Source organism: Canis lupus, chromosome 10 (assembly GCF_011100685.1).
Source record: "Canis lupus familiaris isolate Mischka breed German Shepherd chromosome 10, alternate assembly UU_Cfam_GSD_1.0, whole genome shotgun sequence".
Taxonomy (NCBI): domain Eukaryota; kingdom Metazoa; phylum Chordata; class Mammalia; order Carnivora; family Canidae; genus Canis; species Canis lupus.
The window spans coordinates 39,828,395-39,972,573 of NC_049231.1; the positions used below are offsets into that span (position 1 = coordinate 39,828,395).

General features: G+C 39.4%; 2 long non-coding RNA genes across 4 annotated transcripts; one reads left to right on the plus strand and one right to left on the minus strand.

Annotated features, from left to right (window-relative positions):
• Positions 1-11,797: 11,797 nt before the first annotated feature.
• LOC111097698 lies at positions 11,798-69,546 on the plus strand. 3 transcript variants are annotated; one of them, XR_005365758.1, is made up of 7 exons: positions 11,798-11,893; positions 20,090-20,366; positions 35,441-36,716; positions 42,136-42,284; positions 60,212-60,237; positions 68,607-68,778; positions 69,487-69,546. It is a non-coding gene; the product is annotated as an uncharacterized LOC111097698 (long non-coding RNA). The 3 variants fall into 3 exon arrangements; XR_005365757.1 differs by having other exon boundaries at positions 36,664-36,716; XR_005365759.1 differs by having other exon boundaries at positions 36,664-36,716; positions 68,618-68,778.
• A 42,420-nt stretch (positions 69,547-111,966) lies between these two features.
• On the minus strand, positions 111,967-122,940 carry LOC111097699. The gene is made up of 3 exons (XR_005365204.1): positions 122,804-122,940; positions 121,715-121,755; positions 111,967-112,020 (listed from the first exon to the last, which is right to left on the minus strand). It is a non-coding gene; the product is annotated as an uncharacterized LOC111097699 (long non-coding RNA).
• Between the last annotated feature and the right edge of the window lie 21,239 nt (positions 122,941-144,179).

Here is a 144,179-nt window from a genome sequence, read left to right on the forward strand (position 1 = left end):
GAAGGCTGGGGACAGTGTCCAGAGTTGGGGAATATGGGAGTTGGTCTTCAGAACCACTGATCATGCAATCCTAAGGCATCATGCTTTGGCGATCACGCTTTATTTAGGTACTGATGATACTTGTGGGTAAATAGCAAAGCCAAAGAAGAGACATTCTGCTAATTACAGAGATAAAGGCATGTGATTAGGAGTAAAATTTCAGGTTAAATCAGCCCCGAGATAGATCTTAAAAGTAGATGGTGCTAGGTTACAACATTTTGCCTCTCTCTAAAGTAACAGATGGTAAGAACTCTACTCAAGTTGAAGTCTGGCTTCACAAAGTTGATCAAATGTAGCTTGACCGCGGTCAGCTGTTGGTGCTTTCCCCAGGCTCCTTCACCAGCATCTTTCAAGTTATAGTAACTCATGTGCCAGTCGAAGAAGAAAGAATGATTTCTTAGCATTGTAAAAGTAAGCTGGCCCAAACCCATTTCAGGGACTCTGTGAGCCTTGAGAGTACAATAGAGACCCTTTGCCTCAGCTTCCTGTTAGTCTATAAGCCAGCATTTTGAAATTTAGCAGCCAGCAGCCTTGATTTTTCCAGAGAAGTAAACAGCAAAAGAGCGTCCCATAAATAATCACAGTTGGGCATTGCTAAGGGTTTGGAATCAAGGCTGAGAGGCAGGACCCAGGGGACAGGAGGATCTGATATTCTCTATCCTGTTTGTTGCTCTTTGAGCCCTGAGAATACATAATGCTTCCCACAAAACAGGATGGGCAAGTTAGCATATGCAAATAGACTCATGAAAGTTTATTTTTAAATTACCCATTTGTGCTTGAAAGTAGAGGTTAGATCTGTCAGTTTGATCTAAGTCCCAGTGAAAATACTAAATCCTTTTTTTGGTTTTGGGTCTCACATTTTGAAGCGGTTGTCCTTACGCAGAATTCCAAAAAACAGGCTATGAAGACCCTTAAGATTTTCCACATTTCAAGATTTCCTGTTGCTTGGCATGCATACATCTCTGATTCAAGAAAAGAAGGGCTTGGCTTCACTCCGTGGTCTACTTTGACTCTTAAGTGAAAATTTCTTTTGATGATCTGTATAACCCTATTCTAACTCCTTTTTAATGAGGGCGTTAGTTTGCCAAAATTGTTGCTTCTTTGATCTGTAAAAAAAAAAAAATCACTAAATGTGTCAAGATACAAAACTGAATTAATATGACACAGAAGGTTACTTTCATAGACATAACCTGGAAGTTATCCTTGGACTTTCATTTTCTTTCTAAACACAGGAGCAACACACACACACACACACACACACACACACACACACACACACACCATCATACAAATAAACTAAAGAATATTCAAAAAAATACCACGAAAAAGTCTTCTATATGTTTAAAATATCTTGTCATAAATCACAGTGTTTAGTTAGCAAAAGGATATGACTTAAGCATTATTGGATCCTAAATACTAATTGGTCACGAGAAGAAAATGTAAATATTAGATGTCTTCAATTATTTTTCCAGCTGCATTGCCCATAAAGTTTTAAGCTATTTTTTTGACTATGTGTAGTGATTTACAGGGAAATGTGACCCTGAGCCCCCAATCCATTTATATGGAACTCAACAAAGCATCACCAATGAATTCCACTGGATGCTCTGTACCTATTTAACATGCTTTTCCCCTTAGAAATTAGAAAATTAGTAAGAATAAATGGAATTGAAACCCAAAGGGTGTTAGTCAGATCCAATGCTACATGAATGTCGGATAGCATCAGAAAGAAGCAGAATTAATTTTTCATCCTTAATGTATGTGTTTCTCACGCCAAGTGCGTTTTCCTAGCAGGCTGTTGACTCTCAGTGAATCACTTTATAAGCAAGCAATTGCCAAAGAGAAACATTGCCTCAAAATCCGTTGACATCTTCAAATTTTACTCATGAGTTCTAATGCCATATGCCCAGTGAAAGAAATGCCACGTTTTCATCCCTCAGGCGTTTTTGAAGGAGATCACCTCAGGGCCGATGCTTCTGTCTTACTGGCATGGCAGATTATGCTACCTGTGACTTCAACTGGAGCCACAGTTTTCACACCCCAAAAGGAGCCAAGGTTGCCAAAACGTATCATCTGAGGTGGAGAACATAAAACAACAGGAGAATTTGTGTATGTGATACACACACACACACACACACACACACACCACAGGCAGCATCAGGTACAGGATATGTTGTCATGTGTCACGTGGTGGGCACCAGATGAAGGGCATGCCAGGTGTGGGGAATGCTGGGAATTCCACCTCTCTTTCGGTGTAACCACCCATCCAGAGCCTTCTTCCCTAGCATTTTGCACTGGATCCCCCAGTTGGAAACTGTATTTCTGAGCAATGCTCTAGCTTTCAAAACAGTTGGGTTCCCTCTTTTCAGGTTTACCTCTCAGTGTTACCACCAGAGAGGCATCATTATGCAGAATTTTTGGCTTCCTGAAATCTACCGCTGGGAAACTAAGCACTCATTTCACTTGGGAGCTGAAACCATCCAATAACAATGGGTTCTGCTTAGTTCCAACTTCAAGTTCTTGGAATGAAGTGATGGATGAAGGTATCACTGAATATCCAGGGACAGAAGCCATGATTGAATTTTTTTTTTTTTTTGTCTTGCAATTTCATTGATAAGCAAAGACAACAGTCTAGATGTGAATAAACTGGCCTGTTTGCAGGAATCAAGCTTGTTAGCTGATCATTGACCTCATCATTTCCCTTCATTTGTGGACAAAACCATTGCAACCATAGTTGCATTTCCTTAAGCACCTCCCCTGTTTTAACTATTCTCCAGATCGCTGTTGGGAGCTTCAGCAGGTTCACTCCCTGTGCCACTAAGAGAGAATGATGGCTTCTCTGTGAGCCTGCAGCTTACAATTATTTTAGCTTACAGTTTTCCATCAACTATTTTCAGAAGCAAAGGAAGTAAGTAGAAGGAAAACCATTTAAACCCCTTGGCTTCTTTCCTGGTTGTTTTGAGGAAAAAGCACAGAAACGAATAGACACTTTCTTTTACAGACACTTTCTTTTAGAGCTCTCTTTCCCTCCAAGAGTTGAAACAGACCTTCCACAACAGTAATAATAACTGAATATAGGGTCAAATATGAATCCCTGATATTTAAATTCATATTTACGAGAGGTAAGTGTACTCAGTCATTTGCTCATACGCAAACAAGCTGAAGCACACAAGAAGGAAAGTCAATGTCAAAGTGTAGCATTGTCACGTCTGTAAAAATAGCATACACGCAGAAACACTATCTGTAATTTATACACATGAATAGTTGGCTTTGTTTAAAAACTACTCAAATTTCTGTAAATTAGATCATATTTAAAATGCACTCGAGGGTTTTTGAAGGGATGCTATACTTCAGACTTTTTTTGCATTAAAATTTCGCTGTTGAGTGAATTGTCACTGGCTTATCTTTTTCGATAGCTGAATTTTCACACATCATGATTTGAAAGCAGAGTCCACCTGTCCCGAACCCTCCGGATTTCTTCGGTGCTCGAGCCCCAGGGCAGTCTGCCTCATAAAGCCTGGAGGGATGCTGAGAAACATCTGGTCTATTCTTCTGCCTTCAGAAGAGTCTGGGTTAATATTTCTCAACTTTCTTCTTACACATCTTTGGGGATTCCCGGCATAGACACTCAAAGATGCTCATCCACTTCCAACTATTTGCAGAGTATTTAAGGTGTTTTCGTTTTATGCTGTCTTTCTTGTGTCAATTAGTCCCAATTCTCTGATTAAATCAATTTTTCTTTTAGGATTGAGATTTTACTTTATCCGTACTTCAAAGAGAGTCTGCCGGATTCAGTGGTCAGTAAGATGTTAAATTATTATATTATCATTGCTTATCAGCCCCCCGTAGCTTGTTATTCAGAGAGCAATTTAATGACGCCCTATTATTTCATGTTTTCTCTTTAATTCTCTTCACAAATATTTTTTTCCTGCTTCTAAAAGTGTAGTTCATTCATTTATAACCTGCTAGACTTGAAAGCAAAATTTATTCCAACAGAAGAAAGAATGTCAGAGGCTCACTCAGATCACCCAGGCTTCTCCTCCCTGCCCCTCCCCTTTCAGTTTTTACAGAGCAGGTTTCAACACTTTTTATACACCAAAGAGATTGAGCAAATCCAAGACAGACCGGCCCAGAGCTGCAAGGCAGGTCTTAGGGCTCAAGACAGGGTTTCAAGCCATAGACGACTGGAAAATGCTCTGTCCTCTTCAGAAAGTTCCTCTCAAGAGAATTCTTTTTTTCTTTTTCTCATGAAATATTTTCATCCAGTGAAAGCCTACCTTCTTTTTCTTTCCCAGATGGCATCTTAACTAAGGCTGTGGGTCCTAGGACTGGGCGCTGTGCAGATACTTTACTGGTTTGCTGCTGGGAAAGTGAGTAAAGCTAATTTTCTGGATTTTCCAGATATCGTCAGGTGTGAGTGTCACCCTACATGGCACATACAAATGGTCGCCTGGTGGAGCTCATCTCAGGAAGCTGGCAGGGGCTTCTCTGCATGTGCTCGTGGGTTTGCAACATGCAGGTCATGGCCATGGCTTCCCCAGCTCTCTAGAAGCAGAAGGGCCCAGGCCCTCCAGAGTGCACACTCACAAATCCAAGAGGGCCTGCAGCTCTGGGGATGGTTTGCTTTTTGTGGTCCCCTCTCTGAAATGGCCATGAGTGACAGGATGCAAGTAGAGATGCAAGACCCCATAGCTTCCCCAAAGCCCAGTTCAGAGAACAGAATAAATACTTCTTTTTTTTTCTTTAAATTTAATACAACCTTGAGTAAACAGATATCACCACAGGTCTGGGCACCCAAAGGTAGTCAAAAATTCGTGCTTTATTACCTCTTATTTCAGTTTTTACAACTCCTTCCAGATGATGGGCAGTGTGCATGGAGAGAGGATAGGCTACTGGGAGCGGGGCCCTAGTACCACCTCCGTTTAAGAGTAAGCACTGCTGTTACCCTTATTTTAAGGGGAGTCAAGAGAAGTGCAGAGTAGAAGATGAGCTTGCAGGGATCACCAGCTTCACAGGACACAGCTGGGATTTTTTCCCCGCTTGCCACTGAGAAGTGACACATTCAGATTTCTCCACATGTTTCCTCCCATGTCTCACATGGAACCAGGAGCCATGAACAAAACATATGGCCTCCCAATGCCTGTTATCTGCAGGGCCCGCCAGGGGACACTACATGAGGGTCAGTTCTCACCTTCAAGGAACTTTGGTCAGATGAGAGAAAAAGATCCAAATAGCCGGAATGCAGGGCAGGACTTGGTAATGATGTGGCTGGAGAGTGCTATCTCCGGGAGCAATGAGACTCAATGCTGGGATGTGTCCCTGCTACAAATGTCTGACAAGGGGGCCCTTGGGGGAAACCCTGCATGATGGGTGGACCTGGTGATGGTGTTCTTGGCAGAGGGAAAAGCATGGAGAAAGGGAGGAGCCAGAAAGGCAGTCTTTTTCAAACAAAACAGCCTTGTTGGGTAGCAGAATTGGTTTTTAAAAATCAGAGAAGCAGGTAACACAGCTGGAAAAGGGGACTCACATTGGTCCAAAAGAACCTTCAGTGCCCAGTTGAGATTGAAGATCTGAAGTAAGGCAGAGAAGGGCAGGATGAGATTTTGAGGCCAACTCTACAGGAGTTAGCAACAGGCTGGATGTAGGGAGGGCGATGTGGTCACTGGGGGCCTGCAGTGTTCCTGTAGGGGTCAGTTTCTGGGCTGTCAGCATGGCTGTGCACCCTGCAGTTGTCTATGGGGACAGAGTGGGGCCAGGGCAGCAGCAGATGGGTGAGGCTCCCCAAAGAGTGACTGGAGCTGAGAGTAACCGGGTGGGAATCCTGGATTCAGAAAGAGTGGTTGAAAGTATGAGAGTGTGTCTGTATTGAAGAGTTCCAGAAAAAGCCATGGTGGCATAAAAACTATTTTGAGCTGAAGGCACTTGTGAATAGGCTTGTCTCTTTTCCTTCCTCCCTCCCTCCCTCCCTCCCTCCCTCCCTCCCTCCCTCCCTCCCTTCCTTCCTTCCTCTCTTGCCTTTCTTTTCCTTCCTTCCTTCCTTCCTTCCTTCCTTCCTTCCTTCCTTCCTTCCTTCCTTCCTTCCTTCCTTCCTTCCTTCCTTCTTCTTCTTTCTTCTTTCTTTCTTTCTTTCTTTCTTTCTTTCTTTCTTCTTTCTTTCTTCTTTCTTTCTTTCTTTCTTTCTTTCTTTCTTTCTTTCTTTCTTCTTTCTCTCTCTCTTTCTTTCTTTCTTTTCTTTCTTTTTTTCTTCTTGTTTTCTCCTTTCCTCCCTTTTTTCTTCTCCTTCTCCTACCTTTGCCTCTGCCTCTTCCTCTCTGTCTCCTCTCTTTCTTCTCTTCTTTCTCCTTCTATATTTTTTGGGGGAAGTCCCTATCTTCCTAAAAGCAGAGCCTCCCAAAAGAACTCAGTTGTGGGGTTGACTTATCACCATCAATAGGGGAAGTTGGCACCCCACCTACACATATTATCACAAGACGATCATTTCAGTCCTCTCTTCTCGTAAGAGCCTATTTATCTTTCCTAAAGGTCATCTGTTTTCCCATAATGCCCTTTCCCCCTTCTTCCCCTATTAAGAATTCGCATGTTTTCCCATCAGTATTCTTCTACCCCTCCCCTCCTCTTAAGATAGTATTTAACCCCTGATCTAACCCCTCATAGAGTCATATTTTTTGTGAACTCCCACATAACGTATGTGCATAAAAATCTATCTTTTCTCTTGCTAATCAATTTCTTTTTTTGTCACTTTAATTAGCAGGCCCCTGATCATAACACCTAAGAGGGGAAGAGGGAAGTTTCCTTCCTGACAGTATTGTCACCTGAGAAGAGAGAAGAGGGCTGAGGCCAGAACCTTTGAGAACACTCACAGAAAGTTGTCCAGAGGAGAAGAAAGGCAAAGACTTGAATGAATGAGATGGAGTGGTCAGAGAAGGAGGGGACTCAGGAGAGTGTGGGAAACGGAGCCTTTCATGGTACAAGGGTAGGACCAGCCACTCATCCTGCAGAGGTTAGAGGGACTAACTTTATACAGTGTTTACTGTTTGCTACACTGTACCAAGCTTGTAAAACACCATGTCACTTAATAATAGTGGCCAGCTGGTGCCTGAAGAAGGCCATATCCTCATTTTCCAGGCTCAGAACAGTGGTGTGACTTTGCTAAGGTCATTGAGCTGTGAGAGGAGGAGCTGAGGTCAGATCCTAAGGTATTTGTCTTTTATGTGCCTGCCTTTTTGTTTTTGACCTGGTGTGGCTTCTGCATCTCCAAAGAAGGACACGATTCTGAAAACTGTGCATTTAGCTTCTGAGTGGTCTTGTCCTAAACCAGAGATCGACAAACTCCAGCCTGTGGGACGAATCCAGCTTACTACCTGTTTCTGAAAATAAAGTTTTATTGGCACATGGCCATAACCACTCATTTATGTGCTGGCCCTGGCTGCTTTTACCCATCAATAGCAGAGTTGAGCTGTTGTCTAAGAGAGAGACTAACACATTATTGGCCCTTTACAGAGAAAGTTTGCTGACCTCTGCCTTAAACCACGAGGTTGCATAAAAAATATTACAGATTGGGAATTTCAATTTTTGCCTAATATGAAATTCTCATTGTATAATGAAAATATGCCCACGGAGAAAATCAGATACAATACCAACGTGATTTCCATCTACCAGGGAACAATACCAGCTCCTCTAAATGTACTTAATGGGTTGTTATTTTTTTCAGAGATTTGGAAGAAACAGAAGATGATGAATGACAATTTGGTGACACTAATGAAGCAGCACATACCAGCTCAGAACAGTCAAATCTAGTAAAATCTTTGCATCCCTCAAGAACACAGGAAGGGTGTGTTGGAAAGTGGGTGGAAAGATCGAAAAGATGGGGGCCTTATGTTAAAAAGGCCGCAAACAATCCCTAAGGACTGAATTCAGCACATAATGGGGCACCAGCCAATTTGTCCCCTGTCCATTAGCCAGGACCTCAGGGCCATGAGAAAGGACATATGTCTCTCTATTCTTCTGCTGTTCCTGGCAGTACCATGGGCCCCTCAGAGGCGAGGGGCATCCCCTGGGCTGGCAGCCTCCCTGGTGCTGGTGGCACAGCAGGCTTTCTGAGGTGGCAGGCCTGCTGGGGCACATCTGTCCCTCTCAATATTCACACCGCTAATGTCTTACTCTAGTGACAAATGCAAATTGGGTTGCTTAGTCCAAACATGTCAGCCTCATTAGCAGGTGCATAGCGATTGGCACAAGGCACCAGCTTCTCCATTTCTTCTATTTTTACCTTCACTCATCTAGAGGTCTCTCATCCTTCAGGATTGCAGACTGGGGGCAGAAACCACCCACCCCCGCCTTTTTTTTTTTTAAAAAAAAAAAGGTCTACAGGTACCAGAAGTGGATTCCCATAGTTATTCTCTGACCTCCGCTGGTCAAAAATTAAGCAAATCCAGACTAGAATATTCCATCAGTCTTGAAGAAAACTTCTGGCACCCTTCTGTGCCTCCAGGACAGAAAGGTATATTAAATAATTGTAACTCTGGAGATGAGGAATAGAACAAGATGGATTTTTAAATCTGTTTAAATACATAGTTGTTGATTACAAATTTTCTTTGGTGAAAAATTTGATCAATAGTATAATTGATTATTGAAACTTTGCTTTTCCTACCATTTAATTGGCTCTAAACTCTTAAGTAATTCTCTGGCTTAGATCAGAAATTTCAGTGCATTGAATGATTTTGAGTTACTTAAACTTTTGATAGTGACATTGTGCTAATAACAGCTTGGAAATTCAGTTAAAGATAGTTCTCTTGTCATTAACAAATGCCCCATGCTCTTAGGTTCTGGGAAGATTTGAATCATCTTTTGTAATCAAAGTCCTTTTAAGGTCTTTTGATGCCAGAACGTATTTGTTTTAGAAATATAGATTAGCTATAAAGGTTTTGGTACCAAGATTAAACAAAATTTTATTTCATAACGACAATGATTTCCACTTTGCATTTATTTTGCTCTCAATCTACGGTTTGCAATGCCAAAGAAGTCATTTTTACTGCTAATAGCTCATGTAATAATTTTAAAGCCTGCTAAGGGGTAGTATCAATTATGTGTTCTCTTTTCTGGAAACTTTGTTGGAGACACGAGAGATGCACCTTTTGAATTTGAGGTCAGTATTTTGAGTTTCAGATAGAAACCTAGTCCTCAGGGAAGGAAAATCTCACATTTTCCCCCAGAACTCCGTTCTTCAGAAAGCAGAAACAACGAAAACTTCCAGAACCTCTACAAGGACACATCCTTGCTCTGCTTTAATGCATACCAAACAATTATGGACAAAAAAAAATTAACTTAATCATTGAACATATAATTTTCTTGTAGTTTGTTTTATGCTTTATTTTCATGATATCAAATACTCGGATAACAATCAAGGAATTTAGTCCATGGTTTGGGTGGTGTTGGACATCAGTCACCGCCGTGGAGATTTTCACACTTCCTTCTGCTTTCACGTACATGCTTGGTGTTGTGTAAGTTCAGTGGCTGTATTCTCAGAGTTTCTTTGGAAAGATGTTGAGAAGTATTCCTCACCTTTTAATTGGAGCACAAATCCAGCCTGGTTATTGTTTCAATATTTTCATCCTCAAAGGCTGGTTCTCCCCTGAAATCAGTCACTCACGGTGCTGCCTTCTCTTTAAGGAACCAAGTTGCCTGGTGGGAGGATTCACAGAGGCCAAGCCCCTGTCTCGGGAGGAGAAAGCTGAAGGGAGAGATGAGAGGGCTATGTGGGACCCAGAGAGAGCTGGAGCTGTTGGCAGCTCCTGGCCCGAGGCCTCCTCAGGAGCCGGAGGAGCCACCTGGGCCGCTTCCGCCCCTCCTTGGGCTCAGGGCCTCCTCTACCCGTCAGCACTGTGCTTGCCACCACCTCATAACAAAAGCGGCCAGTGCTTTATCTTCTCTTCCCCCCAGCTTTTTTTTTTTTTTTTAGAGATTTCATTTATTTATTCATGAGAGACACACACACACACAGAGAGAGAGAGAGAGAGAGAGAGAGAGAGAGAGAGGCAGAGACACAGGCAGAGGGAGCCCGATGCGGGACTCGATCCGGGACTCCAGGATCATGCCCTGGGCTGCAGGCGGATGTTCAACTGCTGAGCCACCCAGGCATCCCTTCCTTTTTCTCTTCTTAAAGCATCTGATTTCTGGGGTGCTCCACTGGTTAAGCATCTGCCTTCGGCTCAGGTCATGATGCTGTGGTCCTGGGATCAAGTTCTGCGTGGGGTTCCCTGCTCAGCAAGGAATCAGCTTCTCCTTCTCCTCCCTGCTTGTGCTCTTCTATCTTGGTCTCCTTTTCTCTCTCTCTCTCTCTCAAATAAATAAATAACTCATAAAAAAATTTTTGGTTTCTTAGGGTGACAGCTGCTGTAACCTGCATCCCTTCCTGCCTGATGAGGACACCGGCAGGCTGCCTCGGCCCCTCTCCTTGGGCGATGGCCTCACTGGGCTGTGCCGCCAGGCATCCCAGCTCCTGGGCCCCTTTGTTGGTTTTTCTCCTTGACTCTCAAGTTTAAGAAGAAGGCCTTCAGTTCTTTGAAGTGCTAAGTGCCCTCATCTGCATCTCCCTGCTCGCACAGCCACATCTAACAGTAGTCAAAACACAAACATGAAGTGCCACCCAGCTGAGAATGTTCCAAGTGTGGCAGACAGGTTCCAGGCGTCCGGAGGGAAGGCGTCTGCTTCCTGCAGCCACCCCTTCCAGCTGGAGGTCAGCCCAGTCGCCAGGAATCCTGGCAGGTGGGGGAGTGCCCGGCTGCAGGGCTGGCACTGAGGGTGAAGTGGTGGCCTGGGGTCCCCTCAGAGATGGCACCTGCGCTCTGCTGACCACTCTCCCTCATTAGTGAACAAAATTCCTCACGTTTCACAAAGGGAAGAGGGAAACATGCAGGGAGCAGGCAGGTTCTGAGAACTGATTCCTTTTCTGTTTACATAGTCATTTGGCAGAAAGATTCTAAAAGATCCACATGGAAACCTCTATGTTCACCTCCAAATGCCACAGATCCAATCACCTGGCTAAATGCAGCATTATTACCACTTCGAGACTGTCTTCAGTTTCTCCACAAAACTCAGACTCCTACTCAACACCAAAGAGTAGCTCTGGACCCAGTTTCATAAAGGTCCAGAGATCACTATCTTTTTTAAACCCTGATTGTTAAACCCTGATTTTTTTTTATCTTACCCAGTTTCTTGGATGCCTGTTTGAAAGAGTTGGGCCAATGTATAGGTCCCTTGAAAGGAGTGGAATATTTGATGCATTAGCGTAGGGAGTTAAATCTTGGGACAGATCATTGGCATTAAATTGTTTCAGGTGCTCCAGTTAGATTAAAGCAAGTATTTCAAGATCTGAAAGCTGCAAATGAATTTTTGGTACTGATATTGGAAAAAAAAATCTGTCATTTGGAATTAGTCTACTGGACTGTGGGATCTCTACAGAGGTGGCAAGCATCAGAGACTTTGGGAGGGCACCAAGCCGGGGAGTGGCAGAGTGCAAAATCATGGCGATGGGTGGTGATGGGGGGCCTGCAGATCATAGGTCTACCAATGGCAGTTGGATTTGATTTGTTTTAACATGTTGCAGTGCTGAGATAAATGCTCTGCAGGTTGTTTGCTTGATAGTCCAATCTGCCGTTCACAAGCCAAAGGATAGAGGCCAGGGTTACCCTGTGACGTATCCAAGATACCCTAGATCAACAATCTGAGAACCACTGGAATCTGAGGCTTCCCATTCCAACCCAGAACTCCTTCTATCACCACTTCAAGCTCCAACAGGCAGAAAAAAATAGCATTGAAAGTTTGGTGTATCCTCCTCATTCTCCTCTTCTTCCAAACTGTGAGTTACCTGAGCCTTGCTCTCTCGTGTATAAAATGGATGTGGCATCTTCTACCCATTAGGTCTCGGCAAGGATTAAGTGAGATAACATACATTAAAAAAAAAAAAAAAACAGTCTTTGGAATACGGGGAGGTGGTAAACTTTCCTTTTCTCCCTCCTCCTTGCCGTTCTTTCCTTCTTCCCATTTCCTCCTTCCTCTATTCCCATTCTTTTCTCCTCTTTTCCCTGCCTCGTCCTCCCTTTTCTCTTTCTTATTTGATTTTGTAGCTCTAGAGATAGTAGCACTGTGCCTTCTGTGTAACAAGTATTCAGTAAATGTAGAGCCCAAGAACCAGGGCTAAGTGTGCTGATGGTGAGCAAACAGGACAGGCCGCTATTACACACTGCAGGATGATAAAGGCACACATCACACTGGCATTGACCTGCTTCTCTTCAGGGTGGCAGTGCTTGGTCTGAGCTGCTGAAGGTCTTTCTGGCAATGGTGATAGGTTATCCCTAAACGCACTTGCAACAAGGCTGGCAGGGTCTTTCGAACAGTCTGCCGATTCTGAGCAAAGCTAATTAAAGCATTTGTGAACTTAAGACTCAGCCTTGGCCTTGTTAGCACCATGCTCCATGCTATTGACTTTTTTCTCATTTATGATGCCAGGGCTCAGTGTTTTATGTAGGGAGAAAAACAAGCAGAAGATTGTCCATGGCCTGCCACTGAGGAGGTTGGGGTCCTCTCACACTCCCCCTGGCAGGTACAGGGATGCCAGGCTGGCCTGCCACTGAGAGCGCCCAGGGAATGGGGTGAGGGTGGCTCTGTGGCACAGCTGTCCCCGTACTATCTGAGGATGTGGCCAGACACAGCCCCAGACGGCCCACGATGAGCAGCCTACGGCATCTGGTGTTTGCCTGTCTGATCCGCAACTTCTCTGGTTTGTTCCTTTACAAGAAGATGGTCTTGGGAGCAGTAGGGAGCCATGGCTGTTGGGTGAGGCCCATGTGCCGGAGGAGAAATCTGTCACCCGATTTTGTTGCCCATTCTCTCTCCTTTCTGAACAAGTCTAATTAGAGTTATACTTTTGCCCAAAGACATGATGAACACTCTAGGGAACTACTCAGACGTAATAATAACAAATGAAAAAATATGTGCTTATTATCTGTCTGTGCTTTCTAAACTGAAATCATTAAGTTCTCACACATTTTTGAGGCACTTACAATGGTTCCACCATTCTCCCTAGGTCTTAAAGGAACTGATGCATGGCGAGATTGTGTAAGTATTGCCCATGGTCACATGGCTGGTTAATGGTGGCATCCAGATTTTAATCTGTGTAGTTTGGCTCCAGAGCCTTCAACACAACACTATACTGCCTTCACCAATCATAACAGACAAATCAGAGTGTGATCTTAATGTGTATATTCTGCAAGTGACAACTCTCCTCATCGCAAAGACCTTGCATTTATGACAGGCTACGGTGTTCTGCTCCCCCCTTCCCCTCACTTTCCCTATGACTCTGCTTCCTGTTCCTGTCACAGGATCCTTCTCCACAGAGCACATTGGTAGCCTTTATAAAACGATTCCAGCTCTCCCTGAGCTGAAACGTATTTCTACAATTCTCAGCAATCACCATCACCAACCTCTTATTGGAGAGAAGTTTGAAATATTATTCCTGAATTTGCTGATTAGAATAACTACATTTGACTGTATATGTTGGCATTCATGCTTCTCATGTGTTTGTGTTTAAATGATCTGTATTTTCTCCTGGAGCCTCCAAAGGGCTACGCCCTTTAGGAGGTATTGGCTCCGAGGGCCCATTAAGGGCACAGTCCCTCCAATGGACTTTATCCAGTCAGCATGTATTGTGGTTTGATATGAGTCAGATATTGTGCCAGCTTCCTACTGATGGCATCGTCCCTCTGTCCCTGGGGAGGTCATCATTCAGAGCTATTGATATGCAGGTTTCCCATATAGCAGCACGTAGGTTGATTCAAACTTTGTTTTGGGTCTAACCTGGAGCTATCAGTGGGAAAGAATTAATCATTTAGAACTTTAGATTTGGAAGGTTCCTTTTTTACTTATTTTTGCTTAATTTTTGAAGATTGAGTTATAATTGACATATAACATTGTGTAGGTTTAAGGTGTACAGGAAGTTCGTTTGATACATTTCTATATTGCAATGTGATTACTACAGCAGTGTTGGCTAGCACCTTCATGGCTTCATGTGATTATCATTTCTTTTTCCTGTTGAGAACAGTTACAATTTTGTCTATTCACAATTTTGAAATTTCAAATTCAGTATTGTTGACTACGGTTACTATATTTTGCATTATTCCCCTAGAATGTATTTATCTACTAGTTACATATTTGCACCCTTGAGCATCTCCCCAGTCCTTGGTACTCATCATTGTACTCTTTGTTTTTACAAGTTCAGTTTTCTTAGATTCCACATATAAGTGATTTGTCTTCCTTTGACTTATCTTACTTTAGCATAATGTCCTCAAAGTCTTTCCATGTTGGTTCAAATGACCGGATTTCCTTCTTTCTCAGGGCTGAGTAATATGCAGTGGTGTATATATTCCACATATTCTTTATCCATTCATCCGCTGATGGACATTTAAATTCTGGGTCCCAACATCAAGACAGGTTTTAATCTGGCCTCAGATGATGCCAGATCATCCTTCCTGATTCTCTAATATTCACTCCTCTCTGTCCAGTTCTTCTCTTCCTCCACTCCTGCTTCTCTCCCTCCTTCCCCTTGCTATCACCCTCCTTTGGCCTAGACTTACCCCTGTATTTTTCCCTATCTTTTAAGTTTCAGCTTCTTCTCTTTTCCACATAGTTAAAAAAGAACCCCTGAGCAGATGAGAAAACAACTTATTTCATTGCTTTTTCATAGCTAAAAGGTATGTGAATAATTTTATATTTATCTGCATTTACAAAAATGATGAAGATAGGGCAAGTCTGGGAGAATATTTTGGTAGTGGTAAAGAGATAGGTAAATAGGATCTGTAGAAATAGACATTTTTCAAATTTTAATAAGGGAATATATTTTCTATTCTTAAGTTCAAAGCTAACTAAGGAATAGATGTAGTAATATTTGCCAGATTTTACATTTATTAAAAGCCAGGATAGACAGGGATAATAGCATAACTCAATATTTATGATGCAGCAGCTTCTACATAAATATTAAAATGAGGCAGTTATCATCAGGACTATTTGTTGTTTATATTTGCTTTCAAATTTTAATGAACACAAATGCTACTTATGTGGTAAAGTTCAATACCTGAAAAAATAACTCATTTGTCCATTAATGAATCCAGTCATAGAACTGTCATGGGAAAAAGTTATCTTGAAACTAAATAATAATTTGAGAGGACATCAAAAGACTTCTGCTTCCTGGAAGATGGAGTAGATAAACTTTTCACGGTTCCTCTTGCTACATGGAGAGAAGGCAGGTGGGCTGGGGGCGATGGCAACTGAGAAATGACATGTCACTGGGTTTCCTGGGTTTTTTTCTGTCTTATGTATCCTGGACAGGATACAGGGAAGGCCAGCAATCTGGAAATGCCAGTGGACACAGTCCAAAGGACAGGGAAAAAGGGGCCACCCAGCTTAGTGCAACAGAAATCTTTTATACAATAAAAGTTCTGCTCTTGACAAACATCATAGAAAATCTGTGGTGCCATCCCTCCTTTCACTCTTATGAGGTGTAGCAAGATATCTCAAGCCCACTCTGCCTCTGGTTGCATCGGACAAGGACAAGGGGAGCTAGCATTCTCATCCATTGGGTGGTAATGCATATGCTCCTCTCACGCACACTCCCTTTCCTATGTGATGACCCCTACCCCATGCATTGTCAGTGGAGACAGCTTGCAGCACCTTGACTGCACCTGGCAGTAAGGAGGTCCCCTTCCTCTGCTCTCTGGATGGTATTAGGAGGCCTGGTGGAGCATTGGGACTTGTGCCACCACTCAGCAGAAACAAGGTTATTCCCCCAGACTTATTTAGTGTCCATGGAGAACATGTGAGGATAGGGCCTCTGTAAACAGGGTGGTGACAGCAGAAGCCTGGTGAAAAGCCTGAACTCCCTCCTTTGCAGCAGTAAAAATGAGCCCTTCCTCCCTCCTGTGGTAAAGGGGGCTAAGTAGGGAACCTGGACTTCCACACCACCTACAGAAATGAGGTGTGCTTCCCTTTCCTGCACCAGAGTGGTGTTAGAAAAGGCCTTTGAAATCATGAGATTTTTTAAAAAGATTTTATTTGTTTATTCATGAGAGACACATAGAGTCAGAGACATAGGCATAGGAGAAGCAGGCTCCCTGCGGGAAGCCTGATGCGGAACTTGATCCCAGGACCCTGGGATCATCACCTGAACTGAAGGCAGACACTCAATCACTGAGCCACCCAAGTACCTCGAAATTATGAGATTTAAATAAGAAAAGTCTTCTAATATCCACAATTCCCAGGTTTCAAATGGAGATCACTTATTATAATAAATACCAGAAAGATTACAAAATGAAAGACAAAAGAGAATGAAAATTTCCCAGTGCAGGGATGACATGGTTGTCAGAATTATTTGATCAGAATTATTTGTAAAGCAGACGGCATAAAAATACTTCAACGAGGAATTACAAGCATGACTGAAGTAAATGAAAGTAGAAAATCTCAGCATGGAGGGTGGTGGGGAAGGGAAGATCTAGAGAAGAACCAAATGGATATTTTAGAATTGAAAAACATAATAACTTTAATAAAAAATTCAGTGAGTAGGGTTAAACTCAACAGCAGATGGACAGAGACATTTATTGTTCTTAAAAATAGATACATAGGTATTACTCAAGCTGAAAAACAGAAAAAAATAGGTATGAAAAAGAAAACCCTCAAAACCCCAGAGTCTTGGGGATGTGTGCAACCATAATAAAATATTTAACATTTGTATTATTGAAGTCGCAGAAAGGCTTTGATAAGTTATATATACAGTAAAATGCAAAGCACCCACTAAAAAAAATGATGTAATACTATATAACTAAAATTGCTTCAGATGGACCAGAATGGAATTCTCAAAAAAAAAAAAAAAAAAAGTTCAGGTAATCCATCAAAAGGCAGGAAGAAGAAAACAAAAATAAGACACAGAGAACAAACAGAAAATGAAACATAAAATGGCAGACTGAAACCTAACTGGATCAGTAAATATGTTAAATGTGTACAATCTAACTACACAAATTAAACATAAAAGTTGGCATATTTATAAAAACATAACCCAACTGTATGCCTCTCATGGGAAACACATCAAATATAATGACATATAGAAGCTGAATTAAAAGTATGGAAAAGGTATGCCATGCAAACTTAAATAAAAAAAAGATGTATAAGTGGATATACCAATCGTCAGATAAGTAGATTTAAGAGTAAGAAAATTGACCAAGGGGCAGCCCAGGTGGCTCAGCAGTGTAGCACCGTCTTCAGCCCAGGGTGTGATCCTGAAGACCCGGGATTGAGTCCTATGTCGGGCTCCCTGCATGGAGCCTGCTTCTCCCTCTGCCTGTGTCTCTGTCTCTCTGCCTGTCTCTCTCTCTCATGAATAAATTAATAAAATCTTAAAAAACATTGACCAGGGAGAGGGACACATAATGATTAAAATGATTAAATATCAATCCACCAAGAAGACATGGTAGTAGCATTAAATGCATCAGTATCAGAAAACAGAGCTGCATAACATATATTCATGATTATGGTTGGAGACTTCAAAACCTGCTCTCAGTAATTTATATAACTATACAGAAAATTAGAAACAATGTGGAATAACTGAACAAAACCATCAATCAAAGGGATCCAATTGGCATTTATAGAACACTTCATACAACAATAGCAGAATACATGTATTTTTTAAGTGTCCATTGCACGTATAGAAGGAAAACCATATCCTGGCTAGAAAGCAAATCTCAAAAGTTTCAAAGAACTGAAATCATAAGGAGGGTGTTCTCTGCTCACAAGGAAGTCAAACTAGAAATTAATAAGAGAAAGATAATGCACAAATCTCTTAATAGCTGGGAACTACACATGTCACATAAGTCATGGATCGAAGAGGATATCTCCAAGAAAACTGAAAACAAATGCATTGAATTGAGTGAAAATTAAAATACAACACAACAAAATTTGTGGGAACAGCTAAAACAGTGCCAAGAGGGAAATTTATAGCATTAAATAATGACATTAGATAAGAGAAAAATATCTCAATCTAAGAAATCAAGCTTCTACTTCAAGAATCTAAAAGAAAAGAACAGCATAAGCTCCAGGGAAGCAGGAGAATGAATGGAGATGCTAAAGATAACAGAAATAAATGAAACTGAAAGCAGAAGAATGTCAGGTCTTTAAAAAGATCAATACAAAAGACAAGATACGTATACAACACATGGCCTTGCTGAACCCATTTATTCTAAATGGTTCTCAAAGTGATTTTGTATATCCCATGAGAATATGGAATATGTAGGCCATTAAGTCATCTGCAAATAGGAGCAGTTTTATTTCTTCCTTTCTGATCTACATGCATTTGATTTCTCTTTCCTGCTTTTTTTTGTGCTGGCTGGACTCCCAGCATGATGACGGATCAGACCGTCTTGACTTGTTAGCAATCATAGGGGAAAGCATTCAGTCTTTCACCACTAAGTGTTACATTAGCTGTAGGTTTTAAAAATATGTTTGCCAAGATAAGGACGTCCTTTATTTCTCTTTTTTTTTTCCTGAAAGTTTATATGACACACAGTGCTGGAATTGTTAAATAATTTTTCTGCAAACATTGATACAATCTTGTGGCTTTTTCCTCGTTAGCCTGTTGATAGGGTGGATTACATTAATTGACTTTTGAATACTGAACAGGTCTCATATTCATGGAATGAATTGCACTTGGTCATGGTGTCTCCTCTTAAAATGAAATATTAAACAAACAAACAAACAATCCAATTATAAAATGGGATGAATTCATGAAGAGTCATTTCACCAAAGAGGATAAACGGATGGCAAATAAGCCCATGCAAAGCTGTTCAGTATCTTTAGACATTAGGGAAATGTAAGTAAATACATGATGAGATATCACTAGACACTTATTACAACAGCTAGAATAAAAAGCACGAAAATATCAAATGCTCACGAGGATGCAGAGAAACTAGAGTCCTCACACCCTGATGCTGTAATGTAAAATGTGAAATGATAGAGCCACTGTGAAAATTGGCAGTATATTTAAAAGTGAAAATATGCTTACCATATGACCCAGCAATGGCAGTCCTAGGCATTTATTCCAGAGAAATAAGAATTTGAATTTATGTCCATACAAAACTGTACATGTTGTTCATAACAGCTTTATTTGTAATATTGCAGAACTAAAAACATCCAAGACATCCCTCAGTAACCGAATGTTTAAATAAACTGTGGTAAATCCATTTCATGGGATACTACTACATGGAAAAGAGCAGACTATTGATATATGCAACAACTTGGGTGGATTTCCAGAGCATTATGCTGAGTGAAAAAAAGCCAAGGTCGCAATATCGTCATCTATTGCATGATCTCATTATATAATATTCTTGCTATGACAACATGATAGAGAAAAGTAAATGAGACGTCGCCAGTCAGGATTTATGGCTGGTGGGAGAAAGGGGCAGATATATATGATAGCAAAGGAGAAGCAGGTGATTATATGAATATGGAATGTGCAATGTGATAAAAGGACATAAAACGGCATATATATATCTCATATATATACACATTTATATATGTCTCACCAATATCAACTTCCTAGTTTTGATATTACGGTATAATTATAATATAAATATTGTGATAAGGGGTAACCACTGGGGGAAACTGGATGAAGGGTACACCAGATTGCCATGCTATCTCTGCAATTTCCTGTGAACCTATAGTTATTGCAAAATAAAAGTGGGCAGAAAAACCCATAAAAGGCCAAAAGCAAAACAAAACAACCACAAAATGTTAAATCTCTTTGAAATGAAAGGAGAAATCTTTCAGATGAACTTTATTTTTTTCACCTGGTATCACCAATTATAACTGAGAACCAGAACGGGTAGATGGAAGAAGGAAGGAAGGAATGGTAGATGGGAGAATTATCCGCTTCATAGTTTGCTGGATTTTTTTTTTTTTATTTTAGGCTCTGAGTATTTATCTTTCATTTAATGTCTGTTTAAATTTGATTCCACAGCAACCGTGGCTACCGAATCATTGTATGGAGACCTGCTCATGTTGAGGCAGAAGGTCCTGGCAGCCTCTGGTCAAATGCTCTGAAGGAACTTGCGGAAATGCGATGTGCAGAAACCAGATCAAGCACATTTGGAACTACACGTACAGAATAAGAAATCTGAAAACCAGCCGTATCTGCTCACTGGTTTATCTCTCCACGCTGATTCACTAGAGACGTGAGGCGCTGGGTGCTTCTCAAACACCTCCACATTCCAGTCTCTTCAGAATGCAGCTGTAAGGTAAGGCTTCCTCCTTTATTTCTGTTCCATCACAGATGCTCTACAGCTTAGGATTTGCCAATCACTTCTGTCATTTACACCAACTCTGGCGTATCCAAGAGCAGCAGCTGCAGCCCAAATGTCCTGGCTTTTGAGACGTAGTAGTAAACGTTTCTCTGAGCAACACCACCGTGTCCTCTTAAATCCAGGCCACCCTGGCTCTTGGGACACAGGCTTCTCTCATGGTGCCAGCCACAGTGTCCTTCCTTCCATCCCCACAAACGTGCACCTAGCTAAGGGGCAGGTGATGCTCTATGCCCGGTACCTGCCCCCCAACTGTGCAAATGAGAGAGGCAAGCTGTAGAAGGTCATATGTTCACATCCTAGCTCAGACTTCGAGTTTGTTCTAAACCGGGGCTCAGACTTGATTCCCAATTTGTGATTTACAAGGCGCACTAGGTTCTCCTACCTGATCAAATAAAATTAGCGCTCGTGGCTGCTTCCGTAGATAACAGACAGGATGCAAAGGGGAAGCAACGAGAAACAAAACTATTAGTCTTGCTAACCGCTGCTGTAATGATTATTATGGACAAGTGGGAATCACCGAGGTGATCCTCGCAACTTCCACCCGAGTTAACCCTACCAGGGTGAAACAGTGCAAACTTTAAAACATTATTGTTATCAAGGACATGTCATACTTAGGAATGCTTCCGTGCCACTGAAAGAGATATGGCATCTTTAAATTACCGGGTAACGTAGATAAAGGCCTGGAGCTCTGCCAAGGTAAAAGTTGTAAAACCGGATTGATTTTTGCTACAGCTTGCTAAGGGCTCCCCAGAGCCAGGATGCAACGTTCAAATATAATAATTGATAGTCTGAAAAAATATTTCTGGTAAGTGTGCAGAAGTAATGCAGAGCCCTGCCTGAGATGAAGTGAGCCTTTGTGTTCTTGGCAAACTCTGCAACCAAAGGCACCCGGATCCAAGGCACCGCTTGGGTCTCTGATCAGAGCTCCCGGGCTTCCTGATCCTTCGGTCCTTGCTCCCCCACCTCCCTCCACCTCCTCCTGCCTTTACTGCAGCTTCCTCCAGCTGGAGAGAAAATGGTCTTGGCCTTCAAATGGGGCATTTGTTAAATGCTGTTGTGGAAAAGTAATTATCCAACAATCAGACCTGTATGTGGGGGGAGAAATCGCCTTCGTTAATACCACCTTGGTAATCCCAGGGGGCGGAGGGGTTCGAGTTAATCTGACCCCTTTTCAGTCTTGCCTTGGTGAGCTGACCACCCCAAGCTGTGAGTGTGTGTGTCTAAATTGCTCGGGATTCAATTGAACACATTAAAATTTAAAAAGGATTTAACTGAAATTTTTCAATAGCTCCTGAGAAGGGGGATAATTTATTAGCTTGGAGTAAATTAAAATCTCAAGCAGGGGTAAAGACTTCGAAGATTGCTTTAATACATTTTATATGCTTTCAAAAGAAATGTTCTTTTAAATGGTCCAAAAATCAGCTAATTTTGTCCTATTTAGCAAATTACCTCCTAAGGCCACAATGTTGAAAAACTTAACAATTATTTTTTTTTAAAGGGGAAAAATAGAGGAGGGATAAATACACACACACACACACACACACACACACACATACGCACACACACCATGCACCTTCCATAGGAAACAACCCAACCCTAAATTGCTATGTCTTTTCTATGCCACAGTTAAGATTTTTTTTTCTTTCTTAATTCAAAAGTCGGTGAAACATTTGCTTTACCTTCAGCTGGGCCACACAGGGGACCTTTTTTTCCGCATGGTGATTGTAGGCAGAGGAGGGTCTAAGGTTAATGGAGGGCACTGGCGGGCTAAGCCCCCATGTGCTGTGCTGATAATTTATACCTTTATTTCAGGCCCCATTCACCTGTGGAGCAGTAAGGCCACGGAGGTGAGGTCAACTTGTTGCTCTGTTCAGCCCAGAGGCTGTCCCCATCCTGACAGGAGATTTTTTGCTCTGAATTATCTGTGTTATAAAAGGCTCCTTCCCAGTTTCTGCTGACATTCTGAGGCTAAGGGGAGGAAGGTTGGTTTTCCCTCATCTCTTTCTTCACTTTTTTTTCCCTCTGATGATAAACAATATTTTGTGGTTTGCATTTTGGAGAATTTTCTTTTGTTGTTGTTTTTCTGTTTTTAAATTCTTTTCCAGTTTTATTGAAAAATAATGGACACGCATCCCTATGTAAGTGTGAAGGCATGATTGTTTGATTTACATGCACTGTGAAGTGATAATCACAATAGGTTCAGCCAACCTCCAGCTTCTTACAGAGATACAATGAAAAGAAAAGAAAGAAGAAAAAAATATTTTCTCTTTATGATGAGAATGTCCAGGATTTACTCTCTTAACAACTTTCTTATATATCATACAGCAGCAGTGTTAATTTTAGACATCATTGCATTACATCCCTGGTACTTGCTTGTCGTACAGCTGGAGGTTCATACCTTTTCCTGCAATTCCCCTTCCTCCCACTCCTCACTTCTGATAACCATCAGTCTGCTCTCTTTTTCTGTGAGTCAGTTTTTTTGTTTTGCTTTTTTTCCCCCCAGATTTCACATATAAGTGAGATCTTATAGTATTTGTCTCTGACTTATTTCAATTAGTAATATATCCTCAAAATCCACCCATATGCTTGCAAATGGTGAGATTGCCTTGTTGCATTATGGCCGGAAAATATTGCTATATATATACATATATATATATCCCACAACTCCTTTACCCATTCATCCATCAGCAGATACTTAAGGAGTTTTTAAGAATTTTTTTTTTAAATCATGCTGCTATGAACATGAAGGTGCAGATATCTTTTTGAATTAGTGTTTTAATTGCCTTTGCATATATTCTCAGATGTGGAATTGCTGGATCATAGAGTTCTGTTTTTAATTTTCTGAGGATTCTCCAGAACGCTTTCCACAGCGGCCGCACCGATTTGCAATCACACCAGCAATGCACAAGGGTTTCCCTTTCTCTACATCCTTACCAGCATTTGTTATCTCTTACCTTTTTGATGATGGCCATTCTAACAGGCGTGGCGCAGTACCTCATTGTGGTTTTAATTGGCATTTCCCTGATGATAGTGATGTGGAGCATCTTTTCATGTGCCTGTTGACCATCTGTGTATATGTTCTTTGGAGAAATGTCTATTCAGGTCCTTTGCCCGTTTTGTTAATAGAGTTGTTTTTTTTTGTTTTTTTTTTTTTTTTTTTGAGTTGTAGGAGTTCTTGATATGTTTTGGATTTTAACCAGTTACCGGATATACGGTTTCCAAATATCTTTGTCCATTCCATAGGTTGTCTGTTTACTTTGTGGATGGTTTCCTGTGCTGTGAAGGAGTTTGCAATTTAATGTGGTCCCACTTGTTTATTGGTTTTATTACTTGTGTTTTAGGTATCATATCCCCAAATCATTATCCAAACCTCTATTAGGGAATTTTGTTCTAGGAGCTTTTGGTTTCGGCTTACATTTAAGTCTTTAATACATTTTTTAAAAAGATTTATTTTTATTTATTTATGATAGACAGACAGAGAGAGAGAGAGAGAGAGAGAGAGAGAGGCAGAGACACAGGCAGAGAGAGAAGCAGGCTCCATGCCGGGAGCCCAACGCGGGACCCGATCCCGGGACTCCAGGATCACGCCCTGGGCCAAAGGCAGGTGCAAAACCACTGAGCCACCCAGGGATCCCCTCTTTAATACATTTTGAGTTCAGTTTTTGAGTGGTGCAAGATCTGGGTCCAAGATCTGGTCTGGTTACATTGTTTTACTTGTGAATGTCCAATTATTACTATTAGAAACTATCTATTCTCCGTCAAATATTCTTGGTTATCTTACCAAAATTAGCTGACTGTATATGTTTGGGCTTGTTTCTGGGTTCTTGTCTGTGTTCCATTGGTCAAGTTTGTCAGTCTTCATGCTGGTGCTATACTTTTTTGATGACTGTAGCTTTATAAAATGGTGTGCAGTCAGGGAGTGTGACATTTCCTGCTTAGTTTTGCTTTCTCAGGATTTTCTTGGCTATTTGGGATCTTTTGTAGTTTCACATGAATTTTAGAATTATACTTTCTGCTTCTGTAAAAAATGCCATTAGAAGGGCTCCTGGGTGGCTCAGTCAGTTAAGTGGCTGATTCTTGATTTCAGCTCAGGTTATGATCTCAGGGTCCTGGAATCAAGCTCTACATCAGGCTCTGTGCCCTGCAGGTTTTCTGCTTGAGATTCTCTCTCTCTCTCTGCCCCTTCCCCCAGCTCACGTACACATTCTCTTTCTAAAATAAATAAATCTTAAAAAAATGCTATTAGAATCTTGGGATTGCATTGAATCTGTAGGTGGCTTTCAGTCATAGTGACATTTTAACAATATTAATTATTCCAACTGTAAGAATGAAATATTCTTCCATTTATTTGGTCTTCTTCAATTTCTTTCATCAAAGCCTAACAGTTTTTAGAATTGAGTTCTTTCATCTCTTTAGTTAAATTAATTCCTAATTATTTTATTGTTTTTGATCTTTTGTAAATGAGATCAATTTATTTTTTCAGAAATTTTATTATTATATAAGAATGCTACTGAGTTTTGTATGTTAATTTTGTATCCTATAACTACTGAATTCAATGATTAAATCTAACACCTTTCGTTGAGTCTTTAGGATTTTCTATATATAAAATCATATCATCTGCAAATAGAGAAAATTTTACTTCTTCCTTTCCAATTCTGATATCTTTTGTTTTTTTCTTGCCTCATTGCTTTGGATAGGACTTTTAGCACTATGTTGAATAGTAGTGGTAAGAGTGAGTGCTCTTGTCTTGCTCCTGATAATAGAGAAAAAGATTTTAATTCTTTCACCATTAATTATGAAGTTAACTATAGACTTGTCATATATAGCCTTTATTATGTTGAGACATGTTCTAATTTGTTGAGTTTTTTTTTATCATGAATGAATTTTGATTTTGTTGAATGCTTTCTCTATATCTATAGTTATTTCTTTTCTTTCATTATATTAACTAATAGAATTAATTCTATTCTCTTTTTACTTTGGTTAGTCTAGGTAAACGTTTGTCAGTTTTGTTTAACTTTTCAAAGAACCAACTCTTAGATTTCTCGATCTTGTTTATCATTCCCCTGTTCTCTATTTTATTTAGTTTTGCTATATTCTTTATTATTTCCTTTCTTCTGCTAACTTTGGTCCCTGTTGTTCTTCTTCTAGTTCCTAAGGTGTTGAGTTAAGTTGCTTATTTGGAATCTTTCTTGCTTCATAATGTAGGTGTTTATTGCTATGAACTTCCCTCTTAGAACAGCTTTTGCTGTGTCCCACAAATTCTGCTCTGTTGGGTTTCCATCTTCATTTACCTCAAGAAAATTTTTAATTTCCCCTGTAATTTCTTCTTTGATTCATTGATGGATCAAGACAATGTCATTGAATTTTCACATATTGTGAATCTTTCAGTTTTCTTCGTTATTGATTTCTAGTTTCGTGCCATTGTGTCAGAGAAGATACTCTATGATTTCAGTCTTCTTGCATTTCCTAAAACTTATCTTGTAGCCTAACATATGGTCTATTCTAGAAAATGTTGCATGTGCACTTGAGAAGAATATGTATTTTGCTCTTGTTGAATAAGATGTTCTATATATGGCTGTTGGGTCCGTTTGGTGTATAGTGTTGTGTTGTTTAAATCTGCTATGGCTTTATTGATTCTCTGTCTGGATGATCTAGCCATTGTTGAGAGTGCAGTATGAAAATCTCAAACTTTTATTGTATTACTGTTTATTTCTACTTTTAACTCTGTTAGTTTTTGTTTTGTATATTTAGGGCTCCAATGTTGGGTGAATAAATATTTATAATCATTATATCTCCTTGATATATTTACTCCTTTCTCATTATGTAATAACCTTCTTTGTCTCTCTTTACTATCTTTAGTTTAAAGTCTGTTTTGTCTGATATAAGTATAGCTATCTTGCTTTTTTCAGTGACCGTTATTTGGAAAGTCTTTTCCCATCCTTTTACTCAGTTTCACTCTAGTTTAAGGCTAAAGTGAGTCTCCTGGAGGCAGCATATTGTTGAATTGTTTCTGTATCCATTTCGCCATTTTATGTAGTACCTTTTTTCTCTTGTGTTTTGATGGGATCTTTTTTTGAGAGTATCTCTGCTGAGGGGGCGTCCATAGGCCTTCTGGGTTGTGTAACTGTTCCTACAAAGAAGTTTTCTTTTTTTTTTTCTTCAGGTTTCTTGGTATCTCATATTATAGATGAAATTTTCATGTTAGTTTCTTAGTTTGGTTTTCCCATAGTACAAGGATAAAGATACAAATTTGGACCCCACACACACTCATGACATAAACCTGAAGTCTTATTTTGTACAGGAAAATTTTTTCTCTCCTATACCTAAAGGCAGATGAAAAGTTACATTGCTATTTCTTCAGGTTAATGGAGTTTTAATTCTTCTTTTCATGGCCTACATGACTCTTCACAACCCCAGGCTTTCCCAAAATGGCTTATTCCAGTTCTTGACCTTGTACAGGTGAAAGGTTTCCCCACCTGTCCCACTTGGGTGTCATAATCCCAGTCCCAAACCCTAAGGTCTGTTTTAGGAAATATACTCCAGTGAGCAATGATGGGGTCTGTTCTAGCTTTGCATTGAGTGCCCAGTTCCTCATAGAAAGTTCCTTTTGTTCTTTTGAATTTGCTTGTGCATTAGAACGTTTTATATCTTTTTCATATGTTAATATCAGGAAGAGATCTCTCCCCATCAGCTGGGTGTGCCATATTGCTGAAGTCTCACACAAATATTTAGAGTATTTAAAGCTGCTCTGTGATGGTCAATGATTTTGTTTTTTTATGTTAAATTTTTTTAGTTTCCAAAAAAGTTGGGACAAATGGCTGCATTTGATGAAGAACTATTACATGACTTTAAGTACAGGAATGACATAGGAGTTGCTTTTTATCAACGATTCAATGTGCCAGGCATTATTCTAAGCACTTTGTTGCAATTTATCCTCACCAATCCTATTATGTGGATACTATCATTAACTCCATGTGAGTAAACCTTTTCTGCTGATTAGGAAACCCAATTAGAGGATAGATTAACTTGTCCAAAGTAACTTGATTGGGAAGTTTTGCTGTAGTACTTAAACCTTAATAGTCTGCCTATAGAGTCCATGGTATAGGTATAGAAATGATGATAATGATTAATAGTAGTTGTATGCTAGAAATAATAATAATGATAATAATAATAATGGCAGTTAACACTTAGTAAGTCCAGCTATATTCCAGAAAATTGTTGAAAAGCTTTTTTTAAACATTCTGTTTATTTATTTTAAATTCATTCAATGTGGAGCTCAAACTCACAACCCCAAAATCAAGAGATGCATGCTCTATTGACTGAGCCAGCCAGGTGCCTCTGTTGAAGAACATTTTATAAATGCACTGATTTATATCATCATAACAATTCCATGAGCCAGTTATTATTCTCAGTTTATAGGTAAAACAAACAAACCCCAAAAGACCGAGGCAGAAGTTAAAAGTCACATAGCTTGTAAATGGTAGATTTGGGCTTTGAATCAGGCATTTGTACTCTGGAGCTAACTCCAAAAACTCATCCTCAGTGTTGGGGAAGAGTGAAAGACTGGTTTGCTGTGTGCTCTAGCCATGCAGTAAGGAAAGGACCAGGATTTGAGCTGAGCTAAAATAATACCATTTGACTCCATGTGGACCCAGGAGAAGAAAAGTCTGGGTTCAGGGAGTACCTGAGTCTCTTTTCCTGACCTTTGGCTTGTGTTGGATCTTAGTGACTTTACTCACAGTGAGTGAGAACAGTTTGGACACAAACATATGCTTTGTTCTAGAAAAGAAATATGAGACTGAGAAGTTCGGTTCAATTTAACTATTATTTCAATAACAGTTAATTGAGGGTCTGCCAATTAAATAACTCAGGAACATCTGTGCTTGCTTTTTGTGAAATGAATTTTCTGCAAAGTGAGTGCTTACCCTTTTATATGTGAGTAAATATTTACATTTAGTTTACTTAAAGTGAAGGGCACCTCACCACCATTTTGTCTAATATATTGTCATTCAATTACATATTTTCCAAGTATATAAAATTCAGTGGAAATTTAACCAGTTATTCACAAAATCCACGGGCCATGCACATCTTGAGTATTATGCTTGCTGTCCTTTTAAAATAAAAGTAAGTTTCCTCATAAACCACCAGGAACTCATAAAGGGGTTGATTTCCTAGAGTCATGATAGATTTGCAGCCATCTATCCAGACCCTTTTACATGGCTCCTCTTTCTGACCATAGACATACATTTTCAAGACAGGTGGCCTGTGTTGGGAGTAGTCTGGGGACATGAATGAGACAAAAGCTAAGTGGCCCACATGGGCACTGAACCCCTAACCTTCGCCTCATTAGCACGAAGCTCCGACCATCTGAGCTTACCCGCCACAGACTAATGATGTGTGCATGGAGGCAGAGCCACATCAATCACATTTCCTGAAGCAAAATTCACTACCCTGAAAGTAACCGGAAGAACCATCCATATAGGTCTTATCACTGAGGGAAAGAAAAGCTATCCTAATGGATGGCTGAAGTGCTTCTTTTCTATGAGGTGTTCATTCATCATCCCATAGCCTAACAGGACTCAAAGATTCTAGGAATTCATATTACCTAATTCATACTTTTAAAAATATACCTATTCTTCCAGTTTTCTCTGGCCAGGGTAGATGGGTTTATGATTCTGATACCTTAAATAGTAAAGCTTTTGGAAGTCCTCGGGTAGGAATTCTTTATCTATTCTCATAGATGTTTAGTGGTTATGCCTCAGCCCTTAGAAGATTTATAAGCTCCTGAAATGTTGTGTGTGTGTCTATGTGTGTGTATGCACATACACAAGTGGGTATTTTTTTCTTTATAGAATATTTATAGTTTCCTTTAGACCCTCAGAGGTGGGTCTTTGCATCTGTGATGCAAAGCCTATGACCTGAAGGCTTAAATCAAATAAAGAAACTAAAGGGGTAAAATGAATTTATTATACATTTATATACATCCAGTGTCTATAAAACAGACACTAGATAAGAAGCCAATTGTCATCTTACTTTTAATGATGGACAGAAGAGAAGGTTGATGCCCCAGGAAACATATGCAAACATCAGATGGCCTGAGATTGGAGGTGTACCTGCAGAAGCAACTATATTCGCCTGTAGAATATATGTGCTTTTGTACATCTTACCAGCAAGCACAGGGGTAATTTACTGAGACTTCACATCATGACACTAAAATTCTGGAACCCTGTATGAAGGATCATGTAGAGTTAGCAGCAATGGCTTGTGGGCTGTGTTCTGGTTTATGGAAAACAGTTGCTCATTTTAGCTAAAAAAGTCCACTTTGAAAAGGAGGAAAAGGGGAACAAATACAGTCTTCCACTTTCCCCTGCTACATATTCTGGAAAGTTCTTAGAGTGGTGGAAGAGTTGGAATATGTAAATAACCTGGCATCAGAATAGGGCTAGAGCCCTTGCCAGAGGAAAATAAGAATAAGAAGGGAAATGAGAATAGTTTTGCTTTCAGCAAGTTTGTACCTTGTGTATATCATCTCACTTAATTCTGGCAGTAGCCCCAGGAGATAGCTCTCTGTTACTATCGCACTTTTACAAATGGCAGCAAGTAATGTTAAGAAAAATTTAAGTAAGTGACCGAGGGTCAAATAGTCACAGATCCTGGCATCAAGATTTGAACCTAGACTGGTCTACTCTGTAGTCTGTGCTCTAAGCCAGGGGTCCGCAAACTGTGGCCATGGGCCAGTTCGAGCCTGCTTCTTTGTAAATGAAGTTTTATGGGAACATGGCAACCTCCATTTGTTTCCCTGTTATCTGTAGCTGTGTTTGTGCTCCAGTGGCAGTGGTAAGGGTTTGTGACAGAGACTGACCCACCCAGAACTGAGGCCCAGAGCAAAGTGAAAATGCAGGGCCTTGTGTGTATAAATTATTAAGAATTGAAAAGTGGTGATAGGAGTGCATTCTACAAAGCACAGGACATTTCTAAGTCTGGGGCCTTTGGAGCTTCCCATGAAACCACCTCTGGGCTGGCAATGTCTACAGCATTACCATACAATTAAAAGTTATAGCTAATTTTCGCTGAGCTCCAATGCTGTCCTGTTCCCAGCCCATGATAAAGCTTCACTGGTCCACAGGCAAGAGCACATCTAGGTGATCTAAATGCACTCAGCATAAAAGCTCTTGTTTAGCTTGAGAGTCTATCCTTGAGAAACTTTTGATGCTAAAATGCCTTTTTTTTTGATGAAATGATAGGAAGAGTAGATGGTAGATATTTGTTTGTCCTATATCTTTAATTGGGAAAATAAAAAGTTTATTAGCTATGTCAAGAATCTAATTAAAAAACAATTACTGGTATAGGAGTCACTTGAGATACATAATGTTAAATGGATAGATTGAAAAAAACATGGTGTTGAGTAAAACACTGGGTGAGGGTTTTTTTAGATTTTATTTATTTATTCATGAGAAACACACAGAGAGAGGCAGAGACATAAGCAGAGGGAGAAGCAGGTTCCCTGTGGGGTGCTCGTGTGGGACTTGATCCCAGGACCTGGGATCATGACCTGAGCCATAGGCAGATGCTCAACCACTGAGCTACCGAGGTGCCCCACAGGGTGAGATCTAAAGCACAATGTGATACACATACAAATAAAAATACTGCATTTCAAAGACTTAGGTATATCAGGGATATTTACCAAATGTGGGGGGGTTGAGTAGAGGGAGATGGTTGAGAATAGAGTTAGAGGGAAAATAATAAAACAAGAGAAGGGTCTTGTACCGACTGATGTTCATAATGTGCCTTAACAATCCCATTGACTGTACTTTCATCTCCTGAGGTCCAGAGTACAGACCATGCCCCTACTAACACACTAGCAATTCCAAATGCAGAAACACAGCCACCTGTGATGGGCAGGTAGCCCTTGTGTCCCTTGCTGTTTCTCAGATCACCCCAAACCAGTATCCCAATAGCACTTTATGGTTTGCAAAGTAATTTTTTCTTTATTAGCTCTTTGGATCCTTGCAACACCCTATTGCTATTGGTGTTATTATCCTCATTTTACAGACAAGAGACCTGAAACTCAGAAAGATGAAGGTAATTAACCAGTCAACAAAAATATGGCAAACCCAGATTCAGAGACAAGTCTTCTGACTTTTGTATCTATGCTTTTCTCAGTCTCCTCCAAAGGTCACCCTCACAGAATGAGGGTCATCACATGTTGGGGGTGATGGCAAAATTACAAAATGTTTGCTGTTATGAAAAACCTATTGGTGGCCTCTCTAATTGTGCTTACAAATGAGGAAGGCATTCTTTCCTCCGGAGAGCAACCTCTATCTCCTTCCTTATTGTTCTTTCTCTCATCCTGAGATCCAAATTACAGGGCCAAAGTGACCCTGGGAGACAGTTCTAATTTTGCTCCCATTTGGGACAAAAGTCAAATAATTATAGGAGAGATTCATGTTTTAAGTGATCTAATTCTGATTTTCGAAGAGTCCTTAGTGTGCATGCCTACAGCCTTGCAGATGGGCCATTTTTGCTCGTGGCTACCTTGAATCACCCCGGTGCACTGTAATTCTTTTCCTGTCCTCAGAAAAACAGCTGCTCATATCCCAGAGCATACCTGAACAGTGTTATAAAGTTCTCTTCTAGTTGCCCTTCTTTAGGTTAATGAAACCAAGATTCTTTTTGCATTTTCTCACAGACACTATTCCTAAGACCTATTTAACCATTTTTGTTTTCATCCCTTTGCATGTCACACCCTCCCATCACCCCTTTCCTTTAGACATGGCATGGCATATTACAGGGCTACTGTGATAGCTTAGATCAGTGATTCTCAAAGTGTAGGTTCTGGACAAGCAGCATCAGCATCACTAAGGAATTTGTTAGAAATGCAAACTATCAGGGGCCACTCTAGATCTACCAAATCAGAAACCCTGGTGATGGGGCCCTGCAATCCAGTTTAACAAACCATCCAGGGAATTCTGATGTATGTTATAGTTTGACAATTATTTTTCAGCACTCTTTTCCCCCTTTTACTGCAGACAGAACCCCTTTCCAGCCCCATTCGTGTTGGGTGTGGCCACATGACTTGCATTGGTCAATGGAATGTTAGTAAATGTGATATAAGCCTTAAATGTGCTTGTGTGGCTTTGGGTTGGCCCTTGTGCTCCAGTAATTGACCACAAGAAGAACATGCCTTAGGTCCAAGACAGTGTGAATTTACATGGAACAGAATAGCTCAGTTTGTTTCAAAAAGAACTGGAAATAGAAATAAACTCTTTGGATGTCTATCTCTCTTTTAGTCTTGACTCCATGATGGACAGTATATGACATACTGGGAAGCAAATACTTGTCCAAAGAATGAATAGTCTATTACTGTGCTGCTAAAAATAAACAGATAAATAAATAGATGGAGAGAAATGATTAAGTGAAGTACAGTAAACATTTTAGACTAACTTGTTTAGATGGTCTTTTGAACTCTTTAGGGGTAAAATAAAACTCCAGTCACAGCAGATTGAACAAATAAAGCAGAGTAAGTAAATAATTTTCTCATGTTATAGGATGTCTGCAGAGAGATGGATGCTGTCATCGGTTCAGTGGGTTGATGATATCAGGGTCAGCATGTCTGTGGAGAAGGAGCTGGCACTAACTGAGTTGGTCTCATCCTGAGTATTTCAAACAGAGATTATTTAATAAAGAAAGTGTCTACTCAGATGTTGGGAGGGCAGAGACCCAAATAGGAGATTGAAACCCTCTAAGTGTTGGAAACAGCATGAAGGACCAGAGGGATGACAAGGGATAGCTCTGAGGCATATTCTACATAGATTACCAGAGAACTCCAGCAAATCTGAGTTCAGATGCCTACAGCATTCTCCTGCTCATGAGTACCCCCTGAATTACCTTTCTTCACTTCCCACAATGCTACCACTTCTTCTGCCATTACTCCTGGGTAGATCACTTGTATCCACGTCCTTATCTAAAGGTGCTGAAGATTACCCATCATACTTTCAGAAAACACTTTTATTAAATTGACAGGTTCCTCTTTTAGAATAGGTGGTTTTTAACAAAATGGACCTGAAACAGAGAGCCGAGGGGACTTCCTGTGTATTTTTTCCCAGAAACAAAAGCTGAGAGAAGCATATGGTTTATGAAATCTTGATCAGGAAAATGTAAAGAAATTGAACAATTCTTTAGAAATATATTTTTAAGGTATGTTCAATTACACATAACATGACATTTTCTATCCTACTTTTGAGTGTACAGTTCAGTGGTATTAAGCACTTTTACATTGTCATGCAACTCTCACCACCATCTATCTCTTGAACTGTTTCATCTTGCAAAACTGAAACTCCATCCCCATTAAACACTAACTCACCATTCTACTTTCTGGCTCAATGAATTTGACTATTTTAGGAACCTTTTATAAGTGAAATCATACAGTCTTTGCCCTTTTGTGACTGGCTTAGCGTAATGTCCTCAAGCTTCATCCATATCCTAAATGTTGGAATTCCCTTTCTTTCTAAGGCCACATAAAATTCCATTGTATGTACACACCACATTTTGTTTATTCATTCATCGATGGACATTTCGGTTGCTTTTAGTTTTTGGCTGTTGTGTATAATAGTGCTACAAACTTGGGTGTACAAGAACTCAAACAATCCTTACTCATAGCAGTCTTCTTTGAGAAGTGGATAAAGAAGAGAAACATATAGAATATCAGTTAGTGCAGCTATGCTAAATTTGAATTAATTAATTAATTGTGTTTAGTTAGCTTATGGAAACATAAACAGAGATACCAATTGGATGTCCTGGGAGAGGTCAAGCATGAAAAGAGAAGCCTGAGAATTATGAACCAAGAGGAAATTTATAAAACATTTAAGTGATTTTCTTTTCTTTTTTTAAAGATTTATTTATTTATTCATGAGAGACAGAGAGAGACAGAGACAGAGACACAGGCAGAGGGAGAAGCAGGCTCCATGCAGGGAGCCCGATGCAGGACTTGATCCCAGGACCCCAGGATCATGCCCTGAGCCAAAAACAGACACTCAACCCCTGAGCCACCCAGGCGTTTCTTAAGTGATTTTCATTAAAGTGTGAGTAGAGTGAGATATACTGCTGAGGTGAGGGGGATGTATTGGATTTTCTAGACTCTTCCTTAAGATAAATGATAGAAACTCCACAAAATATAGAGAAATTGGATGGAGAAAGCACCTAGACTGAAGAGAAGATTGAGAACCAATGTTTAATGAAGATAATCTATAGAAGAGCTAAATTAGAAAAATACAAAGGGTCATTTGCAAATAGGATGCAGTTTCTAGTGGAGATCTTGAAATATTGGAATGAAAATATAGTCCTTTGAAAATTGCTGTCAGAGGAAATCTCTAGTAGGAGAGACTGAGAAGTCATTCAGAAAATATTTATTTACTTGTTTCGCAAACAATACTTGGGCACTCTCTGTAGCAGATTATACTTTCCAAGTATGGCCACAACATTTCCCAATACTCTTCTAGAACCTTACCACACTTTCAATGGAAGTAGTCTAATTCCCCTCTCCTAGAATCTGGATAAGCTTGGGACTCCCTTGTACCTAAGAAAATGCAGTGGAAATGATACTGTGTGACTACTGTGCCTAGATCAGAAGGGTCTTCATAGCTTCTGCCTTTCTGTTGGAAGACTCAGTCTTTTTTTGTTTCAAGATTTTATTGAGGGTGCCTTGGTGGCTCAGTTGGTTAGGTGTTTGCCTTTGGCTCAGGTCTGGATCCCAGGGTCCAAGATTGAACCTCACTTTGGGCTCCCTGCTTAGCGGGGAGTTGACTTCTCCCTCTGCCTCTCCCCCACTGCTTCTGTTCTCTCTCTCAAATAAATAAATAAAATCTTTTAAAAAATCACAATATGTGTGTTTATTTTTAATTAATTGAATTTAAATTTAAAAAATACCATCATCAATAAAAAATAAATAAAATTTAAGAAAAAATAAAAAGCACTAAGTCAGTAAAATTTTTTTCATTTGTTTATTTTAGAGAGAGAGCAGGCAGGCGGAGCGACAGAGGAGGGAGGAGGGAGATCTGGAGCAGACTCTGAGCTGAATGTGAAGCCTGATGTCAAGCTCCAGCCTGTGACCCTGAGATCATGACCTGAGCACAATCAAGAATCAGATACTTAAGCGACTGAGCCACCCAGGCGCCCCACAGAATACTGGGTCTTCAATTGTCATTTAGTCATCCTCCTGTCCTGAGACAGCCATGCTATAAGGAAGCCCAACTAGCCAAAGAGAGACCACATCGAGAGGCCCTGAGACCTCTCAATGTAAATGAAAAAGATGCTCAGAAAGCCCCTCCTTGGCTGTTAGACCTCCTGCACCTGCATAGGAGAGGAGAGCTTGAGGCAGAACCGTGGGCAGAACCATGGAGAACCATGGTTAGGAATTAGGCAGGGGTGTTAATTCCTGACCCATAGAGCCAGTGAAAGATAATAAGATAATTGTTGTTGCTTTAAGCAACTACATTTTGGAGAGCTTTGACACAGCTGTGGAGAACTAGGGCCCTGCTTTGGGACCAAGCACTGTTTGAGGAACTGAGGTACAATGGTCTGAAAATAGAACTGTCCTTGCCTGCATGAAGTTTACAGACCAAGTAGAAACAGAATAAGTGAGCATAATTAGGATGAACACTTGTCCAAGGGATAGGATGGAATGACCTACAATAATGGAAGAAAAAAATACCAATGACCACGTGTGGACAGAACTTTCTGAAGCCTTCTGGGTGAATGAGGAGAAAGTGCCTTATATGCAAGATAAGTATGATTTCTTTCCCACTGTCTTGCTGCTGGATAGGAGAGGATTGAGGAGGACAAAGCACCAAGAAAGACAATGTGAGAGGGAAAAATAGAAACTTTATCGCCTGATTGGGACAAGTGTAACTCGAGTGACGCAGAGGTGTTAAGTCAGTTCCTAGAGATGGGTTAAATGCTGTTACAGTAATCCCCCTTTTGGGGGCACTCAGGGGTCATGCTTCCTTTCAGGTACTTATTGTTAAGCCATGGGCAGAATGATGCCTAGCTGTGGGTGCTTTGTGGCCAGAACAAAGGGCAAAATAAGTGTATATCCCTCTACTCCCCCCACATAATTTATAGCATTTTAATCTTTCTACGTGTCTCTGCTTATGAATTTCTTATAGAATTATTTAATGATGTGAGTTCAATGGGCAATTTTTAAATCTACTTAATTTACCATTTCTTTTCTCAGTGATGCAGTGAAGCACTGAATACCATACCGCAGAGTTGGCAGCCTGAATGCAGGTGAGAGAAAAGCCCTGCAATGCCAGACAATTAATATGTACGCAGGTTCCGACCCTCCATGCCTGGGTCCCAATAACCATGAGAGGATGCTAGGGAGTTTCACAGATCAAATAAGGACCAAGTCATATTAAAGAGACAGCATCAAACATATCTTATGCCCAGTCTTGGAATGCCCTCCATGACTCCAGACATCCTAGAATGTGAAGGGGATGAGTTTTGCAGGGTGAATGCAATGAAAGTAAAGGATCAGAGAATGTAATCTTAAATTGAGTTAGTAGTCAGTAGTCAGGAAAAGGAGACCTGAGGAAGAGGCCCAGTAGCATTGGGGAAACTTGTCCATGTAATAAGCTCGGGAATCACATGGACCGATCTCTGACATTAGTGAATACAGATTGGTAAGCAGGATGACTGTGAGTATTCAAGATTCTTCCGAATGGATCGATCACACTGAGGCAAAGAATGGATTTGGGGGCAATGAGAGGCCACACTGAAGCAGGTGTTAAGGGTCCTGGTCTGGCCTCTTCATCTGACTCACTCCTACCAGCTCTTCTCCCTACACGTTTCCTACCCAAGCACTGGCCAAGCTGATAGATGCCAAGGTTAGTCTCAGCTGCAGGTGAGACGTTCCACTCCTTCCAGACCACTCGGAGCAGCTCGTGGTATCTTTTGGCAAATCAATTGCAGAGCACTCTCGTTCTTTGCCTGGAGCAGACCAGAAGGTCACAGTTTCAAATCCAGGTAAGTAATAACTGAGGGGCATTTCCTCACCTGGGAGAGACTTCAGGCCACCTCTACACAGCCTCCGATGAATGAGGCTCTCAGTCTCAGCTGGCCTCTTCACCGAGAGGTGTCTGCATCCCTCAGTAAATGCTAACAGTTGACAGCGGGAAGAGGAAGACACCACGGCTCTCCTGTCATCTTGAGATACGGGGAGATACATACTGTGGGGACGTGTCTAGTCTTAGGGATGGAAAGCCGCAGACCTCAAAATCGTCAACTGAGCCATAAGCACCAGCATGAAACTCGAACTGGAGAGAGACTCAAATTAGTATCCTAACATGCCTCTGTTTCCTAATGCTCATCCAGACAGAGGTTCAATGGCTGGAAATTATTGAAATGAGGCAGATGTCAAGGGGATGCCGCACATGCAGCTACTTCCCTGCAGCAGACACGGTGCGCCTAACGGTTCCAGGATCCTTGTTAAATCTCCGCATTGTGACTAGTCCTAAAGCACCTGCTGGTGCCACTGTCCTCTCTGTCGCCAAGTCGCGCGAATGTACGAATGGAGTTTTAAGCTCTGGGATTTGCCTGGAGCTGCATCATTTTCCGATCGTTAGAGCCCCGGTGCCCCTCTGCTCCGGTGCGCACATGGGTTCAGAGCGCGATTCCCTTCCTCCCCGCCCCGCTCCTCCCGTTTCAACCGCTCAGCCTCCTCCGGTGACACTGCACGGGGAAGGGAAACCCTCTTGTAATATTTGGTTTCCTGGTTTCTCGACTGAGTACAATCAGGGTTGTTTTGGATTTTTTTAAACCACCTAGATGTAAAGCATCTAGGAGGTGAGGAAATAACACAGCTTTATGCTTGAATGAAGGGGGAGGGTGGCTGTGATTGTTTTTGCAAAGGTGGCTCAAGCCAAGACACTTCTGTCCCCGAGGAGACTACAACTGGGGGGAAACTTAAATACACTTTCCTCCCCCCCCCCCCCAAATCTGTAACCACAACGATGCCTTGCAACATTTCCCCTATTCTGAGGACTGCAGCCTATGTTGGTAAAGATGCTCCAACAATATTTCCTACTTCAGGAGGGGGTGAGGGAGACCATCCAGAGGTGGAAACAGATACAATGAAACTACTAGTTTTCTCCAGGGGGGCGGGGGGTGTTGTCTTTATACTTAGGTAGGATCTATGACCAGATACAACAAGTTTACAAGGGAGCTCTCTGTTCTAAAACACTACTGATAAAACCTGGGTACTGTCCTATTTCACTGCGGCCCCCAGAGCCAGGGCTTTGCTACAGCCTGGGGGACTCAGGTTCTACTTCTCACTCACCAGCTGCCCGGTGACCCAGCATCATGTGACTTGAGCAGCTCAACAGAAAGACCTTCCTCCTAAAGAATTGCAAACACACCCACACTACTTTTTTTATCCAGGCAGTGCACATATTATTTTATGTTAAATATTCAACATAAGTTAAATACTGAAAATATGAAAGAGAAACAAAATATTGCCCAAATTCAGTATCTGACCATCCCTTACTTTAGAGCCAGGTTGGAAAAACCAGGAGGATGGCTTTCTTAAATTTACGTGAGCCTTCACTTCTTATTCTAAGAATAATTCTTTAAGAATTATTCTAAGAATATCGCTTAGAATATGTAGTTTTGCGGGGTCTGGTGGTTCAGTCAGTTAAGCATCTGCCTTCGGCTCAGGTCATGATCCCAGGGTCCTGGGATCGAGTCCCGCCTCAGGGAGCCAGCTTCTCCTTCTCCCTCTGCTGCTCCTCATGCTTGGTGTATGCGCTCTCTCAAATGAATAAATAATATCTTTAAAAAAAGAATATGTAGTTTTTGTTCCTTTCTCTTCCACCAACATCACTAGGAAAAGGGAAGAAAAATAATCTGTCATATGTTATATATACCTGAGGAGTTCAAGTAGTTTTAAATGTAAAACTTTTAAGTGCAGTGTAAAACAAGTAGTTGAAAGATATAAATATGCTTTTGGCTTCACAAAAGAAATATTTCATAATTTACACTATTCATTCTTGAGGGAAGAACAACTTCACCTCTCATGAATTATTGGTTTCTTCATCATAGTTAAATATTCACTGTCTGTCTATCTGGTTCATATTTTTTTCCATCGATTTTCAACACTCTTAGAAATAAGGAATGCATTTCAAACTCTGTGCTTAGGGGATTTTATTATAAATTGTGGCAAACTGGTAAAACGCAGACTTAATGTGTTAACCTCTACAAACCAATGTGGGAAGCTAGGTTGGTTAGTTCATGGTGATGACCATTTTGTGGATAATCTTCTAGAGATAATTGTAGTTAAAAATAATTATATCCATTTAAGTTTCCTTAGAAAAATGTGCTTAGAACTTTTCAATACTATCATGTTAGGTATGTGACTTTTTTTTAATCACCACTAAGTACAATTACCTATACTTTCAAAGTTGTACTCAGTTGCAAAAAAAATCCCTAAACAATAGCCAGAATGGCAACACACTGTCTCTAGAGGCTTGCCTAGACATTATATAAAAATGTCCAGATTGTGAACTTTCATAGCTAACCTCCACACTGTTTATAATGATTGCAAATACATAAACTTTCTTCATTCCTTCTGTGGCTTGTTTGTATAAATTTCACATATATAAAAACAAAAATAGGTGTAAAGACTTTCGGTTTCAGAAAAAGCATGGTTTGGGAACAGATTGGAATTTGGGTTTTAGTCATCAAAGATGTGATAAACAACACTGGGCATTAATGTAGAAAACAGATTGAGCTTTTTAATGGGACATCAAATAAGACTTTATTAGCATCTATTAGGTTCAACCCAAAGCTCAGGAAATAGCATTAATGAGCATCATATATCAGCGTGTCTGTTATTAGATAACAGTATCCCTTAAAACTAGCAAGCCATATAGTACTTTATACTTTTTTACCTTTATCTTTAGAATTAGCTGACATTCTATCCTGTTACACTGGCCTTACTATTAGTAATAGTGAACCAATTTATAAACCCATTAGTGACACTTTTTCCAGAAGATAAAAACAGTCAAAATTATCTGGCAGCAATTAATCTTAATGGCTGTATGCAGTAAACAGCAATGGGCTAATTCCAGCTCTGTCAGCCCCATCAAACAATCCCGCATTAGGCAGCTTTTCAGTGATCCATTAAAGCATATTCAGAACAACAACAAATTCAATGCTGAAGGCATATGCACTAAACATTACAACAGTGATCTTCTGAAGCCATCATTATCTCTTAAATAGTACTTCCCCCATGTATTATCATTATGCTGTACATTAGAAATACTTTGATTAAACTCCCTTAATTCATAACAGACAGCTGCAGACCATTTATGCAGTTAATCTCAACACAACAGCTATTGAGGAAATATAACAAATGAACGCTGTAAACTGGAAGTCATTACTATGAAAGATACTGGCTTCCTAGCCCTCTTAGAGCAGAGTGCATCGTAAGGATGGGCTTTGCGCCTACGATAATGGGGATGAAACTGTTAATGACCTTCCACTTTCCCTGGAACATCTGTCCTGAGGCTGGTTATATTGTAGACTGGGTGCGTGACCAGGTTAGCCGGGGCTGTGTTCCTTGCCCATTGGCCAATCCAAGGGTTCCACTGAGGAGGACCGAGGCCATGGTTCACTTCTCTTCCCCAGCTTTGGCATTGAGAAGTCAAGGTTTTGGTGATACGAAGAAGCTCCCTGATTTCACTGAATCATGGTTATAAAGCACCAGAAAACCATTTAGTGCGTGTGTCATCATTAGCGACAGCTTCTGACTTCCTTTCCAACAAGTGCTGTCTTTTAAAGTTTAATTCACAGTGCTTGAGTTGACATACTTAAAAAAAATGATGCCAAGAAATTTGCTCTGCAAACTTTCTCCCCCAGGTATGTGGTATTTTCATTTAACAATTCAGAAAAATCTGCATGCCAAAAACATCCCTGCTCCACCCCCCCACCACCAAATTTAAGTGGCCACACCCCAAGTTCATGTTCTGCTGAGTAAAATGTGCACTAGTTGAATTTGATGAACAAGAAATCTGTGTAAATTTCCTCCATAATACACCTTCACAAAATCTTTCCCTTTCACAGGTAGAGAAACCATAAACATATGCATGAATGGGCTCTATGTGCCTGGCATTTTTTTTTTCCTCATATAGGGCTTATTTCAAAGTTCTAAACCACAGACACCGTGTCTACCTTTTGATGAAATGGCCAACTAATTAAAACATAAATTTAGAGTCCCCTTGCCATCTCTGACAGTACTTTCAGCTTTCAGGGTTAGCATCAGTGAATTAAATATTGATTCCAAATGTAAAGTGCCCTCATTGTGGAGTGATAAGGGCTTAGCTTTCAGAGGGAAAGGCCACTCCCGGTGACAGTTTGCACTGAATGTTCACGGAGATTTCCACCATTGTGATTCAATTGACCCATCCTTCCAGGATGTCCACGAACACGTGGGTATTAATGTTTGCCAGTGGGTAGTGAGGTAAGGCTCTTCAGCTTACCTGTGATGCTGTAGAGACCCCCCTGCTTGCCCTCACCCTCCTGGAACACATTTTTTTTTTTTTTTTTTTTAATGGCAGCTCTGGGAAACTTTTCTTAATTTTTCTCTCCTTTCCCTTAAATTGATTTAAAAGGCATGGATATAGTGACTGTTCTGTCCCTTATTTCTCAGATTTGCATTAGTGACAAAGTTGTACCAAGTCCCTCTTGGGTCCCTGGATATCCTGAGGCCAATTTCAGGTGGGAAGTTCAGTTGGAAACAACCAGGATTCTCACTCATTTTGAAAGGTCTTCTCATGCTGGGCCTTAGCTCCCTGCCAGGTGAGTTATAAAGCTCTACTACCAGTTGCTGAGTCACAAATAAGTTTTCGAAATAATGCCCCTCCTTAGAAGTTCAGAGCGCGTGTCAGCATAGTAAAGCCTCTGAGAAGCTCTACAGCAAAGCAGCCTGTTTGACTGTGATTAACTCTGCATGCCCAACTGACATTTTTTTAAAAAAAATAGAATGACTGTCAACATCTTATGGGGACATTAATCTTTTCTTGAATATATTTTGGGACATGTTTTTCTAAATTACTGCTTATAATATTTATGCCTCAAGATTAGCTTATGGCAGGAAAGAACAAGTTCGCAATTTGATTAATTATGCTTTCTTCTGATTTTTGTTTGTAAGATTTGGTTTGGCTTAAAGATACTCCACCGTTGACAAGTGGCGATTAGCAAATAAAATTATGTTTGGGAAAAAATTATGTTTGGAAATCAGAAGTTTACTTGACTTTGGTAGATCTTGCCATTCATTGGAGGAATCCAAATTTATCAAATGAGGTCCATATAGAAATTTTTCTGACTGAGACATAAGGTTTTTTCCAACCAATAATTAGATTTTTGCAATTGATGTTAAGCATATGGATAATTCAGAAATGTGCTCATTCACCCTGCTTTGGGACATTATCTTTAGCTACAACACAATTACATTGTACATCAAAAGTTCTATCTAGATATATTTACTATCTGCCTCTATTTAGAAAGTTTCAAGTTATGAGCAGGTAACTGCTACATGCTACTTTGAAGTCTGTTGCTTGGGGTCCCAGCATACACTTCATCCCAAGAATGTAGTACAGATAGTTATTGTACTCTAGATCTAACTTATAACTGCAACTGGCTAAAAAGCTACATACTTTAAATAATAAGCCAAATATCAGCATTGTTGCCATGCCAGTAAATTAAACCAAATAGAAAAATGAGAGAGGGTGATAACATTAACTAAGAAAATCTTTTCAAAGGTTTGGTTTAGAATGCTAATGCTTGCGGAAATGTAGATTTAATTTAAAAGATGAGGTTGCAGATGGAGGAGTGTGTGTGTGTGTGTGTGTGTGTGTGTATTCTGAAGCAAAGTTTCAATTACAATATTTCTAAATACTATTCCAAACTTACATCCTCTCCCACCTTAGCCTTCCCTTCAGACATATCATGGCAGGTCTTTTTCCAGGAAAAAAGGGCTAAGACTCCTGTATGGAGTAGAAGAGAAACAAAGAATGAAAGAGAATAGAAAGAGATAATTTCCTATGAAATCTAGATAAGAATTGGCAGCATAGGGGAAAAGAGAAAGCAGCTTTGAGGGGGTGTGTGTATGAGAGAGAGACACCCACACAGCATGTGCACACACTTATATACATACAGAGGGAAAGAGAGAATTAGGGTTCCTTTGCTAGATTTAGGCAAGATGTGAGTAGTGATACTCAGAAAACCTGAGGCCACAGCATTTGAGCAGTAGTTTTTTTTCCAAAGGTGGACATTTTGCGAAGGGAATCAAGAAGGTGGAAAATGGTCTCATTACCATAATAAGCCTGGTGTTCCGTTTGTCTTGAATTGTGCCTCAAACACCTGCATAACCACCCAGCCCCAACTTTTTCTCTAATTCCTGTCATAGAGTATAGTTCACTTGACTAAGTCTCAATTCCTTTTCCTTACTTGGCTGGATGGTTCTCTACTGAGCCTGGTGCTTGGGCACCCCAACCTTTGACAGTCCTTACCCCCAGAAGGCTGACTCCCAGCTACTATGTCTCACCTGCTGCCTTGTCACCTGGCACTAACCCCTGTCTCACCCACCTTTTCCTCATGGATCCCAGCATGCTGCCCTCTTTCCTGGGTTCTCCAGCAGCTTCTTACCCCCTGGGCTCAGGTCAGGGAAGCCCTTCACTGCTGGCCATGTGTCCAGGATTCCCAGTGCATGCTTCTCACTGCACTCAGAGTCATCTTAGTAAATGCCAATCTGGGCTTGTAAGAATCCTCCTGAGTCACATGCCTGACAAGCTCCAAATTCTTTAGCATGATCCATTCCTTACGTCCCCTACTTGTTTTCTGCCTCCTCTCCTCCTGCTCCTCTGATCTCCTGGCTATTCCTCAAATGTACGATGTTTACTCTCAAATCCATGTCTTTGCACATCCAGGTCCCCTCCCCCTAACTTCTTTTCCTATTAACTGCCTCCTACTCATCAATACCGAATTCATTTATCATGTCTTTTGAAAATCTCAGTCTCTGGCTAAGGCAAGATGCACCTACACACTGAATTATAATTCACTGAACTGTAATTACTTTCTTGTCTCACTTTGACCTGCCTGAGGACAAGGACAATGTCTTTCATTCTGTACCACGAGCTTGTAGACTATTTCTTGGAACGTAGTAGGTACGTAAAAAGTATTTGTTGAATGAATGGACCAAAGACTATATATAGCAACGCCATGGTAAAGTGATTGCTTCCTTTCTGGAATACTGTAGAACTGCAGAATTCTTAAATGGTTAACAGTAAATTATTAGTTAATAGACGTTAACTATGTTCTATAGAGAAAATATATTTATGCTTGTAAAAAGATTAACAAGCACAGATCTGCATGTGGTAGGATTGTAAGTGGTTTTATCCAAACTTTATGTGCATAAACATACTGCCTAAACTAAAAAAAAAAAAAAAAAAAAAGGAATGGGTTACTTTTATTACCATAAAAAAGAGATCATTAAAAAAATGTCTCCTTAACATGGATCATAGCTGTACAAAGGAACAGGACACCCAGGTGTCCTGATGCTGTCACTTGTGTCGCTCCTGCTCTGTTCTGCTCTTCCTGTCTCTTCTGTTTCCCTCCTCTTTTCATTTCCTTCCAAACTGTTGGTGATGGGAGATTTGGCCCAGACATGGTGACATTTGGTTTGTGTTTGAGTGGAGGTGGAGTGCTTACAATATCAGTAAGATTGTCCACGTTAGTACCTCTCTGCCAAGTGAGACTCCCACCATTATCGACCAGCCACCCTCCCTGCCAGCATATCCCAAAGTTGTGGTGGGCGGGATTCCAGGAAAGGCTAAAGGACTCGCTTCTCCTGGCATTCCTGGGGAAGCATGTATCCTAAAGGAGAAGAATCAAGGTCAGTCATTTATTTGCTTCAAGACACGGTACCAATTTCTCATAAGGAGGCAGAATGGGTGGTTTACCAAACTAAAATAAAGGACCCCAGCCAAACTCTCCACACAACCTCCCTCCAACAGCGAAGTGTGTCCTGAGCATTCCTCTGGATCATTAAGACAGCACCTCTGCCCACTGCGGGGCTGAGTGCATGGCCCACTCCGTAAATGTTGTTTATGGGCTAGTCCTTCTGAGTTCCACTGAATGGGCCTTTCATTCCTCTGAAAGTTAGCAAATTCTCTTAAATAGCAATGCAATATTTAATGTTTTTCCTAACTCTACATCTACAAACATATTGAAGAAAATTAGTGCACTGGTCTAATGCTATTAAAGATGATGAAGAAAAAATATAATGATTCTTGAAACAGGCTAACCTTCTCTGTTAGTTCATGACAGCATCAGGTGACCAAAGCCTTGGTGTTAATGACAAGGTTTATTGATATGCTAAATTAATGAAATTCAATAAACATTTAGTAGGTGCTTATTACATTCAAGGTACCATGCTAGGAGCTTTAGGGGGAAAACAGGAACGAAGCCTGGTCCCTGGCTTGAAGGAATTCACAATATGGTACCTATATATGAAGTGTGATAGCAATTCTCTTCTCTTTGGCTGTAACTCAGTAGAGTAAACATTTGTATCCTTGTTTATTGAATGGCTTTCCTTTAGTTGAGATTTATTCTTAGCCTTTCCTTGAAAATGTCAGTAATGGACCAACTGCATTATCCATAACTTTTGGGCAAGGTTCTATTTGTTCATTGATTTTATCCATTTATGTTCACACTCAACAAATATTTACTTAATGCTCCTCTATGCCAGGAACTGTTCGAGGAGCTTAGAGATATAGTGGTGAACAAAACTTCAACACACACTAGGAATTAGTAAGGGCTATGAAGAGAAAGCAAGCAGAATGAGAGGGTCGTGAGGGTGAGGAGCTCTTCTGAGAAGGGGTGTGTCAGGAAGCCTTTCTGAGAAGTTGGCATTTGAATGAAGCCTTGCAAAAGTCTGAGGGATGCGCATTCAGGGCAGACGTCCCAGCAAGTACAAAGGCCTGAAGCAGAATGAGGTGGGAGTGTCTGCAGAACAGTAGAAAGAGCAGTGGCTGGGGGGAGGGTGTTAGGGAGGAGGTGAGGACTGAGCCATGGTCAGGTTCTGGAAGTGAGGACTTGTAGGCCAAGGCAAGGCCAGGGGAAGGCCCAAGGAGAGGAGTTTGAGCATAGAATAGCACTAATCTGATCTTTATTTAACAGAGATCACTCTGACTATTCCGTGGAGAAGAGGCTGTAGAATAAGTTAAAAAAAATGAATACCTACTCCATTATTTCAGTCTTTGGTCCAAAAGGATTTGCACAAACACTCTTCTCCTAGTTTCACTACTCTGCCAATAATTGTCAGTATGATTGCTGTTATTAAAGAGCAATTTCTACCTGGAAGATTTGGCTCAGTATTGGGGAAAACCGTGTAATAACTAAAGCTTCCCAACAATGAGCTCCTGTCCCTAGAGTAGAGGTGTCCAAATAGAAGCTAGATGACCTGCCGTCTGGGGCATTGTAGGAGTGATCCCTATAGTGAGCAGAAACGGACTTGATGCCTCTGAGAATTACTAATTGTCTGGACACCATTTGCTTCCCATTAAATGATATAGCTAGCACAGGATTCCAGGCTTAAGATATGGAGAGTCTAGTGACATTATCGTGTGCATTCTGTAGCCCTCATTCGGCCAGCTGGGCATGGTAGCAGCAGATGGCACTCAACTGTCAGCCTTTCTTGAAATCTCCTTGGCTGGAGAGAGCTGTTTTGCCCAAGGTCACACCTCTTTCTGGGACATCCCATATCTATGGTCAGTTGATGGAGGATTTAAAAAGCCCGACCCCTGTGCTCCACCTTGGGGACAACTCTGAAGGACCATTCTAGCTTCGGAGCTCCCCAAGGTCAGCTGGGAGTTTGTGGACACTTCAAGGCAGCCCAGCCTCTCCATTTGCCTAGTCCAGCTATATTCCCTTCCTTCCCACCTGCTGGTCCCTTTAGACCCTCCCACCCCAACTCACACACACACACACACACACACACACACACCATAAGCTCCATCTATGGGCCTGCTTCTGGGAACCCAAATAGAGAACACCATTGTGTAAGAAAGGAAAATGGCTTAGATGTAGTTCAGGGCCCCTGTTTGCATCTTGAGCAGGTGCATCGTCATATAAGCCTTAAGGGAGCCTCAGGCCAGTGAGGGTCTCTCACTCTGTATTCAGAAAGAGGGCTGCACTGCAATCTCCATGCATGTTCCAGGGAGAGCCAATGAGTGCACAATGTTGGGTACATAGTGGCACCTCATTAAATATGTATTAAAATATATATGTGTATATAACAACCCTCAGTCATATGTGAACAGACAGCATCATTTGGATGCTGTGCTTTTATCAGGAAAGTTCTGTATACCACTGTAAGGGACCGAGGGCACAGAGGAGCTAGTGACCAGCCAGCTCCTGACGGCAAGGGATGATCTTCACAGTATCTCTTGGTCTGAGGGGCTTTGTGGGAAAGAGGAAAAAGGCCATGCTTCCTCTTTGGCGGAGAAGGAGAAAGAACATGGTCGCTTGCCCTGGAAACTGCAAGGGACACTGGGCCAGCCCCCAACACTGACTAAGAAAACTGGGTAGCACTTTAGGAGAAATTAAGAAATCACCTCAGGATGGAAAAGTTTGCTAATCTCAAATATTTTGAGCGAACACTATCATTTATAACTTCACCCCAAATCATTTTATATCTTCCTCTGATATTTTATCATTACTTTCATATCTCTTCCTGAAGTGCTTTGAGAATGAATTTTTTTGCAAAGGCCTTTCATATGAATTGGCTCATTGGCATCAAAATGTTAGATGATGAATTTAGCTATTATACAGAAACACATTATAAATATGTACAAGTGTAGATGTCACTGGAATCAGGTCTGTATTTTATTGTATTTCAGTCTGAGGGTAGGAGGTAAATTTTGTGGACATTAGCTTGAATTCTATATACACATCATAAGAAAATAAAAGTACCCAGATAGGATGTATTACAAGGAGTATATACTTCTGCCCATTCAGAATAGAGTTTTTCTAATCGACGTTTGTAACCTCCATGCTGCCCACGGTCTGAAATGGTTCACTCTGACCGGCCTTCATTGCTTTTGCTGGAAGCAGTGTGATTTAGTGGTCTAGGCTCAGGAAAGCCATCCTGGGTCGGCTCTTGACCCTCTTCTCTCCAGCTACATGGCCTCATGCTACACACTCATCCTGATGGCTTGTTTCCTCATCTGTAAATCGGGTATGAATATAATAATACCTAACTTGTAAGGTCATTTTGAGAAGTTAATATATATCAAACCCTTGGAAGAGTGTGGCCCATAAAAAGCTTTAAATAATTAGTTACTATTATTTGGATGGAGTTCCCCTTTAAGAAAAAGGGGATCTGAGGTATTCCAGGGCAATTTGTGTATTATGTATCACACTTAGCTCCTCCCCGCTGAGAATGTCTCTGAAATGATTGCAGCAGACAAACCACAGGAAGTCTACTTCAGAATCCAATGTGGTGATGAGGGAAGGCGGGATAGGAAGGTAGGATACCCACAACCACCAATGGGATTATCTATGGCCTTTCTCCCATTTCCAGCTATATAGACCACTTACAGCTTCAGGCAAATAATTTTATGCATTTTATTTCTCTTGTCTGTAAAATGGGCACAAAATACTGAACTGTTTAGAGTTCAGCCAGAAACACTTGCTGGATAACTAGACTCCTAGGTGCCCAGTGTGAACAGCTTGATAAGCAGCTTATACAGCTCACCTAAGCTTATAGAACGCTTCATATTTGGTTTGGGAAAGGATGTTGGAGATGTGTGGTGGGCTCTGTTACCATTCGTCTTGTTGAATTGTTTTCTTCTCCAGCTGCCTGCAGAGCTTGGTCAAGGCTCTATTATTGTAACTGGACTTCAGCATTGACTGGTCTGTCTCACTCATTGGATCATATCATGCTGTAAACAAGTCTTGCTTTGGAGTCAGTCTGACCTGGGTAGATCCAGGCTCTGAGAAAGTGAGGGACTTATGCAGCTTCTTGTGGGGTCTGATATTCTTTGTCACAGACAGCTGGGCACAGGCAGGCAATGCCTGGTGGATCCCTACACAGGACCCTGTAACGGTGGCCTTCTCTCTTCTCATGCTCAGGGGCAGTGATCTTATATCTGCAAAGTGAGATGCTTGGCACATCACAGGTGTTTCATTCATGACCACAGAATTTGAATTTGTGCTAGTTACTTCTAAAGTCTGCTCTAGGAACAATTAAAGGGTCCTTCAACATGAGCTATAGATCAAAGTTTTCCTGTATCCATTTCAATAATCTGTTCTCATTCACATGTCTTCGTTCCTTGAATAAAACGAACAACAAACACAAATGGTAAGAGGGAAGAGATTTGCTCACTTCAACCCTCACAATATATTCGGAGTTTCAGATTTCCTGGCCTTGAGGATCTTATTTCTTCGGTCTACGAAATGGGTACATTGCCAGTCAAAGAGGATTTAGTGCAAAGTACTTTCTCCACGCTTGAATTGTTTATTGCATTTTGTGCCTTTTGTTTGAATCATATCATTTGAAATCAGATTTATTAATTTTAACATCAGGAAATAAATGATCTTGTAAAGATTCAATGTGCATATCTGCAAAGAGATACTATTATGGGCTATAGGGGAAATAGTCATTATAATAGCATCCAAGAGCAGTCAAGAAAATTTATAGCCATGGGCTAATTATCCTTTTCATGTTTCTCTCTCTCTCTCTCTCTCTCTCTTTCTCAAGTTTGCATCACTGTGAAAATTTTTCCTCTAGGGCTAGGTAGCATCTCGTGTGAATCCTAATTCAGCTATTGGATATATTTATTAAGGTGGCCTTTCTTTGGTGTCTCTACACAAAGTGGGGTGGATACAGATGCTCAGAACACTCTGTATTCCAAAGGAAGCAAACCTAATATGCTGCAATATTATTTCCTGCTGCTATAGCACAGAAATGCCTAAACTCAAAACCACACTTTCTTCAGTTTCTTAAACTGCATTCCCGTCCCCCTCACACTTTTTGGGGACTATCATGCTGGTTTTCCTGTAAACGGGGCCTTTACAGAGAGCGAACCCTCTGGAAGGTTGTGCTCTGGACACGCAGTCTCCCCTGTCAAGTTCATTTCTTTCTTCCTTTTTCCAAGCTACAAAGCTACAACAATGTTTATATTCATATGAAGTATTTCAGCAATTCATAGCCAATTTATCAATGACCACGCAGCTGCAGGCACTGCAGTCTAAAAAAATATACCAGCTCACTCGGTGTTTACATAGGCTCTGAAAGCCCGGAGTCGTGGCAAGGGGACAGAAGCCCCGGGAATCATTAGAAAGGTACACTGGAGCCCGGGCCAGAGATGGTGGAGGGATGTTTGCATTATGGTCCCAACACATCATTAAGGACACAATTGTTATTTAATGTGGCACAATCATCTTTCTACTCTTCGTGAAATCCACTTAAGTAATTACCTTCTTAGCTCATTGGCTCTGGGAGCCGCCTGGCTAGAAAGGGTTCTATCTAAGGAAATATTAAAAACAGGCTCATACAATTGCCCCCTTGAAGCTGACTTTTACTTATTAACATATTCAGAAAATGAAGATCCTCCCCCACCCTCCCAACAACCCTGAAAGAGTAAGGGAACTCCAAGGTAAATAAATGCTCTGGAGCATTAGCAGGATTTCAAGAGAATAAGAATACATTAGCCAAAGTGTCTTCTCCTGTCAGCCATTCAAAAAAAAAAAGAAAAAAAAAAAAAAAAAAAACAGCTGATACCTGCATAATGCCTGGCTCTTTGTATTTTCACTTTGACATCTGTTTTAGCCAATCAATTTTTCATTGAAGCCAAAATGCTGCTTTAAAATTTGCCTTGGCTTTCTCCTTTTAAGACAAGAACAAATTTATGAAGAAAATACTCCTTTACAAAACGCAATGCCGGCTCCCCAAGCTGTGTGGATCTTAATAAGTGGCATAGTTTTGAAGACTCGCTTTGAATAGTCTAGATATTAAGACGGATGATTTAAAGAATCCACGGAACTTATTTTCAGAGCGCATTTACATGTCTTTCAAACAGATTTTTTTATTATGACGTGTCCAAGATGAGCTTGCAGAGATTTAGCTTCGTTTAAGAAGAGCAGCGCCCAAGTACAGAATTGAAATTAGTTGAAAACACACATCTGCATTTTAAACTTTAAGCTCGCTTTCAAAATACCCTGTGCAATCCATGTTTACTATAAATACGGCGAGGTAAGCCTGAAATACCTTTATCTTATTTGGTAGCTCTGTGTTTGAGGCTCTTTGTTTGAACGGAAGTGTCAGCTGTATTTTACTTTATTATATAAAAAAGTTTCAGAATTTAATTAAGGGTCAAGTACCAGCAGTAGATAAATGCAACAGCTAAAGCATATTTCTGATCACTCTGAAGTCTGCAATCATGAAAATTATTATCATTGAGTAAAACTGGTCTCAATGATGGTGACTGGAGACAGATTCTGTGTTACTCAGCCGTCATTTACATAATAATGGGTTCCAGTTTTCATCAGCACCTTTTGTTTGTACAGTGCTTACTGCTACAGTAAATTGTCAAAATGTCATTCCTCTCCAATCAGCCAGAAAATATCAACAGTAAACAAGGCACAGGAAGAAATTCTCTGATTAGAGAAGTGTGGCGGAGGAAGAGGAGAGCTCGAGTCTCCCCGAGCGCTGCAGACGCGCTGTCCTGGTGTCCCTGGGAAGACGGTCACCGGTCACCGGCGGGGAGGAAAGGGACTTGTCGCTGCCGCCCCCTCCACCGGCCCCTTTAATGAAGAAATACCACTCTGCGGCTGAGGTCGCTCGGAAACCTGGACCGTCCCCGGGGATTAATAGATTTGCATACGTGTTCCTGTCCCCCTGGCCACTCTGGTGCCTCTTCCCGGGCGGGCATCAGCCTCTCCTTTTTTTTCCTGGCAGCCAACCTCGGATTAAAAGGGGCCGGGATGGCCCAGTGCTCCTGCCAGGGCTGGTCCTCTGACTGCTGGCTAGTGGCCCCCCCAGAGGGTAAGGGGGCTGTGGGGACTCTGGCCCCGACCGCGCTGCCCCCACATGGGGCACTTACAGAACCGCTCCCATCGGCTGGACTTAGCGAGGATACTCCTCCCCTTTCCGCCCTGGGGAGGGGGCTGCTGAGAGGTGACCCTGGGGGACGTGCCCTGACTTCGGAGCTGGGAAGAGGCCCAGGCCGCAGATGGGCCTTCCACTCACTCCCCTCCCACTGCTCATCTGGCCTCTCTACCCGGCCATCACCTGAACTCGGGGACCGGGGATGATAAGCCGAAGCCAGGGGCAACATTTAGGGCACTGAGTGCCCAGAGCTGACTTCTCCCCCCCACCCCCCTGCACCCCGCGCCCCGCCTCCTTCCACCATACTTCAAACTAAGGAAGATCCATGGAATCAATGAAATCTTTCTGTTCCTCGGTGAAATCCGACTAGGACCAGAAGAAGATGAGGATGAATTAATACAGTATATGCCTTATAACCATTATAGTTACAAAGTATATTAAAATTAAAGACTTCACATTGTGTTTGAAATAAAAATGAATATAGTGGCTTTCTGCCAAGAGTCCCAGAAACCACTCTTGTGTGGAATTGAAACATTTGGCTCATATAATACTTAATTTATTTTTATGAAATGACAAGTTATATAAATGTATGTTTAAAACAGAGGGGCACAACATTTTTGGGGGAGGGGGTAAGTTTCTTTGTATTCTGGCTTATATAGCTCCACATAGTTGAGACATATCTATATGGAACAAAAAACAATAAACTTTCCCAAAGTGTGTGTGTGTGTGTGTGTGTGTGTGTGTGTGTTTTAAGCGACACGTTCCCCAAATATTTCAAAATGTGATCGTAGAGTTAGGTTGCCCAAGGAAAGGCTCAGAGTACCTTCTTTGGGGAATGAATGGGAGTCTTAAAATCTATTGAAATGAAGTGTTGACATCAGGAAATATTTTGTAGAGCATTCAGGTTTCTTACCATGCACTTTATTTTGCTTGGCTACTTTTAATTTTTTTCCCCCACTTCTTCTCTTTGAAAATCCGACATTGTCCAAACCCTTTCGATTAAGAAGCTTGGCTGAATGAAAGCGCTGCGATGCTGTGGTGGTGCATCAATAAACAGGGGGCCCGCGAGGCCGGGCAGCGCGCGGGGAAACAGGGCTGATCAGCGGTAATTACCCTGACACCTCATGCAGTACAGGGAATTAAGTCCTAGGACTTTGGGCCGAATGAAGAAGAAGTTGATGTTTCACGTTGTGAATGCATCAGTGCCTGAACCCATTACCAGTTTGAACGAAGATGGGAATTTTCTCTACTTTTTGGGGCTGGGGAGGGGCGGGGTGGGGTTGGGAATGTAGAGCGCTGTGCAGAAAATGAGAAAGTAATTCAGGATGCCGGAGCAACAGCAATTTGTATTTTTATTAAGGCCTTTACCTTCTGATTCCATATCGTATCTATAATACATAAATAGAGGAGATCCATGGCAACCATTGTCTTGAAAAGAGGGAGCCTGTCTTTTTTTTAAAGAAGAGGTTAGTGTGTCACCAAAGCAGGTGAAGGTATTCCATGGCAGACCTGCAGGAGCGGAAGTGCTCAGAAAACACAGAGCAAGGAGGGGAGAAGCACAGCTCAAAAGGCAACTAGTTAGCAGCTGGCACCGTGACCTTTAACTGCATCCATGGTAACTGGGCTAAAGATGGAGTTCCATTTTATTATCCTCACACCCACAATGTTAAGCCTGTGAATCCCATTGCAATTTAATGGCTGAAATCAGAAGGCAGATCTGTGTTCATTGGACCAGTGCCGATACCCTCTTAGCTAATGAGCGCAATAAACATTTTCATGCCAGGAAACCAGTGCAAGTGGAAATATTATGCCATACAGAAATATATACCCCAAACACAAAGAAATGGTCAGTAAAGCCGGTCTTTTCTGTGTACTTGCAGATTCTAGCATTCAAAGCCAATCATCTTTGAAGAAAAGAATTTTAAAAAGCTGCGAGGCTATTAAAGACGGTGGCATACCACAAAGCTGATTGTGAACGGGGACTCTGAAGTTATGAATTCTAGACTTAATGACTGTTACTGCCTCTTCTATTATTTTCTTTAATGAATCTTATTATTTGTCAATGTACGCTTCCTTTTATAGGGCTCCGACACACTTGGTGCCTTTTCCCTGGCTCTCCACTGGACCCCCAGCTAGTCCCGAACAGGCCAGAAGCGACCCCCCCACTTTTTTGGTAAGAGGGAGGAGGTTTTTTTTTTATTATTATTATTATGACTTTGCCTTCACGGCCAGTCAGTCCCTAAGAATTAACGACCACAGGGTTGTATTGTCCCAGACCGTGCAACCTGCAAGGATCCATAGATCACGCTTGTTTGTTTTGAAGCCCCAGGAAAAAAAAAGGATGAAGGCAGCTGACCACTAGCGGAGGACTCTTTGAACGCGCCCTGCCTTTCTGAACAAACACTGTTCCAGAAAAGGCTTTTAATGAAAACACGCAGATTCCAGTTCAGAAGATGACAGCAGAACCTGAACTGCTCAATCTCAGAGGCAGCCGGCTTTAGAGGTTGAAGTCCGGTTAACATATTATATGACTTTTAACTGTGTCGGGTTTTCTGATCACATTTTCCCAAACATCCCTTTTACCAAACTTAACTGTTAAAGCATTAAACCTCAGTGGTGTCTATGTGCTGCTCATGTGGAAGGGCTGCCAAGAGCTATCCTTGAAGCTTATCTCACTTGTTGCGACAACGCAGAGTCAAAGTTCTGAAACTCATTGAGTATCTGAAGAAATGTAACTTAGGGGATTTTTTTCCCCATCTCTTTCAGATTTTTCCTCGGGAGTTCGAAAATACACCCCAACTTTATTTTGGTGAAATGCTTTTCTGAGCAAAGATGAGAGCTTAATAACTTTCCTTATCAGGAACAATAAATGTTTCTCTTACGGCGCAATGCCAGGCATCCTTTGTAAGAAAAAGCTTGAACCATGTTGCTAACAGAAAGTACTTGTTCTGGAAACTGTAAAGGTCAGGGAGAAGATAATTTAGGTGCTTCTTATCTTATAACACAGTGTCACTTTTATCATTATTAGAAAGTTTTAGAAGGGTTGGGAAAAAGGGGGGGGGGAAACAAAAGAAGTGAGAAGTCAGAGCCCTGAATAATCACACCTGTTTACTTGACTTATAAAAGGGCAGGATGTGCCTCTATCAGTTTAATAAAAGATGTTCTATCAATTTAGACAATTATACCAAAGATTAAGAATGTCATGAAGCTGATGAAATCTCCTAGGTAACATTAAAAAATAATATGCTTTTAGATCACATCATATATTAAATGACAACTGCCAATTTTTTTAAAGGAGTACTCAAAATTCTTTCTTGAATGACAATTTGAAGTTAAAATACTTTGTTCTTCACAGTTAACTTCATTGACATGACACTTCTTGACTAGGGAAACTTGGCGCCTAAGAGCTTTTTCTTCATCTAAGTAAAAGTAGAGCACAAGATAGCCTATCTTATGGCCTCCCTGCGTATTTGCTTAATTAAGGAACAATAAGAAATGTCTTGCTGGCACATGACTTGACTTAACATATCTAAATATGACTTACATTTAAGTCTTACTTACATTTGCTCTCCTCTTGACTTGTTTTCTTGGCTCTGAACAATTGCTTTTCCTATTGTTACCTTAGTAAAAGTGACTTCGAGCTTTAATAGAAACATAGGGTTATGATGGGAAAATGCAGATGAACCCACATGATCTTGGCCAGACCCAGCCCTGCGGAGAACGGACGGATGGCAGGACCAGAGGGGACTGGTTTAATGCAGCTCTCCTGCATGGTCCCTGCTTGCTCAGTGTGCATAATCCTATGGGGTCCTTCCTGAGTACTGTTACCCGAGTAACCTGACAGCCATGGGGATTCTGAGAGGACCTCAACATGGGAACTATGGAAACAGCTACAATCATTTACTCACCTTTAAACAATGTCTTTGCTATAGTCTTGGTACCTGGATAGGAGACTCCACCAGTCCTCCTAGCCTCTACCATAAGGAGTCTCCCCGCAGTAAAAGTCCAGTGCTCTTCAGTTGGCCCAAACAACAAAGGAAGAGGGCCTGAGCTCCACTGGCCGTGTGTTGGCCTGGAACTCATGCATTGGTGACAAGCTCTCGGGGAACAGGATAGAAGCAGAGAGATCGTTGGCCGGTCAGGATGTTCTCCCCTCTAAGGAGCTCTGGCTGCTGCTCACCCCAGCTTTGCATTGTGCTTTCTTTGCCAAAATCTGCCTTCTGCTCCTCCTCCTCCATCTCTAGCCTCACCTTCTGGATCCCATCCCAGTTTCATAATTTAACTCTCTGCCCTGCCAGGCAAAGCACCAAGTGCTCCTGGCTTGTTTGTGACAAGGTATAAGAAGCCCATTGTCATTTTGCACTTTTCAACTTCTGGGTCCCCGGTACATGATCCTTTTGCTGATGCAGTACAAGTGAGCCTGTTATTTTTATTCCCAGTACCATTTGCAGGAACAGTACTCATTTATCAGGTCCTTAGCCTGCATATGTCATAAGCACTATCTCATTTAATCTTTACAGCAATTCTATGGGGAAACCAATTCTGGGAGGCTAAGTAAATTATCAGGAACTAGAGAGATAGTAAGTCATTTAGTTGAGCTATAATTCTCAGAAAAACCAACTCGGATAATGTAAGTATGAGTTTTCATTGCATTTTGGTGGTACAGACAAAAGATCCTTAAACATTGCTCTTTGTGAGTTTGGAGGATGAGGGATTCTCTTCTGATTTTCTTATAAAGGTGCCAGAATCTTCATCGATTTGACTGCTTAGGAAGCGAGTGTAGGTCACTGGACTCCTCTAAGATATATTATCTGGACCCCACCCCAGGCTTGCAGTCTGGCCTTTTGATGCTTACTGTGAGGCACTGATGGAGGGTGTTTGACTCCAGTGCTTTCCTTGTGCCCTTCTGTCCATGGCATGCCTGTGAATAACTTATGCAGTGTTCATGTGCTGTTTTACCTCCATGGCCTGGCTTCTGGTGGGTGTTCAAAAGTATATCCATGGGATCAATTAACAAATTTTGGTGGCTCATTTTAGCAAAAGCTATCTTGCAAGATGACTTCATCAGAGAAAGAACGTGGAAGGGAAATGATGGTGAATTTTTCAGTTGCAATGGGACATTATTTACGTTATTTACATGTACATATCACCCTTGTTCTCTCCTTAAAGAGAGAAGTGGGAGATATGTAAAATAATACATCAACACATCTTTTGAATTCTTAAAAAAAAAGACTTTAAAATCAAGATACACTTGATGTTGCAAAAACATCCAGTGTTATTTAAAAACCACTGCATGGTCCTTACTAACATGGAACTTCTGCATCCCCGTCTACAGGCTCAGTCTGCATGCAAAGAGTGGGGGCCACCTGATGGTCTGAACAAACTGGGAAGGAAACCAGACATTTCTCCAGAGCAGGAAAACTCTCTGGAGAGGATGGGTGAGGAACAGTTCTGATTCCAGAAAAAACTTCTCCAGTTACTCAGTTTATCCTGACTGCAGGGGTGAATCAGTCCTATCACAGATGACTTGTGGAAAAAAGGCAGGTCAACAATAGAAAGCAATTTTCTAAATGTATAGGATCTCAGACTATGGAAGATAACAGGAGAAATGAAAGCAACATGTTTCAAATGTGGTGCGATGGCAATCTAATGCTAGAGAGATAGAAAAGCAAAATGACTAATAGGCAGAAACAAAGGAGAGTCGAAAGTCAGAAAATCAGTTTATGGGGATAAGTCACATAACATTGAAGGAAAAGAGAAAACACACAAACGATAGGACTCTGGTCTTTGGGTAATAAATAAGGCAATTTGCATGCACAAGTGGCTCAAAATGGAATTGTATGGGAAGAAAACCAAGCAATAATTCAAAGTGAAAAATCATCCCATCCTCAAATAAAAACGCAACTCTTCTTATCAAATAATATAGTCAACCAACCCATTCTAGTCAATGTAAGGAAGTACTTTTGGTAGAGGGTTCAATTTAAGATGCAAAAGGACTCATGCATGAAGAGTAACGGTGTTTTGCTGAAGGCCAAGGTCATGACTTTATATGTCGTGTACAGTACTTGGTACATTTGGTGCTGTTAGTGTTATCACTGTTAGTTCCGTAAGGAAAAATTGAAAAAGTCGGTCAAGGAGAGGGAAGCATTCATGCGATAGCCTTTTAGAAATAAATACCACACGCTGCTATTTAGAATGGGTTAAACATAATGAAATTATAGATAAAGTTTGCATTCTATCCTCCTAACATATTTGGAACTATTTTATTAAATATAAAGACTTCCCTAAACAGATGAGTAATGGTAATCAAGCCTTCTATTTATTTCTGCTGCAGCATGGAAGTAACTGCATAACTCTGATAATTCCAATAGGCACTAGAATGGACATGTACACAGAGGGGGAACATGTCAGATTAATTGTGCTCTAAGACCAGAAGCACGGCAGACAATTTGTGTTGATAGTTTAATTACGATGTGCCTTCAATTGGTCAGTCCTTCTGGATGGTAATCGTTTGTGCTCAGAGATGATCTAACATTTTTACTCTGTTTTCCCTGTGAGTCCAAGAATAGTCTAAAGCCTTAATTATCTAGTATGGTTAGAGGGGGAGGCAATTTTAATTTTCTGGGTAACTGAAACATAAACATTTAGGGTAAAAAAACTTTGGTTTCTATCAAGTTTTACTGATAATTTCCCCAAATACATTGCAATAGAGTTTCACGTCAGCATACTTACCTTGCTCAAATTCAAGTACATAAATTTCTGAGCAGTATCACGATGAACATAGGGAAGGAGAGAGAGAGAAAGAGAGAGAGAGAGAGAGAGAGCAGGAGAGAGAATTGTAGTAATTTGGGGCAATGTCCCTGGTCTCCTGTTTCACTTGAGTATTGCCACGGGGTAACAGTACAATGAGAGGCGTGTCAGCTGTTTAAATGGCCACAGTCCCTGTATCTCGGAGCAAGATACCTCTCCTCTCTGAGTGGGGTTCTGGGAACCCAGAAATAGGAAATGCTATCCACACAGCATTGTATCTAAATACTAGACCATCGTACCGTCCATTGTTCAGTCTCGGGAACAATGATCTATTCCAGTCTGGGAGAAAAAATAGTCTGGATTGAATTTTCTGTAAGTCAGTACTATGCTTCATTTTATGGTGGACATAAAAGAATTTTTTTTCCCAAGGGTGCTTTTTACTGTAGCTGAAACCCTCACCTCCATGTAAGCTGTGACTCTATTTTACATACATATTTATTATAAAGAAGTACTACAGGTGAGTTTCAACTTGGCTTGGGCGCCATAATTATTACATAATGTACATGATAAAATGTTAGATTTATTAATAAATTCGTTTTCTCATTTTTCTTTTTGGTCATTTGCTCCTTGGTCCTAAACATATAGTTTAGAAACAGCAGCAGTATAAATGCTATGTAATGTCTTAGGAGAAAATAGTATAGTGAGGAATGATCACATATTTTTATACTATAAAATTGCTGGATTCTTTATTTCTTTGATTTATTAAGCCACATTAAAATCATTTCTATTTTCTTATCGAAAATGGCTTTTACCCACTCTTGATTATAATCTCCTGTCTGTTTCATTTGCACTCTTACCTATCCAGCTCAGCGCAGCAGACGTGGGCCACATGTGAGTATTTGAATTTCGGTTATTTAAAATTGAGTATAATATAAAATTCCATTTTTTAGTAGCATTTAAGTGCCCAACAGCTACCTTTGTCTTTTGGCTATCATACAAGACATAGATAAAACATTTCCATGGTTCTATTGGCCAAAGCTGCACTAGAGTTTTAATTTCTTCTTTCAGATTTTATTTATTTATTCATTGAAGAGAGAGGGGGGCGGGGAAAGCAGGTTCCATGTAGGGAGCCTGATGTGGGACTCGATCCCAGGACTCCAGGACCACACCTTGGGCCAAAGGCAGGAGCTAAACTGAGCCACTCAGGCATTCCTAGATTTTTAATTTAAAGATTGGAGAAATTTCACATCCTACTTAAATTATGAAGTAATTCTTTCCCTTCAGAATGAAAATAAATTTTTTTTTGCTATTTATTACTACTTAGGCATTGCTATATTCCTATACCTCTAGGCAGCAAGAGGAAACACATTCTTGATTTTTCCTAGTGTTAACTCCTCAGAGTTTATTTTTGCTTTTTGCTTTTTCTTTTATTTTCATTGATCTCAAGATTTATTGATGTTTCTGATATTCAGAAATGGTAGAATTTTAAAATTGTGGATTACTTAAATTATACAGACATATCCCTTGTTTGTAGAAATAAACTATTTAAAATACATGGTGTAATTTACAGCTTTTTGGAATCATGAAATGGTTCGGTAGGTTTAACCCTTCTAGGCATAACAATGTAAGATCAGGACAAAAAGTAAACACATACGGAAAATCCAAACAATTTGCAGTTCTCTTTGAGAGACACAAAGCAGGCAGAGACTAGTGGAGAGGGGTCTGACTTTGAAAGGTGGATTACAACAGGTGAGATTGGAAGTTTGTGATCTTTTTGAGGACATTCCCTTATTGGAATATGGTTCTGATTGCCTTGTTGGCTTGAGATTTCAGGAGACGGTTTGGCGGCTGGTCAAGCAGCCAAAAAGTTAGAGGATAAATCCTTGTGGGTGAGAGCTACAAAGGAGGTGAATTCCAAATTTGTATAAAAACTTTTTCTAGATCCTTAGATTCCTAGCAAACAACATATAGTGGGAAGCCTTGTGAATACAACAGTAAAGCATCAGTGGAAACTGAAATAATTAAGCAGAGATTTTAGCTGCTGAGTACCACATGGGAGATAGTTTACAGCCTGAGTCCAGCTAGATTAACAGCCTGCTATTGCAAAAGTCATTCTTTAGAGGATCATTACGGAATCCAGAGCCTCAATAACATACTATTTTTAACGTCCAGTATCAAAATTTTAAAAATCACTATATGTGCAATGAGACAAGAAGATATGACCCACATCAGGAAAAACAAAGTCAGTCAATGGAAAGTCACCTTGAAGTAATTCAATGTTATAATTAGCAGACAAAGGCTTTAAAATAGCTATTATAAGTAACTGAGGGCATAAAGGCAAATACACACATAATAAATTAAGATGTATGGAATACTGATAGAGAAATAGAAACTTTGCAGAGTAACTAAATGGAAATCGTGGAATTGTAAAGTATAGTTACAGAGAAAATAAATCACAGGATGGGTTTAAGGGCTGGTTGAATAAGAGTAAAGGAAAAGTTGGTGACCTTGAAGATCCATCAATAGAAATTATCCAACCAAAAAATAGAGAAAAACATGACTGAAAGAAAATGATCACAGCCTGAGAGGTCTGTGGGACCATATTAAGTATTCTAACAGGTGTCATTGGAGTCTCAGAGGAAAGGGCAAACAGAATGAACAGAAAATATATTTTAAAAAATAATGGCCAAAATCTTCCCAAATTTGGTGCAACACCAAAGAATCTCAGTGAATCCCAAAGATAGAAAGAAAGTCAAACCCAGACATATTGGAGGCAAAGAAGGTAAAAAACAAAGATCAAGAGAAAATGATGGAATCAGATGGAGAAGAACAACATATAACATAAAGGAAGAAATGATAAAAATAATTACTGACTTCTCATCAGAAAAAATGAAGGCCAAAACTCAAACAAAGCAAACTCAATACAAATGAACCATATCTTTAAAATGATGAAAGAAAAAAAAACATGTCAGTCAAAATTCTATGATCAGTGAACTTATCCTTCAAAATGGAAGATGAAATAAAACGTTTTGAGTTAAAGAAGTTGAGAGAATTTATTACCAGCAGAAGTACATTGCAAGGAAAGCTCCAGGACATTCCTCAGGCCAAAGGGGAAAACCAGAAGGAAGGAGGACCACTAAAAACCACAAGTAGGTGGGAAACATAGGAGATTATATATGTAGATTTATTTTCTTCTCTTAATTTTATGTGAGATATAGGTCTATTCAAAGCAATAGTCCTAACTTGGCGGAGGGCTTTATAGTGGTTGTTGAAATAATTGATATGATAGCAATAGCAAAGGGAGGTAAATGACATGATACTTTTGCAAGGTTCTTATATTTTATTCAAAATAGTACAGTATTAACTCAGGGTGAACTTTTTAACTTAAAGAGACACATTGAAATTCCTAGATTATCCACTAAAAATGCAAAGGAACATAGATTAAAAATCCAGGAGAAGGATTAAAATGAAATACTAGAAATATTCAGTTATTTTAAAAGAAGACAGGAAAGGAGAGAGAAACCAAATGAGATAAATATCAACAAAGAGCAAAATCACAAACCTAAAAACAACCATATCTATGACTACATTAAGTATAAATGAATAAAATACTACAATTAAAAGGGAGAGATTGTAGGGTTTGCTAAAATAAAAAAGCAATACCCTACTGTATGTTGTCTACAAGAGACACACTTAAAATGCAAAGACACAAATGAATTTAAAGCTAAAAGAATAGAAAAAGGCATATTGTGCAAATGTTAATTGTAAGAATCTGGCATGTGTACGTTAAAACCAAACTCGACTTTAAGAAAAGGAATGTTTGCAGAGGTAAAGAGACATTTGAACCACAATGAAAGGGTCAGTACATCTGGATGACATAATTATATTATGTCCTGAATTATTACTATGTACATGATTATTAATACACTTAATAATGTACACATAATAATCATGATGTCGCAAAAATAGAGCCTCAGAATAAAAGCTCTCAGAACTAAAAGGAAATATAAATCATTACAATCATATTGGCAGATGTAATACTCCCTTCTACTGCAATCAGTCATTTTCTAGAACTAGAAAAATCAGTAAAGGTATATATAAAAGATAGGAATAATGCCATCAACAACCTTGATCTAATTGACATTTATAGAACACAGCTCTCAACAACTGCAGAATACACAGTCTTTTCAGGCATGTGTAGAATGTTCAACAAGGTTGGTCATCTGTTAGACCATAAAACAAATCTCAAATTTCAAAAGTGTGACATCTTAAAAAAAAATATGTTCTCTGAAGAAAAAAAGGGGGGAATTAAATTAAAATACATGGTTCAACTTCTTCTGAAAATCAGTTTCACATTTTTACAGAGCGAAGATTATAATATTCAGACAGAATTCACTAACGCATTTTAATACTTCTATAAATAAAATTATGATGATTTGAAGTTAGGATTTCAACATAGAAATTTTAGAAGCAGAGGAACACATCAGACTTAGTGCTGAAACTGAAAAGTAAGTTGTCAGTAGAACAAGATAGCTCAACATAGATTCACTGGACAGAAAAGTAGGCTTGATATTGCTCTAAAATGTTATAAGTAGCTAGTGCCAATTAAATCTGTCTACATTAAAAATATATATGATACTCCTACATTTGGATTGAGATATAAAGTGAAAAGTTTTTTGCAAGATAATTTGTCAGTATGTTTCATAAGTCTTGGAACAGATCCTGTTATGCCACTTTTCAAAAAAATATTGCCTGAAATGTTCTGATTTGTATGACCAAAAATATCCAGTACAGTGTTATTGATATGTTAGTCTTATTATAGAATATTATTTTAGTTTTATTATAGAATATTATTCACGCAGGAATAAGCTCATATAATATATTGCTAAGCAACACAATCAGATTATATAAAAAGTATGCATAGAATGATACAATTCTATAAAAATTACATATTTATAATGCATTAGAAAAATTATGAAAGAATAAATATCAGGTAATTGATAGTATTTTCACTAGAAAGTGTCTTCTTTTGTGCTTTCTTTTCACAAAATGTTCTTTAAAAATACGCAATATTATACTTTATCAAAATTATGGCCTAATTGTTTTCTCAACATCATGACTAACATACAATGACTACACATTGAGTCTTAGTGCTTTGTGTATGTCATATCATTATTCTTCCCAGTGATAAATATTTCCATTGTATAGATGAGGAAAATGAGACAGATTGAGTGATATGCTCAAATGTGTGCAGGTGGCATGTGGTCAGGCTGAGATGTGGTCCCAAGAAGACCAACTCCAGAGCAAGAGGAAAAGCTACTAAAAGAGAAAACTGCTCAATAACAAGATCATGTTCTCTCAGTAGGCCAGCAAAGAAAAGTAAATGCAAAGTGTTGAGCCAATGGGGATACCTGTTGGGCTTCAGGTCTGAAAGTATGTGGGGTTGGACAGAATTTTGCTACTGGGAGTAATAGGGCCCAAAGATACTTCAAAGAATTCAGAGGCAGGACATTGGGATTATTGTTTTAAAACAGGTCTAGAGCAGAGCTCCCAGGTTGGTGAAAGATGGGAGAAACCTGTCCCTGCCACCGGTATGATCAGGGACTATATCCTGTGTGAACCTGTGTGAACCTGTGTGTACAGAAAGGAGGATGACATAGATACCGTTTTGTCATCAGGAATTGAGCAAATTGTTCCTTGAATGTGTGTTGTCGGCATCCCTGCAAAGCAAGAAACTGCTGTGACCCCGTCACCACTGGTTCTGGAGTCAAGACTCTTGGGATGTGGAAGAGTGACTACAAAGGGGTCCACACAGGGAAAAGCACAGAAAGAGAGATAAATGTGCCCAACAAAATGAAACGTTTCACAAATGAGCCTGCAGAGCAAAATTTCAAAGGGTGTTGAAGACTTCCAATGCTGAGAAAGAGAGCCAAAATGTCAAGAATGCACTATAGACAAAATCAAAATAATAGAAAATTTGGAAAATGACTTTAAATATGCTTAGGAATCATCAGTGAGATAAATGAAGGAACAGCACCTGTAACAAGAATAACAAATGACAAAAGACTGGAGCATAAAATAACAAGTGGGAAATCTTGGAAATAAAAAAAATAGTAATTCATATAAAATACAAAAATGACCAGGTGAATTCTAGACTGGATACAATCACACTGGAATTAGAAAAATCAGAGAGAGTACTGAAGACTTCACCTAGAATATGCCTGTCTGTCTCTTTCTTATCTATCTTTATATTTGTATATGGATAAATAGATATTCTTTCTATATATATATTTTTAAAAGATACAAAGCTATATACCCAAAGTTACAAAGTTCTAGTTATGAGAAGTTAGTGCTGGAGGTGAAAGTACAGCACAATGACTATAGTTAATCATACTGTATTGCATATGTGAAAATGGCTAAGGGAGTAGATCTTAAAAGTCCTCATCATAAGAAAAAAGTTTATAACTATGTGAGGAGACAGATGGCAACTAGACTTATCGTGGTGATCATTTCACAATACACACATATACAAAGTCATTATATTGTACACCTAAACCTAATACAATGTTTATGTCAACTGTATCTGCATAAAATATTTCATGAAGAAATACTGTATAAAATTGTAAACTTAAACACTTAAAGCAGGTAAGTCAAAGAGCCATGACATAGGTCTAATAAGACTCTAATAGAAAGAAATAATGGAGAAGTAATAGTGGATGAAGTAATTGCTGAAAATTTCCCAACATCGATTCAAGATATAGGTTCTTATATTAAAAATTCCTTTCAAATAAAGAATCAAAAACAGAAAAAAGAGTAAAAAGAAATCCACATTTAGATATTTCATAGTGTGACAGCATAATATAAAAGAGCCCACCAGAAAGAAAAGATAGGTTATACAAAAGTCTTTGATGGCAGACATCTCACGTGTAGTAAATCATACCGGAAGACAATGGATAAATATATTTAGGGCCATCCACCTTAACTTCTATACCCAACTAACTTATTATTCATTAAATAATATTTTTTCTTTTAAAAAATTTCAGAAATATGAAGACAGAGTTTGCTACTTCCAGGCCACACTGAAAGAATTCCTGATGAAGTATTTCAGTGAGGAGAAAAAGAAATATAGAGTGGAATAGAAAAGGAATAGTAAAACTGATAACATGGGGCACCTGGGTGACTCAGTGGTTGAGCATCTGCCTTTGGCTCAGGTTGTGATCCAGGGTCCTGAGATTGAGTTCTGCATCGGGCTCTCCACAGGGAGCCTGCTTCTCCCTCTGCCTATGTCTCTGTCTCTCTCTCTGTGTCTTTCATGAATAAATAAATAAAATCTTAAAAAAAACCCAAACTGATACCACATTTGAATGTAACAAAATACACACACTCTTTTTCTTTTGTTCTTAAGAATAAAACAAGAACTGTTCAACACCAACAATAAGACAGAGAGGGTGGTGATACAGAGAGAAAGTGAAACAGAAAGATGGACAGAGAGGATTGAGGAGTGAAGGGTATTGCTCAGGGCATAATGTGAGCCCTTGTGCTTTTCAGAAGCAGAGCAGAGGCACCGGGTAACCATAAGATCTTGTGATAAACATTTTTAGTTAATTTCCCAAGGTAAATGGAGAAAAGAAGTATAGAAAAGTTCATCAAACAATCAGAAATCAGGATTGGAAATAAAGGGAAAAAAGGTATAATGAAAAAAAATTGCAGTGAAGCCAGTCCCAAATATATCCATAATTGTAGGAAATGTTTGTAGATTAAACACCTTTATTACAAGATTGGCACTAGCATAGTGAAATTTTTAAAAAAGTATAGCTGTATTCTGTTTAAATGAAACAAAATCACACTGAAGTATCAAAAATAAGGAATGGAAGTAGATCTCATAACTTTAAATGTTGGTATAGCAACATTAATACCAAGCAAAAAAAAAAAAAAAGTTCATGGCCAAATTCATTGTTCTGGTTAAGGAATGATAATGCATGATTTTGATGAATAAGGAAGCACTCTGCCCAGGTCAGCATACATGTATTTTTAGAATTTGGAATAACATCACATCCCACCCTCCCTAGAGCACACCCCTAACGTCAGGGCATTTTATGAGAGTTTTTTTTTTTTTCCTTCTGAAATCCCTGCTATTTTCATGTTTAATTTCTATGAGTTGAAAGAAGAAGTGATTCTGTTTCCAATTTTATTTTTTATTCTTGCTGCAGTTTTTTCTCGCCTAGTTGTAGGCACAGTAGAGAAAGTGATGAAAAGCATGTACAAGGGAAATGAAAAATGAACAAAATACATAAAAGTACTCGCTGAGGTGGAAGAGGCAAGTCATTATGTGAGAAGACAAGGCAATTAACTGCAAGGTGCATGGCCGCAGAGATGCAAGGAGTGAGGCTGCTCAGGAGTAAGGGTCTTGGCTTGGGAGAGGGGCCTCCACTGGAAGGCCAGGAAGCCTTGTGGTATGGAGGTTGCCCCACCAAAGTTACCATCCTCCTTGCAGAAACACTGAGACAGAGACCAGACTCAATGCTTTTATCTTGCCCAGGATGGAAAAGGAAACCAAGACCTGGTTAAAAAATGGCTTCATTTTGGGGCACCTGGGTGGCTCAGTCAGATGGGCATTGGACTCTTGGTTTGGGGTCAGGGTCTTAGGATGGTGAGATCCTGTATGGAGTGGTGCTGAGACTGCGTCAGATTCTGTCTCTCTCTCCCTCTGTCCCTCCTCAACCTCACGGGGAGTCTTCTCTCTCTCACAAAAAAAAAAAAAAAAAAAAAAAAGGCTTCATTTTAAAATCTGGAATGTGGGTGTAAATCTTTTAGAAGAAGGTTAGAGAAATTTTTCCAGTGTTGTAAAAAGGATGTGAACTGAAGCCCTTCATGGGACCTCAGGAGGTTCTGGGCTTCAACCAAAAGGAACAGGGTTTGGTTGTCAAATAGTATTAAACCCAAATGGAAAGATACATGGGGGTGACTTTGTAAGTCCTTTCAAATTTAAAGAAGCATCAAATTCAATCTGAAGCATCACAGCAGATGTGCACCAGACAGGGAATGATTATTAATATTTGAAAGACATACTTGCTTGCAAAAGTTTAAAAAATAGAAGGTAGTTCTTGTTCGGCCTTGTGTGGATTTTTGGTCAAGTTGGGGAATAACTCCATGGCCTCTTTGCATCCTATTTCTTCCATTCCTGGAATTTATAAACACTCAGTGATTGGAATTAGAGTTCTCCTTTAAGTCTATTTTATGCTTCTTCCTTCTTCCTTGAGTTTCTGTCCAGATACTTCCAGAAGAATCCCAGGCATCTTTGGAGAGTGTGAGTTGGAGGAGAGTTTGTCCACTGGATATAGTGGAGATGCCATCACCAACATGTAAATACGATTCATGCATCTGCAGGCACCCCAGAGGCCACTGGTCAGACCACCATTTCCCGAAGCCCAGGTAAAAATATTTCCTTTACTATACAGCCCTAGAGGGAGAGGAGAAACCCAAAACACAGCTTGCTTTCCATAGAGCCATTTCATTTGAAATAGTCAGTTTTATATTACTGCTTAGCCATGAGAGTGTTTCTGTGTCACTCTCCATTACTGTACATTTAATAAAGAAAAATGTGTGCTTTTGAAAACGCCATGTCACATATGTGAAGTATTTTTTAATAAAAGTCTCTATGTCTTCCAACAATTAATGACCTATTTGTTAGTGACAATTAGATATAGTTTAATATAGCTTCTCTTTTGTGTGATAATTAGACATGTATTTTTTTCAAAGATTTTATTTGTTTATTTGTGAGAGAGAAAGAGAGAGTACATGAGTTGGGGGAGATGCAGAGGGAGAGGGAGAGAGAGAGAATCTTAAGCTGACTCCATACTGAGCAGGGAGCCTTACTTGGGGCTTGATCCCATGATCCTGAGATCATGACCTGAGCTGAAATCGAGTCAGAAGTTTAACCAACTGAGACACCCAGGCACCCATATATATATTTTAAAGTACCTTTCTTGAAGGAATAGGAAGAAATTTACTCTTGTCTGGGACAAAATGGGACAGTGCAAATATTTGCTATAAATTAAGTAAATGGAATTCAAGTGACTTGAGTTTGGAGATTACTGAGAAATTCCTTTTTTTTTTTTAATTTTTATTTATTCATGATAGTCACAGAGAGAGAGAGAGAGAGAGAGAGGCAGAGACACAGGCAGAGGGAGAAGCAGGCTCCATGCAGAGAGCCCGACGTGGGACTCGATCCAGGATCTCCGGGATCACGCCCTGGGCTGCAGGCGGCGCTAAACCGCTGGGCCACTGGGGCTGCCCTGTAGGATACTTTAGATGGTAAATATATATTTGCATTTTGACCTTGTGATCAATTCCTAAACTTTACCAGCTATTTTAGTTTTTTTTTTTTTTTTTTAGGCAGCTGCTGCCTGGGAATAACCCTTTTTATAGCTTTCAGATACTGCAGCATCTATAAATAGCCTTAGCATTACATTAGGTAAGAGAGAGTCCAATACTCTATTGCATGAGCATTGTGGAATTTTGAATTTTGAATTAAAAAGTAGTTTAAATGGCATTTTAGTTTTAGTAGTGAAATTAAAAGCAAGACACAAATCACAGAAGAGGGACAAACAGATGTTTCTCTGATAGTTAGATTCCTTAGAAAATTGACTATAAATTCAGGAAGATAATTATTAACACTGGATTATATAATCAGTCTGATTTGGCTGGTTATCTACAAAGTCATTAAAAAGTGTCAGAAGAATCAAATGTATATTGTATACCCAGCAGAAGCTGCTGTTGGTCTTCATTGAAATCCTTTCCGCATATCCTTTTTGTATAACTTAATTAGCAAAGTTAAAATTAAGATGAGACTCCAGTGTGTTTAGATGAAACAATTTCTATGAGAGGACACTTCATTAAAACATTTTAATAATGCAGTAAACTCTTGGTTATCAAAGAAATCTCTTAAAATTATCTTTTCCAATAAATGTGATTATTCAATCTAAAATATTTGTGCTGTTCAAGAAAAAGCCAAATTCTGCTCCTGCCATGTTACATATGTCAGGCACCTGTTATGTGCCCTGCTAACAATCTTCACTTGCTCATCTTTTTTAATGATGCTATCACTAGAGTATATTCCACAGGTATTTGTTGAGTATCTAGTGTATGTTTGACACCATTCTAGGCTCTATGGAAACAGTAGTGAAGTGGACAAAATAACTATTCTCATGAAGCTCACACTCTGAGGAAGACAGGCAAGAAAACTGATACATAATACAGATATTTAGATAGTCATAATGTTGTGCAACCATCATCAAAATCAATTTTCATCAACCCAAAAAGAAACTCTATCCTATAGCTATCACCCCCAATTCTCTCATCTCCCCCAACCCCAGGCCTAGACAACCAGTAATCCACTTCTGTCTCTATGGGTAGAATTATCCATCCTAGATATTTCATAAAATTAAATTATGCAGTATGTAATAATTTGTGACTGGCTTTTTTAACTTAACATAATGTTTTTACGGTTTATTCCTGTTGTAGTGTGTATTGATACTTTTTGTTGGTGAATGATATTCTTTTAAATAGATTTTTATTTATCCATTCATTAGTTGATGGGCACTGTGTGGTTTCCACTTCTTGGTGATTATGAATAAAGCTGCTATGAATATTCAGGCACAAGATTTTGTGTGGACATAAGTTCCCATTTCTATTGGGTATATACCTTGGATTGGAGTTACCAGTAAATGGTAATTATTTGTTTAGTCTTTTGAAGAGCTGCTGGAGTGTTGTTCAAAATTCTTGCATCATATTTTATTCTCATCCATGGTGTATGAAGGTTTCAGTTTCTCCACATTTGTTCCAATATATGTTATTATCTGTTGTTGTTTTTCATTTTAGTTATGCTAATGAGCGTGAAGTGGTATCTGGTTGTAGTTTTGACTTGAATTCCCTTGATGACTAATGATGTTGAGCATCTTTTCATGTGCTTAGTGGTCATTTACATATATTTTTTGACAAGTGTCTACTCAGATCATTGCCTATTTTTAAATTAAGGTTTTTGTCTTTTTGTCATCTACATAAAAGTATTATTTGTTATTTATATATATATTCTAGATATGGCTCTTGTTGAATAAATGGTTGGCAAATATTTTCTCCCTTTCAGTGTGTTGTCTTTTTACCATCTTGATGATATCCTTTGAAACACAAAAGTTTTTAATTTTCATGAAGTCCAAGTTATCTGTTTTTTATTTGGTTCCTTGTAATTTTTGGTGTGATATATTAGAAACCATTGCCAAATGCAAGGTCACAGAGATTTACTACTATGTTTTCTTTTATAAGTTTTATAGGTTTAGCTCTTCCTTTTTAGTCTTTGATTCCTTTTGAGTAAATTTACAAATATGGCGTGAGGTAGGGATAACATGCTATTTTTGATAGAGCTATTATTTTCCAGGAAGGAATAAACTTTGTTTTGATAAAAGTGGTTTCAGAAAAATAGCGTTAACTTATTAAAAGCTCTTTGCGCATATGTAGGCACTTTTCTGAGCATCATATGGAAAAATCTCTAGCTTTCAAGGGGTTATATTGTACATTGACAGATGTAAATGAATAAATATGACAGAATTATGTCATGTAAAAATATGAAAACTATCAAATAATAAAAGGGGATGGAGAGGGCTGGATGCTGTTTTTATATTGAGTTATCAGGGAAGATGTCTCACGGAGGGCAATTTTTGAGTAGAGACTTGAAAAAAGTGGGGAAGTAAGACCTGAATATATGTGGTAGAAAGGCATCTCAAATAGAACAGCATATACCAGGGCCCTGAGGTGGGAGCATACCTAAGGAACAGCTAGGAGGATGGTATAACTAGAAAGAGGAGGGGAGTGATAGGCACGGAGAACTGTGGGTACTGGTGTGCACTTGAAGCCTCATGGATGGTGGTAGCAACATTGCATGTAACATTGATCAGGACTGGAAGACATTGGAGGGATCTAAAGTGGAGATATTAAGTATGACTTTATGCTTTACAAGGATCACCTTGTTGCAGGTTGGAAAATAATTTGAAGCCAGTTGAAAAAGCGATAATTCAGGCTACAGAGAAAGGAGGCTTGGTTCAAGGTGGTGGTGCTGGAGATGATCAGATAGAAAGCATATTTTGAAGACATAACCAACAGACGGGTATTGTGAGAAAAGGAGAGACATTGGGCAATTGGAAGTATGAGTTGCCATTAACTAAGATGGGGAGTACAGGATATGCTTATCTTAGGAAACAGGTAGACTTCAACTTGGAGCATATTAAAATTGAGATGTCTATCAGAGAACCAAGTGAAAATGAGTATTTGATACAATTCTGAGTATGAAGAGTAGGGTCTGACCTAAAGGTATAAATTTGAAGGTTTACGGCATAGAGTTAGTGTTTTCAACCTTTAGACTGGATGATGTCACTCAGGGAATGAGAAGAAAAGAGGGAGGAGGCATAAGAAATGATCCCATGAGCTGCTTCTAAGTGGAAGGAAGAAAACGAATTGGCAAAGATGTCCAAGAAGTTGTAACTAACAAGCTAGGAGAACCCAGAGAAGGTTGTGCCATGATTGGTGTGGGTTCTAGAGGAAATTGAGAGAAAGGGAATAGAGGTAGTAAGATGACAGTAAGTTATTTAGATTTAACAAATAGTAGGCACTTCCTATATTCCAGCAATAGTTTTCAAGATAGCTCAGTGAAGAAAGGGACCCAAACTTAGCCTTTGTAGTGATGACATTCTACTGGGGGGACACAGACAATAAATGACAAATATGTAAATAATATAATAATATAATAATAATATAATAATAATATAATAAGATAATTCCTGCACTGGAAAATAAATAGAGCAAGTAAGAATTGTACATTTTTTTCCTGAACAATGGAAAGAGTTGAATTTCCTTCACCTAAGATGGAGAGATTATGGGTGAAACATTTGGAGGGTAGAGGTTATTTAATATCTCTGTTTGCTCAATTACTATCTCTAAAACACTAAAATAGTAAGTTTTCAGGGAATTTCCATTTAGTAAAAAATGTTTATCAATAACAGTCCATTGAACTTAATCTTACTTTCACATTTCTTAAGGTCTTCCAAATTCCATGATTTTTATTGTTAATGTGGTATTGTCTTGCCCCTACAAAAAACAAAAAAAAAAAAAAAGAAAAAAAAAACGTTTTTTTTTTAGATAATAAATCTTTGACATGAGTTAGTAAATGTTTTCTATTAAAGAAATCATATAATATGTTTTTAAAGGCTCTTTTTTTTTAACTCTTCAATTCAGATACTGAATAAACAGCATCTACTATGTATTCGTAACTCATGTTTGTGAATGATTAACGCTCTTAAGAAGCAAACACCTTTGGTCTGGGAAAGTAAAATAAGGCTTTTAAATATTTAAACTCTATGTTTTTTTTATTAAATATAAAATCTACATAACAGAAAAGATCTTGTCTGCCATATTTTCTACCTATAACCTATGGTTCTGTGATATGTTATTTATCAACCCTGGTTATATATTCACACATTTAGCTGAATTAAATGAAATAAAACCACTTCCAGTGCCTTTTCTTTTTTTCAGTCAAAGTGATTCTGTTGATGACCTGCTGCCCAGATATCACACTCATGAAGCATGACCTGATTCCCCAGGAAGCTGGCTGCTCATTGAGCTGCTCTGTCCTACTGGTTTGCTTATATCTTGATTATAAGCATTATCACATTGTATTTCTTTTCTTTTTTCCCCCCACAGTTGAAATGTATTGTATTTCAATTATATGCTTGCACTTCTATTCCCTTGGTGTTACTAGAGAACAGAGGGGCCCCAGAGTCTTAATGGTTCCTGATATATGGAAAATGTTCAATAGATGTTAAAAGAATGAAGATATCCACCAATGGGCAAATGCTTCCATTCACTTCTACCATACATAAATGCTGTATTTGAACTTCCTTCTTGGGAAGTTAAACCAGTGACAACGCCAAAGCAGTATGTCCCTGTTCTTTACTGAAGCCAAATTCCAGACTTCAGGGGACCACCTAAGGTATTCTTCTATGGACTGCTAAGTAGCTGAGAAACTGAAAAGAGAGAATAGGGTAGAGTAACCAGAGCCCAGGTGCAAAAATGACCAAACCTTGTGGACCCTTCTCAGAATTATTATTTTTCATTCTTGCTACAAAGTCAAAGTTTTCTTGAAGTTTCTCAAGCTTCTTGAAAAATAGCACTTGAAGGTGTTATTTTTATAAAGTAAAGAACTTAGTTTTTCAGATACTACACCTAAACTAATGCACACAAATAGGTTATATTCTTTTCTGGCTACTCTGGACCCCTAAAACATTCTGGGTGGGGAGACTAAAGCTATAAAAGCTATTTTCCAGCACGCTAAAGGACAGACTTTAGTGGGACAAGTAGACCTTTATAGACAGTCTTCACTGTCTCACCTTTTCCTCTGATGTCACTTACGTTATCAGCATTTTGAAGAGTGCCTATTTAGGCCAAGAGAAAAGGCAGCTACCTAAGTGTTTGTGAGGGGCACGAGGCCTAGTACAAAAATATCCCACTGGTCTAGGATTTCTCCTTTGCTCTGCCGGAACAAGGGAATTCTCTAGTAGCCATAGTTAAGGGTCACTTTAGCAATTGGAAACAATGATCAAGCAGCAAATTGTTGGCAGGGGAAATCCAGACAGAAGGTAGCTTAAATTGATGGCTTCTGTGGAGGCCAAGGGAATTTGAAACAGAATTTGCCTGGGATTTTGCTTGGCCAAATCACCTTTACAAAAGAACAGTGGTGCCCAAACAATGCCCATACCCCAGATCACATTCAGAAAGCTGGAATCAAGAATTCCTAAATGAATAAAAATCATTCTAGAGGGAATGCCCATCTTCCCAAAAAGGCTTCTCCAATTTATTGTCCCAATTTACACTGAAAGTTATCATTACTCTCCAATTATTCCAAGGAATTCATTATCTGGTGTTATCAGGTGCTAATCAACTTCGGAGGATCTTACATATGATTTACATGAATTTAAACTTTGACTGTAATTGCTTACAATCTTTTTCATTAAACTCATTGGACACGGACACCAATCCAACCCAGATAAAAGATGGATGAATCCAGAGGGATATATATCTTTGTCCTGAAAAGATTCAGATGATAGTGAACAGTACAGTACTGACTGTCCTGTTGTGAATACCAAGAGCCCTCACAAAGCCCATGCCTCTCTGTTGGTGCTTCTCCATAGCATGTCCTGTCCTTACCTCTTCTCAGTACTTACTGTGATCTTCTGGATTATAATTGTCAGGGATATAACTCTCTTCTGGCTATTCCCAGTACCTAGTTCCTTGTAAAAGTGCAAAGCATATTTAATGAAAAAAAAAAGAGAGATATAAAAAATCCACCAAAAACTTCTGAGAATTTTTGCCTTTAAAGAAGGAAAAATGGTATAAAAGAGAAAGAAAAGCCTGATATTGTGTTACCAAGGCATGAGCTTGAACCAGCTCTGTTACTTACTACTCTTGCTTCTTTAGGAAGTCACTTCTGTTCTAGAAGGCCCAGTTTGTGCATCTGTAGAATAAAGGTGATGACACTTTTCTTATAAGGCAACTTCAGTAGTCAAAGGTTTATTATCATGTAATAGAGTCAGTACAGTATTTGGAACATTCTTGGTAATAGTACAATTATTTATCATGTCCACGTGTATACCGGATAAATGTTCATTAGTAATGCTGCTGGGCAATACCAATTTCTTCTTTCTCATGCAGCCTCTTCATACCTTTGGTGAATCTCCATGAGTGAACACCAGAGACTCTGCACAGTTATCCCCTCAACTTCCTTACAGGTGCACACACTGGAAGATTGAGGGGAAAGCAGTGTGGGTCCATCATACCCAGACCCTTCCAGTGGATACTTCCAGGTATTCTGGCCAGAGAGAAGGTGTTGTGGTCTGTCTTTAGTTGATGTTAACTTATTAAATGTTATTAAATAGGGGCACCTGGGTGGCTCTGTCGGTTAAGCATCTGCCTTGGGCTCAGGTCATGATCCCAAATCCTGGGATCCAGCCCTACATTGGGCACCCTGCTTAGTGGGGACTCTGCTTCTCCCTTTCCCTTTGCCTGCTACTCCCCACCATTCACGTGCACAGTTGCTCTCTCTCAAATAAATAAATAAGTAAAATATTAAATATTATTAAGTGGTATTTACTTATGGTCCATGAAAACAATAAATCAAGGAGAGGACTGGAGTAGAAAATGTAGAAGGTTTCAATGCTGTGCTTGTGTACTTCTCAGTATTCATTAGCGGGAATCTTTAATAGTTCCTATTAAAGGGTTAGTAGCTATTTCTCATAAATTTGCCATCATTTTCAAAGGGCCAGGTAGAGTGCTTGCTTCAGCAGCACATATACAGAGGGCCAGGTAGGTTGTTTTATTTTATTTTGCTTAAAAAAGGATGTTTTGTTTTCAGAATACAAAGGTGCTGTCAGCTTTTATAGGTGACAATAGTAAGTTCTAACAACAATAAAAGTAACATTAATTGAGAATTTATTGTGGGCAAATATGGTGACAGAAGCATGGTACATGTACCATTTGATCTAGATATTATTCTCCAGTGATGTTTGAGAAGATTTCAAACGTCAAGAATATACTACCGAATCCCTAGTTTCCATAGGGAGAAGGAAGTGTTTGGTTCACTTTTCAGAAGAGAAAAATACAGAAAAATTTACAGCTTAAATCTGTCCCAGCTTCCCTTCTTCCTGGTTGGGTAGGCATGACTATATGTGAACAGTGAGTTTGAGAATACGAGCTGAGTATGATGGATTCCATGTAGCCTGCTCTCTTGCTTGCACTTGTCCACCAAGCAAGTGTGTTTAGGCCTGGGCTTGACTTTTGGTAAGCTTAGAAGACTGTTCTTGCCCATGTAGGACCGTGATCAAATGGTAAAATGACCAAATGGACCAAACGGGTGTACACCTAAACCAAATTAAGTCAGTTTTGGCAGTAATATAGCTGATACTTTCATTCTCTTTTCTGTCTCCTGTGTCTTAGTTCTTAATGCATTCTAAACCAGGAGGGAAAAGAAGGTAGAATTTTTATTTGCCATCCCAAAGTTCCAAACCAAAATTTTAAATGGAAAATGAAACACTGAATAACCACCTTTGCATTAAGAACACATCGAATGAATCTGTAGCGGGACATGCAGCACTGATTCATGAATGAAGCAAGTAATTTGGAGCAGGCTCAAAGAAATGGAATTTATGAAGATCTAGTCTTCAGAATACTTTCTTTTTGAAGACAGAGAAGAGATAGATTTGAGTAATATGGTACTGCCAAAGTTTTGCCTGAGTTTAAATGCTTTGAGTCCACACACACACACCCTATAAAACAAAAAAACAATCATTACTTCTAAAACACACATCATTCTCATAGTAGAACAAAATGTGACATTTGTTAACAGAATCCTACCATTCACCTTCTAACCTGATCTCACATTTATTGTAGAACATTGTCTTGTTCTGGATGACAGTAGCTTTTCTTACCAGTTCAGAGTAGTATTTGTAAACTATTTGTAAAATAAAAATATTCTGGTCATCAACATATTGAAAGTGGAGGAAGGTAAATATATACAAGTATTTTTTTTTATCATATACTTATTGTTAGTCTTAACAATAAGATTGTATCCTGTTTCCTTCAGATACAAGTGTTTGCTGTGTCTGAATGGCATGCAGAAGAGCCCCAATAATGCTTTTGGGAGGAAAAAATGAATTGAAACCTAGTCCTCCTCCAGCCCTGTGACACATACACATTTTCTGAAAATTTCACAATGATATTAATAAAAAGACATATTGTTTTATTTGTAGGAGCACAGTGTGTTTTAGAAACTCATACAGGTAAGACTGTATTGCAGGTGAATTTTCACAGCTACTCCTAGGAGGCAACAATGCACCAACATTGCTAACTCTGGGTGTTCCAGTCATTTCGATCTCTTCTCTGAGTTATACCCAAAATTTTAAGGGATAAAACCACAGGACCCCAAGATGGAGTAAAGCCAACTAGACCCATGCTTCCTGGCAATCAGACATTGTACAGATTTTTTCCCTTTTCTCTGAGACTATAAAAGGAAGGTTAGATTAGGTCTGAGAGCACAAGGAACTTCCTTGGGAAGTAAACTTTTCTATACAGTCGTGAAAAGTACGGCTCAGAGGAGTCCAAGAGATAGCCCTCTCACCCCAAAGTCAATAGGAAATTCGAGGCCATTGACATTGTTATTGGCAGAAGGAGATCCTGGATGATTGACATAAATTGCTATCTTAGAAGGACTGTATAGAAATGTCATTTCCAAAATTAAATAGCTCACCTCTCTGTGGCCAGGGGAGGGGTGGCAGGTGGATGGCCGGCGCACAGCAGGGAGCTCACTTGGCATTTAGCTCAGTTACACCAGTGCACTGAAGATACACATCTGAGAAAGGAAAAGAAAGAAAAGAAAAGGGGAAAAGGGATTCCATGGCTTAGAAAACCAAAACCTCACTCCACGCAAACCAGACAGAGAGGACAGACCCCGTTTATGCCTTGCCTGGCTTTGTATCATATTTTCATCTCTAAAGAAATGAAAAAGTAGAGAATTTTTTTCTGATGAATCATCTGATGTGACAAAAAAGCGAAACAGAAGCCCTTTCTCGGAATCTCTGCCCAGGAGCAGTGACTACCTGGGCTTGCAACATTCCCTGAGAAGGAAAGAGGAGGAGAATGCAGAAAGTTCCCTCTCTGATGAAAAACATCTCAGCCGACCATTTGCCAACGTTTCATCCTGGTACAAGGTATTAGGGAGAAGTCAAACAAGGGCAGCTTTCAGAGGTGGAATTTGGCAACTGCAGAGTCAGTGCTACTGGCCTTAGATGTGAACTTTGTTCTTTGTTGGCACGCTAATTACATTGTGTCAACAGAAGCAATTTCGGAGGGAGAGAATATAATGGTGATTTATTGATGATAGAATCTGTGCCTTTGAAGAGTGAGAAATGCTCTAACAAATCGCAAACATTTAGACTTGTGGAAGGAAGGCTTTAGAAAATGAGATGTGTACTTAAATCATCTCAAAGTAAGTGTTGATTGTTGCAAGGAATAAAGGATTCCGTTAGAAAGTGCACTTTGCAGGGTTCTGTTTGCCTGTGTTTTGTTTGTTTGTGTGATTGGTTGATTTCAGATGATTGGAATCATTTTGCAGATTTTCAGGGGAGTCAAACAGGCGATATATTGTTTATATAGGTATTGTTTTGTCCTTCTGGTTAGTCCTACGTATTACTGCGGGAAGTTGTACCAACTAGCAGTTCCAAAGCCCTAATTTCTACATCTCTTCACCTTGCCTAGACCGACCCTCTTCAAAGTTGCTAGGTAAATTTTCCAGTTATCCATGACTGTGTGGCACATCATTCCAGAACTCAGTCCTTAAGAAGGGCCATTTTATTATACTCGAAGATTCGGTGGGTCAGGAATTCAGAGTGGATACAAGGGGTGCTCGTCTCTCTGCTTCGTGTTGTCTGGGCCTCAACAGGGAGGACTTGAAACTGGTTTTGTTTGTGTTTTGCTTATGATTCCTTGTAATTTTAAAGGGTATTTCACATCTGATTTAAAAAAAAAATTTATTGATTGACTTGAGAGAGTGAAAGAGAGGGAGGGAGATGAAGAGGGAGAGAGAATCTTGAGCAGACTCCTCACTGAGCATGGAGTCCATGCCGGGCTTGATGTCAAGACCCTGAGATCATTCTGGAGCCAATAACTAAGAGTTGGATGCCTAGCCGAATGAGCCACTCAGGCATTCCTCACATATGATTTTATGTAAAAGGATGGTAAGAAATATATTTTGTCCCCTTTGTTTTAAAATGTAAAAGTAGGACTAATCACAGATGATAAAATTTAAAGTGTAATGATGGGAGATTTGCTATTTTTTTTCTGTGAGAGTTAGAATCAAAGTGTTAAACATTAGAAGCACTGATGAGCTTGGGACCATGTGCAGGGAGGCCAAGGAGGAGTTCCCACCTACATGAGTAGAACTTGAATGGTCAGGGACAGGAACTGGGAAGAAACTTACTGTGTTCTGTACTTGAACTCACAGCCTCTCTGTCTGGCTACTGAGAATCCCATGGAGAGATTTTTATTTTAAAGAATTAAGAAAGATATCATCTGAAGAGGCTGCCTAGTGTAGGACTGTGACTACGTAACATTTTGGAAAAGGCAAAACTCATTTTAGATCAGTGGTCGCCAAGGGATTGGGAGGCAGGAGGATGCCTAGGTTTTTAGGGGTGTGAAACCACCCTGTATGATGCTATAATGATGCATGTTAGTATATATGTAATCATGTACATAGTATATGTGTTGTAAATATACATACATCCATGTGTAATATGCATACATCATACATTTGTCCAAAGGCACAGAATGTGCAACAGTGAGAGTGAACCCTAGTGTGAACTGGGGACCCTGTGTGACTGATGTGTCGATGCAGGGTCATTGATTGTAACAAAAGTGCTGCTCTGGTGGGAGATGCTGACAGCAGGGAGGCCGGCTGTGTGTGGACAGTGGGTAAATGAGAGCTCTCTGTTCAATTTTGCTGTGAGAACCTAAACCTACTCCAAAAAACAAAGTTTGTGTTTGTTTGTTTGTTTTTTAAAGCCATCTCAGGTAAATTTGCTTTAATTTACAATTTGGAGAACAAAACTTTGATAATCCACCCCAAGAGCTTTCTTTGAAAAAAACATGCCAACAAAGTGAGGGTCCAGTTAGTGCAAATAGTCCAGCAAGTGCAACTCTGTTGAGAAGGGTCTGAAAACTCGTGAGAGGAAAGGCAATCAATCCCCTCTCCAGGTGCACTGTTTGAGTGGAGAACATAATAAAGTGCCAGCAGATATGACCGTCTGCCAAGAAAAGTTGGACTATAGCCGTTGATGTTAAGAGGTGCTCACGTTTAAAGCAAGCTGCGCAATTATTCAGTTTGACTTGAGCTGGATGGGCTCCATTTGGAGCCTGTTTTGGGGCATCCCGCCTTTCACAGACAGAACAAATTAGAGGGAGCTCTGACGGGAACATCAGAAATGATAAAAGGTTTAGAAAATGTGACCCATGAGAAAAGGTTAAGAGAACTGGACACATTCAATCTACAGAAAAGAAGGCCTGAGGGAGACATAATAACTATTTTACTCCTACATAAAGGGATATTAGAAAGAGGATGGGGACCAATTATTCTCATTAGTCAATGGGGACAAAACAAGAAGTAATAGGCTTACACTGCAGCAGGGCAGATTTAGGTTAAATATCACGATGAGCTTTCACACTATCAGGAGTTAGAGAAGATGAGCGAGGGTTTGTGTAGGCTCATCTTGCTGAGAAATGGCTGAGGTTGAGTTTAATGTGTGATTAATTGCTATGGGTTTGGGATTTTCAAATTGAGTCCTCTCTCGCTTTATGTATCATTTAATCCTCTCCCCCCTTTACGTCATAGATTCGGGGACCCATGTGAATGGGAACAGATGGATATATATAAGGGTTTCCCATTCTACATCTTTACATTAGAATGTCAAGGGAAGGAACAATATTCTTAAATTAGCGTCAAAATACATTTATTACATCTGTTATTAGAGAGTGCACAGTGTACTACTTCATAATTCGTGAAATGTACAACTTCCATCAACCTTTGAAATGTTTTACAGAAACATAACACTCAATAATGTCTAAACAAGTATGTGACAAGAACATTGAAACATGCTTTCTATAAGGAATAAAATCCTATTGCTGATAGATTCTCTCTCTCTTTCTCTCTCTCTTTCTCTCTCTCTCTTTCTGTCATTTCCTGGTTTCAATCAGGCTTTAGAAAACCCTTGGCACCTGAACCAAGGAACGTACAAGCCCAAACACTCACCCCCTACTGTGGCTTATTGGAATTTTATCTGCCTAAAGATTGGGCAAGTTTACCTCATTATTTCTCCACTCTCTTATTGGTCACAAAGTTTGTAGCCCTTGATACATCTTTTCATGGAGCCATTAAGTGAAACAGCCAGTAATGAGTATCTTCATAATGACTCATTTAGTTCCTTCCACTGGAAGGGATGCATATTACTTCTGCAACACTTCACCTACTCCATTCAAGAAACCAGCAGCCCTGGTTAGTTGCCATTACAAACTTAACTTCTCTTGAAATCACTGGTGCTACAAAATGTTCTTTTAATCTCATATAATCTTGAGTTTTTAGATATGCAATATTTTGTCTATTGTGAAATCAGTGAAATGGTTTTAGAGATCCCTGTGGTTCTCATACATTTATATGTATCCCAAACTCTTTCAACTGCCAATTGTTCATTAAAATAAAGTAAATTGGAATCATTCATAAGAAATAAAAGCACTTTATACTTCACTATGTTGATCTTACCAGAATATCTTTGTGAAAATAGCATACTTTAAAATAATTCTGAATTTCAAGATTGATTGTTTAAAGGCAAGCTCTCATTTATTCGGAAGTATGCTTACATTTCCTAGTGGGTAGATCCTAAATTACCACTCAGGCCCTGAAGATGGCCAAGATCGTTTCACCATCACTGAGCACAAGGCTCTCTATAGAGAAGTGTTTTCGAGTGAACATAATCCAGGAAATATGATTTAAACAATTCAAAAAAAATAAAATAAAAAAATAAACAATTCAAAGTTGCTTTCCTGGCTTTGTATATGTTTTTAATCTACAATAATGAATGATGGGTTTTGTATTCTTAAAAGAAATAAGTAGTTAGAGTATTTCACTAGATAATCACTAAACATTAATAATTTAACATTCTAACTGTATTTGAAATTCTGAGACCAAAATTAGAAGGTGTTTGAATTTCTTAAAAGAACATTTTAGGCAGTGGATGGAAGTCGCTCTGGGAATCACCAATTAAATGAAATGCTTCTAATTTATGATTTATAAATGTACACAATTTCAAATCCTTTATTCCTTTACAGAAATATAACCTTAGTCTGCCTCTTGTTCTCACTGACTCCAAATTCACCTTCTAAATTACAAACTGACCATTCACATACCTTGTTCAAAAATTCTATTGACTCTGCATTGTCTACTCCAAAAAGCCCGAATGCTTGCAGGATCTCACCTTGTTAACCTTGTTTTTTTTTGAGCATTAGCTCTTTTGTGTTTTGATTATACAAACAGTCAAAGTTTACTGCATACCACTTGGAAAATATCAAAAGCAACAAGCCAACCAAACTTCATACTAAGCAACTTTCGATCCAATAAATATGTCTGTATTTTCTGTGTCCATCCTTTCCCTGTAATGATTTCTGCCCAAAATACTTTCCTCCGGCTCAGCCTCTTTGAGACAGACCTTTCAACCATTAAGATTCAGATAATATAGGTCAGTAATGCTTTTGACGGCCTCTGACTCCCAGACCTAAAATTTCATCTATTGTAGTTATTTCTTCTAAGTACCTGCTACTCCTTCCCATAGGATGGTGAGCTACCGCAAGGCAAGCATGGCCATGCATCTTTATATCCTTGGCACTTAGCGTCATGCCTGCATCAAACAGGTTCAGTGAATTTTTTCTTAAAGATTTTATTTATTTATTCATGAGAGAGGCAGAGACACAGGCAGAGGGAGAAGCAGGCTCCGTGCAGAGAGCCCAATGTGGGGCTTGATTCCGGGACTCCAGGATCACACCCTGAGCTCCAACGCCGAGCCACCCAGACACCCCATCAATGAATTTTTGATAAATGAGCAAATGAGTCAAATTCTCCCAGTCACCACAGCATCCAGTCAACCCACAGCCATCCCTGCCCTGCACACCCTGATGGGAGCAGGGAAAACTGTCTATTATACACATCTAGGTTAAAAAGAGCAGCATCCTTCCCTCCAGTTGGCTCATCTCCTGATCTTGCTATTTAAGTCAGGTTTCTCGGACACAGAGTTTGAGTGTATAGTACTCATCTAGTTATTGCATTATCTGTTTAAAAGAAGATCCTTACTATGTATTGGCGGTCTCTTTGCCACTGATGTCAATTAAAGAAACAGTTGTGTTTAAAGCAACCATACGACCCGCTTTAAATTTTTACTAAGCCATTGGTTCTATTTTTTGAAACTAAGTTTTATTATCTGCTTACAAACCAATGCCCTCCAGAAAGAATGTGGCTACACTCACTCTCTCTCTAACTAGATGTGGCCAGTGCCCACTTCTGTGCCAGCTATAAATCCTCAACCCACGAAGTTTGAGGCTGGCATATCTCATTTGTGATGCTACACTTGTGTTCCACTGCAAGATTGATTCCCTGAATTCAAAGAATTCTAGCAAATGAATGATTAGAAATACATAATTTTAGGTGACAGCCATAGGTCTGCAGCAGAATAATTTGATATTTGAACTGAACACTTTTTTTAAAAAAAGATTTTATTTATTTGAGTGAGAAAGAGAGTGTGAGAGCACAAGAGGAAGAGGAGACAGTGGCAGAGGGAGAGGCCGACTCCCCTCTGAGCAGGGAGCCAGAGCTGGGGCTGGATCCTAGGACCCCAACCTGAGATGGTGACCTGAGAGGAAGGCAGATAGATACTTAACCGACTGAGCCACCCAGGTGCCCCTAAACCAAACATTTATCATGAGGAATATTATTGTGATGTGATTTGAATGACGATAGGCTCCAAAAAAGGGGGGGAGGGGGAATCATTTGGGAATCTTCAAAAACCACTTGCAGTAGATTGCTTGTTTCAAACCTGTCTAGAAAAATAAAAAGGTCTTAGGTAACAGGGAATCACTTATATATTTTTCTACTGATAAATATGTTACCGCATATTTTATTATATTATACAACATATTTTAAAACTATTTCCAGAGTTTTAATGTATGTAAGCCTGTTAGCATATAATTTAGTTGGTGTAATATGGTCTTTCTGGGGCCTCGTATTCTTATTTCTAGAGGAGGCACCCCTGTGTGTGGTGAACAGTGTGGTGTAGCAGGGAACCCGAAGCCTCCGGAGACCCAGGCCCAGGCACTGTCTCCAGGCCTTGGCCTCTGCAATTTTCTATATATCATTCATCTACTTTGTCCTTCTAATTCCTTGTTTTTATCATAATGTCTCTGAGGACTCTTCCAGTCCTTACAGGTGAGTGAGTCTATGTCCCATATGGTTTTTTATACTCTTCCCCTAGCTATGGATATCTTTCTTACGATAATTTCACATCTTTCTATGCATTTCATTCCTGTCCTGAGTGTTTTGGGAATGGCCATCTTCACTGGCACCTACAATCGCGATTTCAACATTTGGACCACCTTGGCACCTTTTGGGTCGTTAGGATCTGGTTAGTCCATTATCTGACATGCATGATAGGACTCCAAAGAGTCCTGAAAGCACATGTCTGTGGAAAGGAACAAGGGACCTTTCTCAAGGCCCTCGCCGATGGGGCTCTGCCTGGTCCACGTCCCCTTGGGGTGCGGGGCACAGAGCTTTCCGTGGCCCCTGTCTGTTGGTCATGTGGAGCCCCAAGATATTCGAGGCAAGCCAGACAGAGCCCAGGAAGAGCTTTAGGTACAGAACCGATTGTACCTTCAGTACAGATGTGCAGAGCCCTTGAATTACACAGCCTTTGAAAGAGACAAAGGCTATTGTGTACTTATGGCTTATTTTCCTCTAAGAGAAAAACTTAGTAAGCGTTTTTGACACATGGACTAAGTATGTCTGTGTAGCAGCTGGAATGACACAATGGACCCTAATAGCTTTTTCAGGTTTTTTTTTTTTTTTTTTTTTTTTCATACTCTCTGCACACTGCAATCCTTCCTCGTCCCCCAGAGGATGTGCTTACAAGCCACTCCCCTGGGCAGTGCTCAGATTCAGATATTTATTTGGTGAGATGGAAAAGCCAGGCAACTTTGAAGGGCCCATCCCCTAAAGAAGATACTTTGTTCTTCACACACTTTTATTCCCCTGAATTCCGAATGCTACTATTTTATGAGATCACTTTCCAATTTGGGTGATGAAATAATTTACGGTGCAACAACCTCAGGTCTCTGGAGTCTGTTTTTGTCTACCCGATTCTGTTCACTGCCAGGCGAACACCCCTGCGGGAGCTGCAAAGGTGGGGCCTTGCAGCAAGAGTGGCCACATGGCTGTGATTATGTATGAATTAACACATCAGCATCACGAAGCTCGGAGAAAAACACATTTCCCAGATGTGTATTTGTGGCTTGTAAGTTTGTAAATGGAATAGATGAAACAGTGACACACTCTCATTTCTCTGTGTGTGTTTGTTGCTTTATTTGCTATGTTTGGGACACAGGGATATGAAAGACAGGTAGGAATGTGTGCCTAGATGTTTATCATTTTTAAACAGAGTGTAAATTGAACATGCCATTTCTCCATCAGCCGTGATTTAAATGCTTGATGTTAGAATGCATTTCTCCACAAGTGATTGTCTTGGCGGCTTTGTTTATACCATCTCTCTGCTTTTCGTGCTGGTAGGGGGAATAGTGGGGGGCAAGGGAAGCAGTGCCTAGTGTGAAATTGAGAACTGCAGCATTCCGATGGCAACTTTCTTCTCCAGCGGATTCTTGTAACAAGCCACAGGAACATGGCTTTAAATAGATCCATAACAAAGAGTTAAAAAGACATTAGGTCTTTTTGTTCTTCTGTGGCAAAATAGCAACTTCAGCTTGTATTTCAAGATGCATATTTGCTGTGTTGGTCCTCAGGACTTAAAAGTGAAGTTGAAATCAATCTCAGATGGATTATCTGTGTGATATAAACATGTGGGCATGAAATGTATGGAGAGTACATATGGCAGGCCCATCTGATATAAACAAGTGGGGCTGAGAAATATACATACATGACGTGATTGATTTGTTAACTGTGTATGTAAATGGAGCTGAAGGCCCATTTTCAAGCATGACCTGCGATAAGCAAATGCATATAAATACACAATAAACGGAGATAACACAAGAATAACATCAATTAAAACAATTATAACAACTTCTAGTCATCACGAGGTATTGTTCCAGTTCCGTCTTAAAACAGGAAAAGCTCCCAATTGTTCTTAAATCGACTGGTAACTGATTCCACATTTGTGAAGCCCGGACACAAAAGGGTTTTTGTCCCTCGTTTCTATTCACTGAGGACATGTGAGTTCCAAAGCCCCAGAAGGGAAGTTATGTATGGCTCTCTGTTTGACTGGGACAGGTTGAAGTGGTGCCTACCAATAAGACGCTCCCTTTATTTCGGGATCACAAATACACAGCGGATAGTTCCCTCCCAAGCTGAAAGGGCAGAAGTCTAAGTCTTACCGGTTTCCAGGACTGTCATGAAGTATACAGGCTAACGAATCTGAAACCCACAATTCATGCTTTTAGGAAATCAATTTGCATTATCTGGGGGTATAATTGAATTGAACAGTATGCACGGGAATATATCTAAATTTACCAAGGCAAAAAAAAAAAAAAAAAAAAAAAAAAACAACCACCAGAAATCCACACTCTTATGACATGAGATTATTCTGTTCCTGTGTATGGGTGCATGTTTCACCTAAAGAAGCAAGGTTGTGCCCCATACCCCGGGCACCAGTGGCTTGCTATTTCCTGGCACTTGCTTCTGGGTCTTTGTGCAGACTTTCCTTCCGAGTTAACCCTTTCCCCACCATTATTTAAATGGTGGTTAAAACATCTACTCTATAAAGCACCTCTGAATCCCCCAGGAATCTCCTCTGTAGCAGAAAAGTCTGCTGTGACTCTCACCACTTGACCTTGTTAATCCCAGGTTACACAGGGGTGGTTTCTGGATCTTTGTCTCCCGGGCCCAGGGGGATAAGAGGATATGGACTTGGGCAGAGGAAAGCATGTCTTATGTCATATCTGACCAGTTCGTCTCCGCATCAGAATAGGATCCACATAGAAAGTTGTCAACCATTGTGTACTGAATGGCTTAGAATCCACAAATCTTTGCTTAGACTCAGAATTTCAGATATTTCTTAGATATCAATAAACTGTTGTTATAGCAAAATAGGAAGTATTGCTAAATATGAAGTATTGCTACTTGCCAGCAGCAGTGACTGTCTATTATAAAAAACCGGGGCTAAGTAATTCTGATTTTGAATCTGCATGTCATCTCTGACTTGGCCTATCCAGTGCAATCTTACCTCTAGGAGCAAATACTTGACCATGGGGACCCAATGACATCCTCTGTCCTCTGAGACTTCCTGTCTCTGTGGCTCCACAGATCACCCCCCACTCAACCATCACTTCCTAGGGTAACCAGCTACAGTTGGCTGTCTTCTCTCCCCAGGAGAAAATATATTCATGGATTTTTGACTCAAATGATCTAAGTGGTTGCCTTGAATTCTCATTTACTTTCTTTGTGGAGGCCTGATTGAGTGTCAATGACAAAGCAGTCTTGAGTGTAAATCCTCTTACTCATAGTTTTGTTGCATTTGTGAAATAAGGAGCATTGGTATTTAAATTAAGCTTCTATATGAGACATGAATAAGCAATTTCTTTTAAAACCTAGAGGCATCCCAACACAACCATGTAGGGAGATAGTCTGACTTCTGACTCAGGATCGGATAGCCCTTTGATGCGGCCATAGATCCCCTGGTGTAGACCGACCACCATGGTGAGTTGTAAGAAAAGCCCTTCTTTCTTTTGTCAATGCCTCACATCAATACATGTCATAGCAAAGGGAGCCCCACTGCTCTCTTCACTTTTCTGAGTCTGTTTTCCCCTCTATGAAGCAAGGGGCTGGACCAACAGATGATTGTGTGAGTTCCCTTCTGACACTAGCATTCATCTCTACCTACTATGTACAACCATAGTGGTTACAAAGACCTGCAGATTCTAATTGGGGGAATACAATTCTTCTATTGGAATGGCACATTTCCTCCCTAGAAGGGAAAAATAGGCCTTCACGGCAGTGGGTCCTGAGGTCCCTCATCAAAGATATTTATTTTAAAATGCAACATCCATTCATATTTTGTTAAATGCCACCAAACAAATTGAACAATTGTATTTTTTAAAAATATTTTATTTATTTGAGAAAGAGAGAGAGCATGAGCAGCGGCAAGGGGTAAAGGGAGAAGCAGACTCCCCACTGAGCAGGGAGCCCCATGCCAGGCTCCATCCCAGGACTCTGGGATCATGACCTGAGCTGAAGGCAGATGCTTAGTTGACTGAGCCACTTAGACGCCCCAACAAATTGACCAATTCTAAATGACACTCAGCCACTGAGTCAGATGCGAGGGCACACCTCCTACTTCAATTCTACCAGGAGGGGAGATGTATTTCCTGTGGAATTCTGGAAGACTCGTTTAATCTCTCTGACAACTGCTGTGGCTGGATTCACCTGGGAGCAAAGGTGGGGTGACGTTGATTTGGGGGAAATATGGACAATTTCATAGGACAATTTCAAAACAAGGCAGGGAGTTTAGGAAATGAAGCTAGATCCACAGAGATGGGGCTAAAGGGAGCATGCTTCACTGAGTTAAGAACCATGCTCTACCAGAAGCTGGGGAACTGGTAATCAGGGAGGCCTGTGGTCAGGTTTCCTTAGCCTGAGGCAGCACGTAGGATGGATGGACATAGTACATGCTGCTGGGGGTCTGGCCAATGGGGCTGGGCTTCAGAATACCTACACTGGGTGAGAGGGGGAGGCAGGCAGCCTGGGTAAAACATGAAACAGTAATGCATACCAATGTTACAAATCTCCAGGGAAGCCGGACGTGGGTCTGATTTGTGCCTAGGATCACTCCCAACAGTCAAAGGATTGAATGTTTTATTATGCAGAGCTGACAAGGGAAAATATGTAATCAATTCTGTAAAAACTTTTGCCCCAACCGGCCTCCTTCTTTGGCGTTCCAAGAAGAGTCTAAGTTCCTCCCAAACTCTTCCTTTATGATACAAAAACCTTCTCTGCTAACAGAAGAGCAGGATGCAAATATTCAATCAAAGAGACTTGGCTGTGACACTTTTCACCAGAGACTACTTCCTCAGGTCACCTGGGATAAAATGAAGAGCATCTCGGGTCAGGGTTTCTAGAAGCAGAGGGGAGATGAGGAGTCTTGTGGTAATGGTGTGCAAGGAAGGGCTCCCAAGAGACACTCAGGGAATGGAGGAGCCGGGCAGGCAGGGCAGGAAGCCAGGTGAGGGAGTTGTTTTAGGCAGTGGCATCCTCAGTCTGAGCCTAGGGCAGCTCTGGGGTGTCAACTAAACTTGAGAGATGTCCTGACTTGAGGAAGGGAGGGGGCATTTACACCATCACTCTGGGCAGAAGAGTGAGAAGAGAGGTTCTCTGAAGAGAGGTCCAGGTGCAGATGTGAGAAGCAAGGTCCCCTGGGGTGGGGTGGGGGGGTACAGATGGGGGCTGGGGGCTACACAAGGGGCTCTCGCTGGAGCAGAAGGGTTCTCACATGCCTTTCATCAACCAAGATTTGTGTATAGCCTTATGGGTACAATTTGGAATCAGAAGTGGTTTTTTGTCTCACTTTCTTATGAGATGTAGGCACTTGAGCAAGGTACTTACATTTTCTCAAACATAAGAGCTTGGTTTTTACTTTTGTAAACCAGGAGCCAGGAGTCATGTCACTGCTTCCCTTCTAGGAAGTTGTGACATGAAGAGTACAACACACAGCTGAGTGTCCGGCCTCGTAAGTGGTTAATAGATGTGAACAATCATGAGAATTGAATTTCTTGTGCTTAACTAACCATCCCTGACTGAGCGTTTTTTTTTTTTTTTTTTTTTTTCACCAGAAAGATGCAGATAGTGTGGAAGAGAAAAGCTACAGATAAACTTTGTCCTGATACTTGAGGGCAACATATACATAGGCTTTCTGCATTCAGATACCCCAGCTTCTTTTGATCTGAATTATTCAGGGAACCCATTCAACTTTCTGCCTTAGTCCTGTTTTGCTTAGAAAACAAAAACGCTACTGACATTATGATTCTTTCATTACACAAATTATAGAACTTCTCTGGGCCAAAATTTCTCATCTATAAATAAGATGGTTTGACAAAATGGTCTCCAAGTTTTCTTCCCAAAGTCTTGTATGATTCTTGATTCTTTTTTTCTTTTTCTCCCAGTGCTTGCCATTTTAAAGTGAATTAATCATGGAAAAATAAATTTTCCATTCTACAGAAGGTTTCAAACAAATTCTTAACCTTTACAATTCAAAAATATTATGCTAACCTATAAATGAGACTTCAACTGGAGGTAAGAAGATAGGAACATGAACTATTTTGTTTAGGTGCTCTTTTGATGTCTTGTTGTTTGGGGTTTTGAAAACAGCATAAGGCAAGGCAGGGCAGAGAGAAGAGTTATCTTTGAAAGGGCTCAAATAACTGTAATCATTTCTAAAGAAAATTTGCAGATGAGAGAAAAAGTTGCATGCCACATTTTGACTGGCCTGGAGAGAACAGTCAAAAGAGGACACTCTTTACAACAGAATGTTGTTATGTTGAAGACAGTTAACGACAGCGGTCTTTCTTGAGATACAAGGCATGTGGCCTTTGTGAAATACACAGATTCTGAGTTAGGGAAGTTCTCAGGCTAACATATCTTCATTCCTTTTAAAAGGCACCTAAGAATAAATAACAAATAGGGTAATAAGATTTGATCATTGAAATTATTCTGGACAAACTCAAGAAAATATGTAAAATTACATATGTTGAATTATAATTGTGACGATTTCAGAACCTTATTCTTGATGTTACTATGAAACTTAATATTTTTTTGTGGTAGTTCATTTTAACTTTAAAGGAGTCCATTCATGGATGGATTGAGATGAATAAGAATTTCTTTATGGACTGAAATACATGGCTTGAAAACATGAAGATTAACCAACCATATCTACATTTAGGATACTAAACGTATATCCTTAGGTTGCTCTTCTAGTAATTACATACATACTGAGATATATGGCTTTAAATAAGAAGTTTCAGAATATGAAAAATTGGAATTGTTTTTAAAGCTCAAAATGTGATTGTTTTACAAACTCCTCCATAATCTGCCTTCTTCCACAATATGTCCCACAGACAGCCTCGAGGACAAGTCTTAGCTAGGTAAGCAACTACCTTGAGCATGAAATCAACTCTTCCTCGACAGATTCCAGTTAAGATGAGCAAAGGAATATAAAAACTGGATATGGGGTGAGGAAGAAATCAGTGCTACAAACTAAGGTGGTAGTGCAAACATTTTTAGAAATTCAAGTTAGGTATTGTGCAGCTGGATTGCATTTGAAGAAGACACTCATTTACCTTCCATATAAAGAAGTGTGCTTCAACAAGATGTAAGTAGAGATTCTGTAATAAACCTAATGTGACAGTTGGGGGTGGGGGGCAAAAGCAGGTCGCAAACAGGATGGGGAGTACACTACTCAAAATCTTCTTTCCAGTTTTGAATAACAGCACTTAAATGGAGATCAGTCATGGCTACATCAAGAAGCAGAGCAATAGTTTTCATAAACATCCTTGATGCTTGGTGAAGGCAGTAGCAGGAGCCCAAGGCCAGGAATGTCTGAAAGTAATTTACTAGGATGACAATTAAAATAGGATGTATAACTTCAAAATTACTGGAAGAAAACAGGTCAGATAGATCATGGTTCACATTGCCAAAAAGAGAAAAAGAAAATAAAAAGAAAGGAAAAAAATACATTAAAAGGAAACATGATAAGAAAAAGGGACTAAGTATATCACTTAATGATAATAGATGAAAATGAGTTAACATTTTAATATCAGACCATACATAATTAAAAGCAAAAAAAAGTGACAAAACCAAAAGAGTTTTTCTTTTAAAAATTAAGAATATAATCACCAAAGGAAAAAAAAAGAAAATAATGTTTGTGAAAGTTTACATACAGAATTACATAGCACCAAACCTATATAAATAAATGTCTGAAACACAAAGGGCAATTGTCAGAAAATCAACAGAAATGAGAGACTTTGGCATACTTTTATGAATGCTTAACAGATAATAGGCAAAAAAATAATGGATATATAAGATCTAGGTCATAAAACCAATTTGATGTGATTAAATAAATACATTAATTATATTACACATTTTAAATGTCTGTGGACAATTTAAATATGATTTTATTATTTACAAAGAGAACCTCAAGATAGTTCACAAAAAAGAAACTCACACATTCTCTGACGTCAGGCAATAAAACTAGAAGTTAATCACAAAGATACAAATAAACACCCATAAAAATCTTACCTTTTGTAACAAATAAAAAGGCACCTAAATAGTCCCTAACAAAGGTAAAGGAGAAATTTTAGTTATGGAATATTCAATACATAATTACAATAAAAATTCATATTAAAATGTATGGGATGTTGCCACAGTTTTAATTAGACATAAATTTGTAGTATGAAATGGCTTTAGTGTTAATGAGAAAGAACAAAATAATACAATTTAATCATATATGTTAAGGTTAGAAAAACAAGAGCAAAACAAAAACAAACCAGGAGTAAAAGAGAAAGAATCTGCTACTTTTATAAAAGCACATTTGATAAATAAAACTGATGTTTTTTTTTTCTGATTTTTTTTTAAAGAAAAACGTTACTTGCAAACAACCTCTACCTAGTCTTTTTAAAAAAATAAGGAAACCCGTATTTCCAGATTCAAAGGAAATCAATTTTTTTTAAGAATTTATTAAGAGTAGGTCCTCTTTTTTTTTTTTTTTTTTTTTTTTTTTTTTTTTTTTTTTAATTTTTATTTATTTATGATAGTCACAGAGAGAGAGAGAGAGGCAGAGACACAGGAAGAGGATGAAGCAGGCTCCATGCAAGGAGCCAGACGTGGGACTCGATCCCAGGTCTCCAGGATCATGCCCTGGGCCGAAGGCAGCGCTAAACCACTGAGCCACCTGGGCTGCCCAGGAAATTAAATTTATGAGAAATACAATGAATTGTTTTATACCAACAGTTTTGAAAATTTTAATCAAACGGTCAGTTCTCCCACTGTTTTGAGAGACAACTTTTCTGATATACAAAATATTTACATATTTTATGTTTTATTTCTGGAGTTTTCACCTTAACTTTAACGTACCTGGCTAGTCTAAGGGCTAACGTCACACTGTTTTAATTATTGCAGCTTTTTAAGACATGTAAGTGGGAGGTAGGTCAAGTCCTCTTTCATTATTTTGCTATTTCTAAATTTTCTTAGCTATTTTTACCCAGTTTTTACAATAGAATAACTTTGGTTAAAATTTCATTGAAATCATGGTAAGAATGTTATATGATAATGGAAGTATTGTTATTTGCAAATATTTAGCCTTATAATCAAAATCATAGTATGTCCCACCACTCTTTCGGATTTTATCCTAGGTCAGTATAATTTTTAGGATTTAAAAAAAATAAATATATTTACAAGTTTATTCTTAGGATTTCTTTTACTACAATGAATTTTATATTCTCTATTAGATTTTTTCACTGTAGACAGCCATTTATTTACATAGGTTTATTTTGTAGCTTGTTGCAGAACTGAAATATCCTATCAATTACATTTTCTTCATTGGATTTCTAGGAAGTCAATCAAATGATGAGAATATAAGACAAAAATCCTAAATTCAAAACTTCTACTCCAGATATGAGCTCTTTTATTTATTTTCTTGTCATATTGCACGAGCTAAAAGTTTCAGAAAAAGTTAAATTTTGATAACGATAGCATGCATTCTTGTATTTCCATGACTTTAAGAGGATGGTTTTCATGTTTTGCTGCAATATCTTACTTAATTGTTTTAAGATTTTTTTTTATTATGTTAGGAGCATAGCCTTTTTTTTTAAGAGCATAGCCTTTCAATTTCACTTTACTAAGACATTTTTAAAAATTGAGCTTTGATAGAGCAACCTCTAAGAAAACTACACAAAGGGATATATTCAAAACAAATATAAATCAAGATGGCGTCCTGAGAAATGTACAACTATCCCATAGGAAGGAAAGAAAAGAGAAACAGAGGGGATTCTTGGGTGGCTCAGTGATTTGGCACCTGCCTTCAGCCCAGGGCGTGATCCTGGAGTCCTGAGATCAAGTCCCACATTGAGATCCCTGAATGGAGCCTGCTTCTATCTCTGCCTCTCTCTCTCTGTATCTCATGAATAAATAAATAAAATCTTAAAAAAAAGAAAAAGAAAAGAGAAACAGAGGAATAAAAACTAGGAAAACAACCAATAACATTTTGCACTTAAGGTTTATCATATCAATAATTTCCTTAAAAGTAAATGACTAAGTATATCAAATAAAAGAAATTGGTAGAGTGGATTTTAAGAAGAAAGATCCAAGAAACTCAATTTAAAAACATTATATAAAGTTTGAAAATAAAAGAATAAAAAATTGTAGTATGCAAAAAATATCTTTAAAAAATAGGAATGACTACATTAATAAAATAAAGTAGACTTCAGAGCAAAGACTATTACTAGAGAAAAAGATGGACATGACATAATGATAAAAGGATCAATCCATAAGGAGGCATGATGATTCTAAAAATAGGTGTGCACCAATTACATGAAGCCTCAAAATGCACAAAGAAAAGCTGATAGAGCTGAAAGGAGAAATAAATACTTATAGTTACAGATTTCAGCACTCTATTCTCAACTATTGAAAGAACCAATAGAGAGAAAACCAGAAAGGATATAGAAATATTGAACAACATGATCAATCAAAAGAAAAACATATCAAGAATCCATAGAATAAGAGTGCCTCTCTGGGTCAGTTGATAGAAGGATGCAACTCTTGTTCTTGGGGTTTTGAGTTGAAGCCCCATGTTGGGTAAACAACATTTTAAAAAAGAACCCATAGAATATTCAACAAAATAGACAATATTCTAGGACATGAAACAAATCTAAGAAATGTATTTTAGTAATAAAGTCATACAGATTGTGTCCTCTGACTACTAAATAATCAAACTGGAACAGTTAACAGGAAAACCTCCAAACAACTGGAAATTATAGAACATTCTTCTAAATAAACCCTGGGTAAAAGAGAAAGTGTGAAAGGAAATTTAAAAATATACAGAACTCAGTGAAATACAAATAGGTTGAAAATACAACCTATAAGATATGTGGGATATAGTTAAAGAAGCACTGAGAGGAAAATTCATAGCACTAAATGCTTACACTAAAAAATAAGAAAGGTCTCAAATTAATAATATAAGGTCTCAAATTAATAATAATATAAGAAAGCAAAGAGCAAAACAAACATAAAACAAAAAGAAGGAAATAAAATAAGAGCAGAAATCAATGAAATTAAAACAAAACAACAGATTAAAAAATGAAACAAAAATTAGGTTCTTTGGGAAAAATTAATAAAGTTGAGAAATCTTTAGCAAGACTGACAGAAATAAAAAGATGGAAGACACACATCACTAATATCAGGAAAGAAACAGGCTATTACTAAATTCTTCATCCATTAGAAGGAACAAAGAGAATTCTATATAGTAATTCATCCTCATAGTTCAACAACTTAGAAGACTGAACTAATTCTTGAAAACTACAAATTACCAAAACTTGGCCAAGATAAAATAGATCATCTGAATAGTCACAAACCATTATGGAATTTGAATTTGTAGATAAAAAATTCCCCAAAAGAAAATCTCCAAGCCCAGGGGAAAATTCAATGGAAAAATTCTACCAAATATTTAAAGAAGCAACATCAATTCTACACAATCTTTTTTTCAGAATACAGAATAAGAAGGAACATTGTACAACTAATTTGATGAGATTAGTATCAATAGCTGATATCAGTACTAGACAAAAAGAAGACAAATGAAAAGTACAGACACATATCTCTCATGAACCTAGTCATAAAAATCTCCAAGATATTAGCAAATTGAATCCAGAAATGTATAGAACAAATTACATACCATGTATAAGTGGGATTTTTTTCCCCAAGTATGCAAAGTTGGTTCAACATTTGAAAATCGATCAATGTAATCCACCATATCAACAAGCAAAAAAGAAAAAATACATAATTATATCAATTAATACAGAGCAATCACTTGACAAATTCCAATAATCATTCATAGTGACAACTCTCAGAAAAATAAGGACAGAGGGAAACTTCTCCAATTTGATAAAGAGCATCTTCAAATGATGCATGTCTATCATAATATTTATTAGTGAAACACTGAACTCTTCCCCTAAGATCATAAACAAGGAAAAATATTTGTCTCTATCACTTGTATTCAACATAGTGCTGAAATGTCTTCACAGCAGTAAGAAATAATGAGCAGGCATATCTAAAAGAAAAAATAAAACCTATTCCTATGTGTAGTCAACATTATAATTTTATTGTCTAAATAGAAAATCTCAGGACATCACAGCAATATTTCCTAGAGCTAATTCATGATTTCAGGGGCACCTGGGTGGCTTAATCTCTTAAACGTTCGACCCTTGATTTTAGCTCAGGTCATGATCTCAGGGTCGTGAGATTGAACCCCACCTCCACTCCATGCTGGGCATGGAGTCTGCTAAAGATTGTCTCTCTCTCTGTAACTCTGCCCATCCCCCACCCACTGGCACAGGTTCTCTGTCTCAAAAAAGGAATGATTTCAGCAAGGTTGCAGGATATAAGGTCCACACAGAAAACTAGCAACAGACCAACAGAGATCAAAACTAAAAACAAAGTACAGTATGTAATTGTACCAAAGAAAATAAAACACATGGTTATAAATCTAACAAAATACATATGTAGAATCTCTTCTGTGAAAATTACGCACTGTTAACCAATGAAATCAAAGAAGATCTAATGAAGAGACATACCACATTCATGGATTGAAGACTTAACATAGTTAGAATATCAATTCTTCCCAAATAGATCATGGGGTTTTTCTTTGTTTTCCTTTTTTCTTTGCTGTTGTTTCTTAAAGATTTTACTTATTTACTCATGAGAGACAGAGAGAGGCAGAGACACAGGTAGAGGGAAAAACAGACTCCTTATGGGGAGCGAGACTCAATCCCAGGACCCCAGGATCATGCACTGAGCTCAAGGTAGATGCTCAACTACTGAGCCATCAGGCATCCCAGATCATGGGTTTAATGCAGCTCTTAACAAATTTTAACAACAAGAAACACGTTTTTTGGAAATAGACAAGTTTAATTTATATGGAAAAATACAGACCCCAAGATAACTTAAAGCATTCTAATGAAGAACAAAGTAGGTTTCACTTTATCTGATATTAAGGCCCACTATATAACCAAGGCAGGTGGTATTGACAGAGGGAGAGACACATAAAAGTTGAACACAATACAGATATAGTCCTATACAAATATACTCAATTGATTTTTTACAAAGGTATGAAAGTAATTCAATAGAGGACCGATAGCTTTTTCAATAAGTAGTGCTGGAGGAACTGTAATCCATATGTAGAAAAGTGAACCTCTACATAAGGCTCCCACTTTATACAAAAATTAAATCCTATATAAAATGGATCACAAGTTTATACATAGTAAAAGTGTAAAACTTTTAGAAGAAAACACAAGAGAAAATCTTCAGGATCTAGAGCTTGCCAAAAAGTTCTCAGATATGACACCAAAAGCACAAATCATAAAAGGAGAAATTGGTAAATTGGACTTCATCAAAAATAAAACTTTTGCTCTGCAAAAACCCTGTTAAGATAATGAAAAGACAAGCTACAGACTGGTAGAAAATATTTGCAAACAAACAATCCAATTAGAAAATGGGCAAAAGACATGAATAGACATTTCACAGAAGAGGATACACAGATGGCAAATAAGCACATGAAAAGATGTTCAATATCATTAGCCATTAGGGAAATGCAAATTAAAACCACAAGGAGATATTACGGCACACCTAAAAGAATGGGTGAAATAAAAAAAATAGTGATATCACCAAATGCCAGTGAGGATGCAGAGAAACTGGAAAACTCACACACTGCTAGTGGGAACGTAAAATGAAAATGCATATGACAGTTGATTAGAAAACTAAACATATGCATACCATATGACCCAGCAATGGCATTCTTTAAAAAAAAAAAAAAAGGACATTTTGGGATAAATTGGACAATTTATCTGAGAGAAGTAAAACTTATGTTCAAGAAAAACCGGTACATAAGTTTTCATAGCTGCTTTATTCATAGTAACCCCAAACTAGAAACAACTCATAAGTCCTTCAACAGGTGAATGGTTAAAGAAAGCAAAAAACCTAAAACAAAATTGTGGTACATCCATACCATGGAATAATGCTCAGCAATGAAATGGAACAGACTACTGATGTGTGCAGTAAAACAGATGAATTTCACGGGCATAACACTGCGTGAAAAAAAACACTCTCAGAAAGGTCACATACTGTGTGATTCTATTTACATAACATTCTTGCAAATGAAATGACAAAATCATAGAAATAGAGAACAGATTAGTGGTTGCCATGGGAAGTGTCTGTGGCTATAAAAGGTACCATAAGGGATCCTTAGGTTGGAACTCTTCTGCATCTTGGCTGCGGTACTGGTCGTGTGAATCTACACTTGTGATAAAATTCCATAGCATTTTATTTACACATGAATAAGTGTAGGTAAAACTGGTGAAATATGAAGAAGGTTAATAGATTTCATCAATATAAATTTCTTGGTTGTGATAATTTACTCTGTAAGATGTTACACTGGGTGCATTATTTCTGAATTATTTTTCTATACCATTTCTTGTTTCTGAATCCACAATTCTCTCAAAATGAAAAATGTTTTTGTGGTAATAATATCATTTTTCTCTGTTGATTTAATATTAATAGAATTCCCATAATGAACCATCCATGACATTCTTGATTAAAGCCCAACTGGGTTTGGCAATTTTTCTCTCTACTTCTCGATGTGATTGATTTGGTCTTCTAAAATGGTTTAGGATTTTTTACATCCATATGCACAATTGAGATTAAACTGTAGTTTTGTTTTTCAGTGTTGTAAGAGCTATGCAAATGTAACCAGAAAACTTTCTGTCTTTTCCTCTGCTCTGGTTCAGTTTATATACCATGTTACTTTTTTGAAATTTTTGGAGGAACTCACCCCAACACTGCTTAGACCTATAGCATTTCATGGAGCTAAAACTTTGAAAATTATTCCAATGTCTTCCATTTTACTGTTGTATTCAGTTTGTCAACTTTTTCAGCCAATCTTGTCATTTCATATTTTCTTAGAATCTTCAACATTTCAAAATGTATTAGCATTGAATTTGTATTTAATATTATATTACCAATTCTAGATCTCATTTATGTAGTCATAGTTCATGTATCAGATCTATCTCATTTTAACGCAAACTTATGTGTTCCTCTTGTGCTTCCAGTTTTAGTTTTCCATGCAACCTTTAAAACCAACTGGAAACATTTTGGTGTAAGGAATTTTGTAGAGTTCTAATTAATTACATTGAATATATTATAGATTGTATATATTAATTATATTGCATACATAGATATCTATGTATAGATATACATATACAATATAATTAATATACACTATATATATGCAATGTAATGTGTGTCTATGTGTGTGTATATATGTGTATGTGTATATATATATATATATAATCTCACTGTCTATCAAAATAAATTCCAATTGTATTAACACATGGAATAGAAAAAAAGATGAAGAAATTTTAAAATCCTGCAGAAAATGTGGTTTATTTGACCTCTGGTTGGAAAGGCTTTTTTTATCATAAAAGGAAAAGAGAAAAAATATTGGTATGTTTAAGCCAAAAAGCTAAAAGAAAATATCTATATTTTATTTTTTTAAAGACTTTATATTTATTTCAAAGAGAGAGAGAGTGAGAGAAAGAGAGAGAACAAATAGAGGGGAGGAACAGAAGGAGAGGGAGAGTGAGAAGCAGACTCCCTGCTGAGCAGGGAGCCTCATGAGGGACCCAATCCCAGGACCTCAAGATCATGACCTGAACTGAAGGCAGAGGCTTAACCAAATAAGCCTCTTAACCAAATAATATTTAAAACAATGTAGACATTTCTATACATGGTGCAGGAGCTATGGGATATTCATAACCAAAAATGTGACCTTTGACCTTATCATGTGAAAAATTAATTCAAAATGTATCATAGACCTAATTGTAAAACCTAAAACCACAATTTCTACAAGAAAACACAAGAGAAAAATCTTTGTGTCTTTGCCTTATCTAGAGATATTTTAGATAAAAACGCAAAATCACTATTCATAAAAGAAAAAAATCCCTGATCAATCTCAATTGGACTTCATCAAAATTAAAGAACCTCCTTTCTCAAATTGCACTGTTGCTAAAAAACAAAGACAAGCCACATATTAGAGAAAATATTTTTAAAGCATTTATCTGAAGAAAGACTTGTAGCCAGAATATAAAGAATTCTCAATGCTCAATAATAAAAAAAATCAATTAAAAATGGGCAAGATATTTGAATAGACACTTCACCACAGAAGATATATAGATGGCAAATAAGCACATGAACAGATGCTCAACATCATTAATGATTAGGGAATGCAAATTAAAATCACAATGAGATACCAGGACGTACATATTAGAATGGCTAAAATTAAAAACACTGATGATCACACGTGTTGAGGGAGACGCAGAGGAGCTAGAACCCTCACACTCTGCTCGTGGAAATGTAAAATGGTACCAATGTGTGGACGATAGTGGCATTCTCTTAAGAAGGTAAACAAACTCCTGCCCTGTGATCCAGCCGTCTCACTGCTAGGTATTGATGAGATAAAATGACATGGGAATGTTAAGTCCATACAAAACCTTGTACACAAATGCTCATCTAGCTTTATTTGTTATAGCCCCAAGCTGGAAGCAACCCAAATATCATAAGGTATTTCATGGATAAACAATATGTAGTATATTCATACAAAGAGATAGTATTCAGCAGTAAAAAAATAATGAACTCCTTTTTTTTTAATGAACTCTTGATATATGCAACATTATGGGTGCTTCTCAAGTAATGTAGATTCATTTTATATGTGCAGTATTTAATTCCTCATGGTTGTTATACTGCTAATACATCTCAGATTCAACTTCTTAAGTGAATGAAATCAGAATTTCGCAGTAGAGATCTGTTTCGTGAATCTGTACAGTTTGGAAATGCTCTACTTCTAACCAAACTTTTTTTTCTAATGCCAATCGGTGCCTCTGAACTACGATCCCCTCTCTGCTGCAAGTCACACCTCGAATCTATTTTTCTTTCTAGGGACAATTCTACATTTTCTTTTTTAGCAAAATAAGTATCTTGGTTTTAATAACCTTCAAAGAAACTCAAGCAGTTAAGGGTTTTTTCATCTGAAGTAACTTTTTGTATGTAAATATAAGTGCACTGCTTTAAGAATCTTGCTGGATTGGTGTTGGTTTATCCCTGTTGCTTCTACCTGCCTCTATATTATTCTTTATTTGGCAAGTATTCAAAATATTTTTCCTGTGTGCCAGTCTTTGTTCTGGAGTAGTAGAGTAGAACATGGTCATATTTCTGAAGGTAGAATAGGTCAAGAGAGGAGGGTAGCGTCAATGCCTAGGAAGCTACAAAGAGAATGCACACAGGGGGTTCAGAATACGGGTAGAGGGGTTCTTGTACTGAAGTGTTCTACTTTCTAACCTATGGATGATGTGAACAGTCAACAAATGCCATTGACCAAATATTCAGAAATTGTTTCACAAGTAGAATATAATACACATGGAACTAAAAACATGTATCTGAAGTATAAAATCGAATATTGAAATATTTTTCAAAGACAGGACAGAAAAGACTTTAGTCTTTGGAAGTCCCCTATCATTTTCATTGGTTCCTTTGCAACATGGCACCTGCTTAAGATCTGATAAAGGAATTCTTAGATTTCTGGTTCTTGGAGCAGGGTAGATCAGACAAAGTGAATGCCCCCCTGGTAAAAACACTTAAAAAAAAAAAGCTAGATACAACTTAATGACGATTCTTTTAAAGCAGCTGACCTCTAAAGTGGAAACTCCCCAGCTGCCAGAAATAAAGAACAGTATCTTAAGTGGACTGAGAACAACATAACTAAACTGTCTTCATAGAATGACAAATGAATAAGCATTTGCGACCAGAGTTGAAATTCAGACATTTTCAAAGATTCCGCGTGTACCACCCACGAGCATCGCTGAAGAAGGGTTACTTCAGGAATAGAAAAACTGAGCACTACAATTAGCAGAGAAGGGCAAAAGGAAATTTAAAAACATGCAGACGAAAGCCATATATTGATAAAATAATCATTAAAATAAGAATCATAACAGAAAAGAGGAAAACCAGTAGAAAGTCTTATTATAAAGCCATACTGCCATTGTGGTGCTTACAACAGAATAATGAAACTAACACCAGGGGATCCCTGGGTGGCTCAGCGGTTTAGCACCTGCCTTTGGCCTAAAGTGTGATCCTGGAGACCCGGGATCGAGTCCCACATCAGGCTCCCTGTATGGAGTCTGCTTCTCCCTCTGCCTGTGTCTCTGCCTCTCTCTCTCTCTCTCTTTCTCTCTATCTCTGTGTCTCTCATGAATGGATAAATAAAATCTTAAAAAAAAAAAAAAAAAAGAAACTGACACCAAATTCCTAAATCAGGAACTCAGGACCAGACATATATACGTGTGTGTGTGTGTGTGTGTGTCTGCCTGTGTCTCTGCCTCTCTCTCTCTTTCTCTCTATCTCTGTGTCTCTCATGAATGGATAAATAAAATCTTAAAAAAAAAAAAAAAAGAAACTGACACCAAATTCCTAAATCAGGAACTCAGGACCAGACATATATACGTGTGTGTGTGTGTGTGTGTGTGTGTATCTCTGTGTCTGTCTCTGTATCTAATCTGTATCTGTATCATCTGTCTATATCTGTTCTTAAGTGTGCATGTATACATGCATAGAGCAGAATATAGTGATCTTGTATTAAGCTGGAATGACAAATAATAAGAGAAATAATGCACTTATCAATAATACAGTAATAATATAGGTACAATTAAATTTTAACCTCATACAATTTTCAAAAATATATCATTGGTGGCTAAGTGCTTTAAATATGAAAAATAAAGCTACCAGTTTTAGAAGAAAATACAAGAGTATACTTTTGACATGGAGTTTGAGGATTTCTTAAATGACAATGAGAAACGACAAACTACAAGACTGATTGGTCTCTACAGAGATACTATAAAATATTAGTTCAAAAACCACATTTAAATAAGCTAGATCTACATTAAAAAATCAGCATCCATAATATATGGCAAATACCTTCAAGGAAAAATAAATCTAGTAGGCTTCAAAAATAGTAGGTATGGAAAGAAAATTTACTGAAAGAATAAATTGAGGAAAGGTGGTGGTGTGATTTAATGGAAAGAACAAAGCGGTAGAATCAGGCCTCCCTGCAATTAAATGGCATATTAACTTTGTCACCTCACCAGGACACAATAGGACATCTAAGCCCGTGTTATGACTTCATCAGATTGTTGTGAGTAGAAGTATCATCATAACGATATTTTATTCATTCAACAAACACTTAGTGCTTACCACGGAACAGAACAGACTCACTGTCATTTCCCTTTATTTTACATATAAAGAAACTAAGTTACAAGGAAAATAAGGAACTTGTTCAAAGTCACAGGACTAGTTAAGTGTCAGGATTAGGACTCAAATCCCAACTGCTAAGTCGGGCTTCAGAGACTGTACTCCAACATATCCTGTCTCAATTTAAAAAAGAAGTACATATATGCACATTTGTGTGTATCTGTGTGTGCATATATGCACATATATATCTATGTATATAGCAGCAAGATTAGTGCAGATTTGTGGAATAATTAGGGTTTTTTAAATTAGAAGATTTGGGTATTGGCCCTTTGAAAATGCTATGTATTTTTAATTTGTAAGCTGATTCAAAGTAGTTTTGGGGTTTTGCTCTTGCAGTCCGAAATGGTTCTATCTAAAAATATATTGTAAAATGTCTTGAAAATATTGTTATCAAATGGGAATCATTAGGAGTTCAGTCCTTAAGAACAGATTTTTTTTTTTCTGAAGAAAGGAAGTTGGCAATTTGCCTCATTAATTAAGTCGGAAAAAATTCTCGTGCTGCAACAACCACCAGACAGCATACTTTTAAGGCTTTTTCTTTTCAGTATAATGAACTGGTGTAGACAAAAATGCTCACATATACTCGTAATGGTACACATAAATGCCAGTTTGTGGTAGAGAAGAGCTCTGCCTTTCTCCCACTACAGAGTCGCTCCATGTCTCTGGCTTACCCCCTGTGATCATAAATGTCTTAGGATAACTGAGTTCCTGTCCCCCATCTTCCTCAACCTGGGACATACTTTGGGGTCTTTGTTTGGACTTTAAATATAACATTCACACCAAGCATTAAAACTCACAGATATTTAAATTTTAGTGGCATGAACTTTGAGATGTGGGATGAAGATCTTTTTTTTCCCCCCTCCTTATCAGAGAAATAATAGGCAATCCTGAGCTGCTGGAGCTTGACTATGGAGTCTACTCTTGGCTCTGAAACCGTGCAGAGATATGGTTTGTTCAGGGTGGGTGTGCGTGCGTAGGGAGATGGGAACAACGTCTTTGGAAAATATAGAAAATGTCTGGGCCAGCCTCTTCCTCTGATGTAAACATAATACATAATCTTTCTCTTTTTCACCCAAGATGCCCGGATGCCTGGGATTTGGTTTCATGTCCCTGAGGTTACACATCTCCTGCCCTTCTCCATCCACACCCTCATGCCTGGTTTCAAGATTAGGCTCCTGCTTGGGTGCAGGCCGCTCCGGGAAGGAGCAGTGGTGAGCTAGAACTACTTCTCCATGCTCCCGGGAGGAACAGGATGGAAAGCTGCTGACAGGAAGGCTGGCTGGAGTCGCCCGGCGCTTCAACGCGAGAGGACAAACCAAATCTGTATTGACAGCTCTCTCTGTGAGCAGCTTTCATTCTTCCTAATGACCTTGCGGGACCACTGTGACTGTGCAAGACTGTGCCTCCAATGTGTCAGCTTAACAGTTTGGGGAGGACTATTTGTCTACACTGGCAAGCAGTACATGGGCAATCACTGCATGTCATCTCCCCTCTTCCCTCCTCCCATGTGTGAGCTAGTGGAGGTAAGGAAAAAAAAAAAAAGGGGACAGAGCACAATTCTTATGAATGTGTGTGCTGAGTCAGAAGGTCCTGGGTTTGCATACTGTCCCCTCTCTTCTTAGGTGACGTTAGAAAGTTGTCTAGCCTCATCTGTGACGTAAAGGTAACAGTAACTACCCCCTTAGTGTTCTTGGGAGAATGAACTGGAATGGTGTATGTCAAGTGCCTGGTGTATAGTAAGTGCACAATAATAATAGATGCCCTGAGTTGATAATCATAAAAATTTCCTTTCCGTGTTAACATAAAGCACTCAGAACACCCCCATTTCTTTAATGATATATTCTGACATTTTAAAATACAATGTATTAAACTATGAACTCACTGAAACGCCCATGCGATTAAAAAAGTAATTGGTCATCATCAGGGAATCAAAACTTGCTGAACATATAGAGTTCGTAAAATTTAAACGTAGTGATTTTGTGAGATCGCTAAAGAATACTGAACAAGTACCCAGTTTTGGAGGACAGGGTAGGTTTTACCCATGCAAGGACAATCTAATTCTTAATTTAAGTCAGTGTTAGCAGTAGGATCTCTAATAATTCACTCCTTCTGGACAACTGACGTTCATTGTACCTCCTGCCTTTTTTTTTTTTTCTCCACCCCACAGAAGGTGAGACTCACACACGAAGAAAACAATACAGAAAACCAAGGGTCTGAATAAATCTCCAATTGGATAAACCAGTTACTTACACTCACAGATACAGTGTCTCGTGGTTAGAGAGAATCCATTATTCATGGGTTATTTATTGGAACAAAGTTCTGGCAGTGCAATTTCCCCTCCTAACTGCCCAAATGAACTACTGTGCCATCTTTCCTCCCTAAAAATCACAATGTGAAAGGAAGGCACAGAAGGGACAGGTAAAGGTGAAGCCGATGTTCAACTAACATTTTTGTTTGAAAAGTAAAAAGAGCAGAGATTTCTGTAGCTTGTTTGAAAAGCTGGAACTTTCAGCTCTCTGCCAACAACCACAGCTGAAACTGACAAGGTCTGACATCTCCCCTGCTTTTCCTGCTCCCATTTTCTATGAAAATACTGTAGACACTGGATCAGGAAAGACAGTGGAGCCTTAAAATAATCAGTCTTTCAATTTGCCCCGTGTTAGTTTCCATAGGAAACAAAAGTGGGAACTGTAGCCGGCAGCAAGCAACTGTCTTGTTAGAACCCTCCCTTGTCGATTCAGCTGTGGTTGTTGGCTGAAATCTGAAAGTGGCATTTTTCAAAAGGCCCTTTGGCTTCTGAGTCTATGGAGTTTTCACTTTGGAAAGCAATAAAAATGAATGGAAAGAAGTGAAAATTACTTCCAACACCAAGTTTTCATATACCTTAGGATACTATTTCTCATGCAAAGAACTTTTCATTTCTCTGCCTTGTAGTTTATGGATGAGAACTGAAACGCATTTTATAAAAGCGAAAAGATGCATCAAAAATGAAACCGTGCATCTTTGGAAGGTTAAATCCTAGATCTTGGATGTGTGCTACCTTAACAGTAAACCTTATCGTGTGAAATTGCTTACATAAACATTCCATTTAGGGAGGTAGCTCGGTTTCCATTGGAACACCATCCTTGGTTCCTTCATATTTTATAAACACATTCCACGTTACAGATGCTGGACAGACTGCCACAGAAGGAAAGGAGAGAGGATTTATTAGAAAACACAGCCAGCTATGGAATTTAAATTGTTTTTTAAAAATATATTCGCTTGGGAGAGAATATGATTCAAAACTTTACAGTTGAACAGGACCTCAAGCACTAATTCTTACACAGGTTTAAAATAAAGAAGCCTCAAAACCATCATCATCTTATGGGGTGATGATTTCATTGGGGAGAAAGTGTTTCACAAAAACATCACTGCTGTGAATTATAGTCCAGTGGAGGAATAATTCTTAGATAAAAGTTTTATGAAAAATCTGTGAGGTTTGATAAATATCACACAAAGGTAACTCTAAATGATGTGTCATGGCTTCTCTGCTGTGGTCATCAAATTTATATGCTCCCTTAAGAGGGGAAAAATCCAACTGTATTGTAAGAGGCAGAAAAAGTGGGAAAAATACAAGGAGGAGAAGATTTACTGTACATATTTACACAATGTGAGTGGAGACTAGTGCATCAGATACATGCTTAAACCAAAGAGTAATCCACCAAATCCACCTAAGTACGTTATGTAATACATCTGTGAAAGCTGTGCACTTTCACTTTCTCTTTGATTTTTTCACCTACAGCATCAACAACAACAAGAACACAGCAAAAGGACGTGGAACTGATTCTATTTCTCAGTTCAACATAAAAGCACACTGTAATTTTCTCATTTAACCTTTTTTTGTTTTACTTTTGAATATTTATGCCTAAAAAATAATGTTCTTTAAACTTATTTCCCACTCCTATCACCTGGGGGCATTAGTGTTCACATATCTTGTTTTTTTGTTTTGTTTTGTTTTGTTTTAAATCAAAGAAGAGATCATGTCTTTATATACATTTAGATATTTCTCTATTTGATTGAAAAATTTTCAGGCAAATACTATATATATATATATATATATATATATATAGTAAGGCTTGATGTGGAGCAAAGATAAATATCAGGATTGGCTTGTGAGAAAGATCCTGTAAATTGGAAGTCAGAGATTTAGAAAGAACAAGACCATTCTGAAGGAAAATTTCTTTGCTTAAGTACGTCAGGGGACTGGTGTTCCTTTCAAGTGGTGCTAAACAATTTGTATATAAGTAGAATTGTAATAATGGAAACACTGTTCAGCTTGCCTACTCTTCCTTCATAATTCATTAATGCCTGTGCTATGGGTTCTTTATGGGGCATCCATTAGGAGTGTACACTAATAATAGTTTAATCCCCCTACACCCAATTATATATCCCCCTGAACCAGTGTCTACCTCCCTTTCTCTCTCTCCCTGTGAATTACGTCTAATAAAATAGAATATGCTAACAGAGAGGATTAAAAAGACAACAAACCTCTCCCTTCCCAACGTTAAAATTACAAATAGGAACTGTAATGCAACAGAAATAGCCAGAGTGGGCCGAGGTGGATAATGATGTATGGGGGGCATGGGGGAGGGAGTACCAGCCCCTCAGCCCATCTCTTATCATTAATAACGCCACACCCGACAAAAGAAAAGATACTGCCTGCCAGAACAAACCTACATAAACACCCAAGATTTTATTAAACAACCTATTTTAGAACTTAAATCATTAAACTGCATCTCCATGGGCTCTTCAGAAGGGCCGTCTGTGAGAAATAATGGATTGTCTGCAAACTTTTATCTTAGCTATTGCCTCTAGAGTTGTGCTATTTAATTATTAAAATGTGGTATTAATGAAACATGCAATCCTGGAAAGGCAACTACTTTTATCATTGCACATGAAAGGCAAAAATTTAATATACTGAGTACACTGTATACACATTACAAATATATTTGCATCCACCTTCCAAATAGCGAGCACCCCCATCTTCCCCCTCCCCTCCTTTACAGCTGCTCAATCTGCAAGAATGTGCACAAGTAATTTATCTGAAATGGCCACTATTGTTCTTGATTCTGATTTGATTCCAAAAAAGCCAAATAATAGAAACCATTTTGAACATCTATTTTGTGCACCTGTTGTGCGGCATTATGATACTCTGCGATTTTCATTTACGTCACATCTCTTGACATGCCTTTGATACACCATGCTGCTTTGCTCAACAAAAAATCCAGGATGCTGGAAGCCAATGCCATCCTATTTTATTAACAAAATGGCCATGGTAAATGCTACTCCCTGAGAGCTCTGGAAGGAAACCAGGGGCACATCAACCTAGCTGCTAGACATTTAACTATGTTAGTTAAGTAGACTGAGAAGAGCTGAACAGCCTGGGGGGCCTCAATATACAAGATATTAATACCGCTAATGATGGTGCTACTTGGGCAAAACAATAGGACCTCGGTAGTTTCATTTTCCCCCTTGTTGCTTTGGCCTTTGAATGCGATGTGAGGAAAGAATCCGAATAGTTTTTCAGCTCCACTCTATGTGTGGGCTGGTTTCTTTGTGGATCAACTCCAGAAGGCACAGGATCCCCCGTTTGCTACTTTTCAAGCCTGCAGCATCACCTTCATTTCCATTTCAATATTATGGCTCCCACCCTTTCAAATACTTCCTTAGTAGCTTCTTACCTTAGCTTCTCTGGGTAATGAGACCGCAATTGTATGAAGACTTACAGAGAGACCAAAAGGGGGTTGGCTGTGATGCTTTCTGGACCATAGGCTTTGCATTGCACCCACAGACACATGGATTTTGAAGTAATAAAAAACCCAAGCCGCCTTGGCCGTCTGCTGTGTTTATCGGCACGTTCTTCATGCCAAGTGTGGTCATGTACATGCTTCCATTGCCCAGGTACGTAACTATGGCCCTCTTTACTTATGTCAAATGACCATAATGCCAAGATGTTATGGTACTGAGATTTTATAGTATCCCTTCAGGGCGACAGTGTCAGGAAGTTGGCGTGCTTCATAGGGGGTGTTCATGAATCGTATAAAGTGACTCTTCAAAAATCGGAAAAAGTTGCAAACTGTCTGACTCACAGACTCCTAGCATGAAAAGGGACCTCTAAGGTCAGACCCCACTCTGTCCTGATGGAGGAATCAATCCTCCCTTCAGCATCCTTGACAGATGGTCTTCCAGGTTCTGTGTGAACTTTCTCTTGAAGGGCAAATTCTGCTTAACAAAGCAGTCTGCTCTATTTGTAAACAGCCCTAATTGTTGGATAGTTTGCCTTTACGTTGAGCTGAAATCTGGGCCTTTCCAAGCAGAGCTGGATGATGCGCGGAAGAGTTGATGCCAGCCGGGGCCCCTTTTGTGCCTATGGGACCTGTCCAGTCACATGAGGCCGTGTGTTTGGTTCAATGATCTGCTGTCTTCGTCTTGAAATTCTTCATCATTTTTCACAAGGGGCTCCCTTGTGAAAGTCTCATGTTGTATCGGGCCCCACAAACTACGTGGTTCATCCTGCCAGTTATGATTTGAGATGAAGGACCAGTAAGAACCCTTGCAACAGCATGCTTTTGGAGGCTTCTAATGTTATTTTATTTATCTATCTATCTATCTATCTATCTACCTATCTATCCATTTATTATCTATCTATCTATCTATCTACCTATGTATCTATTATCTATCTGTACATCTTATCAGCACAATTACATAATATTCTTTGGGCTTCCTTGCAAATCAGTTTTTAATTCATATTTTTAATCCCATTTCTTAGTACTTCTTCCTTCACATCTGCCCTCATGCCATGTAATTCAGTGGGGTGCCAAATGGGTAGGAATACAAATTCAACTAAAGCACAGTCTCTGAACTTTAGCACTATTAAGCTTCTCTCTCCTTCGCTTTTGAAATACAAACTCAAATCCTCCCTGTCAATCAAAGGAGAAGTACACATTTTGGCTAAGTTAAGCGGGGTCTAAGCTAACAAGTAACATCATCGGAACACTTGGTTTGAATGCTGATTCATGCTCCTTACTGATTCTATGACTTTGAAAATGACACTTACCTTGAATGCCTTCCTTCCCTCCTCTGGCCTGCGTGCCTCCCAGGGCTGCAGCACAGCTGACCTGGGAGGGATGAGATGCTAGTGAGCCTGGGGCTTTGCTGAACTCAGGCAGCAGGCTTTCCCCAGGGGGCCAGCAGAGACCTATGTCACTCCCATCTCACCCTGTTGCAAAGACCTAAGAAGAATATTTTGGAACCCCCATCAGACCACACGCTCACAGTGAATGCAAGCCTGGAGTGTTTCTCTTGGTTTTGCCTGTTGTTCTTTGGGTACCCTGTGTTATCTGGGTCAATGGAAGAAATTCTGTGAAAATTTTCCAAGGAAGAGCAAAACTACTAGAATCTTTTTAGATAGTGGGAATTGAGCATTGAGTCATTTTGTCAATTGAGTCAAAATGTCAATTATAGGTGGGTCATTTAAAGCATCAGCAGTAAAGTTGGGAACATTATCCAATAGCAAGAGAGAAATAAAGCACACACACCCCTGCCAGCCAGGATTTTGTATAGTGTGGAAGCGAGGACCACACGTGAGTAATGTAGGGAGAAGCCACAACTCCAAGAGATTGGAATATAAAATATCTCCTGAGAAGCATAATCTAATCACTCTGCTGGTCAATAAAACAAAGAAATATTGGGGTATCTTTAATCTCTCTGCTTCAAAAAGACACACAATTTTTATGAGATGTAAATATTCCACTCTCATTTGAAAGCTAACTTCAGCAGATATGATGGAAAATGCGTTAAGTGGTCACAATTTGTTAAAATCTATCATTACAGCCGGGTTTATCTTGTATGTGAATTTTATTGCAACTCTACTTTTCTTCTACCAGTTGGTTAAATAAAATTCAGTTATAATTAAATTAAAACCTTTTTGGTAATAAAAATTGAACATTTCTTAAAAGACAAAATGAGAGTGCCTTGAAAAGATATTTACATATAAAGTATTATTATCTTAAAAGTAAATTGAACTGTTTGGAACTAAGAAAGAAAAAACCCATCCTCTAATCGAACATAAGAAGTGAGTATTTGGAGATTTTAATATTGCATATACTGTTTTCAAGGTACATTTCAGTGACTTTGAAATATTTTCAGAGGAGTCATATTTTTGGAGTGAAAACACTTTGGTGCTTATTTCAGATGACTAACGTTGCTCGGATTCCATATTTTGACTTTAAGAAACCCTGATCTGGGGACTTCCTGGAACATGAGCTCAGATATTCTTTGGGAGGCTAGAACCTTAACCTTGAACCTCATGAAAACAAATCACTTGCCTTCTTAGCCATAAAATGTAGTTTGTCAGCCATCAAGGCCTCTTGTCAAGAATGGAAGAGAATAGATGGGGGAAAAATGTGCATGGTGTTTCTGTACTCATGACACTGTTCTATGCACCATGGTATCCCAGAGGGAGGTCACGGTCAACAGCACCATTATAGGTGTTGGCTGTAGCCTATGGGTTAGGACATACCTGCCAATTGTTCAAGAACCTCAAGCTCACAACCCAGGACCCGGTCATTTCCTAATAGCATTCTCGATAAATAAGTGTCACACAGATCTGTTTCAAGCAGCAGGTTGAAGCAATAGATTGCACGTAAGTCTATGAACTCAGAAACATACATTTCTTTGTGTATGATCACAAGTTTCTGAAGAAATTTTTCCCCACAAGGGAAAAGAAAGTAATTTTTTGAGGGGGAAAATGTTCATTTTATGTGTGAGCCCAGTTAGTAGGAGTGAGATATTTTTATTGATTTAGACTCCAGTGATTTTATAATCAAATACAACATTGAACTTTTCAAGACAGAGATAATTTACCATGAGGAAGAAATAAAGGAGCCAGACCAGCATATGTAATATGGGAGTTATAATTTTAATCTTTTCTCTTAACTGTCTTCCTTCTTACACAACAATTATCAGAAGGGAGACTGAAAGAAAATCATACTTTTATTCTCTTGCCCCAAATTACCTTCTCTGAAGACCAAGGATTACCTTTGTAGCCAGTCTACTAGAAAGGGAAGAAGACCAATGAGAAACTTCCTTAAAATTAAATGGAAGTAAGGCTGTTGACATTCTACTCGGTTCTACAGCGGAGGAGGTTGGTTGTATTTAATGGAGAGTTTCAGGGCACAGTTCTCTCTGCCCTCACCTCCCCATGGTGTTCAGGCTCCTCTGTCTCCTCCGGCAAGTGGAGGATATTCAGCACTACATGCCTGATTGTGACATTCACATTTGGAATCTCACTGTCCCTTCAGTTCAGCAATTTATATAGAGAGATACATTCTCAAGCCTTACTTCTTTTGTGAAGGCTTTTGTAAAAGCCTGGGCTTGTTTATTTAAGCCAGAACAGAGAGACATTCTGAGAAAAAAGAAAAAAAAAACTAATCTAACGCCACATGGATATAATATTTATAAAAAATTTTATTATGATTGACGGAACCCTTATCAAAGAGTATGAGACACAGTTTCATTAAAATCATAAAACGTACCCATGTCTTCTAGAATCCATTTCTAGAAATGTTCCCATGAAGTGCAGGAGCCTTTTCTGAAATGGACTTCCAGGTCCACTGGAATGGGCTCCAATACGCATTTTTCTTACCTAATTGTTCTTCCTTACTTTTACCTAGAATATGGTACAATGTTCATTGATTGCTAATCTGATCTGTTCTCTCTCAATCTGTAGTTCTCTTCCTCATTTATGTCTTCCTACAATGACATCCCCTCCATTTCTGTCTTTCTACAATGACAAAACATATATGCCCACGACTCTCATGGTAGCCATATTATTAAAATGACATTGGCCTGCTTGCTCCATATTTTACTTGATTAAAAAGCAGAGTATCACATAACACAAGACACTGATTTCTATGAATCTCACAAAGATGTGAACTTTCTAGGTAGGAAACGTATATCTTTGGGAAAGCCTTTCTTGCCAACAGAACTGTCTTTTGGGCGGGAAAGGTGGGTTATGTGGAAGTGTTAGGAAGACTGTTCCAGGTGAAAAGCCGAAGAAATATTTTTAAATGATTACTTGGGCATGGTGGGTCTGTGTGGGCCAAGCTGGGATTGTTTTTCTTTCCTTCTCTCCTCAGGTCGTGTGGAAGTTTGAGCCTATAAAGGCAACCAAGGTGAACTCGCTCATTCCACACAACGGGGTAGATCATTCACCACAGGGTGTTCTTGATAGTACTCTGTCCACTCGAATTTTAAGCATCTAAGCAATGGGAGTCCCACCACTTCCCTTGGAAGATTACCCTACAGTCTAATAGGCCTCAACATTAAGAAGATGTTCAATTGGTAATCAACCTAAATTTCCCTTTTCTTAATTTCATCCCATTACCCCAAACCCTATCCCCTTGTTCCACCTAGCTCCTCACCCTCATTAGTGTTTATACTCCCCAAATACTAATAGCTAGCTGGCAAAATAAATAAATAAATAAATAAATAAATAAATAAATAAATAAAACCTGCTCTCCATCACTACTTAGCTAGACTTCAAATAGTTACCTCTTGAATAATATGTCTCTTCCCCCCATATACTGTTCTCTTTAAGGGCATTATTTAATATTAAAAGATTCAAGTATTTTTTTTAATAAGCAAAAAAAAAAGTAAGTGTAAAGCACAGCAGTCTGTAATGGGCTAGAGGGCAATAAATGCATTCTTAATGTGGGCGGGCGATAATGGTATAGCTAAATTCACCTTCTTTTGCCCTTTTACACAGACACAGAACAAACCATTACAACAATTGGTTGAAGCCTTCTCCCCCAAAGTTGTTGATTTCTATACTAGGTTTGATTTTTTTCTATAACATTGTCCTTGCATGTTATAGACTAAGAGTGTTTTCCCTGCTTTATGAAAACATTTGTTGATGATGTATTACCTATCAATAATCATTATTTTAATAAAACCACTGACACTAATATGAATAATCTGTGTTACTGCATAGGGTCATAAAATATTACAGGGTCAAAGCTATGTGAAAACCAAGCCTTAATGTAGGTCTTATTCAGAACACTCACTGTTTTGTTTTGTTTTGTTTTGTTTTTGACCACTTTATCAATTTGATTTACTGGTGAAGTGAAAAGACTATGCTTTAGTAGCAAACTTTCAAAACAATATAATAGTTTTTTAAAAATCGAGATTTTTATTCATTTTCTTCTGATGTTTGAAAACTCTTTCCCTGGTCTCTGTTTAGGAAATAATGAGATCCCTATAGTAGTGGCTAGGTTCAGCCTTTATCCTCAAATGCTGCGATACTTCTTGATTCTTTTGACTTTTCTCTTGAATTTTCAGCAGTTTTCTGCTTATGTGCATGATAACTGATACATGTCTTACATGAATCAACAAGCCAACAGAACCGAAGGAGTATTACAAAAATTTTGCAAAGTTATTCTATAGACCATACCCTGGGACACTTAAGTCTATAATATAACACCCTCATGCTATTAACAACAATTAGCATTGCTAAGACACTTAGGTGCCTTTCTAGAAAACTTCTGGATAATATCGTGAATATACGTATCCACCACCAGATTCAATAACTTTCAGTTTCAGCACTTGGATGCAAATTCAAGACTAAGTGAGTGTTCATCATTTCTATACTTCCTTCCTTAGGTTGCACGGTTCAATATCTAGGGTGTTTCACTGATTTCTAAGAATTTGTTGTTCACATGTTGGCTGGCAGCATGTTAAGTTGAAAAAACTAGAAACTCGAGAAAACTTAAGTGGAAGGGGGAATTCATTAACATGGTAGTCCTGTGACATTTCAAGGCACTAAATGCAAAGAGGTGACCAATCAGATCTGCAGAAGAAGAAAAGTGGCCAGTTTCTAGGTCTTCTGAAAAGTGGTATAAAGTGGATGTGTCCTCTGCCGTGTTGACGTTAGTGTCACTCAGATCCGACAACCTCCAGCAAGTGGACTTCTTGGTTTTAAATTTCATATTCTGGGGAAAGAGAATCTGGTTTTATTTGTGCCCCTGTTGAGATGAGCCTATGAACTAGCTCAGGATTTGGATTCAAGATAATTGCAGTGCAGCCAGGAGCCCACCCTTGTGTATCAAAGATCCATTCCAGAGATGGAGAAATTGTTATGAAAAATCCATACATAAGAGAAGTCTATCTTCTGGAGTCAAAGTTATATTGCATGGCAGGTACTGAAGATTAATTTGACATATTGCAATCAGTATTTGTTCAACATTACTTCCTCCTCTTTTTCTGAGATTGGCATATGAAGTTTCTAATATTTCCTCGGGTTATTGGTGGTAGGCATGTATGTGAAAATCTAGGATCTTTTAAGAGTAGTTTGTTGCAAAAGTGTCGTCACAATACAACTGGTATATAAAGTGAAAATATAATTTATTTTCCTAATTTTGGTTGCAGCTCATCTGCGTCTTCCCGAGCCCTCAATCAGTTGTGAGTGAGGGTAAGGGAGAGAAATTAATTAAATGTCCAATCAAGTTTGGAGCTGTCAGGCCTGATAATTTAAGCCGTCTTTCTTAATTGGTGCTCATTCTTCCATTTGGATAAAATGCCCATTCTCTTATGTATTTGCCCCCTCTGTGCATCTTTCCCTAAGATGACATTCTGCTGTGTCAGGAAAGGTGGGTGCAATTTATGAATTCTACTGGCCTTGGGGATAAAGTAGGAATTCCCAGATTCACATGGTAGCTTTGCATTTTCTTACAGTCTTCTCCTTGCTGAGTCCACTTGTGTCTGGTTTCTAGATGCCTGCTTGCGGTTCCTGAAAGCAGTCTGGAGCTAGTGGACTTATGATCTTCATTTTGGATTGGACAGAACGATAGGGGAAGAGAATGTAACTCCTCCTCACCACATGACCTCAGCACACCCACCGTCTGTGTATAGAACTGCTTCCCTGCCATGTGCTTCATCCAGCTCAGGGGCCAGTGGTTCACTCCCAGACCCTGCTATGGGGCTGCTTTGCCCTGTGACAGCAGCATCCACCCCTTACATAATCACAAGTAGCCAGGGAAGCTCAACCAGGGGGACCCCCTCTGTCTAATCACGTGACTAGAGCAACGGCCATTTTGATGTGGGCTTCATAAGAAGCATTATGACCATTCTTCAATTTTTTGAGGACAAGCATCGGCATGGCAAGTGTCTAGTGTTATACCTTCACACTCAGGTCCTGTTTATTCTGATATTCAAATTTCCTAGACCCTTTCATGAGATAAAAATATTGAAGTCTAAGATTATTTCCAAGTGCATGAAAGTCACAGTTCACAGACATTTTCTGACCATACAACTTTTGATTTCATAGGTCAAGTGGAAGTCTTCCTTCCAATGGTAAATTTAGATTTCAAATTGTTCATGGACTAATTTACTTCACTCTCTCCCCTAATCTGCTACACTGTGGGGATTTTCCAAAGCTGCCTAAGTCTTAACAGAAAATTCCAAATGTTCATAGTTTTTGGTGGAGTTTTTGGATCTGTAATGACCTTTAATATTATCACACCATCTAAATAGAGTATTTTTTTCAGATTAAAATCAGTATAGTAAATGGCATCTCTATTAAATGCAACTATTTTTATAAAAACAATATAAACTCTTTTGTTCCACATCTAATGTGATGCTTTGAGAAATAACTCCAAAGATATTTTTTCGGTGACACCTCCCCAGTGCCCAGTGTCTGGACTCTGACTTGCATTTTCTTTATTCTTTCTGGTTTTTGATTAGCACGACTACAAAAATGTAAAATAAACTTTCCACACTGGGAAGTAGTCACAGAGTATAAATAAATTAAACTTCTTTTCTTTGTATCATCCGGACCTTTTCAGAGAATGCTATGACTTTCCTTCTGTTACTTGCGATGCTCCTCTAGCTAGATCACCTTAGAACTCCTGGATCCTTACCATTTGGGGTCCTATTTAGACATACTTGAGCATGTCATATGACATTTCTTTGGACAAACATAAATGTGTTTTCAGTGGATTTGCACACCTAGGAGGACTGTGGGACCCAAGTGGAGAACTTGTGGCTTTGAAACCTTTCTCTCCTTCATGTGTGATGACTTCTAAGTGGTGCAGAGGCAGGCTCCAGCCAGTGAAGGGGCCTCCGTTCTTCTCCTCCTGTGCTCAACCAGGGTCATTCACTCACTCATTCAGTCTCTCAAGAAAGATTCCTTGAGTATCTGCTGTTTCACAAGAGTTAGGAGGAGTCAACAGAAAACAGAAATCTGTCCTTGGCTACATCGTACATTTAGCTTCAGTCAGTGTTCTTTCTCTTAATTGTAGAGGGATCCAGATAATGAAAAATGGAAGGTCAGATTGTGGTCATCACAAACATTAGCAAATAAAATATGTATAAACTCTACTCACATGCCACGCACCACCATTACAGTCATTACCTTCAATATTTTAATCAAATTATTATATTAAGTGCTTGCAGACACACTGAGCTATCATATTTATGGAGCAACATGAACTAAAACGTGGGGAGAAAGAGACATGGCGGACACCAAAGACAGAGATGCATGGACTTATGTAAGGCAAACATTTGTTCTTCATTGAGGTGATTTCAAATGACATGATATAGTAATTTGTCTCCTGCAGGTGAAATCCACGATGAACTCATGAATTAATGAAAATATCATGTGGCTCAATGCAAACTTTTGGTATATATCACATGTGTATAATAAATCAAACCTTAGTGTAGAATTTTGTCTGCTAGATATATTTATTGATTTTTATCTTCAAAATAAACTTTGTGATGCTTATTAATAGCATGATTACTTCAGTCTCTCTTTTTCTCTGTATATATTATGTATAACTATATATACACACATAAGGTAGATATATATGCCAATGTATTTTTATGGACACATAGATCCTTCATGAGTATCTTGTTTTCCAAATCAATGTCTGTGTTGTAATTTTTAAAAAGGTCATTTGATCTTTGCTAAATAATTGCATTTTTGCTTAAAAAAGCCTATGTAGCAACATAACAGATTTTTTTCTTAAAACAATCACTTGGTTATCAAAAACTCCCTATAGTGCCAGTAAGTGGCCACCATAAGACCTCGTACAGACCAGGCAAAAATACAAATCTGGGCTTTTTAATGTCAACTATCAAGCTATGAAATAACCAAGGGGCTCTGTTAGCAGGTGTAGAGCAGAAAAAATTTACTACTGGATAATATTGGAAATCATCCATCTATCAATTCAAACCCTACCAGTGGTGCCCAATACCGCCATTTTCCTCTTCCTGGTGTATGACTGTGCCATCTCTATCAAATAATGTCTTAGGCTGTTTTCAGGCTACTATTTTTGCCACATTGTCCTTAACTAACTTTTACTTTATTCTTCAACCTGTTGTACATGGTAAGTAGGGGAACTCTCAGTAAATTCCTAAAGCTTTTGATGAATCCCCTCGCCCAAGGATCTTGGCTAACAGATGCACAATGGTGAATTTAAAGATTTTGTGGCAAAAAAGAAAATCTGTTGTAATGACAAAATCCTCACCCACTGAATTTCAGAAATGGCATCAAGAACTCACCACAGACCACTGGCATGGCTGAAACGTGGATTTATGAAAGTTAATTTCTGACCGTCTACCAAGCTACATGACTTATCTTGTTTCTAACTTCTGGGTGAATGAGTGGATAGGACCCTTATGCTAATTAGTATATATATTTTTAAATTACTATTCTTCTCTATCCTAGGTGGAATTACTTATGCTGAGCCCAGAGTCAGAGAGCAGTCACTCTTTGCCCTTTTCTTAAGCAATTTATTTTCATTTACTTTCTAACCATCTTCACCAGTTTTCCATAATCTAATGTAGATTATTAATTACAGGTCAATATGTAAACCAGGGAAAAACTTCTTTTCCTTATGGTATCATATGAGGTCATTCAGGGCAATGACAACTCCAAGGAGAAACTGGGTTTGAAAGCAGAGTTCCCACCCCTGTCAGCCTCCCTGGCCCTTCACCATTGTATCCAGAGCTGCTTCTGAGAACATCACAGCAGGTTGTCCCCAATTGTCAATACATTCTCCAAAAGGTGGGACAAGTGTAAGAAGAGCATTTGCCACAATCCAGTCTCTAGTGAGAGAACTCCATCCAGATGAAGGTCATCACTTTACAAAGCATCATATTGAGCAGCTCTTCAGGCAAACACCACGATGCATTTTATAAAACACACCAAGGTAGCAAAACAGTTCAATCCCATTGGAAGAGAGTCCTTATTTTATATTTTCCCCCTTATCTAAAATGGGCAATTGCTTTTCTGCCAAATAGGCTCAAAAGGGCCATGAAAACTAAAGTCCTTCAAAGCTGTTAAACGCATCCTCAAATTTACAATAAAATTCAGCATGACAAATCTTCCAGTAAAATCTCTGGAGCATCATAGCAGCACTCAAACAATTTTTCTTTTAAGTTAGTATTTTAGTCTTCAACACCCTGAGAAAGAGGAGGAAGCGAAGATGGGCAAGGAAAGCAAAACAAAACAAAAACCAAAACAGAAAAGGGAAAAAAAAAAAAAAAAGCCACCACCAACAAAGAGAGTGAAAAAAAAATGCGAACAGCCACGCAAGCTATTAAACATATGCCAAAGTAAACAATCGGTGTGGGTTTGCCACGGCTCTGCCCTGCAGGTAGACGACAGGCAGCACGGGAGCAAATGGAAGGGGAAAGAGAAAAGACGAATGGAAGGTGAAAGAGAAAGCAGACTGGAGGAGCCGCGGAGCCCGAGCAGGACGGCCTGATTTTGAGCCTCAAGACACACCATCAGCCATGCAAAACAGGACATACCTTTCTGGCTTGCTGGTTCTGTCGGCTGAGACAAAGCAGTCCTATTCACAGCGGGAGGCCAAATCAAAATGAAATTTTATTTAGTCTGCACTGTCCCCAGATTGGGTTTCAGAATGACTGCTTTAGGAGATAGCATGGATGTGGCTGATGCATGCTTTGCATATGAAACTGCAGTAGGAAAAGAAATCTACATAATCAAAAAAATCTGTGCTCTGTGTATGTGACAAAAACCCTGGACTCCAGTGATTTTACTGCAGTGTGTGTTTTCAGGCAGGTCCTTTTGGGGTGAAACGCATTTAAAAAAAAATGTCTTATACAATATTAGCCACGAATAGTAAGAGATCTGTAATACTCGATGAAAATATATAAGATTCCTGCTTACAACTCTGTCTCGTCGAGATCAGTGTGATTTTTTTCAGTACATTTATGAATGCATCAAAAATCTGTGTGAGAGAACAGATCAAATTTTAAAACATGCACAGAATATTTTGAGGGGGTTTGTTCTGACAATTACTATACCCCTGAACCTCGACAAAATAAATGAAAAGCTGAGATCTGATGCAATACTGAAATTAACACTGAGAGCCCCTTGGACTTTTCTCTGGGAAGACATTTAACTCGTTCATATTTAAAGGCTGTTTTTAAAAACAGGGAAAATATCTTTCAAAATACTGTTTAGCTGTTGGAAATATTTTTAAAATCAAGGAAAGGGACCGTAGAATGTATATAGAATGCACACCAGGGAATCTTTGAAAAAATTATATCTATACATATGTATGTATATATATATACATATACATATGTACACACACACACACACACACACACAGATACACTGACGATGTTCTCAATACGGGGTTATCACTGGCCTTGGCCAGGAAAGGGAAGTGGTATGCAAGGTACAGTGAAACAAGGGGGCAGAATAGAGCCTGTTGATAAATATATATTATTTCTCAAAGAAATACTTATCCCAGCTTGATTTTGATAGATCAGTTCCTTGAGGTTGGATGCTGCCAATCATTTTCTTTAAAGAGGAAAAATGGAATAAAATTAAAAAAAAAAAAAAAGATTGAAAGAAAGAAAACCTACCTGTATACAATGGTAGCAAAAAAAAGGCAAGGCAGGCTGTCCCACTGCTCAGTGCTCTGAAAACCATGGACAGTCCTCATTCTGTTTTACGAAGTATTCCTAAGGACAAGAGGACTACGGAATCTGCCCATTTGAGCTCTGAGGAGCCAGTCTCCAAGCCACAACCCAGAGCAGCATAAAAACTTCTCTCCATAATGAGATACAAATAGCTCAAATAACATGCTTCCACACAGCCCCAGCAGAAATCCCCAACTCCGGAACTATGGACCGATACCCCTTAGAGAAACAGTCAGAACTAATTCTGCGATTCGGGTTCGGACCGAATTTCTTAGAAAAGCTTTCCCCTGCTCCAGCTTAGCTTGGCGACCTGTCAATAATAATATTTACAAATGTAAAGGTCTCTTTAAATTGATAATTTTGCATTCGGGAAGATGGCATCGTGTTCGGCTGTGCACGCCACCAGCATAATTAAAGCCTAAAATCCAAATAGAGCAGGGCATTTGTTTCCTTTACGCTCCAGGACCAGCGCATCCAGGTCTCCCTATAACGAGGGCACTGCAGTGGCTTCTCTGCTGCTCTCAGGCAAGACCCTCTTTTGCCTTGGCTTTCTGTTGTATCGTAATTATTCAGATAGTTATTAGGCAGGAGTTTTGCCTGCATATTATTTTTAGTGACAAGACACCCCTTTTCTGAGGAACGGAAAGATGTTAATTCTTAACAAATCCTGTCTCCCCCAAATTCAGTGCACCTGGCATTCACTTTCTACCTAATAAGCATCCGTGAATATGCAAATGTTCAGTGTCTCAGTAACCTCATTAATTTATTCCTCAGGCAATCATAGGATGTGAACCAGTCCTGTGCCACCAGTGCTAGAAACGGTGCGGATCAGGGCGTTGAGAATCAACTGAAAAGCTCAGGCTGCATATTGAAACACTGTTTCATCTTTATTCCGTCCTTTGGCACTCTAATTCAAACAAAGACTCTTACCTTCCTCTACTTAGCTGACAGCAAAAAGCAAAAGTAGGGGGAAAAAAAAAAAAAACGCCGAGGGATAATCATTAGGATCTCCCCCTTCACCATCACATACAAACCAGAGGTGATTCATGGTTTGAACAAAATCTCCACAGCAAAAGCAGTTTCCAAACTGCCCAAGTTCTCCGGTTTTGTTATTTATTGGGGGTGGGGGGGTAGGGAGGGGGGGTGGAGGGCGACCTGCTTTCCATACTGCAATGCAGTTGAATCATCTTTCTCTTTGCCCACATTAAAAGCCCTGAATAATGTTTATAAAATGTTAGGGAATCCCGGTAGGTTTCCTATTTAACAAGCCATGTATGACAAATCACAGTGTAATGTACTACGTTCTTAATCTTTAATTAGAATGTGAATATCTGCTAGAGAACGCAGTTAACTTTGACACGTTAAATCTTCTGGTTAAAGTGCCTTACAGGAAGAGCAAAGATGAAACACTGGAACAATCTCCTGCTTCTCTCCATTCACCCAGACAGTTGGGGAAGGATGATAACATCTTGTAATACCTGCTCTGTAGTAATTAATCGCTGTGGTATTTAGGACCATTCAAGTAGACAAATATGACAGAGACAGGGACAATTAGGAACCTTGTTCAAGCTACATTAACTTTTCCAGCTATTACAACACAGCAGCTCAAGTTTGCTTGTAAAAGCTGCAGAGGGATTGCTATGCATTAGCCGTGCGATTATTAATGAAAGAAAAGGAGAATTGTGTTTATTGTAGTTTGAAAATTGCAAATAAATTTCAATTATCTGCTATGTCATTTTGTTAAACATGCATTCTGGAAATGCCTTTGTACTCTAAATCATGAGCTACTTATAGCAAACTAATACCAGAAACCCTCAGGGAGCTAGGAAGTCAATATTTTTGTTGAAATGCTTTTTTTTTTTTTTTTTTTTTTGGTAAGTGAAACCAGAGATGGGCAGAACCACCTGAATGGGTTTCAGGTAGCAAGCCTCTGTGGCATCCTGACATTCATTCGGCCTCACCATTTACCAACAGACCTTGAGTCAGATGTCCCAGGCAGGCATCAGGGCAATCAGAGCCACACTGTTAAAAGAAACCAGAGAAGCTCTCCTTCCTTTGGGAGCATCCTCAAAACAATTATAAGAAATCAATTATGATAAATAAATCACGTCTGCCATCTTGCCATCTCTGTCCCTTCCAGTAACAAAGCCACTTTTTGGCGGGGGGAAACACCTACAGAGGGGGTTTCTCAGCTGTGGAGGTGATGGAGAGTCAATGTTTCTAGAGAATGGCTCATGTCTGTTCCCTTTCACGAGGACAACTGCCAATCACTTTGAATGGCAAACTTGATCTTGAGAGGGGGGAAAAAAAAAGAAAGAAAGAAAGAAAGAAAGAAAGAAAGAAAAAACAACAAGCCACACTTGGGAAGCAGGAATAAACACACCCGTTTCTCTGCTGCCTTTTGTGAAACTACTCATTTCTCAAAGCATTCAGACATGTGGATCTAGTACCAAACCTCCCCTCGGTGTCTCCCACCCTTCCCCTCCCGCAGGCGCACTGGCAAGGCCCTGCCGAGAGGTGTGCCCGGTGGCCCAGAACACGTCTCAAGTCCAAACTTCTCGTGTGCCCCGCTCTGTTCCTATGGCCAGGGCCAGCCCATGACCCATTTCCCCCCCCCATTTCTTATCCGATCGATTTTACTGGCCACGAAGAACTGAACACGAAAGAATAATCCTGGTATGTCCAGGAGCTGGGGACCTGGTCCAATTGTCTTCTGTAAATCAAAGAAAGACCAGCTTAGCATGGCACAAATCTGCATCCCCACCCCAGAATCTGTTGTCACACACACACAAAAAAGCCGCTCACTGCTCAGGAACAATCTCCCCTCTCAGCCGAGCTGCGATGATGTCAGCTTTCTGATTACAAACTGCTTATTTATGCTTCAACAGCTGCCAAGAGGAGCAAATAAGTGGCTAAAAGAGTGTCTAGACCAGGCTTTCAGTCCGCTATTGTCTGGGGGTTGTTACCTGGTTGACAGCGATGGGTCCAGCTGCCTGGTGTGAAAGGGAGCAGGGATGAGGAGGCCGTGATTGACAGAAGGGCCCTCGGGTCAGCCCGGATGGCCCCACGTCTTTATATTCCCGGCTCCAAAGGGAAAGCCAGGGCCCTGCCTTGGGGTTGGAGGTGAAAGGAAATGTTGGAGGGTAATGAAAAAAATCTTTTGGCCAAATTTGCGATCATGAACACTTCCCCGGGGGGACGAAGCCAGGCCAAGTGGCCTCCGAGTAGCCAGCAGTGGGCACCTGGAGGGAAGGGAGCGGGGTCATTTCTGGTGAAGCTCATGGGCCCCTGGGGGGGGAGGCCACAGAGGCCCACGGACGTGCACTCTCTTCCTTTTCATCTTCCTATTTTCATTTTGTCCTCTGGTGTAGGGTACTTTGTCCCCAGCCAAAGCGTTTTGGGGCCACCTCTGAAATTCACTGGCCTGAGAGTTCCACGACGGTTTCAGAAAGCTCCCCTCCTCTTTTTTTTTTTTTTTTTTTTTTTAGGACTTTCAATTGAAGACTGACAGAACAAGAAACACTCCAACATTTGGGAGAAACAAGGAGCTTTGCAAGCTGACGTAAATGTCTAATTAGAATTTTCCACCACCACTTGCAACCTTTGAATCTTGCTTTCCCATTTGTTTCCAGCCACGCTCTCCATTTTAACACTTTTCAGGGTAGATTTGAATGTACCGAATCGCTCCCTTCATCCCCGTGTCTCACGATTCACTGCGGTTGATTGGCACCAAACATTTGTGGCTTTCATTCTGCTCCTCCCCTCGCCCCCATTTTATAGTTTGGGGTTCTTGCGAAGAAAAGAATACTGTTCCATACTGATCACCCAGAGGCACTCATTTGAATATAATAATAATAATAATAATAACAACATCAACAACAACAATAATAATAATGAAATATCTTCCTCCATGAGGCCCAGCCCCTACTTACTGCTCCTCAGATACTTTGTGTCTTCTCAGGGACTGGAGAGCCTTATTATTTAGACGCCACTGTTCCTAAAAGGACAATTAAGAAGTACAGTTCCCAGGGGGTGGCAACTAATGCGTACACTTCCACATTTATATTCGTATTTACTTTTTCCCAAGCATTAAAAAAAAAATACTTCTTCCAAATGTTGGCTGTGATCAGTGATGCAAGGAAGCACAAATCTGATGGTTCCGTAGCCTTAAAAATTGTTGCATTAAAGAAAGAAAAAGATGAAGAGTAAGCTTTCCAGCATGTGAAAAATAACATCCATTTAACGTCATGGTAATCCCCAGAAGTGTCAGACTTGAATGAAATGCAAGAGAGCACCTGAGGAGTCAAATTTGTGTATACAGTTGGCTTTCTCCATAATATCGGATTCAGACTCTGTAACGAAAATGAAATCACGTTAAATTAACTGTAAAAAATAAGTTGATTTAATTAAGCACAGAAAGACTTAATAGATATAATAAAATGTTAAAAAGTCAAATGATGTGCAGTTACATTTCAGTTAACACTGCTCAACAAATGTACTAAATTTATTCCTTTCAATAATGATGTGTTTTGAACATTTAATTAGATAAATAATGTCTAATCACTTCAGCAAATCTGAACTAGAAGAATCCTTGTCACCAAAGGTGACTCATGCTCCTCGCATCTACCTTTTAAGGGAAGGTAAAGCGGCAAACTTCAGCTCTTTTCAAGGAGATGCACAGAGACGAAGGTAAAGTCTGTCTTTCAAGCCTCATTAAAATTCAGGGTTTGCTAAACAAACTATTATTTACAGTAAGATGAGTGTTATTCGAAATAGACTTCTACTTGTTTGCCTTTTTTGTAAGCATCAGAAACTATAAGCAGCTGATAAGAAAAGGTATTCAGTGTTAGATGTCCTATAATTCATCATAATACTGTTTCCTTTAATAACTACTTTGCTCAAGTGATTGGCATGATTACAAGAAAATTACTTCAAATTATTCATCTCTTATCTTTCCTCTAAGATGTCCTAAGTTGGATGATAGTTAGCATAATGGGGCCCTATTAATTGCTAATGTGGAAAGTCCTTCACAATTTGGATAGAGTTTGTAGCCCAAATAAAGAAAATAGTGCCAAATGCAACCTTACATCATCTGCTCCTTAAGATGGTGCCACCCACTGTCTATTAAATGGAATGTCAAGGACATTTATTTCTTCATTTAGAATTTGCTACGATGAACCCAGCCTGCATATGAAGAGCAGACTCACAATTAACATCTATATATGCATGCACACACAGGCACACACACGCACAGACCCACACACAAGAGCACATTTGTGCATTGCACAAAAGTATCGATGCACTCTGAAATGTGGAAGATGATTAACATAAAATTACCATTTCAAGCTTATGGTGTTAATTCAGCCATATATTTCTGGGGAGAGAAAATCCTTGGTACAGAAACTTTCCATCTAGGATATTGCCTCAAATGATTTGTTTTGGGAAATTTACCTATAAATCTATTTGGTTCATCCCAAGCCAGAGAGTAGTGTGAAATTCTGTTAAACCCCGAGACTATTTTGAATTTATAGAGAGATCATTGTTAAAAGCGTTGTTAAAAACTTCCCTTACTTTGAGGGAGAGCGGCTGAATAAATAGAAGGCAAAGTAAGCATAAAACTCAGAATTTTCATTCGTATTCATTCCAGTCACCCTGTTTTAAGTTCTGGGTTTTTTTTTTTGTTTTGTTTTGTTTTTTTCCTCTTTCCCCATACAATGCTTTCCGGGATATTTGTCTTTTAGGACTGCTTCTTTTCTATTCTTAAAAAAGTCTTTATTTTTCCTCTGATTATATGAGTTTTATAAACCAATGCTAAGAAGCCAGGAGCAGGGAAGGTCAAGCCCACCAACACGAACAGTGGAAATGTAAAGGTTATTTTATATGTAAATGACAACACTGGCTTTTGGGGGGTAATTTTATCTGCTTGTTGGTAAGTTTGCAACTTAAAGAATCCTTGGAACTTTTCACCTTTTTAATGTTGTGCTTAAACATTCTAAGTGGTTTGTTTTGTTTTGTTTTGTTTTGGCATTTATGGTACCCAGAATAAGCATACTCACATGCAGACAGAGTTCAACATAAAAATCAAGAAATTGTAATCAAAACCATGAAGAGCTAGAAAGAAAACCTAGTATCACTGGTTATATTTATTGGACGTTGAGTGCATTACTAAAGTCTCGCATTTGTAGACTGGGTCCTTGCAGCTCTAGTTAGAACACTCTCAACCCACCTGCAAATCCTGCTTACACCTGCTAGGCCAGGACATTCCATCCTGATCACCCAGCTCCTTCCCTACCAGAGAACACAGGAAGAGACCAAAGGGCAATAGCATTTGGCTGAAGGTCAGACCTGTTTTGTGCAGGGGGGCCTGCCTCTCTCACCCTGTGCCCTTCTTCACTCACCTTGGCTGTGCCCGTGGATCGAGAGCCCTTTGTTATTTCTCACCACAGACTTCATTTTGTCTGTTTGGACTTCTGGCAATCGCTGGGATTTTAATCTCTGGGGCCACTTCCTGAGGTCTCATCCAGGTGTCCTGTCTTGCCACAGTGTTGCTCATATTTGGGGCTGGAAATGGAAAATTGTGGGATGTCAATGTACTCTGGTGTACACATCATGGTCAAATATACCATACAGCGAAATAGTCGAGAAATTTTAGTATAAGATGCAAACATGACTCCCATTATGATTGGTTTGTTCAGGGGTCTGTCATTTAGGTAGCTTTTTTTTTCCCCAAGAGTCACGGGGGGAGCCCAGAAAATGTGAAAGAATATTCCTAATTGATGGGGCGCCAGCTGGGCAACTGATTTCTTGATTTCAGCTCTGGTTGTGATCTCAGGGTTGGGGTTGTGGGATCGAGCCCTGCTTTGGGCTTCGCAGGATGGCTGTGTGTGTGTGTATGTCTCTCTCTCCTTCTCCTTCTGCTCTTCCCTCCACTCCCACTCTCTCTGAAGTGAATAAATACATCTTCAAAAAATATTCATAATTGAGCTTAAAACACAGACAAGGGGAATAGTCACACATAACTATACCTTCAGTGTACGTTGGTAATGCAGGCCATGAAAACTATACACCAGTAAAAATATTTTTATCTCCTAATAGGCACAATGCGTCCTGCGATATAATTGTAATGTGAAAAAGGTGTTTTTTTGTTTTCATTCTAGTCATTTGCCTGCTTATTTGTCCATCTGTGTGCCTATACTATAGGATTTTGCACAGTAAAAACTTGGAATTTTATGCTTACTTGCAAGCAATTTAAGACTTCTATTTAAAATTCAGGAAAGTAGTCTTGTTTGGGTTGCCTTTTCATGTGTAAGTTGCATAGTCTGGAACTTGGCCCTTCTCTGGAATAAATTAAGTTCCAAAGTCCAAGCGGGCTTGTGCTCAGTCATGAATGGCCCCGAGCAAATCACTAAGTCACTCTCTACCTCAGTTTCTTCCTTTACAAATGGTTGTGTCTGACCCATCTTTCCTAGCAAAACTATTTTTAAAACTCACACTTATGAAAGAGTAATGTGCCTTGGAAAAAAGACAGTATGTATTGCTAAAGCTCGCTATTTTAGAACATAAGAATATGAAAAAAATGTAGAAGGAAAGAAAAAACTGAATTTTATCTATTCTTTGAATGGCCTGATTTAAACTTCTTAGAGTTTCTGTTCATGATGTCCATAAATTAAAAAAAAATAATTATAATAGGAAGAAAGGAAAGAAGAAAGGAAGGGAGGGAGGAAGGAAGGAAGGAAGGAAGGAAGGAAGGAAGGAAGGAAGGAAGGAAGGAAGGAAAAAAAAGAAGAAAGAGAAGAAAGAAGAAAGAGAAAAAAGAAAACAAGGAAGGAAGAAAGAAAGTAGTATGAACTGGAAAGATTTTTGGGCAAAAGACTGAGTTGACAACCAAAAGCCCCCAAATTCTGCTCTGATAACATACACTTGGTATTGTCCTTGGGAAGCCATTCTACTCAGGGCACCTCATTCCTCCACCTGTACATTCTGCTCCAGGATGGATATACATGATACCTGAGATTGAATTAAAAGCAAAGCATACGGTAACAAAAAGGTGCAAACTATAGACGTTTTAAAAGAATGCAGCTGGAGAAGAGTAAAAGAATAAAATATTATGGACAGACATAAGCAAGGTCATAGAAAAAATATTTGTACTGCCCAAATCCAGGGTAGTAAAGTAGAAAAAACATAGGAGAGCTATGATTCTTACAGAATCTACCAAGAATACTTGGAAATATCCATTTTAAATTCATGGCATGAAAAGGTCTTCAGAAAGCAATGCCCAGTAAGACAGTATTTCAGATTGGATCCTCACTCCCCAGCCACCTCAACTGGGAAACTTTAGATCACCACTATGACCCAGTTACGATTCCACTAATTTCTGTCTTTGGATAGAAGGTGTCTGGTGAGATATTGAGCTCCTCCTAAGCAAAGAATTTGTAGTAAATTCCTTTCAGTGGAAAGGCCACACACTACTTTCATTTGCCAGTGGCACTCCTAGTGTGGTAACAGGGATAAATAAAAGATCTTCCAGATTTTTTTCAATTATAAAGATCCAAAGGAGTTATGAAATTGGTATAAAGTTTAATCTCTGTGTTCCTTCTTTACCTGTGAAAACAAGTTTCCTCAAGTCCTCCCTAGGAAATGAAGAACACTCTCAAGCATTAAAAGAAATCCGTTTGTTTCATTTTCAAGAGTAAAAAAATGTCATGCAGATCAAATATTATAATGATTTAGAATTTTAAATCTATATATTTTATCATTAAATTTATGCCTCCATTAATTTATTAATTAACACATCTGGATAACCATCTTATAGGGTGGCAAATAAGAAATAGGATCTCCACATACATTTATTCATTGGGTTATAGGACAGTCATTTATCATAGAGCTATTAAGTTAAATTCAGAATGAGCATGATGGTCAAGTTTCCACCGCACATCGCTAGTGAGCCTATGTTATAGGTTTATGTCTATAGCACACTCACATAACCGGTTTAAATAGTGTTATCCAAAATTAGCCAAAAGGATAGATTCGATTTAAACAAAATTTTATATATGTGCTTAGCCAATTATTTTATTCTATGATTTTTTGGCTTTTATAAAGTCAAGGAAATTGAGTGTTTTAAGGGAGCTGGTTACATAAGGTCTATAAATCAGGGTGGCCAATTTTTACTTATTCATCCAACAAACATATACTGAGCACCTATGATTAGTAGCTTCCTATATATTTCTGGGATTAGAAGAGGGACTTCTGCTTTTCTCTATTTTCATGTACCTCATGTTTGTGAGGTAGACTGTAACTTCAATAAATCTTTTTTTTTAATTTTTATTTATTTATGATAGTCACACACACACAGAGAGAGAGGCAGAGACACAGGCAGAGGGAGAAGCAGGCTCCATGCACCGGGAGTCCGATGTGGGATTCGATCCCGGGTCTCCAGGATTGCGCCCTGGGCCAAAGGCAGGCGCCAAACCGCTGCGCCACCCAGGGATCCCCTAACTTCAATAAATCTTTAGGATGTAATGTGGTAAGTAAAATCAGATGTACGTCTATGGTGCTATGATACTAGAGAGGAGGGTCCTGAATTTGAAAGTCAGAAAAGATAGCCTCTTGGTTGGCAAGGGGTAAAAGGATACTCCAGGATGAAGTCAAGTTCAGACAGGTTGGCCCCCAAAGGGAGAAGTAGCCAGATGTCTTAGACCTGGGAAAGCCATCCCCAGAGTGGAGGATGTCTGTTTGCAAGTCATGATCTTGGTTAGGAAACTGAAATCCAAATGTTTGGGCCCAGTGAAAGGTCTTGGCATCAACACTGAGAAACACATGGAGACCAAGACAACAAGAAGAGGTCTAGGTCATGGCTGTGGAAGTACAAACAGGAAGGATGCAAATTGATAATACACTAGAGAACTTCACGTGCTGTAATATACAGAACATTTCCTCCCAGAAGCCCTACTTGAACATATTTCGTGGGGTTTGTCTACATATGGCAATCCCCTTCTCTAGAATGATGTCCTGACCCAGAACTACGATGCTGGCTAAAGGATCTTGCTTCACTACAGATTGTAATCCTACAAACTGGATGTTTGCTGGTCTCTCCTCCTCTACCCGACTACAAGTGGCATTATTGCCCAGACACCTGGGCTGTGCCACACCTACAGAGTGGGCACCCTAATGCTCCAAATCAGACCTACATTCTTTTTAAACTCCTCTGATAATATTTGGACACCCACTCACGAACATCCGTGATGTAGATAGGCCTACATCCTTTTGGCCCTGTTAAGTCCGCCTCCTCTCCTCTTCCTAAATGTTCATAAAGGAAACAGAGAAGAGGGGGACCTGGGTGGCTCAGTGGTTGAGCATCTGCCTTTGGCTCAGGTCGTGATCCCAGGGTCCTGGATTGAGTCCTGCATCGGACTCTCTGCAGGGAGCCTGCTTCTCTCTCTGCCTGTGTCTCTGCCTCTCTCCCTGTATCTCTCATGCATAAATAAATAAAAAATCTTAAATTAAAAGGAAACAGAGAAAAAGATCCCTTAAGAAGCATAAAAACAGATGAAGGAGCCAGGTACAAGAGACAGCTTGTGGGCAGATACATGATAACAGTGATCATAAGGCTTCCAATCCAATGACAATTGTGAAGAAACCCTATCCCCTAAGGTACTGTTCTAGGTAAAAAATCTGAAAAACAGGTAAAAATCTGAAAAGGCCAAGTGGAGCCCACTGCTCTGTGCTGAAATTAATCAAGGTCTTTTACGACCCAATATTAAGCAAGTATGGCTGGCAGGCTTTGTCTGCAAAAGAGAGATGCCTGCTTTCTTCCTGCACTGTCTACTGTCTTAAGAGTGTCAAAAGATCAGGGAATAGGACAGAAAAGACATTTTTGACAGCATAATGATTTTAAGGTAACAATATAGCACAAAAGAGAAAAGGTAAGGCAGACAATAATGGGGGATTTCTTCAAGGATCTATGCCTTCATTTATTTGGGGTAATTTGGTGGCATTGGAGCTTGTTGTGTTCCTTATACAAGTCAGAAAGAATGGGACGCCTAGGTGGCTCAGCAGTTGAGTGTCTGCCTTTGGCTCGAGGTGGGATCCCGGGGTCCTGGGATCGAGTCCCACGTCAGGCTTCCTGCAGGAAGCCTGCTTCTCCCTCTGCCTGTGTCTCTGCCTCTCTGTGTATCTCTCATGAATAAATATATAAAATCTTAAAATTTAAAAAAAAAAAGAAAGGAGGGTGCCTGTCCCATATTCACGTATATCAAATGAAGACTAAGTCCCTTGTGTTATTGATAATGATCCTTGGCTGTTAATGTAACCAAGTCACATCATCAGAAAGCCATGCTTCATGTGAGGAATATTTAAAAAGTGAGTGTAGTTATTTTGCCAATTCTTCAAATTATAATATTTCTAAATATTTATTATTTTTTAAGAACAATACTTACTGTGAGTTGTAAAAATAGCTATTAGAAGGTACAGGGTCAAGGGGTACAAACTTCCAGTTGTGAGATAAGTAAGTTCTATCATGTACAACATGATAACTATAGCTCACAATACTATTTTGTATATTTGAAAATTGCTAAGAGAGTAGATTTTTAAAAAATATGTATTTATTTGTAAGAGAGAGAGTCATGTGCATGTGCATGTAGCTGGGGAAAGGGCAGAGGGAGAGGGAGAGTCTCTAGCAGCAGACCCTGCACTGGGTGTGGAGCCTGAAATAGCTCTTGATCTCATAACCCTGAGATCATGACCTCAGTTGAAACCAAGAGTCAGATGCTTAACCAACTGTGCCACCCAAGAGCCCTGAGAATAGATCTTAAAAGCTCTTATTACCAGGAAAAAAAAAAACCTGTAACTATGTGAGATGAAGGATGTTAACTAAGCTTATTGGGGTATTTGTTCCAAACATATATATATGATTGATTTGATTATATAGATAGATAATCATTATGTTGTATACCTTCAATTTATACAATGTTATATAGCAATTATACTTTTAAAAGCTCTGAAAAAAAAAGAGAGCATTTAAAATAAAAACCAATGGAGAAAAAGAAACTAAGGGATAATGCTAGTAAATGTACCCTTTAAACATTTAAAAATGTTTTAGAATAAAATACTTCTCTTCCTATTCAAATTCAATTCTCTCATGTAAAAATGGCCACCACTATTAGGTGGTGTTTGTTTGTATGTATTTTGGGGAGGAAGAGAACATGAAAAATATCTGCTTCTTTGTTATCTTGCTGTATTAACCTATATTACATTAATGAAAATAATTCAATTTAGTATGTTACCAGACAGATGTCAAGGTCTTTTTTTTTTTTTTAAGATTTTATTTATTTATTCATGAGAGACACAGAGAGAGAGAGAGAGAGAGAGAGGCAGAGACACAGGCAGAGGGAGAAGCAGGCTCCACGCAGGGAGCCTGATGTGGGACTTGATCCAGGGACTCCAAGATCATGCCCTGGGCCGAAGGCAGGCGCTAAACCGCCGAGCCACCCAGGGAACCCCAGATGTCAAGGTCATAGTGAATATTGCATTAAGTAGAAAAGGTGTGCCTATAAATAAAGACACAGGAAGACAATGTTGAAGAACAGGACAGGACTTGTTTGTTCTTTAGTTACCTTTCTCAGTTATTGTTTCTTGGCAGTTCCAACTGGTTAACTTTGCTATGCACTTGAAGATGAAGAATAAACTTAATTTTAACTTTGTTGGTCTAGCAGAGTATGGTATCATTATAGGCCCATAAGAAGACAGATTGGTCAGTGAATTGCTCAGTGAAGAAGGCCTTCTGGGGAGCCCTGAGATGCTCTGATGTCACCTTTGAGTGATCAAACCTTCCCGGATAACAGGAATGGCAGCAATGCAGGTAGTATGCCTTTAGAAGGAGAAACATCTGGAAATCTTCTCCCAGCTTATATTCCTGCTTGTTAGAACCTGTAATTCATGACAGAGGTGGTGGATGTTTGGGGATGGATCATGATGGTTTTCAGAATTTGCAACAGAGTTGGAAATACGATGTTCCTCCAGACATCACTGTGGGTTTTTGGGGGGTTTTCTTTTGTTTTTTTTGTTTGTTCTTTTTTTTTTCAGACATTGTTGTTAATTTATAGAATCACATCATGGATCCAAAGGCAGGTTTTTGGTAAATGTTATTCCATTACTCTCTTTCCTTTTTCTATTTAGTTCCTTACAATATTTAAGAATTAGCAAAAAGCACGTTATTCTTTGCTTCCTATCCTTTCCAGACCATTCCTGCATTGTGGGGTGCGTAGGCACATTTGGAAAGACCCTACACTGTTCATCTTATGTTAAGATCTATTTTACCATCTAGCATGATGTCTTTTGATACCTTGGCCAACTATGCTTCCCCAAACCCCAGTACCAACCAGGTTTCAATGTAGGGTTGGATGTGCAGAGTGCCCAATGAAGGCTTCCAGTTGAGGGGGCAAACAGGGATTAAAATCCAGCTCTATTGCACTCTCCAAACCATGGACTCTGGCCCTTGAGGAAGGACGACCTCTTCCTAATTCACACAGAGGCTCCATTTAGGTCCATGGTGGTTCTCACCTGAAAGGACATGATCCTCTACACCTATGCCTTCTGGGACCAGTAGGAGGTGTGAAGTTTTCTATCTATAGGATAGAGTATATCAGAATGCTTCACAGATAGTAAAGCTGTATTGTTTTGTAAACTTTCTAATCAGCCTGATTACATAGGCGTGTCCTGGCATACTGGATAAAATGTCTTTCTTTCTTTAGGTCATGGCTATAAACATGTGAAAGCCATGTCTCTATCATCATAGTAAGGGATAGATCAGTAATAAATAATGATAATAATGTATCAACATGGTACATTCCAGAATATTTAGAAGTATGAACACATTATTATACTCGATCCTCAGAATCTTGAGAAGTCGCCTGGGATTATTACCTTCTCTGGATAGTCAGATGAGGAAACAGAGTTTCAGGTGGTACATCAGTTTGGTGGTAAGTTCCTTTACCGGATCTAGGACTCAGGTGGATGAGAAGGACAGATGGAATTGTACTTCATAAGATTCAATGTTGCATTTTTGGGCTGTCATGGATTGGTTTAGAAGTAACTGGATGTGAGCTTAATCTTCAGGTGAGACACAGGTCAGATGGTTTTCTAAGAGGAAGTGGGGCTATAAGAGAGCAGAATGCTTAGAGGACAACGTTCAGAGGTGCTTCCAGAGCAAATAAAGGTGGTCAGACTAAAGGTGCTCATAACCCTGAGTAGGAGCCTGGGGTCCTGTGGATAGAGTGGGCCAGAGATAGCGTAGAAAAAGAGATTTCTACCTAAAGAAAAAGGGATTAGGCTGGAAGGGGGAAAAAGAGAAATAAAATACAACAGAATTTCTTTCATTATTTTGTTGTCACCTTATCTTAGATGCAGGAATAGTCTCAGAAAATATAGCTCCTTTGCAAGCACATTTGATTCTTTTCTGCCTTTCTGTGGATTGTGGATCAAAATCTTGAGTTTCAGGGTGTTCTAAGTCAACAGAATACCTTGTATACTGTTCTTTTTTTTTTTTTTAAGATTCTATTTATTTATTCACGAGAGACACACACAGAGATGCAGAGACACAAGCAGAGAGAGAAGCAGGCTTCCCACGTGGAGCCCCATGTGGGACTTGATCCCAGGATCTCCGTATTACACAGGAGTTGAAGAGAGATGCTCAACCACTGAGCCACCCAGGCTTCCTCCTTTTATTCTGTTCTGAGGCCATTTCCTAAATCCTCCTGTGGTGATTTGAAGAATTAAGACAGCGGCCCGCTTGCAGGGAACCCAGATCATGCTGGAACTACTCCCTGGTGAGACGATGCTCTGCAACCCTGCCTTGAACAGAAAGAAGAGAAATCTTCGATTAAACCAGTTCTTGCTCAAATTCAGTGGAATCCCAACTAGATCATGTCAAACTAGAAAAGATCCTTAGAGACAATACTGCACACTCTCCTCATCTTACAGAGTGAGAAACTGAGGCTCAAGGTCTCATGTCTGAGCAGAAGTCAGAGCCCTCTTCTTGGGCTTGGCTTCCTCTATTTATACCTTCCTGTGCCCCCTGATCAAAGGCAAAAATCTCCAGGCTCTCTCAACACTGAACACCATCTGAAGGTAGTTTGTGGCACCCTCCTTGATGCCTCAGAGTAGAGTGTGGTCCCTCAGATTAGCACTGTCACCAGCCCAGCAGGAATGTCCTGGTGTCTTTTAGCAGCAAGTTGTCTGGCTGCCCAACCCCACTCAGCTCAAGCGCCGCACACCTGCCTGGCCTCTCATGGGCTTACAGCCAAGGGCAGCAGTACTTACAGCTGACCCTCCGGTAGGAAGAGGTGCGGTGGACGGGAACCTGCCAGCACAGTCACACACACCACAACCCACTCTGAGGAACTGAAGAATGCCAGGGAGGCCATATTTTATATTTTTGAAACTAGTAAGTGAAAAAATAAAAAGATGAAAAAGACCTGCAATTTTGGGATGGAATTACCTTTCAATCCAGCTAAAAATCATTTCCTTAACTTTTTCAAAAAGGGTTTCGGATGACCACTTGCCCAGATCACAATCATTATTTCCCAGCAACATGTTGAAAGTCTTTTTTTTTTTTTTTTTTTTTTTAGAGAAGAATGTTTTAATAGTCTTTTCAGATAACTGTGGGTAGTCTTTTTTTTTTTTTTTAATTTTTATTTACTTATGATAGTCACACACACAGAGAGAGAGGCAGAGACACAGGCAGAGGGAGAAGCAGGCTCCATGCACCTGGAGCCCGACGTGGGATTCGATCCCGGGTCTCCAGGATCGCGCCCTGGGCCAAAGGCAGGCGCCAAACCGCTGCGCCACCCAGGGATCCCTTTTTTTTTTTTTTTTTTTTAATGATTTGAACATAGTTCTCCATGCTATTATCACGGGATTAATCTCTTTTTCAGCTTGGAGGAGGGGGGTTGATTTCAGGGACTTGGTGAAAACATTCATTGCTGCTACTTGAACATGTTTGTTTTTCCTCTTTTCCATGTTCCCTGAGAATAATTAATTTAGTAACAATTAAGACAAGAAATAACCCCCAGTGAAGAAAATAGCACAAAACACTGGCCATCAAACGCACATTTTCCAAAGTGTGGAGGTTCCTCCTGTGGGTTCTTTGATAATGGAAGGAGAAGGAGGTTTCTGTCCCTGCTCCATGAAGCTCTTGAACACAGATAAGTGGACTTTCTAATATTATTTTACTCAAACTAAGGTCACTTTGTCTTTAACATTCCGGCCTCAAATGAACACTGGCCTCAAGAGATCTGAAAGTCATTTTTTAAAAATTAACCAATGATTGGTGAAAGAGATCCTGCTTTTATTTTTAAAAATATAAGTTTTCTATTATGTTTTCCTACAATGATACCTCGGTCCCCCCTGGCCCCCCGCCCCCCCCCCTAACTCTTGGGTGGAAATGAAAGCCCGGGGCCCACCCGTCATGCGGGTGAGCAGGCGGGGGATGCGGAATGCACGCCTGGAGCCTTCACCAAGGATGATAAGCCTGCATGAATTTTACGAGTCTCAGTATCAAGGTTGCCCTCGCCCAAGGGATTTAAGAATAAGGGGGGGAAAAAAGAGAAGGCAGATGTATGAATAACTGGCATTGTAAATCTTCACCGTGGCAACCTACAGCTAGAAAAAGTCTGTGATGGGTTCATGACTTAAGAAGAAAGCGACATAGCAGAATGTGAATGGATTTTCTTCAGCTACTTAATACACTGCTTAGAGCGGCTGAAGGGGGTGCATGTGAGTGTGTGTGCATGGGGCATGTGTGTGCGTGCGGGGGGGGGGGAGCGTGTGCAAGAGGAGGAGCTCCCTGGAAATTCGTTAGAAGGAATTACTAGTGTTATACAGCTTGCCAGCTTTAGGGGCAAAAAGAATACCGTTTAGCCTCGGAATATAAATGACTGGATTTTGCTTGGGGGGAAGCAAGAGGCCGTGGGGGAGGGGCATAGGATTATGAAGCGGGTAACAATGAGCAAATTGGACCCTCCGCAACACAGCACAAGGTCACGGGGAAAGTCACGGTGTTGGTTGGTGGAGGTGGTTGATAGGAGAAAATGGCTCGTGATAAATCGCTTCCCATTTTGCAAAATCTGGCAGTTAATGAAAATAAGATGCATTTGAGTAGTCTCTATGAACACCTGATTTTTTTCCTCCTCTCTCCATCTCTCTCTCTCTCTCTCTCTCTCCCTGCACACATACACACGCACGCACACGCAGGGCCTGCTGATGTATGAAAGCAAAGCCCTAGCTCTAATTGTGCAATTATAAAACGGAAATGATGCAGGTTTGGCAACACGGGGAAAGAAGGCAGCTCAATAACATTGTTTAATAACAAGCAAATAAAGCTCAGAGGGGAAAGAGGTGACTATTTCTGCTTTAGACTCATTAAGGAGCCTGAAACATATTGTAAAAGAGTGATATTTAATTATGGGCTGGACTGATAACAGAGAGCAGGGCCTCACTGGGAGAAAGAGACCCCGTGCTCCTAGGAGCTCACAGCTCCAAACATCAATTACCATGATTATCTACCCGGTGCTTACAAAATGCACCGGCTCCATGTTCCATCAGCGACCCGTAAACAGGCATTGCTTAGGCAAATTTATGGGCACAGGCAGCCAGGGCCAGGTGGGAAAGCAAGCCTCCCATTGGTGCTTTCCCAGCAAAGGAGGAAAGAAGCAAAGGAAAGAAAAATCTGTCTTCTGCATTGCTGAAGGAACAATTTATTACAGAGCATTTGCAGAAGACAGCATTTGTTGCCCTGCTTTTTTTTTTTTTTTTGCCTTTTTTTTTTTTTTTTTTTTTTGCCTCTGTTGCCTGTCTGAATGAGAAATGGGAGTATATTAACCAAGTCCTGGTTACAGGGAACCATGTGCCAAGGTCCCATCAAACTTTTTGGTGCTCTAGAGGCCATGGGTCCCAACCACAGGGAATTAGGAGTGAAATACTTGTCCTTCCCTTTCACCTCAGCCTCGGGGAATGGATAGGACAACCTGTTTGCCGGCTGGCTTACCATTAGAATTTGGGAGACTTAAAAGTGATAGAGGAGGGTGGTGTCCCAGCTTGTACACGTGAAGGGGTGTCTTTTTCTTGTGTAGTTCTGCTTTCAGTGTGAACTGTGGAATTCCAAGATTAAAGAGTGCTTGGAGATTGTCGCACCATCAAGTCTGGTCTTCAGAAAACAGTGGAATCCTAAGACGGTGTCTGTCCACCTATTACCAGTTCAACTGAAAATCCAATATTTCATGTGCAGATCACTCCAACCACTGGAGGAAATGTTGACAAAATCGCTCAGATATTTTCATGCCCTTGATTTATACTTATATCTCAAAACAGTTAGTGTCTTCCTACTTTAATCTTGACAGCAAACTTCTTTGAGGCAGTCCTTCCCTCTGAAGGCCCGTGCTCAGACACATACCATTTGAGCCAGGTCAAGCTCCTCTGCAATCACTTTTTTAAAAAAAATTTAATTTATTTATTCATGAGAGACAGAGAGAGGCAGAGACACAGGCAGGGGGAGAAGCAGGCTCCCTGCGGGGAGCTGGATTGGAGACTCGATCCCAGGACCCGGGGATCATGACCTGAGCCGAAGGCAGACGCTCAACCACTGAGCCCCCCCGGGAGCCCCTGCAACCACTCTCTTGAATGAAGACTGTCCATAAGCAGTTTACGGGGCATAGCGGACCCCAGGCCACAGGGCACAGCAAGGGATCAGGAGTCTAGGTGGTCGACGGGGCAAGGCTCTCCTGGCCCTGCTATACTCCCACCACCTGCCTCCAGAGCTAGAATTTCTTGTGCCTCACAAATTGATAAGGACAGAGGAATACTACTGGCTGCCAATGTTCTTGTCAGCCCCATCCTGAAGAACAAAGGAAATTTGGGCTACTTTTTAATTCTACCCTCTCAGCTCATCAACACTTGGTTTACATTAAAATGTAAGAACATTACACTCCACACTCTGCTAATAATCAGAAAGTACTGCTTTGAAGTTTCCCTATTTCTCAGCTACTACCCATGACAGATGTTTGCCAGAGAAAAACTCAGGGGGCATTTTCTTGCAAGCATTTTGGCTGAGAACGGTAACCATTGCGCCACTTAATATTTCAGCAATCTCTGGAGTAATCAGGAAGTAGCAGTGACTTATTTATCTCACGTCTTGCTCCTTGCTAGCCCCCCACCAGTACCGCCACGACCTCTGAAGACACACATTAATTTCACCTCAGTATTCCTATAGCCTCAATTAATAAAAACTGACTACGTTTTCAACAAATGCACATGTCCTGATAAATGAGGGTCTTGACTTAATTGCTCTGTAAATTAAGAGCTCACAATAGATAGTGTAGGTAGTGACAACAGAGAAGTTTTAATATTTAAAAACTCATTAAATTTGTGTACCTTTTGAATAATGAAAGTCACAGGACCACTTTAAGGAGCTAATTTAAGTTTCATTCTTAAATGTATATCACAGATGAGGACAAGCCATCTGCCAAAACAGAGAAAAGTTGGGTAATTTTCTGAGTTACGAAATCAGGTTGCTGTTTGAACTGATTGGTAGTGGGTTCTGGTTCATTCCTCCTCCTTCTCCTCCTCTTCTTCTTTTCTAAAAAAATTATTTATTTATTTATTTATTTATTTTCCAGGCGACAGTGAATAAACATGCTTTGGATCGAGGTTATCTGTTTACCCAAAGAGAAAGATACAAAGGCAAAAGGCACATGGTTGGCTACACCTTTTTATGTTTTTATCTTTTAAAATCTGGACGGGAGTTTTTTTCATTTGCATTTGATTAGGATCATTTGAAGTATGTTCTAATTTTTAGGTCTAAATATTTTTTCAGGGAGAAAGTTCTGTTGTTTTTGTTTATGACTTACAGCTGTGTAAAGATCTAAACGCTTAAGTATGTGTCATGATGACAAGGCTTGAAAGGGTCTGTGAAAACCACAAATCCTGATGATTACAAAAGGGAAGCTCTCTCGAAAGAGTTCACGTCTAAACTCCTGAATAACCACTAAGTACATGGAGTGGAGATTTTTTCCCCTTTAAATCAGAAGTTTGACTTAAAAAGTGATGATTTGCTCTAAGAATGATATATGATTTCCCAGCTTGGTGTTAACAGTTGGAAAGGAGTCTAATCCAAAATCGACGAGGCTTCTGTGTCGTCCTTGCACATTTCACATTTCTTGCTCCTCGTGTCCACGTGTCAATGTTCGCATTATCATCGATATTTAGGCAATGATTAAGCTGACACTCTCGGTCTGCTCAGTTTTTGGAGTTCACTGGACTTTCTGTAGAAGGCAAACATAAGAAACCCTGTCTGGCACTTGTTCCTGGAAACTTACGAGCTATTTTTGAAAGAATTATTTCATGCGAACTTGATAATTCTGAAAATAAAAATAAAAAAGGCTGGGGAGGGGGGAAGTTTTGATTAAAATAGAACACTGATCTTCAAACAACGCTGACTATGGAAAAAAAGAAAAAAAGTTGTGGCCAGAAAAGGAGATAATATTCATAAGGCATTGTTTTCTCACAGGGCAGAGCAAATGAAGTGAGTTCTCTGGGATATGGAATGAGAAGAGGGGCATATATACTATTCTTTAAACAAGTCCTATTCCCATTATTGTCTATGAAAAGAAATAGTTGAATATGGTAGTGATCTCAAGTCTATGTTCCTCTGCCCCTCTAATAGAAGAAATTGTAAAAACGCAGTGGAAAGTAGGTGTAAGAAAAGCACACACGAGATAAAAAATGTAAAAGATAAACCATTTTTATGCCATCAGTTCATTATCTCAACCCTGCTTAATGTCCCTCTGTCTTAGACTAGGGCCATCATTCTGGAGTTCTCAACTCTAAGAAAACTATTATATTAAAATGCTCTCACAATGAATCCCATGGGATTGGGGAAAGCTATGTTGCAAATGGGATTTTGCACTGTGTGAATTGCCAATCCCAAAAGATCGTGAAATCCTGTGGCTAGGCACAGGTTCTACAATATGTGCATTTGTGAAAAGGGAATGTCATCACTACATAATATTTTTACCTTTGGCAAGAATTTTATAAAATTTCAGAGCATATCACACTTGAAAATACTTCTATAAGGGTGACAAAATTAAAGTGAAATCTCCCTGAGTACCATACCATCATGCATTTATTAATTTGTTCTAATATTGTCTTTGTTTTATTTATCCTGGAAAATAAACTAAAACTTTAAGTTGCTAGTCCTTTAAAGTCATAAATCTCTGGAGAGCCACAGTGTAGCAAATACTACCACTGGCATCAGAAAGAAAGGATAAGA